General features: G+C 43.2%; 1 long non-coding RNA gene across 1 annotated transcript; it reads left to right on the forward strand.

The window, feature by feature from the left end:
* The first annotated feature begins 30,518 nt into the window (after positions 1–30,518).
* Positions 30,519–115,960, forward strand: LOC137879090 (uncharacterized). The gene is made up of 3 exons (XR_011103704.1): positions 30,519–30,601; positions 85,469–85,568; positions 115,892–115,960. It is a non-coding gene; the product is annotated as an uncharacterized lncRNA (long non-coding RNA).
* Positions 115,961–117,138: the final 1,178 nt, after the last annotated feature.

The following is a 117,138-nucleotide window of genomic DNA, read 5'->3' on the forward strand; positions in this document are numbered from 1 at the left end:
ACTGCAGAAGCGCCCCTGATTGTGAATCACTGCCCTACGGTACTTTGGGTCAATGGCCTGCAATTTAGATGTACCCAGTGGTAAATAACTTTTTACTCCCTGCTGCTCTTCGGGAACAACTTGCCAGCCGCCTTAAGGGTTTTCTTAGTTCTTCCCGGGATCCATTGGCGAGAACTCCAGCACAGGACAAAATGAAAGGGCATAGCAAGTCATTGAGGCCTCGGGGCTTCTGTTTTGTAACGGCCAGAATCACATTTTTCTTTTTTCGGTGAGATAACAACCAACATCACACAACTGTGACGAAAAAAGGACTCCTAGAACTTCTTTACATTTGCAGGGGAATGACTAATAAGATAATAAAAAAGTGATGGGTTTCAATCATTAATATATCTAAATGTATGAATTAAATATAGACCCTCAGATGCTGAGAAGTAGAATTTCTCCTTTGAGAACAGAATAACGTCACCGTAGAGTAAAAGTACTGGTAACATCTTCCACTTTATCTTAGTTGAGTCAAAAGACTCGCAAGCTAATCTAATAATTCAGTTTGTTGGTGGGGAAATGAATATGTGTTGTATTAAAACCACCTTTTCAATTTGTTTATTACACCTCAAGCACCACTTTCAATGGTGTGAATTGCAAGAACTTGGTTTCTCTAGACTCTGATGTTTTGTTGAATGGAGTAATTACCTCCCAAACAGAATTTGTCAGAATATGTTTTAATCTACACATCGTTTTGAGGAGGTTATTTTAAATCGATACATAAGCTTCTGGACAGTATGTGCCCGTCCTTCATATTTGTTACCTGCCTTTAAGTCCTTTGCGCTGAGAATTTTCAGCCACTTTGGACCAATTTTGTGAAATGACTCCTGCTCAAGGATGCTCAACAGGGCAGATGCTTGTTCTAACGAGGCTTTGAACGCAACCGCTCCGGTTCAAGGACATTCTCGGTACTCACTGCTCCTGTTGACCTGGTAAAGGAAAGGCATGACGAAGAACAAGACTAATTTAGAGCTTTACTGTTCCATTGACTGAGTCGAACTGTATTCTTCTGGTGAAACAGACCAGAACATCCCGTACAGTACAAATTGGATCAGATGGGCTAATATTCTTCAACAAGTTGCCAGTACATTATTTTCCCACAGTTTCCGACAGACATTTATACATAATTACATCTGCTATTTTCTCAGCCAAGCCTTACTTGTCTTTGAGAGGAGTTCAAAGTTTGACCATCGGCTGTGTTTAAAAATAGCCTGTTCACATGTTCAGTGAAACTAGTGCATAGTGCTGGCTGAAGGCATACAAGCTGCCTGGCCTGTAGCTGTTATCACGTGTTTAAATGAGAAACACGGGCGAAGAAAACGGTGGCTGAGCCAAAATCTTGAAGAATTTCAGAATATTCCTAAGAGATATGGATGCTACAATGTTTTGATGCCAAACAATGCGGCTAGAAAACCAAAATTTTTTCTTCCAAACACAGATATTTTCATTAAAAGAGCAGAAATGTACTCTTCCTGAAGTTATTAATCATCTGATTTAGATTACCTGCATTGGAGGTGAACTGACATTAGGCACGAACATTGCATAACTACAGAATATTAAATCGTATCGGCCAAAGAAATGATTACTTTATGCAACAGAGACGCCGCCAACCAGTCATAATTAGTGGCATCTATTGCTAGGAGAGGACGTTCAGATGCTCATGTGGCCAGAAGGTGGGTGGGCTGGGCCTACGCAGCCATCATGGGCTTCATTTCAGAACATGGCAGATTGACTTGGGTCAAGGGCAGAACGGGCGGAGCCATAGCACCTTTGCTGCACTAGCTCCATGAGAACTCCGGGCCTGAACAAACACTCGGTTCTAGACGTGCGCACACTCGCATGCAAGAACTCGCAAGTCTGCGCGCCCCGCTGTGAGCCTTCACGTCTCAATTCTCTCTCTCTCTCCGAGTTCTGTCACTTGGATGTGTCGGGAGTGTTTGCTGCAGGAAGCATGAAAACAGAACCGCCAGTTGTCTCGCAGTAACTCTGACAAAAGCCCCACACACACACACACACACACACACACATGCACACGTGGCAAAACTCACACTCTGCTGCAAGAGAGAGAGATGACACGTTATTAAACCCCTCGCGGTGGTGTACTGAGCCCCCACCCACCCCCCACCCACCGGCATCTGCAGCTTCTTTTGTTCCAGTTGCTACTCTGTGGTTCACTGTACTGGTTAGCTGGGAGTCTTACAGAAGGGAAACTATCTGTTGTATATGTAAATTCCCCTGAGCATTATGCAGTGTAAATATATTCAAATATCCAAGTTGAGAAGGAGGGTCCAAAGTCCCAATTAGCTGTATTTTTTTTTATATATATATATCCTGGAGTAGAATAGAATGCTAGCAAACTGTATGACATGTACTCATTGTCTTTATTCATTGGAACTGATTGTATGAACTACACATTTTTGAAAAGGGCCATACCCACGACTTAGTGAGTCCCCTTCCTTTATTTATGCATGCAGTACTATCAGTGAGTGAGTTGAATTGTGGGTAATGCAGGTGTGACCAGGTAGAGAATTTGAGTCTCTAATATTTACATTTTTAGGATTATTTTTCTATTTGTGGTGTAACCCAGCAGATAATTTAAGTCTTTTTGGTCATTTTAATTCAGCCTCATTTCTGTTGTTAAACAAAGTGTCAATCACAGCAGTTTCACCCAGATAAGCTTCTCATTGGTTATTTCGGGGAACGCAGACTCCCGATTGGGGAAATGAAAATAAGTCCCGCCCTCCTGGAAAGACGTCTGATGTTACCAAGTGAGAGAATACGCGAGAGAACGAGCCATCACAAGTGACAACTGTTGAAACTGAACAAACTGAGAGAACACTGCAGCATTTCAAAGACACGTCTACATTTCAATGGAAATATAATATGTCGAGAAGAGCATTATCAATGTTGTACAAGATGTCAATTTAAAATATTCGATTTCTCTATTTTCTCAAGGTTCAATATATTCTTTGAAGTGAAACCATTCTGTGGCTCCAGTTCATTTGTGTGTCTATTCTCCTCTATAAACCTCTCCCTGTGAACCTAGGCCCTGGCCCAACACATGATTTGAGTATTCTGCGGATTGTAAGAGGGTCATTGAGAAAAGAAGACTATGTGGAGTAGTCTCTGAATATTATGCATCGATTTTGATCTTTCTTTTTGTTATAGGAGTGTAATGCTAAATCAGTTTTAACATCCTACTATGCGTGTGTTTACCGAGGTTATTTGACACGCATGAAGGCTATTTACATCACTCAATCGTTATGATAATGACAGTTGAACATGTGACATTGGTGAGTCCCGATTGCGTGTCCTCCTCTGTCCTTCCGCACACAAACTAGTTCCAGAGTGTCCCCGAAGCCCCCGCGAGTCCTGACAGAGATTAATCTGTGTGTGTGTGTGTGTGTGTGTGTGTGTGTGTGTGTGTGTGTGTGTGTCTGCTGAAGTTAACACTGTCTGTCTGTGGAGGAACCTCCGGTCCAATGAGTAACCAAACTGACACACACACACACACACACACACACACACACACACACACACACACACACACACACACAAACATAGACTCATCACCCCCCCTGCCACCACGGTCACACACAAACATTCTTAAAGCATGAGTAAGCAGGGTTGGAAGCATCAGGGGACGACCTTGCGTCTAAAACCGAATGCCCCTCTTCACAAATGATTTGTGTCCAAAAGCCACACTCGTCCTCCCATACTCCTACAATTCTTCGGGGTCCTTCGAGGAGACTCAACTTTGACTCGGACTTCCTTTACACTCCTCCTCTTGCAGTTTTCCGCTGAGACAGGTTGCGTAACACTTGGCTTTAGTCAAGTGTCTCGAGTCAGAAATGTTTCGCAGCGTAGGTTGTTTTGTTTTCTTGGGATGCGGATGATCATGAATTGATGCAGCTGAGCACTTTTATTCCATCCCTACTACAGTCGTCATCATTTGATGACAAAGATTGAGCCCAGTCACAGTTTACTCCTTGGCCAGAATTAGTTTTTATATTAATTATGAATTGAAAACACACGGATGACAAGAAAGCAATGCATCAGCACCAGAGCACTGGCTACAGAGGTCTCAAACCGATGGATTTCTTTCATGTTAAAATGTATAATCTTCAGCCTCAACCATCACTGACTCGAGTGACGTCAGTCAAGCCAAGATATCTGAGTTCCCCTTTAGGAAACTGTATAGATTATTGGCCACATTCATAGTCTTAAGTGACCATAATTGTCAGACACATGGGGTGGGGGGGGGTATGGCATTTCTCTCAATCAATCCCTATCTCCTCTTTTCTTAGAATTCCTGTTCTTTCTCTGCAGCTCTCCAGCTGGTGCTCTGTCTCCCTGCTCCCAGCAGGCCAAATAAATCCCTGCTTTCCTGACACGCTCTAGCATTTGAGCAGAATGTGGGTAGACATACCTCAGCAGATATCTTTGATCAAGGGTCGGAGAGACACTGATCTAAATATCCTCACTGCTGCTGCTGGTGGGTTGCAAAATATCTGCTGTGTTTTTTTTGTTTTTTTTTCTTTCCTCCAGCTCAGTGTAAGGCTTCAGAGGAGCTGCTGTTTGGCTAATCTGTTGCAACTCTGTTGCACAACGTGGTATTTTTTTACAACATGAGCTTTTCTAATGCAGCTTTAATGTCATTCTGGAATGCTGAAACACTCAAAGTAATTCACATTGTCAATCATATCATTGTGCATAAACAATGAGGACTGCTAACACTTGCTGAAGTGAATATTTGGCATAGTGAACTGCCAGTGTAGTGTATACAGTTACCACCACGTCCTCCTCCTCTCATCTCTTTCGTGTTCTTTAGTACAAAATGATCACTGATCAACATCTTCTTTGACAGATAATCTGCTTTAATGTAAATGGATTTGATTTCGGGACTAGTTTTGCATGTATTTGTTTTCTTAAGATCGAAATTTAGAAAATAAATCCTACATTTGTGTTGGTATCTTCCACCCAGAATAGATAACTGTGTGGCAAGCTGGCACGCAGGTAGCGCATCTGACAAATTAAACATGAAATAGCAGCTCCAGTCCACAGTGCTGACCGCGGGATGTTATCCAGCTGTGAGATGTCACACAGCGGCTGGCATTTCCTCTGTGGTGCCCGCCATCAAAGTGGAAGCTGACAAACCCTGATTAAGGCACTGAACTTTAATGGCGCTGCACTGTGGGTAAACCGGCTCAATCCAACGCAATAAAACACATGAAATCAAATTCTGTCCCGTAGGAATGCGTCATCGATGAAATGAGTTAAAAGTTTGCAATCTCGTTCCAGGCGTGTGCACAATTTAATTTCTGAAGGACAACTGTTGTGCCATATTCTGCTTTGCAGGGTGGCGTTTTTAGAATGAGTGCTCATAATTCGTGCCTGCTGTGGCACACACAAATGCACTTCAAGGGTGGCAGACTCTCCCTGAACCCACGTTTCTAACACTCGACCAATGAAAATAGCCACAAAGGGTATATGTACACAAGCCTTTAGCGTTTCTGTTTTGTGCCAATCCCTGACGTTACTGTAAGCGTATGGTGGCTCTACCAGAGACACTTATTATACGTAGAACGACTTTGGCTCTTATCTCACCCAGTCGGGCTGTGTTTGCGAGCTTCCCTTTTAACAAAAGGAGATGGAGCCCGAGTTGATGGATAAACTTGACCGCCACCAACATTTTTAGCGATCGCATTATTCCGGCTGGTCGCACGCCCTGTTCAGGGCTGTAAAAATATAATGTCAGTAAATGAACAATTGTGTTATCAAAAGTAGCAAACGTCTGTACGGTTCCGTTACGTTTGGAGTCAATTGCCGTTTCAAGATCCTATTTGTTCTTCCATCTTCGGGCACAAATGATGTAGAACTGTCCTAACTTGATAGCTGGTGTTATCCGACTTAGGTTTGTTCAGAAACAATTCCATCCTCTCAACTCTACTGCTGTGTGTGGAAACTAAAGCAGCGGCGGAAGGCCGCTTCTGTCGCATCTAATCTGGGTTCGGTTACACAGAAGTGTGTGACACGGAAACCTTTTGTCCCCATTTCCTCCAACTCCCACAAACCATTTGTGTTGTGGGTCGATGGGGATATAGAGGGATGGTGCAGCACACGTTTTTGAAAGTAGGCATATTATATATCACAGCTTTTTATAAATGTCAGCATGTTTGTTCCAGTTGTTTTGTCGTTGCAGGATTATGGATTGTTTTAGCCCATAAATCTGTCACTTTTATCCATTCAAACGGTACCGTTAGCGTACGTTACTGGCAGACGTGACGTGACTGAAAGGCGAGATGCTGCTCTTTCCTGCTGCAAGTCAAGCAGCTCATTCAGCTTCTGACTAAGAGATGATTTGGGTCGTGGACCCAATATGTCTTACCATTAAGGAGCATGCAGTTTGACTCTGCACATGCATGCCGGTCATTGATAAGACAGCGCTATAGTTCATTAGCCTATTCACCCGTCTCTCTCATTACGCTTTCCTTTTTATCGTCAGTGAACGTTGTAATACGTTTCGTCATATAGGTTTTTACATTTTGGAGGTTGCCGTAGTTTTACTGTCGTTTTCATCCTGAAAAACGAGGTTGTGAAACATATTTTTCACTCTGTTCATGTCAGACATATGCACACAAAAACACATCCATCCTTGTCTACCAAGATCTGACACAAACGATATCAAATTCAAACGTCTGGTGTCTTTAACATGCAAAGGGCTGAGCGGAGTCAAGCGAGGACAGCAACCATAATGCTTTTTTGTTGCCAGCGCCTGGAAAAACGAGCAGCCTGCATTCTATTAAGCTAGATTAAGTTTGCCGTAATAAAGTTTGCGTGACGTATGTTTTAATATTGATTAAAGAGGATTAAGATGGATGACCACTGCAGAAGTACTCGCGTTGGATTGACGCTACACTTTGGATTGTCGTGACTCAAAAGCATGAAGTCAATTCCTTACATTTCATGGCGGCACGGCACAATGTAGCCTGGGGTAATTTATTTAAAGTTGTACCTGTAATGGATCTCAAAACAGCATTCATTATTTAAAGAAAACACAGAGAGACATACCTTATAGTCTTTTTATCCCTGCTGGTTTTACACCCAGTCTGAGAGTAACGACGCTCTATTCAGAGGTCTCGTGTTCTTGTCGAGCTTAATTTGTTCTCCTGCAATGGATCTGTGCATACCGGAGTGATACGACCACCTCTGCCAGCCGTAGATAAACGAATAATGGAGATGTGAAATGACTGCATGGGTGAACAGGTGGGAGTAATTACCTGACTTACTGTGATGTACAACGACATCGTGTTCTTTTGTATTTCTTTCCAAAGAAGTAACCTGAAACCCACGAGGCTGTTTTGTGAAAAATGCAAACATGACTTGATTCTTTAAGTACGTGTTCAGGGCCTCCGCTGGCCATTTGGGTGCCCTAAGCCTTATTGCTTGAAGTGCAATAAAGTAAATGAAAAAGCTACACACACACACACACACACACACACACACACACACAAGTATTTGGAAGTGCATACGGAGGTTCTTATACATCTGCAGGAGTGACTTTATTCTGACGTCACCATAGCAGCTGGGTCACCATGACATTGGCACTCTCTCAGTCACCATAAGATACACGGAGCCCAATAGCCGGCGGTAGTGCATAAATACCGGCCGATGGAAGCAGCAGCATCTTCTTCTTCCTCTTGTCTGCCCCTGACTCATGTGGCCTTTTTTTTGGGGGGGGGGGCATTCTCTCCATGTCACGGCAGTGCACCGTGGCCAGGCTGTGTCTGATCCCCCTCCGGCGCTCTGTGCCCTACGCACAGCGTACCTAGCGGCGGCGCTGTTTGCGTCCGTGCTGTCCTTTTTCATAGACGATATGAACGTGCTTTCTTGTTTCACAGGCTAATTAAAAAAAAAAAAAAGGCTTTCGTCTGAATTCTCCAATGCTTTATTATGCATCACATGCTATCAAAGGGGTTTTACTGCTTGATTTTTTTCACCTGTTGAATTTATGAGCACAGAGGATGCTCCACTGCCTCTCTGAGCTGAAATCTTAGATCAAATTGCATTGATTATTAAGCTGACTACAGAAACTCGACGACAAGCCAGCGCTTTAAACATTCAACCAGGTGCAACATGTTAAACGGATCGCTCTGGTTTCCCCTGAGATCGTAGCTTCTTGGGAAAAAAAACAGGCCTTTCTTTGCGGCGCACACAAAGCCTCAAGGATATACGACAAGACTCGGCGAGATGCAGCGTAAACCGGGAGTAGCAAAGAGGAGTGAAGGGAGGAAAATAGGGCCTGGTACCGAACAAAGGGTTTGTGAAAAAGAGCTGTCTTTGTCAATTTGCTGAATGTTTTCTCAAGGATGATGTCTCCTGCCCTAAAGGTCAGATGAAAAAAAGATGCAACTTGCAACATCTCCCCCGTCTCAAAGCGAGACAGAGAATTATTGATTTGAGGCATGAGGAGCTGAAAACACAAGTGAACACCAGCCTGGATCGCAATCTAGTAAAGATTTTCTACATCTAGACATTGAGATGGGCGGCCCTCTCATTTTAGTGTCATCTAGCCATTTTCGTTATTAAATCTTACTTTTGCGGATTGCGTTCAGCTGATTTTTGAGATGCGACAAAGGAAGAGAATCGATGTCGAAGAGAACCCACCTTGCTCTCAGCACGAACCTTGAGTCTTCAATAGTCAGCTCATCAGAATGTTGCTTTCATGCCCTGTTTCCATGCACTTTACAGCAGCGGTTCCCAAACAATCTGTCATCCCGCCCTCGGAAGAGGAAAAGTAAAAAAAGGTGTGTTAATTTGTTGGGTGTCCTTCTGTCAGCCCCCTGACTTTAAAATGCACACTGGTCTGAATGAGCATCGTGATAACACGGTTTCATTACTGACGGTGATTATTGAGAACATTTTCTCAGACAATCACACTTTCTTTTTGTTTTTCTTCTACCAGAGGAGTCGCCGTCCTGATGGCGAGTAGAAAGAATGTAAATTGAGGAACCCGCCTGGCTTTCAGGCGATGTTGTCACATGATGTCACTCTTAAATAAGAACCTGATTGGTAAAACACATAATGTACATTTAATTTTTAGTTCCATTAGATTTCCATTAAAGGGGGCAGCCAGTGTGAAAGGACATTTAGAATTAAGCGACATGTCACAACTTCATTGAGCATTACTCACCGTCAGCTATGCTGCCTAGAGATCCACTAATAGGTTCACAATGAACGGTCACCCCACAATTACACTCCTCCAGCCTTTCTTTTTTTTTCTTTTTTTGTTTTAGCTAACGTCCGAGCCTCCAAATGCATCTCTGTGGCAATGCAAATGTCACTAAATGCCAGGCCAGGCTTACCATTCCAAAAGCCAAATGTTAGTTCATCTGTTATGTCAATTTCTCAGCCTGACCAGCTGTTCTCCGGGTTGGTTCTCTTCAGCCTCAGTGCCAGGAATATGAGATTGACCCTCTGGCCTGTGCTGCCTTTAGCATGTTAGACATGACCACACACACATGCAATACATTTCCAGTCATACTTAGACTATCTTATTATCAATTTCTTCAAGGGTCAGTAATAACGTTTGCTTCTAATACCGTACATATAAAATAAGTATGACTTCATATTTCACTTTTGTTATAGCCTTCAATAATCTGCTTCTTACTGTCTTGTCAGCGGGACTTTTTTTTTTTTAAGAGGCACTCAAAGAAATGAGACAGCTTGTTATTGCATTTAAAGTGCAGCCTTTTGTTCATTACAGGGTTGATTCATCAAAAAACTTGTCTGACATCCTTTGACAAATGCCATACAGCTATAAACAGTTTGTCAGAGCGTCGCTGGGCTTTCAAACCTCTGGATTAGAACTTCCTGACAGTTTTCACGTGTGAAGCTTGCCACTGAGCGATGGCATCTGGAGGACAATGAACCTTTGTTGTGTTAATTAAAGCTTTATGCAATGAAGCAGATGACGAAGAAGCCTCAGTCAGGCATGTTGTTGGACTAAGAATATTGTTTCCACACAATTAGGTTTAATATTGCATTTGGAGGAATCAGCGAGGCTTTATGTAAATCCACAGAAAGCATCACAGTCAATAATTAAAACAAAGATTATTGCCAAGGAATATTGAAAATAATGAATCGCACACAAAGAAACACCATTGCAGATTATGGGTGTCGTGCCCCTTATAAAAGGGAGACCACTCCTGAGAGCAGACACATCTAGCTACTGTATATTGCATGCCCTGTTAGCCAGCTATGAAGTGAAAATGAGCATCCTACTCTGTGGGATTCAGCCTGACAAGAATGTGCAAATGGAGTGAATCTCTTCAAGTGTACCCTGGGTAACAGTTCCCGCTCTTTCTCCGGTCTCTTCCTCCTTCCTTCTCCCACAGTGACACTCAACAGCTGTAGCCACTGTCACACAATCTGCAAGTAATCCATAACCATAAAGCCGATGACATCCCGTCTGGTTGGTGCGGGTGTTTGGGGCGTTCGGTTACATCCCAGGTAACACCGGGGCAATATCACCGTCCACTAGCCAAGCATCTCCAGCACCTCCAGAACCTTGAAATTAGAACAACCGAGCGGCGGGTATCATCTGCAGACTTTTTTTTATTTTTTGTTGTATCCCCTCTGACACACATTACACTGTATTGGACTTTACTGTATGTGCCATTTCATCTGCTAATACATCAGGCTAATTTGCCGTTTTATTAAAAATCCGATACGGGCCGGTCAGTGTCATTCGCCACCTGTATGATGAAGGTTCTTCCGTGACCACAGCTTGCAAATACATCACTGTCCACTGAAAGCAATTCCAGCATGGGGGGGGGGTATTTCTCAGCCGCTACAGAGGTGACTGTCTCTAATCCTGTCATGAATCATGCTTCAACCTGCCTTAACGTAAGACTGTGTAACTTTAAAAGAAGAAATTAGACATGCTTCCTCTTACGCATTAAAGGTTGAATTATTATAAGCAATAAAACACAATTCAATACACTCAATGGTACTATTAGGCTACATTTTTAGCATTATTCTGTAATTGCAACATGGACCTTTTGTTTGGCTGTGCTGTAAATAGCACATTTAGTTGCTATGTCAAAAGCATCAGACAAACTCTGAAGCATGACAATAACTTTTCTGTTAAAAAAAAACACAAAATCAAAAGAGCTAAACTGTACAAACCCAACCAATGCTAATGTACTTCAACAGCAAGGTGAAGGACGTTCCAACATTTCAGAAAATCATGAAAGCTTTCATTTCATGCCGTTTTATTTTGTTGTTGTTTCCACTCTTATCCACCTTTTAATGGTTTTGTGACAATTGTGGTTTTCTAATCAGCCATATCTCTCTCTATTGTAATAGTCAGTGCTGTACTGTAAAATCCAACAGTCAAGTAAAATATCTGCCAAGTACAGATAAATCTTTTCTCTAGAAAACCCCCTCTTACACTTCCCACTGTCCAGTAATGCGTTTTAAGTCTCCATGATAGCGTCACGCTCATGCTGTATCTCGCTCCAAGGCTATCTCTATGGTAAATAGCCTGCGGCACCCGTCCTTATTAGGTCTGACGCTGCCAAGGTGTCACCATCTATGAAATAACACCACTATTAGCAGCTAATGGTGAGCTCTACAAAAGACAGATCTCGAGTGAAGACGCTATTAATTCTCCGGGGGTCAAAAACAGTGTGTGTGTGTGTGTGTGTGGCTGTACAGCATGAGATTGCATAATGGTGCCATTTAATCACAATTGAGGTCACTGGAGAACTCCATAGCAACGCAGACTGTTGTGTAGACATCCCATAAATTCAAAGGATTAGGGTATGCATAGATGGATGGTTTGGAGTGGCAGCGTAATTAGGGCTTGTTATGGCAATTTATGACTGTATAAGAAAGTATGTCAGCTCGGACTTGCTTAATTATTAATTGTCAAAACACTGTGGAAAAAAAAAAAATTGGCAAGACGTGCTGTAAGATAAGCAATGAATACACATTTCATATTTACCCAAACTGTAAACACCTTTTAAATTCCCATGGTGTTGGGATGGTCCTTTAGAGCCCCGATGTATAACATTTCCTCTGGTGTTATCAATAAATCTTTTTCCCCCGATGCACAAAAGTGATTTATAGTATCTGGTAGCAACCAAACCTGTGAAATGATCTAAGTGCTAATGAGGGGGGGGTGATTGTACTACAGCACACATGCTGGTTTTTTTAAGAGACGGCTCACAGGTAGCTCTGCTGTTTTTTCGGGGCGGCTCATATTAGGCGATGGCAGCTTTTGGACTCATGCGGAGTTCTGAAAGGGTTTTTTATCAGAGCAGAATGCGTCACAAACACTCTGCTGTGGAGACGAGAGGCTTTAATTACTATTTCCAGACCTCAGTGTGTCGTGATGGAGGGGTTTATAAAGCGACTGTCACGTAAAAAGAATTTGAGGACAGATTGTTTGATCGCCAGTTAATGTGAAATCTCAGCAGGTCGGCGTTTTAGTTGGACAGATATTTGACTAAGGCAAAGCTGCTCTGGAGGCCTCGACTACACATCATACATTATGCAGTCTGGTTTCCTTAAGCTCAAGTTCAAACTGCAACTGTACAGCTTTATAGGTAAGCTGCTGCTTTGGCCTGCTGACTAACCATACAGTAATTCATTCCATGGTAGTAAAATAATGAATTACTAACAGGCGTACTTAAAGGTAATATTTGTTTTATGGATTAAGAGCTGGAAGAATTGGTCAATTAATCAATTGGTGGTGATTGACCAATCATTTCCTGGTCCCGCTTTCTCAGTTTTAAGGATTTAAATAAGGATTTCTTTGTCTCATGTCACAATGAACAGAACATCATTTGATTTTGAATTTGTTAGTTAAACTAAACAATATATTTAATATAATCACCAGGGGCTTAAGGAGATCGCAACGGGCATTTTTCCAACACACTCTCAAACCTAAGCAACAGAATAGGGTTTTTATTTCTGCCACTATTTCCCAAAACGACACATTACATTACATTATTACATTACAGTCATTTAGCAGACGCTTTTATCCAAAGCGACTGACAATAAGTGCATCAACATTGGTAATCAAAAGAACTACTAGTCACCAGAAGTCATAAGTACATCTCCTTTGCCAAACAAGCATCTTAAGAGCATGAAGCAGAGCATAACTCAGAGCCAAAGTACAGTGCAGAAACAAGAAGAGCAGTTAGTGCTATAAGTAATACACGTGACCGTTGAAGAGACATTGTTTTCCACAAGGAGGAACATAAATGAGAAAAGTGACCACTGAGTTGAATCACCACCTCTGCAAATCTCAACAAAAACCGGGCAATTAGTTGCTCTGTTTGTCTGACTAACGCTCCGAACCTCAAAGTCGGATGGATGTTGCTCCATCCACTTTGACAATAAAGGACTTCGGGCTTCTGCTCCGGCGTGGCGAGTGGCCTGCTGTGCCTCTCACTAATGCGGGCTCGTCTAATAGCAGCTGGATGTGGTGGATGTTCAGAATAATGTGCCGTGCACAAGACGTGCAAGCAGCCCCGGAGATGAATCGGCGCTTTGTAGACCGGTTCAATGATCACCCAAATGTTTTATTGAGCGAAATGTTTTGACCAATGATATGTGAACCATAAATATGTATTGAACACATTGTTTGATGAATAGGTTAATAATGTTTTGGACTCGGCTGAGGACTTTCAGGCTGCGTAGCGCGATATCGCTGGGGAGGCGCAATGAAGGGGAAAAATAAATTGGAAAAGCTGAATTAGAAGTGAATCCATTGCTATGCATCAATACAAAGTGATGTGGGGCTGTGGGTGTTTTTTAAATGTGTGGAGAAAAAAAAAAAAAAAAGGTGAGGTCAGAGAGCGTGTTTTGATGATGTTTGGCTTGTACGCAGCAATTGGATTGACCTTAAATTCCCCAGCAGACTCAAATGAAACATCCACAAATAAAACATAGTCTTTAAGTAAACAGAGGCCAACACACGGAGCACTCCAAATAAGCAAAATGCACTCTAGTTTCTACCTGTTGGCTATTTGGAGCAAGATTCATTTTGCCTTGACAAAATGTCACGGCTGCTGTCTTCACAATTCATGCAGTTCTGAAAGGCTCAGGTGCAAACTTAATGGTGAATGGTGACACATGAATCCCTATATATGCTTCTCTTTGCAAACAAAAGAAGGGTGTGTGTTTTCTTTTTTCTGAAAGAATTGCATTCCCTCAACTGCTGCATCTATTTACCAGAGGCACTGACTTCACCCGACAGAAAGACGATCCCTGTCCTTACCATCAAAGTGAGTAAAACATCAATAAACGCATCACAATTGTCAATTCAAGGTAGCCGATACTATCGGCCGTCTTGTAAAAAGCGGTTAAGTTGCACGGAAACGCGTCGCTCTCATGGAGCAAAGGGCCCAGAGGCCACCGTCGAGCGAAACACAGCCTCGGTATGAATCAGTATTTGGCGACGAGATGTCACACTCTCTTGTCAAAGGTGAATCTTTGACCAGGCTAACCTTTTTTATGGATGGCGTCATGGCAACATTATAAAATAACATATTTTGATTCATTGCAAGGCAGCTGAGCAGAGGCAGGTCGAGGTATAAAGTGTGCAAGGAGGTGGAAGGAATATTCAGGATTTATTTTTCTTCTTATTTTAATGAGTGCTTCTTTGCAACAAGCATGATGCAACCGTGCCGGCATGAGACTGAACCCCATAGCTTTTAAAAGCCTTCAAATGGATTTGTAGGAAAAAATAGAGCAAATCACAATGTCAAATAGCATATATTTAAATGATGTTACATTGTGTGCATTGAGTACAAAGCATCATAAGTATGAGCATGAACCACAGAAGCTTTCCATCGTGCTGATCTTAAGTTTACATCTCTTAGATTTGACCTTTTGTGGAGGCTCAGTCTCTGTAGGTGGTGCTGTTGTTATGGTCTAGTTCGCTGTGGCTTTTTATTTAAGACGAACGCGCGGACATTTTAGAAAAGGTGAGGAAGAGCGGCCATTGCTGTGCTACCTACAAGTTCACTACCGTGGGATACAACGTGTGCATACAGTATTCAAATCTGGATATCTTAGTAAAGTCACATGACTGTTTTCCTTTGCATCTCTTTAGTCAGGCAAGGAGAAGTGGATGCCATGTGCTACTAATATCTAATATCTACACAAATAAAACATAATAATGTTCCGTTTTATACAGTCGTAAATATGTATGTATGTATATGTATATATATATATTTGAAATGTAAACCGACTGAATGGAATGGTGATTAGAGTAGAGCGGAGCGTTTCTGTTTGAGCGTGTCCTGGGTTATTACGACCGTGTGCAGAGGGCACCGTGTCAACCACATTAAATGCGGATCCAAATGTCAGGATGAAACGAACGAATGTTGCGTGGGTGTACTTCGGATTTTAATTAATTCTGGCATCCATTTGGTTAAAGTGGGCGTCTTTTCCAAATGGTGGCTACACTGTGTGTCATCTTGAAGAAAAACTTTTCAAATGGCACGATCTTTCGGTCAACTACGCTTCTACGAAAGGATCATTCCGCTCCTTTTCAACGGGGCTTTTTTTAAATTTTGTTTTGCAATAGGACTTTTTTTTCAGCATGTAGATGTGTTCTTCATTTGCATGTGTTTCTGTTGAGTCGTCAGAGTCGCGGTTACAAACTAGATCCTTCAGCAAAATGCATCATTGACGCGGATTGAACGTAAACTGCTCAGCGGGAGACGGAGCCATTACTGTCATGATGAAAGGCAGCGCCGGCGCTGAATTGTCGGCGAGGGAGAGCGTGCACTTTTTACCTCCGGACTGCATTAAAAGGAGATTCAGTGGGCTTAGCCTGGAAGACCACTGCTAGCAGGGGACAGGGGGAAAGGGAGCGATGGGGGTTGGTGCAGGGACTCTGCAGTGCATGTGTGGGTGGGTGCATCAGCCCACGCGTGTATGGTTCTGTGTGTGTGTGTGTGTGTGTGTGTTATGGATCCGTTCACGTGCTTCTTGCCCGTGCTTTGGTTGCAGAACTCTTATCATGCGGTGGCCTCTCACTCCCCCCGCCATGCTGGTCAAAGATGAAAGACATCTGTTCCTCTGATGAGGGCTGGGGGGGGGGGGGGACAACACACACACACACACCAGATATCTCTTATCGGCTGCTCCACGAGGCCTTTGGATTAGCATTGATGAGTGATGAGTGAAACCAGTCTTTTTTAAGTTTTAATTAGTGTGTCTATTCAGCAAAAGCTTAGGTGTAGCAAGGTCATCTTTCATCCCCTACACACAAGAAACCAAGACCGGCAGAGCGAGATCACCGCCTAATCTTAGACCAAACATATTTGACAAGCAACTGACATCATTTCACTGATTGCATTTGTGTTTTGCTGAATTTCACTAAGACGTCCTTCTTTTTTTTTTTAGAAAAATAGAAGCCTCCCAGGATACATTTTTGTCAGTGAAAGACGTACGGTAGGAGTCACAAGAAGGAAGCAACAAAGGAAAAGGAGTTAGATTATTAAGATTACTGCCTCCCCTTAAATGAACTCGACTGCATTTAATCTAATCACAGGCAATTAATCATTCAGGGGTTATTGGCAAAGTCCCAAATTGGCAACGTAACTGATGGTTGACAGTTCATCAAGTTGTGGAGTTTTCACAGCTGCTGGTTCCACATTAGCATGAGATAAGTTAATCTTCCGGCGCTCCCGGTGGTCCTCATGTAGCACAGCGAGCACCGTGGGAGCAAGCTTAGGTACTCGGTGTTCCTCCCGCTTTGCCTGTTAAGAGTTACACACTGACCCAGTGACCTAGCACACACAGCACCTGACACACAAGCCATCATTTGACATCACAAAGTGTGACTGTAAAAAAAGGTTGTTTTGTTTTTTTTCGGATGAAACATTGATTTAACCAAATGAACTGAGTGAATGCTCACCGGTTAACAGGCCGCTCTTGTCCTTCCCCGGCTCTTATCTGGCGTCCTCAGATGTAATCTCGATGGAGAGCTGACAAGCTGGATGGCTAATTTCCTGAATGGGAAGCCTCGGTATCTCCATGTGGAAATCACAATGTCAGACTCGTTCCATCAGCGGCCACCCCGCAGGGCAGTGTACGAACATCTTGATTCTGGTTTGGGAATACAAGGTTTAGCTAAATCAACGACTCCCTCTCTTAAAAAGTAGAGCGTTTTTTACCTTATTCTTTATTTTTTCTTTCCACCTGGTTGAAAAGATTCTTGACATTTTGATTTTCTGACATCATTGAAGCTCTAAATGATAACATAATCCTAGACCGCCCAAGTAAACTTTCACTAAATATATTGGTAGTAACTTCTATTACCACAATCATTCCTATTCCAACACGGAAAAAGTGTGTACTTCCTTCAAAAGTTTCACTTATTTGACTCTCAAGCTGAAGTTTGACTAAATTCTCTCATCCTGACAATTCTTCTCTCATGAATGTAATTTGAAGTTAGCTCATGCATGCGATTTTGAAGGGCTTTAATTTTGAAATGCTACATCAGAATGTCCTGGTTCTCTCTGAGTGACACCTTGAGGTGGTCTGCTATCAACCTGAGGTGAAATGATTTTGTAACTATGCACCGTCTCTGTAGGTGGTGCTGTTGTTATGGTCTAGTCCGCTGTGGCTTTTTATTTAAGACGAATGCGCAGACATTTTAGAAAAGGTGAGGAAGAGCGGCCATTACTGTGCTAATATCTACACAAATAAAACATAATAAAGTTCCGTTTTATACAGTCGTAAATATGTATGTATATATATATATATATATATATATATATATATATATATATATATATATATATATATATATATATATAAAATGTAAACTGAATGGAATGGTGACAGAGTAGAGCGGAGCGTTTCTGTTTGTGAGCGTGTCCTGGGTTATTACGACAGTGTGCAGAGGCTTGTGAATGATATTTTGAAAGGCTTTAATTTTGAAATGCTACATCAGAATGTCCTGGTTCTCTCTGAGTGACACCTTGAGGTGGTCTGCTATCAACCTGAGGTGAAATGATTTTGTAACTATGCACCGTTTCCTCTAAAGTCTAATCTGAAATTAGACAAATTGTCTCATGAATGTGATTTGAAGTTAGCTCATGCATGCAATTTTGAAGGGCTTTAATATATATTTAGTAATATGTATTTAGTGAAAGTAAACTTTCACTAAATATATTGGCAGTAACTTCTATTACCACAATCATTCCTATTCCAACACGGAAAAAGTGTGTACTTCCTTCAAAAGTTTCACTTATTTGACTCTCAAGCTGAAGTTTGACTAAACTGTCAAACTGTCATTCTCTCATCCTGACAATTCTTCACCAGGCTGGAGACAGAAAGTAGATGACACAAGTGTTTTCATATTGAACTGTCACTTCTCAGGGAGCATATTTTACATTTGCAAATGTATTACTGCAAGCTAGAGATGAAACGGTTTTCAATTTATTTTACAGTGACCGAAATGATCATGAAGTAGAGTGTTAGCATGCTAACCTTTGCTAGCACTAAGAGAATAGTACATCCAAGGGATCTTTTTGACCTGCTTTACCTCATGATGGCGCTAGAGTAAACATTGCATTTTAGAATAGTACTTTACCTAAAGCTGTACAACATGATGTAAATATGTATATCCATGAGTACACATTGGTTGTCCATATATGATTGAAGAGGAGAAAAAAAAAAAGAGCTATGAGCTTTTACAACCACAGACATGGGAGCTGCACCTGACTTATTTGATAAAAAATAGCATTTAAAGAGAACCTTGAACAAAGAAATTCTTAGTCGACTAACGGCCAATACGATTTGTCGACTGATTGATTAGTCGATTTAATCAACAGATCTGTAAAACTGACAAGAAAGAGCACCACTTTACTAGAGATGTGTTAAACAAGTTACGTTCCTTGGAAAATAAGTCATTCAGAAGGAAAAAGGATTAAAAAAACACAACAAATCGACGAAGACCAAAACGACCAACAAGGCAACTAACCTCACGAGGGGCGGCCCTAAAAAAGCAACATAAAAACGTGTTTACAACTGCAGCTTAATATGTGAACGGAGCAAACGACACTATCGTGGCAGGTGGTGTCAGCTGAATTTGTTCCAAGATTGGCATCAGCCATTATTTACTGGATGGAGAAAACAGCAGGACAATAAATAATTTCACAAGCTTGTTAGCCAGTTGAACTCTGCGCCGATTCTTTCTGTACTCCAAAGCGTAGCGCTAACACACGTCAGTTTGAAAGTACACAATGTGAATGTCCTGATTTATGGAACCATTTCATTATTTTTCATCTCCTTCTCTCTTATGTAAACTATAAATTCAGACATGAAATTGTCTTCCGGGTTGTCCCCTGTAATGTTTGTCCCACTGGGGGGGGGGGATAATTGACTTAGGACACCTGGGCTGCAGCTTAATATTTGTTGTTAAACTTCACAATCCAACACACACTTTAGACTGATTAGCTCAGACAATCCTATCTATTAGACATTTAGTCTCATGCCAGCAGACATTTGCATCTCTTCGCAGCAATACAACAGATTTTACCTTCGAGTATAAACACATGCTGACTGTTGTTTCCTCCCGTCTGCTCCGTGGTCCCGTCCGTCCATGTTGTAACACCTGTGCGCATGAATATCTGCTCTCAAACTACGATGGCGCTGACGATCGCAAAGAGAGAGAACCAGTTCAGCTGCTCGGAAATGGCTTCTCGTTTGTGAGCTCTGAATTGTTTTATTGCTTAGCTGGAGTGCAAAGAACAAAATGTGATGTTTTTTTTTTTTAAGGAACATTTTGCACGTTGGCTAATCATCCGCCTTATGGAAAAGAAAAAAAACAGCGAAGCCTGCGAACCCTAATCAGCAGTTCCGGCCCGGCCCTCTGCGGTGCAACCAACAATCTGTTCATCCAATGCACTCTTCGATACAAAACTGCATGCCTCGGGGTGAGGCGGCTAATATTCCACAGACCAGATCACATGATCAAAGGGAGCGTCTGTGGAATGTGAGCAAAGTCAGTCGGCTCAAAGGCACCGGGTTTGCCAACAGGCACATAGTGGCTATATGTACCACACTGCGTCTACTAGGTGTCCTTGATTTTATAATGAGACAGCTCTCCCAAGTATTCGTAGCTGGTGGGTGGACCTCATTATTGACATTGCAAGCAATGCAAATGACTGCTGCTGGAGCATCATGAATATCGGGGACGAATGTGGAATGTTAACACATCGTGCACGGCTCTATCAGGAGCAGGGGAGAAGCTGCTCGACCCAGAAATGTGTCTTTACAGGTAGAACGCTGTCAGCGATAACTGCTTCTATTTATCTTCTAGTTCAGCAATTAGTTAAGTCTATTAAGCTCTATCAGGGGAATAACATTTTCGCAATTTGATGCTCCTGTAAGTTTTTGAGTGCAATTCCCCTAAACACCACTGTTTTGAATATGGACAGCTGTACACATATACCACTATACAAAAACTAGTGAGTCGACGACTTTGCCAACAAATGCAACAGAACGAGACACAGCGAGCGAGATAATGTGACCTCCCTCAGAGACATCCCCACCAATCAAAGCTGCAGTCATGAAGACATGAAGACATGTAGTCATTGATTGACTGACTGATTAGCTGCAACATCACGCACCATTTGAATTGTGTTGCTTATACAGCAAAAAAAACAAAACAGCCAAGTGTTTATTTGGAAAGAGGAGCTTCCATTATTCAAATAATTATTGTAATAATCCTCAGGTTATACCCGAAATCTGTTCTTTGTAGTTTTATGAGTGACAAGATAATGAGAACACACTGAGTAATTTGAGTTTCACAGCAATATCCGACCTACATTTTGATATTAGCTACCATAAGCCATCATGAGCTGCTGGTCCTAACACCTTCAACCTCATTTTCAACTCCCTGAGATGGAATATATGGATATCTATCACAAGTTCCGACTTACTCCTGCCTTCAACAGGAGTTTTAATGATGTGTCAGTCTGTTTCACCTTTTGTGCAAAACTAAAAATGAATAGTAATCTCTTTTCTTTTTTTTTTTTTAAAAAGTCTAGCCTTTGGAAGCAGCTGCATGGGAATGAGCTGGAAGGAGAGAGAGAGATTGAAAAGCTCTTCCTCGAGTTCACACCTTCTCTATTGATGTAGCAACAGCTCCATGTGTCGGTTTCCTGAAAGGCCATGAGATGTTTTGGCATATATATATATATATATATGTAAGTAAAGAAAGGCTGCTGGTTCTTCACAGAGGTGCACCCTGAAGCACATGGTGGGCCGCTAATGGCCTGAAAGAAACCCCTGATGTGAATCTCCCTCTCTTTGTCTTTCTGTATCTGTATTTCTTTCAAGAATGCAGCCCCCCAAATCACACCCGCCTCTCTCTCTCTCTCTCTCTCTCTCTCTCTCTCTCTCTCTCTCTCTTTTACAGGCTTTTTATTCCCTCTCGCACGTCGTCTTTTACACAAACCTCCACCGCAGCTACATTATGTGCCGTTCTCCCGGAGATGTCGTTCATCATCCTCTCCCGTTTCCTCAAGCTGAGTTTTAAAGTTATCCGCCAGCCGAGCTGATGCTGAGCAGCTCGTTTCTCAGCCCGAGTGATAACTATCTTTTGCATGCCTGGCACAGGCAGACCTGAGGGCTCTGCCGGTGTCTCTCCCACGGGGTCGACGGGGCATTATTGATTCAGAAGTTTTCTTGATTAATTCAGGTGGAGCGACGCGCTCGTTGCAGTTTGCTGTCATGAAAGTAGTGTCCACACACACACACACACACACACACACACACACACACACACACACACACACACACACACAAAGACAGAGAGCTCTGTCCAGAATTCTAAGCTCCATGACAACAAATTGTTATGAAGGATTTGGATTTGGATTCACCCGAGCTTACACAACTGCAGCGCTGGCTCAGACCAAAACACTGCGGTCCATGTGATTTGCTTAGCTCCAAAAAAGGGCCTTTGCAATGCATTTGGTTTGTTTTTCTTCTTGTTTTTAAATTGCAAACAGATTTTTATTTTATTTTGTTATGAAAGCATAATGTCAGTGTTTGTGATAGCGTTGGGTTCTCTATCGGTTCAAATATGTCAAGGAAGCATGAAGATGCCTTTAATAAGAAATTAGGAACTAATGCTGTAATTATAAGGGACGACTACCCAGCATTCCTGCTGTCAGTCCAGGCCTGAGGATATGTGATGTTCCAGCAGAACACAGACATGCCTCTAACTTCCCCCGCTGAATAATTTACGGCTGCACTTCTCTGGACATGGGTTTGGGTGAATATTTCATGCAACTTATTTGCCCCTCGTAATAGGTTTGACTTGAGTCTGACTCTAGCGTCCTGGAAGGCGGCCCCCGCCAATTGGACGGCTAACCTCTCTCTTTCACACCAAAGTGTGAAACTGGGCCACGCGAGGAATGAGAGGTCGAACTCCGTTTGCAGAGGCTGAGATGCGATGCGCAGCACTGCTGATGCAAAACACCGTGGAATACTGTGTGATGTGTTTTTGGAATATCCTCATTTCTGTTGCTTCAACAAGAATTCCCATGCGCTGCACCCAGCTGTGCAATCAAAGGTGCACAACATAGCTTCAGTCACAACAAACTGTGTAGATTGCTGACCTTTTTCTAGTGAAATGATTCAACCTCAGGCTTTTTGTTGGATTTCCAGGCAGCCATTACTTTTCCATTGTTTCACAGTGCTGTGAAAGTGAAGTTGCAGTAACAGTTCCTTGAGATACTTTAGATTATCCGTCAAAGTCAGGAACAAAGGAGAGTAAAGAATGCAGACAGTCGAGGAAGGCATTCCTTTGACTTGAGCACTCTTCACTTAAGTGGAAAAAAACACACACTGCACCAAGTTTATAATCTCGTATATGCAAATGTAAAGTCTGTTTTAACTTCCTTTAAAGCTGAACTTCAAGTGAGCTCACATCCTTCAAGTCTGAAGCAGTGTGACATTCGTATTATGCCATACCTCGGCTGATACGTGTTTTAAATGTTTAAAGCGCTCCGCATATTGTACAAATATAAATGTTTAAAATGCACAAAATGTGCAAGGTTTAATTCCCATAAAATAAACTTTGTCTAGTTCATTGTGTGTGAATGTTGTAGGTTTAAATTGCTATAATAAAGGTCTTCGTTTACATGCTTGACTGTGTGTGTTGTGGCCCTCTCTCATATATATATATATATATATATATATATATATATACGTGTATATATATATACATATATATATATATATATATATATATATATACACAGTAATGCCGCTGAGCATGAGCATGACAGTGCAGACCGACTGATATTTTCATTTCAACTATGTCTTCTTTCCCCCTATTATCGCTACACATGTACAGTACACACACAGCACTTCACAGAGCAGCTTGGATGGAACTCCAAATGCTGAGGGGGAGGAAGCCTCGTTCATCCGTCTTTCAAACTGTGGGGGCTAACGTAATCCACCCGTGGGTACAACTCCAGCAGCATTGTGTTCCAACGCTCACAACAAGGGCCTCCAGCGGAGAGGAATCAAGGGAATGGAAACCGTGCGTCACATGTAGAATGTCACGTCCCGAAATACGTGCAGAATGTTGAAAGCTTTCAGGCAACAAGGTCAGGATAAGAAACGTTCAAGTGTTGCAATCCTTGATTGGACCGTCTGCAAGTTGCACTTTGAGCAATCACTTGTTCTAATGGTGCTGAAATGTACAAAACTTGTTCTGTACGATGACGCTGGCAATTATTTTATTTTTATTTCTGCACTTCAAGATGGACCTTTCCCCTCATATTGGTGCACATGTTTGCGCAACGCTTTCCAAATATGAAATGTTCTAGAATGGCAGCCTTCTTGTGTCCAGTGCTCTCTTATATAATTACAATAACTAATTATGGGAGGAAAATATAGTATTTATAGATGACAGATATGTTGGGGATTTAAATTGTCATAGTTAAATGAGTTGGCATGTTTTTATTATATACATTTGTAGAAAGCCGTGACTTATGAGTACTAATGCATTATGATTGAAATGTTTTGTCATCATGCATCTTGCAGTCTGTAAGAGAATCAGCTGAAATGTGCGAATATGTGCAGTAAAGTGAGAGCTTCTCACTATATCTGAGGTTTCAGTACAATTTTGCATTTGCGAACAAAAGTAGCAAGACGCCATTAATCTTTGTTCACAAATCCAAATAGTACTTTTACCGTGAACAGTGAGGCAGATGAGAGGGAAGGTAATCCCTGGTAACCGATTTGAAATCCAGGGCCCAAAAGCAACATTCCTTTGCAGATAGAAGTCTGTTTTGTCTCCTCACAAATGCGACCGGCAACCTTGAATTTCTGAACTCATTCTCCACTCGTTTGACGGATTAAAATGTAACTGCCGAAACCATTTCATATCGAAGATGCTGTTTCTTCTCAACCCGGGTAAGGAAGTCATGATTGTGGTCCAATGTTATCTAAAGTGCGGGTGCACATACATGCAGACATCCGCACACACACACACATGCCTGACACTGCTCTATCAGTGCAGCACGGGTCCAGCCCACTTCTCTTTCATTAACACCCTAATTAACTTTTCATGAAGTCGGTTTGCTGCTTGTTTAATTAACTGACCGTCCCTCTGTTGGCCAACACAAGCCGGGCCTGAGGGGCCTGAGGGCGGAGGAGCCAACCATAACCTCATAGTTCACGCCGAGGTGAACTTTCTGATTCCTAACCCGACCTCACCTGATTTTATAATGAGGCGTATTTTGTGTAACATTCATAATTCAGCCCCTCAAGTTGCTCAGCTTCCCTCCCAAGTAATGAAGTTTTTATTATTCATGCCACCGCGACGACGCGGCAGAGTTGTAGATGCACACTTTGGCGGCAGGTTTTGCGGCAAAAAGAATAATTCACACCTTCGCCTTGAAGCTCGTCTGGGGGAACGTGTGCGTCACATTCCCCTTCACCCAGTCACTTATGCAGACAATTGCTGTCACATACACACCGGTAATGAACTTAAATCATACAAGTGGAGACCTATTAGATTAACCTATATGATCTATCATCACCCTTCTCTGTCTTATCAAAAATGCAGGTGCAATTTATTTAGCCATTAGAGCCACGAGCGGCGACCCTGTATCTTTCCCCGGGATGAGCGAGACCTTCAGGAGCCAGCAGCGTGTGGAAAATAAAAAAAGAAAAAAAAAAGCTCTCCCCTTTCTCTTCTCCTTCTCCCTCCTTTGTTAGCTGTGCTGGGCTTTTTTTTAATCAGATATGGCCGATGGGAAATACAGATCCCCTTCACGCCAATCCTCCCGCCTTTGTCGTGATGGCAGCCGTTTCCATGGTAACACGGGGAGAGACGTCAGTAAGCGGCAGGAGTCGCTGTAATTATGACTGATCTCGGGGAGGAGGAGAGGCGCTGCCGAAAAAAAAACCTCTGGCTGCAATCTTGGCTAACCTCCCTGATGAGAGGGAGCTGTGGAGGGACAGTAATGACAGGATTGTTTCACTATTATTAGCTCCGTTTGTGCTTGTATACTGATGTGGTCTGTGACATCTTGGGTGTCTTTGTATACAACTGCACTTGTTTAACTTAAAACATATCCGTTTAATAAGCCCTTTTCCAGCAAAGCCAAAACACAACTCTGGAACATCAGTCGGCTTCGTCTCGACCCTTCCTTTGTTACTTTTTCAATCAGTCAGATTTAGTTTGTGATGAATATTTTACCCAAACACTGTCTTCTGAAAAGGGAATAGTAAATATTTTACAAAGTAGGGAAAGCAATCTGTTGTATCATTTACGACACATGGTGAGAGCAAAATACTCCACCAAGAAAAGTATGTTATTGAAACATCTTGATATCCTTTCACTTGAAGCTGTGTATTTATTTTTTTAAATTTAATTTAAATTTTATTCCAGCTAAGATGATGGACTACGTGGTACCCAGTAAAAATATAACGTGAGTGTTTTGGGGGCGGACACGTTTTTTTGTTTTTTTTTGGAGGTTCAGTTGACAGTAAATGGCATCCTGTCATTTCACCATAGTTGAGTTGACACCTTTGCCCTGCTGGTGGCGATAGAGGAAAAGTCAAGGGATCGGAAAAAGTCAGCAAGAGTTGCCCTCAGGGGTCAATGGATGTCTGCACAAAATGTCACGGCAATCCATCTGATGGTTGTTAAGATATTTCAGTCAGAACCAAAGTGGTGGACCGGCTGACATTGCCGTCCCCTGAGCCACGCTGTTTGCGTGTCTGAAGAAATAATGATTTTGAAAGTGTGAGAGCAATACGTGTCCGTTTGTGCGCGCACACATCTCTTTTCAACTGTGTGTGTGTGTGTGTGTGTGTGTGTGTGTGTGTGTGTGTGTGTGTGTTTTGTCCTTGCATTTCTACAGAGAGTGAACTCTGGTTGCCTTTTAAAACAAACAACCAAGTGTTCATAATATTCTTAATTGGACCCAGAGCAACAAAGAGCCTTCCGGGCACAAAATATCAACTTGTGGCAACTAATGACTTCATGTATTTTCAAATTGGCATGCGCCCACCCGCACTTATGTGAGATATCATCGAATAACCTCCCAATCAAAGACTTGTGATTCCTCATGCTGTTTCAAGGCATACGTTGGACGTGAATATTACATGGACGGAGACTAATGCCGCGTGGTCCGACTCATTAGCCGGACCCCCCGCAGACTGACATCACAGTGAAACATGGACCTCATTACCTTCTAAATCAGGAGGATCGGAGCCAAGCCTCACCTAGCCCCCTGTGTGAAGGAGAAAGTGCATTCTGCGTGAAAGTGAACTCTCAGAACCCGCAGTGGTGTTAAATAAACGCTGACATGGGTTCTAGTGTGGCAGATGGCAATAAAAAAAAGTATATCATCAAAATTGATTTACAAAATTGGAGATCAAAATGGAGAGAGAGTTTTCGATCCCATGAGTCCTAGTTGTTATGAACTTAACTTAGGGGAACAGATGGTTGAGCAGACCCGAGTCGGGGTAGCTACTTTGAAGATTTAATATGTGTGTAGCTGTACTCCTTTCTAATCTTTGTACCGTCTACTTCACCATATGATATGAGAAGCCAAAACAATCAATGTGCACTTCATATTCATACTTAAATCCCTCCAGGCTCATTTATTGAAGAATAGAATTTCTAGTATTCTGTATTTCTAGCGAAAGACAAGGACTTTCTGCATGGAGCTTAATAAATTATCCCATTAATTTAGCAAATACTATTACAGGAAATGAATGAGATCAATAAGGAGAAGTTGGCAGCCCCCATCAGTCTCTGCACTACATCTGACTCTGCGTACCACAAGGTCGAGTTATTACCAGGAATCTGACCGATAGCCGGAGGCTGATTCTCAACAAAGCGGGAGCTGGAATAGGCAGCGTCAATGTGGTTCTTGACTGACGCTGGAACAAGGGGAACCAGCACACGATGAGAAAGTGTAGGAAAGCATTAAAGCGGATAGTTTGGGTGTTGTGAAGACTGCGCTGACAGCCGTCTACTGTAGGGATTATAGAGAAGTGCCTCGCACAACCCCACTTCAAAACACCCAAACTGTCCTTTAAAAGAGGGCGGGTGAAGCACCTGTGACGTCTGGTGCTGTTAGCCAACCAGCCACAAGACGGACCCCGCCATCCAGCACTGAACTGCACAACTCTCAGAAAGTAGCTTTAATTATAGGCGGTATTAGCACCCCTGCCATTAAAGTTGTACCTTTTTTGTAAGCATTTCCTCTCATGTTTAAATATTGTGTGTTTTCTGTTCCTGCATCTGCATGCATCATGTAATTACAATTATTATAATAACCTAAAGAAAAAAGGACGGCTGTTGTTAGATCTGCCTGCTGTGTTTTGTACAAAGGAATCAGTCACCGACATGTAGTTTGAGTACATGTTTGTGTGTGTGTGTGTGTGTGTGTGTGTGTGTGTGTGTGTGTGTGTGTGTGTGTGTGTGTGGACCTGACCGGGCCGTCCGTGTATGTTATTAATATCATGCTCTGACTGTCGGGCCAAGGGAGCTGAGCTGACATGTGATGAATTGTGAGCGTCTGCACTCAATTTTCTCCAGCCTATGGGCATCACTTTCAGTCAATATTACTTCCAAGTGTGTCTGTGTGCGTTTGTCTGTGGACCTGAGAACCCCGTGATCCTCAGTCTCATTGATTACAAGGAAAGGAAATGCACGTGTGTGTGTGTGTGTGTGTGTGTGTGTGTGTGTGTGTGTGTGTGTGTGTGTGTGTGTGTGTGTGTGTGTGTGTGTGTGACTGCTGTGCGCATGGATTAAGTAGAATAACTGCAGGCAGTGGAATTGAACAGGTCATCTCCATTGATGTCATGTTTCGAGAACAGGTTGTCTTCAATACATAACGTGTGTTTTATCCTCTGGATTGATCTGTTTTCATATAGCAACATATAATCTGTGTAACCTTATTCAGACTCTCTGTGTCTTTCAGCTTTCATTCAGCTGCGTATTAAGTACAATATAATAGTACGTAATTAGGGGGGGGGGGGATTCAATATTTTACAATGACACATGCCAACTGTATAGGCTTTAAACTGTAGTTAAAGGCAAACGTTGATACCGTGATCTACGGTCGCTCTTCGGGGGGGTTGTGACCCACATAAATGTAAAAATGGATTTCACTTCAAAAGAAGCCCGTGAGGGACCAGGAGACGCTCTCCGCTCCGACTGCGGGTCTTACCAGGGCACGGGGCAATGCTTCTGGGGCGCATATTTCTATGATAACGCGTCCTACACAGGGGGATCATTTTTTTTTTTTTGGGGGGGGGGGGCGTTTTGCTCCTGTGAACTTAACATACCCGACTGATGAGAACAATGAGGGAGAGGTGCCCTTGGTCTGTCTCCAGCGTTATCAGAGCGCTGAGCCAGCCGGAGCCGAGAGGGGAATGTCTCCACACACACACACACACACACACACACACACACCCGGGTTCCATGCGACGCGGTGCACTGGGGTGTGAGGCGAATCCTGTGAGTGCACAGAACCGATCCCGAGAGCTACCTGTCTCTCATTGCAGCCTTTGCCGTGTCTGTTTTTCTGTGTGTTTCTGGGTGTTTATGCAGCGGGACGGAGGCTAGAATCTAGGCTATAACTATCAGACACAAGCCAAAGCACGCCTGCATAATCACCGACCCAGGCGTGAAGCAAGGCTGTGCTGCCTCCCTGCACTGGAAGCAGGTGCTCTGCCCACTACTCCATATCAAAAAGACTTGGCCCGGTAGTTCAGACGTGTGTAATGAATGGCCAAGCCGGCCCGGGAGAGGTCCAGCTTTTTTTTAAACCAACTTAAAAAGCTGCCAGTACAGCAAAGAAATTGCTTTGAGCTTAGTTTATTTGACCATTTTAACTGGAGTTTAAAGTGAATCTTAATTTATACTCTGGCCTTTTAAGTAACTATATATCCAAAATATGCCAAAAGGAGTTCAGCTAGACAAATGATTACAGCCTGAGCGCCTCTGCAGGCATACATGATCTGAATGCTTGAGTTAAACTCTAGTGGGTCGTCTTAAAGAGACGGTAGTTACTTTCTGGCCTCGCAACATCTGACAATTTAACAATTTTAAGTTATGTAAATGAGGTCATTAGCTAGCCATCTTTGCCGTCACGTTTTAAGTAACAAGCGGAGTCATGCAGGAAAAGCAACAGCATAAAGCATCCTGAAAAATCAAATATGAATATAATAATACTGACTGCGGCGTACACTGCTGCCCCACACTGCACTGCATAAAAGGAACGGTAATGTTAACGACAGTTTGAATAACGGCTGTGGCCGATGCGTCGCTTGTTTTAACGCCGCTGAGTCTCTATTAGCTGATGATTAAAGGGCGGCCGGTAATGAAGACGCCGGGGTTAACTTCTGCTGTATCCTTTAACAGCTTTTACGTGAGACAGTAATGCAACTTTTACATTTGGATCCGGCCTTGGTGAAAAAACGACATTCATTCTCTGTGTAGTTTTCGGTGCTTATTTGCTGCATACGCCATCAATTAAGTGCTTGTTTTTTTTTGTTGTTTTTTTTGCTGGCACAAAATAATGATTATTATCTAAGATATGATCTGCCAAACAAGTGCCCTGTGTCAACTTTATGGGATAGCTGCTTTGTATATATTGTAGTATTTTAGCATCATCTAAGCTAGTTATGTAGCCTGCTGAACCTCCATCGTATGATGCTGATGAAGCATGGTGTATTTTTATGTGTAGATGAGTATTTCTGATGTATTTGTCCAATGTGTTCCTCATAGACGTTTCATTATGACTTTATCAGACGGACCCTCAGGAACAAGCTCACCACGCATTGACACTCTGACAGGTTTATACGCTTTTGTTTGTTCTACCGGTGTTGCTATACCATTAAATGTGTTTTTTTTTTCTCTGTCTTTTGCTACATAACTTACAGGCCTGTTAAAATGCCAACGGCTTGGCGGATTCCGACAGGACACGCTTTGAAATCCCAGGTGTCACAATTCCCTTCCACGGGCGTCTGACAGGTAGACATTCACTCACTCACACATACACAGGGTAGCCTGGAGACTACAACTAGAGCTGAGGAAACCAGCCAGCTTTTACAGTTTTATTTTGTTTTCCCGTGTTGTTGTTCCTTGATTTGTCTACATGCTTTTTCACACACTGCACCGACTGACAGTGTGTCACCCGCGATGAGAAAGAAGACATCCATAGGGGTGTGCATAGATGTTTACCTGGTGGTTTGACCCGGCGATGACTCGATGACGTGGCCATATAGATCAACCCATCAACGGGATGGACAGGAAACAGTTCAGCAGACCCTCCCAAGCTGTGGGGAATGCTTTCTTTAAACACTGCTTTACTGTTATCACTGACCTGTCCAGCCTCAAATGCTCCACTTGCTGCTTACACCGTGTGACTGATATGTCTGTCTCTCCTCGCTGGCAACGGACTGAAAAGCCGTTCACTTTGTTAGCGGTAATGTCGACACCACAGGTGTTTTGGTAGCAACTAGGAGGTTGCGGTTGCCATTGTATCTGCCTGATTAATCTGCTATGTTGAGCACCGGCTGTTTAATAGGCTTTTCTCACTATATTGCATTCAGAAGAAAAAAAAAAGACATAACCATGAGTATAAAATACTATGAAACTAGTTGAAGGCTTGTTGAGTGGCTTTCAGTGTATCACTGCCTGTAGTGACTGCGTGTATTAAGAAGCACTCATGCTCAATCAGAGAAGGTTTCATGAAATTGCCGATCATCAAGGATAACAAGCGTGTCCAGACCAATGTAATGGGATCTTGTGCTTGTTGGATGTGAAAGCCTTTGGATTATTTAGGCCGTGCGTTCTATTCATCGGCTCGCACGATACAAAACTGATGAAAGAGCGAAAACAACAATCTTCAAGGGAATAGTTGGATACTTTGGAAAATACGTTCCGCCTTTCTTAGATTGTGATTAAAGGGAATATTCAAAATTCCAAAAGTGTGACAGGATAAAAACCACTAAAAGTTCACGAGCTCATTTCCATAGCGGCCCTGATAACAGATCCTGCTGTGCCTCTGCGATAGCTCTAACACGCAGCTGTATTGTAGGTATTACTCATACAAATTTGTACTAAAATATGATGTATTTTTAACTTCCTTTTAATAAAAAAAATTTTCACCAGCGTTGAGAAGCTGTAATAAAGCCTAAATGTCTCACGAGGTCTGCTGAGCTCTCCCAAGTGACCCCAACATTATTCACACATAGGATCCTATGACATCTAGGCCCCGGCATAGCTTGAATGAAATCTTGCAACTGAAGTGCGAGGATGACGACTGAATTTGATAATTCGAGTGCATGTTACAGTTAATGGTTTGAGAAACAGTGGCGTATCTGTTACGAGTCTGAAAAGCTGATACGAATCAGGAAACAATCTCGTCAAACGATTCTTCAACTCCCCTCTTCCGAAGAGTAAACCCCATTAAGTTGGACCAAATATCAGTCGCTTTCTATATTTGGACGCCCCGGTGCTTTCTCCCTTTTGCCCGTTATCATCTCGCAGCCACGCTTCTAAATAATATTATGCTCAGCCTGTCGAAAATGGACTTAATGGAACCACTCATATTGAAATTTATTCCAGCGTTCACCTACTCTAACTGGGTCTTGAGGTTTTCCTGCGTCGTGTGGATTTAGTCGGTTAGTGGAGCAGAGAGTGTGGAAATGAGGCTATTTTGCATCAAGAACATCGCAAACTTTTTCTCTCTCAATGACAGGACCGAAAAAAAAAAAAAAAAAAGAAGCCTCCTCCGGTTAAATATAGCCATGCGGTCTTGTGTGTTCTCTCTTCGACCTACACAGCTCCTTCATCCCCTAACAAGCTTCAGAGAAACAAGCTGCATAATAAAATCATAACGCCATTAAACTTGGGGAAGTTGGAGCCATTACGCACGGCCAAATTACTCTTATTAACCCCCAACAGCAAGGATTAATCATTGTACAAGTGGAACTTGTGTGCCCACACACATACACAAGTGCACTGGCACCCAGATGAGGGCGCGCGCAGTGCAATAGTTGCGAAGTGCAGTGATTAGTCTTGTCATTTAGATGGAAAAGATCGTAATGATTTCATAATTTTGACCTTGGCCGTAGGCTTGATTATACACATGGTTCTAATGTGCCGAGGCAAATGATGATTGATATCAATAATGACTCCTGCCAATCATCGCTCATAATACCTTCAGGGTCCAGGTGGTGGAAATCTTATTAAGCTAACCAAGCCGGATGAGGAAAACGCGCCGGTCCAAACACCGACTTTTACAGGCATCACGGCACAAACGCACAGATAGTCATTTTATATTCCTCAGGAAGCAGGAATATTCTTCCACTGGCTGTATCCCAGAGCTAAACTGCTTCTCTTCTCCTCCGTTTGTACTTAATTCCAGAGGCAATGTCAATAATTGCGGCCTCTTCGTTTGCAATGTAACAACATGAATAGAAAGAAAACAGCACCGTCTCTGTTCTCCACGGAGGGGATGGAGGCTGACTTTTTTCCCTCAGTAATAATAATGTGTCGCGTCAAGTGCGCCGATACCTTTGTTTCATTACACGTTTCCCCGTTTTCTTGTTGTTTGATGTTTCTGGAATAAAAGCAACCTGTAAAAAAAGAAAAAGAAAACATAGATGAAAGAGACTCACGGTCAAAGACAATCGTATATGGGGTTTGAAATTATTGCTCTGCATCCGTAATCAGACACAGATAAATCTGTTAAATATTGTTTTGTCAATCCCAAAAACAACACATTTAAGGCTTGTTTTTGCCACACGTGTGTCCCTGAATTTCCTACGCAAGCACACGCAGGCTGCAACAAAAATAGACCCGGGGTGTTTATCTCACCCCTGTTCCCCTGTATCCCATGACATGCACCCTCACCACGCCTCTTCTTATTTCTCCGGAGCACTCAGGTGGAAAAGCATTTCATTTGCTAAACAAAGTGGAAGGCTGCCACAACACAGGGGCGTAATGGAGAGTGATGGGTGGCCCCCATACCGGGAACCATGGTACAAAGCATAATTACTCCTCCTGTCAACATCGCAGCATCCATCACTTACCGCTGTCGCTCGCTAAGGGCTCTGTGCCACTTCCAACAAGACACAAAGTGCGTGTGTGTGTGTGTGTGTGTGTGTGTGTGTGTGTGTGTGTGTGTGTGTGTGGGGGGGGGGGGTAATTTATATTTTCGCTCCATTGATTATTTGTGGGCATCTGTGTGTGTCTGTTTCATATTAAAAGTGTGTTTGTTTGCGTGCAACTACCCAAGCGGAGCCTCGGAGGCACTCATCTGGATGCCGGCATTCATAAAAGCTGTGCAACACATCAGCATGTGACTTTATGAACTTACTAAGTAGAAAAGAAGAAAAAAAAAAAGTGTGTATTTTTGGAGGAAGCAGCATAGATTTTAAGATGGCGATTACTTTACTCAAAGCGTGACTGTGAGCCGTGCCGCAGCAGCAGCAGCAACAACAACAACAACAAGGAGAATCCATTTTGCCGTGTGTAACCGAGTATAATGCCCCAGTCATCAGAATAAATTTCACATGAAGATGTGGGTTTGTCTTCTCCACCCAGAGCTTAAAAAGCTGTCTTTTGTAAAAGCACACAATCACCATCGGAGGAACTCTAGTGGGCCTCATTTTCAGGATGGAATGCATTATTGATGGATGAGAGAGTTAACTTGCAGAAAAGTTTTGTGCTTCGGTTACTAGAATATTTACAGCGAGTGAAGCGGGAGCGGCTCTAACATACAGTATGTATGATGTGTGTAGTGTATGACGACTAGTCTTTTTCTCCTTAAACAGCTGGCCACTGTAGTTATTAACTTATGCTAAACAAGCAGGATTTAATAGTGCATTTGCTTGGGACTATTTTTAACCGTGGATTAATACGCAGTCGTGAGTAAACCATCTGTCCATCACCGTCTATAGCCAGCTAACTTCGACCAATCAGATCAGCGATCCATATGACGGGAGAAGAGCAAGAACACCTTTTCCACAGGGAAAGAAGCTGCTCTTTGCTCTTCTTTCAATGAAATTGAAATTCAAAGCATTACCTGAGTCTTGTCAAAAACGTTAATTCCAGAAATATGTATTTGATATCATTGTTTTGCAGTTGTAGCAATTACCCATTGACTCTGGCATGAAGATGAAACGTATTGTACCGTCTCCCTGGACCTAAACTACATCAATAATGTCAGTTAGTAATGATTACATATGTAACTTATCAGGGCTCTCAGAACAGGAGAAGGTTATTTACAGTCCCAAACCCAGAATAGATGAAAGGCTTCTCATGTATATTTTATTTCTGTCACAGTCCAGAGTCTCAGGCAAAAAATACTCCGATTCAATCCTGTCATTTCTCTCTCTTCTGTCACTCAGTAAACCACATCATTCACACTCTCTGGTTGGCTATTCTTTGCATTTTCTATTTTAAAAAATCATGGCACTGTTGCAAACGTACTAATGAGACTCCCCCCCCCTTTTTTTTTTTTTTTTTTTTGACCTTTTACTTTTTGCTGAGCATGTTCGCTCTTCTTCTGCATCATCTTTCTCCACCCTAAACCGGCTACAGACAGAACACTGAGCAACAGCAGCTAGTTAGCTTAGCTCCGGGATATGTTAGGGGCAGCAGCTGAAGGATTGGAAGCTGTGTGTGTGTGTGTGTGTGTCTGTCTGTCTGTCTGTCTGTGTGTGTGTGTGTGTGTGTGTGTGTGTGTGTGTGTGTGTGTGTGTGTGTGTGTGCGCACATGCGTGTGTCTGTGTGCGTCTCCTTTCAAACCTCTTGGATCGGCAGCGATAATGCATGCGTGGTAAACCAGGCCAGTCAGCATACTGCAGGCAGATGTGGCTGCATATTGCTCTTCATTATGATATGCAGATGACATTATATTGTTGTTTCCTTGTTTCCGTCACATTCACAGATTGAGGGAAATCTGTTTCGACCTGCACAGCTGGTGCACTGCAGTACATGTCATCTGTTTTTTTCCAGGGTGACTTTACATTTAGTGTTTTGTAGCATTTTTTCCCTTTTGCCGTGTGATTTTATGTCCTGCATTGCGACTCCCACACACTCCGAAATCGTACCAGTGTAAGAATACAGGCGTATAAGATCCAACGAACAAGCAACATGGCAGCTGTTTTTCATTGCATTCTTCGTGAGGTGAATTAACAAGTCTCACTTTGGCCAAAAGCACATTTCACACTAGGGGCTGAAGGCAGAGAGACCCTTAATGTGATTATGAAAATGTGAGGTGTGAAGTGACCAATTGAGAAAACACTTATCATGCATTTGCCAAGAGAGACAAAGAAGTGCTTTATGATGCGTTCTGCATGTAACAATATATTTTCATATAATCTTTTATAAGAGGAAAAACACCTTTACTCAGTGTGTGTGTTGCACGTATAGCACATACAGGTTCAGTTAGAGGTTAGTACAGAATAAACAACAGAAAACCAACATGTTTCGAGCCTGACTCCCAGGCTTTTGTCAGAGCCAAGGTGGTTAGTTACTCCTGGCTTTATGACTGTCCTCGATCTCTCAAAGCAATTTGAAGCAGCCATGAGAACAGAGCAATTATCCTCTCCTTTCTCCTGGCTGTAGAAATGAAGGATTGACTCATCTAGGCTGTCTCAAGGGGTCCATAGCTGTCCGGGCTGGAGACACCTTCTCACCAATTGTCACCTTTCCCCTGGTATCATTAAATCTTGCTGAGCCGCCCACAACTTGCTACTGTGCACTGTTCTTTGATGGGACACCCACTAAGGTGCAAATGGTCAGTTAAGGTCAATACTCAGTAATACGTGCAGCTTTTACATTCAATATTCAGACAGACTTTTTACCAGTTTTGGATGTACAAGACGACCATTGACTGATGTGTAGTTAAGGGGCAGCTCAGCAAAACAGCTGAGAGAGCTGTTCAAAATATAACCCTTGTCATTACTTTTTTTCATCTTCTAACCGAATGTATTTTCACCCGTAACCCCTTTCTTAATATACAACACCTGCCTTTTTATTTGAACTCTATTTTCAACATTCATCTGCTATTATTTATACAGCTTCCAATTTAGATTTGCTCACTGTTTGCACTGTTTCCACCTGGAACCATTAACGGTTAAACAGCGTATAGTTTCACTCAGTTATTCCTTTTGAAGACAGTTCAAACACAAATCATATTTGTTGTTTGATCAATTGAGGTACATGATTAAAATATGATGCTTTGTGAGCAGCTAAAGACATGTGAGGGGTAAAAAATGGTGGGAGGTAAATAATAAATGAAGGCTTATTTTTTATATCTATAATTTAACGGTACATCATAAAATTATTACAGATAAAAATACAGATTAATTCAAGGAATTTCTATACAATTATTGATTCCATTTACCTCCCCTTCATATTCTGGCCAAGAATGTTCAGCACAGACGCTTCCTGTTCCCTTTACTGACGGCATGCTGACATTCTTGCGGTGACATTTTTCGGATTGTGGCTTGATTGTGTTAGCCAACGTGTCAAAGTCGGCTTTAAATCCCCCTTAAAGAATATGCCATCACCTTTCTGAAACACGCTCCACCTAAACCATCTGTCAGAAGCTATAAAAAAACGACACATGTGACTAATAAACCCGGGGCATCGGTTGGAATACGGTCAAATTCCAAAGTAATGTACGTTTGAATGCCCGTAATTCATTCATTCGGCCATTTTGCATTTTATGGGATTTGCATGCAAATGAGCGTTCATGAGCCGCGGCGCACGACTGTCCTTAGCAGCGGCGACGCTGAAGCGGGACATCTTTAAACAGCAAGAGAAGCGGCAACACGTTGATCTTAAGTATTAAAAATCATGACATTGCACAGTGTAAATCCCATGCCCAATTGTTCCTCCCTTAAAATGGTGTTAGGCGTAAAAATAAAGCCACATGGATCCCTGCAGGGGCTTAACAACTGGCTCAGTAGTAGCAGTACAGACCGAAGATAATGCCCTCGTAAGGCTGAGGAAGTCTTCGCCCCGTACTTTGCACTGGGGACGACTCAAAACATGACGAGCCCAAGATTATCTGATCACTGGCTCTTAAAACAGTTTCCAGCTGTGCCTGTTAGAGAATAGGGGACAGGCACCAAATCCTTAACCTCATTAGACATAGAGGATTCACCAGCGCTGTGGAAAATTGCTCGATCAGACCAAAAAGAGGCTCGCGTGGCCTTCTATTTTCCCACCGAGGGTTATAGATTCGGGAAGTGGCACTTTGTGTTTTTGTGTTTGTGATTTGAGACAATTTCCGACCTAGACGTGAAATCAAACGTGCCGTTGTGCGGGGTATCGAGTGGCTCGTAATGTTGGATGTCTGCGAAATGCCCAATATGCTAAATGCTACTCCTCAATCAGTGCCAATCTGCGAAACTCAGCACACTGAGCAATTGTACAAAATGGTCGAGGCAGCAGCAACAACGGCGGAGGCCTCGTTCTCTTCCCGCTTCCTCCTCGACAAGTGTTTCATAGTCCCTCAGATCTTGTCCCAGCCAAACGGAGCAGTGCATCAATTGCTCTGCTGAATTTCCATCCGTCTTCGTGGATGATTTCCCCCGTGGTCTCTCGCGTCGAAACAGAGGAAGCAGGGTTGGTGGGTGGGTAGGTGGGCTTTTTTTTTTTTTTTTTTTTTCGTCGACATCGCCTGTCTGCTCTGTCGCCTCAACAGAAAGGATTCTTCCCAAAGTGTGATTGAGCGCTGAGTTAAGTGGTCGTCGGCAGAGAGCTTTCTTGGCTCCTTCGCCTGATGAGGTGAGCTAGGGCACAGATGCACATTTCTGCATCGGCAAGCAGATGCACTCCACGCTGGGGATGCTTTCCTTTCAATTAGTCCCAGCAATCAATGCAATCTGTGTTTGGTAATCTGCTGCACTGTCGTTCCGGCGGGGGAAAAACAGAAAAAGAAGGCCATGGAGTGGGAGAAAAGTAGCTGGGAGAATTACAAAGCAAACGAAACTATGGAAATAACGGTTTTGAATTGAACTGAAATGTTGTTGTTTTTCTGCATCGATTGATCTCTCCTGGCTCAGAGTAGAAAACGGCATTGTTCCCAAACTTCTCCCACCACCGTATGCACATGTGGTGCTGCTAGCATGCCAAAAGCTAACACTGAAGGAGAATGAATTCCCTTCAGTGCCATTATAAGTAAGACATCAAGAATGCAGCTCATGCACACATTTGTAGACCAGGTTAAGTCAAATCCCTTCAGAGTGATACTTTTTGATTCATGCTGTGAAACATTTTTTATCTGGATCTTTTTTTAAGAGAATGAAACCAAGCTAAACCATTAGCAGATGGGTTCCACCGCCATGAAAAACACCACCGCCTCATAGAGTTTAAGATTGATCGACCTTGCACACAAACGCTTCACATAACTTCTAGTTTAATTGCACATTTCATAAAATACGGAGCACATTTTTTAATATTGCCCACACAAGATTTGGGACTCTGAGATCGACCTCTGCTAAATGGATATCACCTAAAGAGCAGGACCATGCTTTGTCTTTAAGTTATTATTTATGTCCACACATGACAAGCCACATGTATGAACATCTAAACATCAAATATGCCGTATATAACATTAGAAAACAGACTTCAAATGGAATCAAACTTTATTCGGCTCGATTGAATTTCCACTGGAATTAAACATGACTCCTTCAAACCCAAGCTGATGTGTGCAGAGGTTTCTAATCCCACACTCGCTGCTGCAGATCATCTGAATGGGTACAAAAGGGAAAATGATTCTGAAGGATGTGATAAGAACCTGGTAAAAACCAAAGGGACAAGCAGTTCACAGCTCATGCTTCAAGTAAATAGAGATATATCTTTTGAATAACACCTTCGCAGGACAGATAAGGTACAAGCTGATCTTATTTCAGTGGAACCGGAACGTGGCAAGTCATGTAGGGTATTCTAGAAACCTGCAAATTCCATGGGAAATGTCGCAGGCGTGAACGCTCCTGATTAAGAAAAGTGTGCTTTGAGGTAAGCGGTTCTTCAAATCGAGATCTACATAATGAGTTCTCCAGGTTGCTGACTGCATGCTGACCTGGAGGAGGATACATGGAGAATATGGCGTTAAAGCTCTCACACAGTTCTCCCGTAAAATGAAACGGCACAAAGATCAGCATTCCGGGGAACACTTCGCAGTATTGCAGCTCATCGATCATTCCGCAACACACTTTCAAAAGACCGAAAATACTGATTATCACGAACCCTAAAGCGAGACGCCGCGGAGCATGTTTCTAAGTTCCCCGTTAGAGCTGGAAAATGTCAGCTTATGTAAGAGACGGCGAGTTGTTTCTTCATAATTAAAAAAAAAAAAGATGACCAATGCAGGGGTGGGGGTGGGTGGGGGTGGGGGAGGGGGCTGTGTTGCAACCTTGAGCAGGCATTTGAATCTAAACTAAAAAAAAAGCTCAGAGTATCAAAGGGGAACAAAAATAAGGGCTCATTCCACCCACAGATTAGCATATCAATCTCATCATACTCATGCTGGATCATCAGAATAATGTACATCCATCACCATCACTGACACCACCATTCCTCATGCGAGCGGAGACAGGAGATGTCTTGGTGCTAATTTCACACTTAGGGTCAATCTCATTTCTTTGGTTTCTATGAAGTCACACTGTGGAGTAGGAGTGAAGCGATATGTTAAATTAAATGAAAAGTGTTTGTCGACGCTATTAATCTAAAGCGGCACCGATCACGTCTCACTCGGGGTGTTCGCTCGCTCATTTGTTGTGTTTGTGTCGTCAGTTTTAATAGCTTTCTTTCACGTAACAATAAACCCCCTGAACTCTTTTTGTCTCAGCTTCACGCGGGTCATCCATTCAGGTGAAAGTACAGAGTTGTATTTCTTTCGTTCTTATTTTTAATTATGCTTGTTGCAGCCAACAACAAAAATAATAAACATTTGATAATTGCTTCCTTTGGATTATCGCTAATTTAAAAGTCTCACGCACATTTTTTTGTGAAGAAAATGTTGCAAATTGTTCCTTTTGGGAATCTTCTAAATGAACCAACCTCATTATGTGGAACTTAATGTTGAATAAATTGAGAAGCCCCTGCAGATAATGCATGCATTCAATATTAAATAGATCAAACCATTCCAATGCCTGCTGTTGATGCCCAGAATGCAACAGTTCTACTCCCGCCTGCCAAGTGTTGCCACAATAAACTTTTTTAACGACGTAGATTTCATTAAGATTAACGCAATTTCACATCACCACATGATAATGCATGACTCATTCTCATGGCTGCGTGCAGGAGGAACATGCCCCTAATTTGCATGACGGGGAGCCAGCTTGCTAGAATGTGATGGAAAATCCATTTCGCTTACTCTCCAGGTATAGACCGGCGAACAAATCAATTAAAGTGCGGGAGCTTGCTTAAGGGCTCGTAGCATCTTCGCCACACTCGCAGAAGTTGTTTAAATGTTGGTCGCATGCTGGCGTGATGGCATGTTCACGCCGTCTGCTAAATCACAAGTTAGTTATCTTTTGAATATTTATCTTTTTTTCAGTGTTTGTCACACCAAATTGCATTCCAGCTCAGTTAATGAGCGATTTTTAAAAAAAAAAAATTTTTTAAAGAAAAAGGAGAGGACACCCACCATCATGAATAGACTTCTAATACACATTTACTGCTTCCACATCTGTACAAAACCCGGTTTTCCTGGGCGACATGCAAATCAGGCTTGGCCTCACTTCGGCCCAGAGGCCGTAGTATCATGTCCCGAAATGGAAGCAATTAATCAGGCTGTATTCATCCGTTTCAGTCCGAACTGAATCAGGCTGAATCAACACTGTACGTGCCGCGTCCGGCATAATGACGACACTGGTCAAACCTCGTTGTAAAGGTCATCCTTGACAAGTTCGTGTGCCGCTGTGTGACTGAAATGTCAATCTAAATGTGCAGCCTCAGTGCATGTCGAGTCATCTGCTTCTCGGTGAGGGTTGTCAGGAAGAACGAGGGGAAAGTTGTTTTTTCTTAAACATTCAACTAGAAAACCTTCCATATTGAAATATACACAATCAAAAACACACACACACACACACACACACACACACACACACCTCTATTATTTATATTGCTGTCATTGTCTTTTTGTTTTCATTATGCAAACAGCCGTCTCAAGTCCCCTGTGCTGAGAGCTGAACCTTTAAGCCTAAGACCCCCCCCCAGTCAAAAAGGAAATGCTGCCAGGATTGCTGCATTTTGAGACGTGTTTTTTTTTTCCCAGCCAACGTCTCAAGGGCAACCTCTTTCACCGCCTCCTGTCTGCATCATCTTCCTCTTAACCTCGCACTGATGAGGACAACAAGAGGAACCGGTACTGAAAATTGTGAGCAATAGTCGGCAAGTTGTCTTTCTCAAGTTTTCCCGCGCGTGCTTCATTCAGATCCATTTTGTTGGCGTTCCACAACAAAATCAAGTATCTAGTACACATTTCATACGTGCAAATAGTTTCATTGTACTTCTACTGGCCACTGGTCGCACAAAAACACATTTAGGCATCCATTATATGGACTCAGTTCTGCCTCGGATAGAGTTATTCTGCCTCCTTTGTGGTTGGCAGTGCCATGGGCAGCAAGTGGAGTGTAGCGAGGAGGGACTCACCCAGTTTGAAGCATCTCTGAGTAGCATGTTATTATGATGACCTGCATTTTTCACCACTGCTTTGCAAGCGCTGGATATAGCCAACATTTTGTGAAGTTGTCATAAAGCGCCCAGAAATGGATCCATGCTTCTTGTTATAGAAGAGTTTGGAGAGTTGAAGTGTGTGATGTAAACTTTCACTCCCTGGCAGACGGGACAAATAGAGTATTCGATGAGTGTGTTTTTTTTTTTTTCGGCACTAAAATAAAGCCGGTGCATCATTTGGGGCGTCTATTGGAGAGTGACCTGTATGAAATTGGATGTCATTCCCTCCCTAAATTTCCCAATTTGCTTTTTGAATCAATGCAGCCGCCTCAAATGCGGTGCTTCAATACAAACTCATGAATCAATGAAGTCCACATGATGCTCTGGAGTCAGTTACCAATACACCCATATTTATTCATGGATATATATATATATATATATATATACACACACACATATAGGATGGGGACTTTTTTCATTTGCTTTTCATTTACTTTCTTCACTCACCAAAGTTTTGTAGCGTTAGGGACGGCCCACATTTCCCATGATGCCTGCCTAGTCCCTAGTGCTATGAGTTGGTGTTCGTAATGTTATGTGTCAGTTGAGAACATGGCAGCTTATATTGGTAATTGTCGTTTTTTTTTGTGTGTGTGTGTGCTGGTTGTGAGTTTAAAGTGCCTTCCTAATAGCAGTGAAGCTGGGGTTGGTAAACATGAGCATGCTGTGTGAAGTTTACCGTCACCGTGTTGCCAGATTTCTGGGAATTGAAGCCAAGTTTGCTGCCGTGTGCTTTGCTGCCACCTCAAGCTGCCAATACACAGAGAAGACCTGTTTGTGTTGTCTTTGCGCTCAGACTTAAAGTGAGACTGTGTCATTTTTTTTGAAAGAAGAAAGAACACAGTCTTCATCTTTTAAATGAAAAGTTCAATTCTTTGAAAATAAAACGCAGTGCAGTCAGCTCAGGTACGACCGGTATCTTAGGATGGCTGATGTTAGCAAACAAAAGACTTTGAATATCTACCAAATATATTAAATTCCTACTCATTTTCCTATAAAACAAAAGACATGCATTCTTGTGAAGCAGAAGCACTGTAGAGGAGGCTGTACAACAACTGTAGATTGTCAAATGCCGCTGGCAGAGGAATAGAGAATCGATTAAAAACATGGATAAATTAAGTAAATGGATGAAGTAATGGACAGATTATTTACTTCCTCCATCCAGTGACTTGATATTAGGTTCAGGAGCCTCTGCTTTTTTTTTTTTTTAAACAAATGGCTACTTTGGCTTGCTTCCGGTCATTCGCCTGAAATTTATGCACAAGAGTCTTTATATAAATTGCGTCTCCTGGAATCAAGAGAAAGCCCTCTCTCCAAAGCCCGCAGTTCAAATGAAGGTCTCGCACTAAGTGAGCCAAGCTGCCGCTGGACTTCATAAACAGTCTGGGAGTCCACCGCTGTCCTCTGCTATCCTGTCTAGGGAGGCAGCCAGACAGCAAATGAAAACGCATTACAGCACATCTTCATGTCTCATGCTCTGCTATGACTCTAGTCAGTGTGAAGGGAATGTTTAGCTCCAAATGTGTCAGCAGGTACAGACATCCCCCCCCCTCCTCCCCCTCCTTTCCTTCTCTCCAAGGGAGGGACGGAGTGACAGGAATCCGTAAGCGCCTCGGCTTTCTCTCGGCTTTCTCTCAGCTTTCATTCATGCTGGATGAACCAGGTTCTCGGTGGTTATCTGAGGTTAATCTGCCTCATTTTAAAAAGGTCTTTGATGACCGACTTGAAAACAAAGCACGCCTGATGGAGGGACACGGCTGCGTCCTTGTGTATCTCAGATCAGCACATTTTCTCATTAGTACTCGAGCACCGTCATACATTAGAATAACTAAATACTGCCAGCTTCTCTTTTTTTCATAACCCATTCGGGGATACTGCCAAAACCTAAGTCATTGCCACTGCAAACCTATTCAGCCTTATAGGCTTCCATCCTCATCGTGAGCCATTGAAAATGCTCTATTCAAACTTTGAAATTTTGGGCATGTCAGCAGCAGGAGTCCCTCCATACTCAAACAAGGGGCAGCTGACTTCAAGGGAGCGATAAGGCCCGCAGATAAGAGGACTGGGAGGCAGTGTAAGGTCAACGTGAGTGAGCGCTTTCCCCGTAGAAGCTCAGCACACAACAAAGTAGTGACCGAGGTAATAAGAGAAAGGCTATTCATCGGGTAAACTTGCACACCCACTGCGAGAATCCCCGAGTGTGGAGGAACTGACTGGCCCCCGGTTGTTTTCGAGTGTCTGAGATTAGCAGCAGGGCTGGCGAGGACCCAAAGAAACTAGAGGAAGAAGAAAGAAAACAAACACGATATCCTGTGGTTGAATCTTGAGAGACTGTGTCACACACTCACTTATCAGGCAGATTACGGCCTCTCCGCAGTCAGAGAGAGTGAAACGCTATCCGCTCGCTCTACACATGCACAGCGCTCTGAGGAGAAACTCTCGCCTCACGCCTCTGCAGCTTGCTGCAGGTTACCTGGTACAGAGGCGTAATTAGACCACATTAGTGTCCATCTCCTTCTGTGTGTGTGTGTGTGTGTGTGTGTGTGTGTGTGCTGCCGTGCATTATGAGTTTACTCAGGGGCTGTTCAGCGGCTCCACCATGGTCAGTAATGGACTTTGACTGCTACAACATCCCCGGTTTTAAATTAAGCAGTGAATTCATGGGCTAATATATTAAGATAAAAAGTTAAGGGTCCTTTGTTTCCCGTCAGTGTCTATTATGGATGACGCGGACACCTCTGAACTGCAGACCTAAAGCATAAAAATGTAGCTGAATATATATTCATGTCTTTAAAACTGCTTTTATAAGAGTTTGATTTATTTTATCAAGACACGTAAGCGGCTTAACAGTGCTCATGTAGCTTGAAAGCGAACATAAATCAAGCAGTTCGCACGACGAGGGTTTAATAGCCGCTTCCACCAGGTTGAGTCTTGCGCTAAAGATCTTTCATGAATTGTTGTATCGTCTTTGTTTTTTGTGCGATCTGACCGTACAAAGGGGACTTTAGTGCGAGGGGAGCTGCGGTCCAGGCCGGTGCCAGCTCTGTGAGGCGAGGAGGATTATATTCCCTCACAGAATACTATTTGGAGACATGTGCTTATCACACATTAGCCAGTCGTTTTCACACTGTATTTAGTGCTGGAGTCCTGAAATCGACCTCCTAGGGTTCCCTTTCGATTCCCGTGTCGACTTCGTCTCCGGATTATTTCGGTTTGAGCTAACAATCCCCAAAAATAAGAAAGTTGTTTTGGGTTTAATAACTTTTTACATGGATGTTTTTCTGATACGCCGAGTGAACGTACGAGTCCTTCTTTTCTAACTGCAGATTTTGTCTATATCAAACGCAGGGGGAAGCATTCTTTCAGCAGTGAATTGTGGACACGCTTCCCCCCTAATTCATATGCTCAGCGGTGATGAAATATTCTATTTGGATTTGAAATTCATATCTCATCCCCTGGCTGGGTCTCATCCTTCCCTCTTTGGCGAAAACCCGTGTGAATTCCACTCGCACATTACGATCCATATATTCACCTCGCACTAGTTGTAGTCATTGCCGGCCATGAGACATGAATATGTGCTGTAATGTGTTTTCATTTGGTGTCTGGTTGCCTCTGCTGACAGGATATCAGAGCAGAGCGGCTGACTCCCAGACTGTTTATGAGGATGCAGACTCTGCCTCTCAGGACTGTGTTATTTTAGGTGGAGGGCCATTCCAATGAAAATAACAACCTCTTTCTGGCTTATTGGCTTTGTGATAGAGCCAGTGCTGTTTTATGGGATTCATTGGCCATTTTCTGCAGGAAAAAAAAGTAATAAAAAAGAGATTAAAAAAACAGCTTGCAGCTGTTCGTCCCCAGCTGCATAAAAATAAATCGTCATTTTTCTGTCTATTATTATTTGTGTTGTTTGCCTAAAACTGTCATAAGGACACATTCCATGTGTCTCTTCCCTTCACGCCTTTTCCGATCACCTGCACACCTGTCCTTTAAGACACGCCTGTCCCTCATCAAAGTCTTCTCGTCCATTCTGCTGTCTTTTGCCAGATCATCTATCGTGCCACAATAGCTTCCCGTCCTCATGTTCTGTTCTATCTGTCTGTTCTGTTGCCATTTTGGCAGCTTTCAGATGTTTCCTTTTGAAATCAGTCTTACTGCACAACAATGCAGGACAATGCAACCCTGGTTCCTCAAACAATGCTAGTGTGCCAAACGCACACCTGTGAGGTGGAAGTTCACGTACTGCTTCCCACATGTTATCCAGTGTCAGCAACTGAAACACTTGGCCTGATTAAACACACTTAAATGAATCACTTTCACAAAGCACATGTTAAAATCAGATTGCTTCGGCCTTCAGCACACGGCAGGTTAGCCACGCACAATCGCTTGCTTTTGTCACAATTCGTCCCGTGAGACGGCGTGTTGTTGTTCTTATAGCTGCATTGTAATGCGATTTTTACACTTGCAAATCAAATCCGATCCATTATGCGCGTTGATTTCAGGTGGGAAGTGTTCAAATGCAATCAACAATTCCTTCAGCTGCACGACCCAACCAATCAAGCCAGTTAATGGCATTTCCGACGAACTCCCGCACTGTGATCACGTGATCACACACAGATGTTAATGTTACGGATGGTATTTGGACTGACATTTGTCCCAATTTTGCGTGATATGACTAGTGATATGTTAGCATGCAGAACAGAGCATTGTAGAAGGCAACAGGAGAGCAGTGAGGGAGAGAGGGTGCCCTTAAGGGACGTCCTTTGCACTCAGAGAAAACGGTGTCATCCGCAGACTCAGCCAACCTCCGAGGGTTTGAATCAGAGGATGACGTTTGAAGGGGCTTTAACCTTTGGGAGGCTCTGCTCTCCGCAAATGGGACTTGGGATGACTCTGTGCAATGACATCAAAGAGATAATGACAGTATGATGAATAAATTATATGCCCTAACAAGCAGTCTGTCTGTGCGTGCATTTATTATCCGAGTGTGTTTGTGAGGCGACATCGTTTCAGAGGTAGGGGTGCGGTGAGGCCATTTCCCAGTGGAGGTTGAGTCGCAGTGATGTTTTGACAGATGTCCACACATCTATTACAGGGGTTAATTCTCCGTGGATGAAACGTGGACAAAGGTCTTAGCCAGTGAAATGATTGCAGTGGTTGTTTGCGCACTTAAAGTCTTCAGAAACAGAATGGGTTGTGAGTTGGCTGTGAACCTGTAGCACGTACTTCTGGCGTCATGCGGTCAGGAAACAGTTGACTGCACCCTTCAGAGTGGGAGGAGTTGCTACCCCAAGTGAAGGAGTTTGACAGGTGGATCAGAAAGGCCTCTGTTTTTCAGAGTGAAGAGGATTTAGAGCATTTTTCGATTTATCGGTCGATCTGAGTTCCATTCCTCACCTGGCCATGAGCTTTTGGGTAGGGATGAAAAGACTACGGCTACAAGCAATGGGATTCCTTGACAGGGTGTCTGGTAGGGATGTGTTCATCTAAAGGTTTTCTCATCCATTACGGATTCCTTCCGATGCGGTGCATTCCTAATGTCCCTAAGGGACAGGGTGAGGACCCTGGACGTTCTCCAAGGTCCTCAGCTCCCCTTCTGCGTTAGAAGGAGCCAGCTTTGTACATAGAATTTGATTAGGATGGCTTCCTGTTGCCTCCCTGTGGAGGTATTCCGGACACGTCCGACTGGGAGGAGATCCAGGGCAGACTCCAGGACACACTAGAGGGATTATATATACCATCATGCCTTGTGACGCCTTGGAATCCCCTGGGATTGAAGTTTGAGGAGGTAGCCAGCGAGGAGGACTTCAGGACGCCTTTGTTTAACCTGCTGCCACTGCAACTCTCAATGCTGATAAGTGGCAAAAACAATGGATGGAGTTTCACCGTTGGTTTTGAAGGACCTGGCAAATGACCTTGTTAGCCACTGGGATTAGGAGGACATGTGCTTTGAGTCCATCAATGTCCCACTCTCCTGGATTTAGTAAAGACAACAGGATTTGTTGACCCTAAAGTTAATCTAATGCTGATGTGAGTGTACTACTGTATCACAATGCATTAACAACACTGTAAAGAACCATTAGAAACACTCCTCACTGCTGGAAACAGCTTCAAAGTCACCACTTCTTATTCATCCCATGCTATGAAATATCTTCACTTTGTTCTCTACGATGAGACAAACAAACAAAAGAATAAATGCACCTTTTTTTGCAACCTGTTGTCTTTCAAACACGACACCATGTTCGAAAGGATGACGTTTTGAGTGACAACTAATAAAATGTAGTTTTAAATAAAAATTAACATTTCACTTTTAGCATTAAACAGAGACCCTGAAGTTCTGGCCATTGTGTGAGGAGTGACAGCACCATCTGGTCCATCCATGACAGCAACAGAAATTTAGAATTATGATGTACTGCAATGAAAAATGTATGTTGAGCATAAGAATATCCCTAATGAAATGTAGTTTTTTGCATATTCACCCATAAAATGTGAGGTATAATGTGAGCTCTTCATGATGAATGTGGATAGAGACTCTAAAGGGCTGCTTTCTGTGATCCAAGGGCATCGGGTTTCCTGCAAAGACGGGCATATTGAGAATGTGTTCAAGCAAGAGGTTGCAGCCACTGGCAAAAGACGCAAGAGTCACTCACTCGTGTCGCACGCATCTTCTTTTCTTTCTTTTTACAGCTCTTTTTTTTTTTTGCTCAAACCAAATCCACAACTGTTAATAGTTTAGACAGAACTGCTTACAAAGCCCTGACAGCGACGCAGAGCTTTAGTGCTGACAGAGAGAGAAACAGTCAAAGCTGCTCTCACCAACATCACACGTCAAACTTGCATTTTTTTATTTTTTTTTATTGGCCTCTTATACAACCGTGCTGGATAGATGAGAGGTATAGCTCCTTAAAAAAACGACATCTTGTCAAGATACATTTCTTAAAAGAGCGGCGGAAATGAGGCTTTGCATTCAAAGCTCTATTGTTCTTCATGCCACTCAGCATTTTACACAGTATCCTTTGCTTTTTGTCTTTTATATTAGGCAGTAAATTCACAGTTGAAATCGATGATGTCATCCCCCCGATCCAAGTGCAAATGAGGTTTTGCCGAAGGTTCATCCCAGTAAAGTCCCCATGCCTGTTGTCGTCGTGCCCCTGTATTTGGGTCTATGGGGCAGATCCAGGGTTTGCCTCTAGATGACATCATCACCACATTCTGTCATGGTTAGCGGTTAGTATGAAATGCTATTTAGGATAGATTTACACTCTATACTCCATGTCCAGACAAACCTTAATGAAGTGTACTAGTTCATCATTTGAAACAATGCATTCAACAATTCCCAAGCAGATGTTGAAGTGCAACCAGCCTTTGAAAAAGCTTGCCATTATTATACTCTGAGTGTAAAAAATATTGTTTTAATGATTGCCCCTGCGCTCTGTGCTTTGAATGTGATTTTGACTTTGACTGGCATTGCGTTTGAAGTGTCCTTTAGATTTCATAGAGGGCTGTGCTGTTAATCAAAAGCCAAAAAATGTGATTATTTTTGGGGGTACTCAGAATGCCTGGGTGATGACGCTGAACATTTCACAAAGACAAAAAAAAATAAAAAGAATAATAGAATGTCCTAAATCAGTGTGGAGCAGACATTGTTAGCAGATTTGGCAAATGGTCCTGTCACATTATATTCTCTTCCTTTGCTCCTTATTCAATAAAATACTAAATCTGCAGACGCATAAAAGATGCTCTCATCTTGAAGGCAACAAAGCACTGCTGGCTCAAAACGAAACGGGCCTCTTGTGTGACCCTCTTTTGTGACGGTGAGTCACATTGCACCCATATTATTATAAGCTATTTCATGATGTAGCTTTGGAGATTTAAAAAAGAAAAAAAAAAAATCCTAAATGTCAGGCATCTAGTGGACCAAATTGTTTAAGTGCTAGCTCACACCAGGAAGTGACAGAGCCAAAGTAGTTGGTGTTTTAGGCTGATGTAATAACTATTTGAGTGGGCACCGCTGGTTCTAGCTAGTTCTCCTCGTAGCAAAATGGAGAGGAAAGCTTTTCCTGTTGTTGCTTCTCATTCATTAATTGATGTTGTAACACAAACGCTATGATCTAAGTTCCAACCAATACATTTCATTTAAATAAGTCAGACCTCGTCAACTGAGCTCATAGACTTGATATTGTTCATAAAATAAAGACATCAAATTATAAATAGTGTGTTGATTTGAGACTAAATTGCATTAATTATTGGTGAAAATAACCAATGTAAAATAACCAATTTCTGCTGTCAACACATTTCAATTCTGTGCACAAGTCACACCATGACGAAATCCAACATGTCCCGCCATTAGGTGTACGGCAGCATTGTTTTTGGCAGTCCATATCCACAGTTAATCCAACATGTGGCCGCCGTACGGCGTCTCGCATCGCCTGATGGCTCTCTACGGCAGTGAGACGTCGTGGATGGACGAAAACTAAGGAGGATTCAGGGAGATCCAGATATGGGGAAGTCATGCAGAGCTCAGTGATACCGCTGCCTGTTGTTCCTTGGCCACATGCGCACACACACACACACACAGACACACACAGTTGAGTGACTGTTCCAAAGTCACTTGCTGCTTCTCCCCTTCTCTCTCTCTCTCTCTCTCTCACACTTTCCTCTTCACCTTTGCACCTCTCTCCACCAGCACCTCCTACCAACTCTCACACAGACACACGTGATGCGCAACACACACCGCCTCCTTCTCATGTCTGGGCAAGGACACAGTGGAGCTGACTCACCCAGAATTGAGCTGTCATCTGTGTCACCTCGGGCTTGTGTGCGTATACGTGCGTGTGTTTTTGTGTCGTGTGTGTGTGAGCGTCACCTTGGGCAGGGAGTGTACTGTGGGAGGTTACTGACAACATGCACAAGCTGGGGTGTACGGGCAAAGGCACAGGACTTGATTTGATCATCATCGCGGAGACAGAGAGAACATGACTAATATGCGTGTGTGTGTGTGTGTGTGTGTGTGTGTGTGTGTGTGTGTGCGCGTGTGCGTGTGTGTGTGTGTGTGTGTGTCCTTGTGTATGTGTGAGAGAAAGTCCTGGTTTTCAGAGAGCATGCCCTCCTCCTACACACTCGCAGCGCACAGACACAGTCATGTACTTGTGGGTTGCATGCATAGAGGCAGACACGGTCGCAAACAACAACTAATTACAAGAAAAAAAAAATATCAAAGAAGAAGAGATTTAAACCTGTGCCCACAGGGGGGAATTAATTCAGAAGGGTTTGAAGTTAGCTGGCACCCTAAATCCACGACACAATCACACAGGTACGGGCAGAGTATCCTGTTTAGCGCTCTGCTGTTGTCTGGTCCCTCTCTCACACACACACACACACACACAAAGGCAAAACCTTTCCTATGAGCATCTGGGCAACAGACAGGCCTATTAGCCCACAGGGCCTTGCAGTGCCAAAATAACAACTGCAGCATATGTCTGCGTAATAATTGCATTAATGTTGAACATGTCTCTCCGGGGGGTGGCTGTGGTTGACGACTTGGGGGAAATTAAAGCTTGTTCTTGAAAGCATGAAATTATAATTCAGTAAATGTTGGAATGCAAGAGGGTTCGGCTGGTGATCACTAACTACGTAGTAATGGATGAAGAGTTCATTTCCAAAATGCTGGATGTTTGCGCTGGAAAACAGATCATTACCTGGAGCTCTGTGCTTAATATCTTTATAATGCAGAGGCTGCAGCATCCAAATGCGACGCGGCGTCAATGTCGGCGCACTCGGTAAATCCAATGTGTTTACAACTTACATTACTGACGACCATTTTCTAATTCATGCAACTGGCGTCGTAAATGCGTTTCCTTCCTTCCAGGGGCCCGTTGGTTTCAGTTCGTTTTTTTAGTGCGACATCAAAATCAACTGGCAGAGCCTTGAACCCGGCTCAGCACAGCGATCCTAATGACACACGCCTGCACTAGTTTTTTTTGTTAAAAGCTACTTTCGGGTTTTAATAGTGTTATAGAATAACTTTCAGTAACACGCAGCCGTCGCTCAGCCCTGGTTTCTACTGACTGACATTCAGACAAGAGTTCCTCACCACGCAGCACTGTTAAAGAAACAGCTGCTGTGTAACTCATCACGCATGAAGCTCACATAGGTGTGCCTTTTTTTTGTTTTAATACTCTAATCAGAGAATGACGAGCTCAAGCAAATGCTGCAAGCTGATTGCAATATCCCAGCCTGCTTTATCCGGATGAGCTTGTTTTTGGCTGTAGAGAATCATTTCGGCGTCGGAATACGCGCTCAGAGGGCACTTTAACATCCCGTCTTCGTGATAAACCATTTAGCATGTCGAGGTAGATGGTAGCAGGTATTGCAGACAAGCCGTCGCCCCCCCAAAAGATTCCATTTAGTGGCTACATCACCTCGTGAAGTTACAAATTGTTTTTGTGCCCCGCAGCTAAACATAATGAAGATTCAAGGCGGTGCCAGGGAATGCTGTGATGTGTGTCCAAATACTCACACAAGAAAGGGAACACGTGCACTCCAGATACCAGCCGCGCACGTACACACTCTCCAACAAATGCTCACATACCTCCGCCGCGCACACACACACACACACACACACACACACACACACACACGCACCTTTTTGCCTGGTGGACACTCATTAGGATGCAGAGTAGAGGGATAATGTGGTTTAAGCAATCAAGGAGCTGGCAGACCCGGTCCCCTACTGAATTAAAGATAAATCCAAACACCTTGAGAGACCAGATTACAGGCCCATATGTGGATTTGGCGAAAGTAGCCAATCTAATGCGTGCGTACAGTATGTGCATGTGTAACTGTGAGTGCATGTGTGGTTTGTTGTCACACAAGTGTGGTATTAGACAGGTTGCATGTGGATTAGCGGGGGAGGAATGTCAGTGCATTAACAGAGGGCACATGTTGGAATAATCTGCTATAAATGTGACACTAGGTTGATGATGCAAACAGATATTTTTGACACCTGACATGTGAACATTGGTAATGTGTTTTTTATCCAAACACATTTAGAGCTTCCTGTTTCTTGTATCTGCGTAGGAGGAACACTGGTTTTTATTTCGTGCATTAATACGTAGGAATGAAAATTCATACAGAAACTAAAGAACGCAATTTTTAAAAGAACAACATTATTAAAAGATCAAAGAGTGACAAAGTTAAATACCGGCCAGAGTGCCATTATTCATGCTACTACTACATTATTAAAAGTAATATGAGCAGAGTTCATAACAATATAAGTGAGGCTTTCTTTGCGGTTTGAATTATGTCGTCATTTTTTCTGCTAATCACCCGTTGCTTTAGGGTTTCTGCCGTATCACTTCTATCACGTAGCACATTATTGTGAGTATTTTCTTATATTTTCTCACAAGCTACAGGAGCAAACACACACACACACACACACAGCTAAACAACTAGTCTCTATGCACACTGTTCAAATAAGTCCACAGCAGGACAGAAAAAGTGTTGTTTTGAACCAATAGATTTGATCACGCTATTTGCTGTAATCCACTGTGATTTGTGTGCTTGTAAACTCCGTGCTTGTTAATTTATGGTAAAGAGGACATAATGGAAACCGGTGTACAGGTTACCTTGGAAACAAGCCCCATGTGCAGTGTCTAAGCTTCAAAAGAAGTGTCAATCACAATTATACACCCCCCAAGTTCACTTTAATTACACTAACCTTGCTGCATTAAAAGGGACAATGGGCCGTTATGAGCGCTCCAGAAGGCTCCACTCTTTTCTTACAAAATACAAGTAATATTATTCAATTAATTTACATTTTTAGATACTTACATCACATGCCCACACAAAGGCCTACATGCATTCAGGTTGTTCTTGAGTTGCACTGCTGTGTGTGTGTTTTGTTTTTGTGCGTGTGTATTTACAGCACAGCGTATGTGGAAGTGGCTCAAAATATTTTTCTGTGTGTCGGTGGTAAAGAATTAAAGGGTTATCGCCAGCCTTTATTTCTCTAAAGTGGGGCAGGCCGCATTATGTAAAGTGCTGAATTATATATCAGATCTGCCTGCATGTTGGTTTGGCCGAAGGGAGAGTGGCGAAAGGGAGACGCAAAAACACACTGCCTCTCGTTATCTCCCCTGAATACACACAAGCTCTACCTGCCTATGTATAGTGTGTTATCTCATGTATAACCTCGACGCACACACACACACGCACACACACACACAGGCTCTACGTTATCCCACACAGGCACGCTCAGGCTGACAGATGGGAGCACCAGATGATGAGCGCTTCCAGATTTGTGTCTCGCGGTGGGAGCCATCGCTGACACCATTTAAGCTGAGAGAACACTCAGGCTTACATTAACACCCTAAATGTCTCTGTCTGTATGTGCGTGCATGGATGTATGTGAGAGGTGTGCACCAAGTGTCTCAATGAACATGATTGTGTGTGTGTGTGTGTGTGTGTGTGTGTGTGTGTGTGTGTGTGTGTGTGTGTGTGTGTGTGTGTGTGTATGTGTTTGCTTCATGCATGGACGTCCAGAGGCATATAGATAGTTTAATTGAGTGTGTGTCTGTTAGCATCTTGGCCTAAAGTTAACATCTTAATTCTTGGGCTCACACACACACACACACACACACACACACACACACAATGCATAGTCGACTATGCAAATGAACATGTGGGCTTGACATCCTCTGCTTGCTCAAGCTGCTTTCATCTTTGCAATGAAGAACAATGACCTATTAGCAAACCTCTCAAGCACACATTGGGCTCCCTAGGCCGGCTTTGCTTGGGCTATTTGCTCGTTCTCTGTGTTTCTGCCCCCCCCCCCCAACACCATCTTTTCTTCTCCTCTCTGTCTTTCTGCTTTCTCTCTTCGCCCCCTTACTCCCTGTAGACCCCCGAGCTGAGCAGCCAGCCTTTGAGACAGGCTGAACTTCACCAAACTAATCTTTAGAAGAGGAAGAGGAACAACTGCCTTCCTCCCCTTCTTCTCTTCTCCTCTCGAGACTCTGCTGACATTTTGCGATGAGAAAGTGTGTCATATTGAGGAGGGGGTGGCGGGGTGGTAGAGCACTAGAGAGTTTGCTCAACTCTGAGTGCAAAATATTCTGCAGGGAATTGGCTCCCACATTGTAACCTGGCAGCTCTCAATGAGCTCTCTCCTGCAAATAATGACCTCTCACCCTCTGATAATATCCCATTGTGCACCAACGGGGGTTTCAAGTCACCACCGCCATAGCTGCTGCTGCAAAGTGGCTTGACACCTTACAAGTGCTTACACACAGTTTTCTGGACCAATAATGGATTTTTCTCCCTTTTCTTTGAAAATATCTATTTTTTTGACCTGGGCCTGCAGCTCTGCAGTACCAGACGCTCTCATCATATCTATGTATTAAAGCTATTAAATCATTTTCTGTAATTGCATAGCTCATCAGACACTGACTGGAAAAAACAAACTTTTTTACGTGAAGCAATATCTTGACAAATATGTCTATAGATTGTATCTTGATAGATCGATATCTTTGTCATGGCGACACGGTGGTGTTAAAGCGGTCGCTCGTACTGATTAACCTGCAGAGAATTCTCACCTGAGTCCAGCTCCCCTCAGCTCTAAGGAGGAGTTAACTAAGTGAAGACATTAGTAACAAGGGGATGCTGACGCCGTCCCCGACACGTCCATCACTGACACTGGAGGGATGCCTAGACAGTCAGAGCTTGAAGCTTAGGGCAACTGACCCAGTGTTAGTATTTGTGGAGTTGGAAGTGAGAATGCGTTTTTACGAAAGCCTCGACTCGTAGACGTTCATGGTGTCGCACTCGGCTGTTCACTGAAGTGACAAAAGTAGCTTTCACACTTGCAATCACCTGGCCAGTCACAGCGTAGAGGCGTGATTATCGGATAGTTTTCCACCAAACAGATGAGGAACACGGAGGGAAAGCTTCACCGCTCGTATTCTTGGCAGTGCACGCGGAAATAGAATGCAGGTGTATATCTTCACCAGCAGTATAATGAATGAGGGTTTTTATCTGTCCTTGCAGTGTCATGATTACATTTGTATCCATTTTTCCCGGCTAAAAGTGTCTGAATTACTGTCTAAACACACTCTAATGTCCTTTGTGGTTAGTTTCTTGTACTTTGGGGTGTAACAGAGTGCTAAGGTTAACAGTCTCTTATGCTTGTATTGTTCACATTCTAAGGATAATATCACCCGCTATAGCCCCATAAACTAAATCATAATATTGAATGGTAGGCTGCCCGTCTCTGCAACTCTGAATAGTAAATGGGAATTTGTTGGGCATGTCGAGCAGTTTAGGCGAGCCTTTTGCTATTGACCGTGGACAATTTCTTTCGCGCAAAACTGTCAGTCCACGGCTCTCTCTCTCACTCTCTTTCCTCACCTCGCACGCTCGCTCGCTCGCTCGCTCCTGAAATGGCCCTCTGAAGGGCCTTAGCTGTGTGTCTCTGCAACCGTTGTGATTTATGCCCCGGTGGAAGCCATCTCTCTATGGACTGTATCGGACTATGAATGTCAGTTCCAAGCTGTGCCAGCTCCCATCCATCACCGGGAAAAAAAAAAACAATAGGCCCGAGTTCAACCACAGGTTCTCTCACTCGCCGGCTCAAAAACCTCGAGCATAACTTTAGATGGAGGGCCGACTATGAAGATGAACAGCTTGAGAAGGACAGTAGCAGAGAAGTGAAGTTTGAATCCAAAAGTAAAGAGCACTGGAAACAGGAAGTGATCTCATCCAATCGACAAAATGTTCACTTGGCTTGATGCCTTCAAATCACAATGCTGTATCAATGCTTACGCTGTCCATACTATACTAGAAGGCAATAGCATTGCAATATATTGCTAAAATAACAAATTCCCAGTGTGCATAGTGCAAAAACAGAGAAGCTGTAACGATTATAAATGGCCTTGTTCTGTATGTCCAGTTAATGCCATGCCTCCTCATCCGAAAAGCAATATTCATCTAAATAAGTCCCCTGCACCTGTCGACTTCAGCATCACGACTAATGGCCCCGTCATTGAAACTATTATTAATGTGCTATCGGAAGATGAGATTCCTGCAATCTCCCAAAATCCCCCAGGATCTTTCGTAAACCATTTGATTTGTTGACGTTGAAACTGGAACTTTAGTGTCTGCTTGTTTGCGGCTATTAAACCGCTCAGTGTAATTTAGCATAAAGGACAAGCCTGTTCTGTTACTGATGTAATTAATGCTTTATGAACCAAACATTAACTATAACAGACAGCGTTTGTTGTGTTTTCACACCAGCCCTCTGGAGCTAATATCACTGTGCAGTGATTCATTATGAAACAGTGGAGTAACATACAGAAACGCTATACTTAACTAACTTCTATAAAATGAATTTTATTCTGTATCCACATACATTTTTTTAAATTATTGTCATTTTTGCACATTCCAGTGCAGGTTGAGTTTATCAAAGAGAGCTCTGTCCCCAGGCTCGAATGGATGTTAAAATCCTAAATTCTGGGGAAAAGAAAGATGTCCTCGCATCTTCTGAGATAATTCTATTGTAGTTTATTTCACATGAAAAAACTCCCACAGGCCCAAAGTTTTATTCAATGCAATAAATGCTGCATTGAGCCCGAGGGTCACTGCCTGTTCATAGGGAACTCCTGGAACTTCTTCAAGGAGATTTCTTTATTTTTTCTTCCACACATAACACATTCATAACATCTCATATCATCCTATACATTCACCCTCTTCCCCTGAGCGAACCCAATGTTGTATACATCTCTGCAACAGAAAGCGACGCTGAACATTTCTTTCAAAGAAGCCACAACATTTACACAGAATACTTGACTCAATAATTGCCAGTGAATAGAAAGTGTGATTATTGCATGGTGGCAGAAAATAATTGTAACAACACCTGATGTGGACAATAATGAGGGTCAGCTGTTGCGGCGGCTTGCCTCTTAACAACAACATGGATCAATTTCAGTTAAGATTGATGTATTTTCTTCTTCTCTGGTATACCACAGGGTTCGGTTTCAGGCCCTGTTTTATTTCAACTATAAAAGCTTCTAATGGACAACACAACATCCCATAGCACTGCTATGCGTGCTGTTTTAGCTCTCATATGGTTTACCTTGAGATATGTTGTCCCCATTTAGTTCCACTCCCTTTGTGTATTTATTAAAACTGTCAACTTCTCTCTCTGTCTCCCTCTCCTCCATCTTTCAGTGCATTAACTTTCTCTCTGAGGCTGACCCAGTGCAGTGTAGACCACATCCAGGGTCTGTCCATCCATCTCTCTCTCTCTCTCTCTCTCACGCTCAAACTCATCAGCTCGTCACATCATTAGTCAAACGGATGTCGATAAAATTGTTTCCCAAAAGTTCACCTGCTAAAAGATGATTATGTGAATTACTGAAAAAGTGCCAGAAGTGGAACCGTGTAAAACTGACCAATAAAAACATTGACTGTCAAAGGAAATAAGACGATTCAGCAATCAGTATAGTGACAGTCCATTGTTTAATGCACTCTGTCTCGTTTCATTGAAACAGAACGTGGAACAATGTGTTCTTACGTTGTTCAGGACACACACTACCTGACTGACAGCATTGCCAGCTCTTGCTCTCAAACCACAATTCCTCAGCCTGTGTCTCTGAAATATCAAAAATCCAAACCTATGAGAAGTAATCAGGCCTCGCATCAAGCATGAAAGGCACACATTGTTCCAAATAGCACCCTCACTATACAGCTGTGTGCGAGCCCGTTCTGTGATACTTTTTTCAGACCTTTTGTTGCATCTGTGTAAACGGCTTAAATCCTGCATTTTCTAAATCCTGCATTCATTTTGGAAAAGCACAAATAGGTTCTCCACGGGGAGGATTTGCTGGCTGGATATAATCTCCATCTAAATCATATCTCTGCACCCAATGCAACGTTATAATAGAGAAAATAGAAAGCCAAAGTGATGACGCTGTTGGCGTGGCGCTACATGGAGAAGAATGGACAAACTCTTCTTTCTTGACACGAGTATAATGGCATTTTACATATTGCTGGTGGGATTGTAACAATACGCTGTGCGACTGTCACCATTATGCTTACGATGATTGCGGCATTTTGTCTTGACATAATTATCCTCGCAGTATACAGAATGACTGCGCTGAAGGAAAATAAAAGTCAAAGCAATCCTAAACAGCAGCACTTTTTGCTTCCTATTTCCGTGCCCATCTACAGACTTGACCTCACACTCAAGCCGAGTCTACCGAGTGTGTGACTCCGGTGACCTCCTTCTTCTCATCTGGATTGCCTCTTCACCGTGTAATTGTGTGCGAGAGACACGGCGTCACTGTGAGCGACAGAAACCTCCAGCCTCATCCGTCCCCACCTCAGCTGTCCACACTGAGACAGCCGGGGTGGGGAGAGGCTGCACGGAAACGGACTCATCAGGGCCAGAATGACAGCGACTTGAACACTGTAGTTTAGCAACCTTTTTACTCACCGTTTCTAAAGGCAACCAACATCTCGCTACAAGCATGTTGGCCTGGTAACCGTTGCTAATTTTACTGAAAGCTAGTCATGATTAAACGTTGTGTAAAAGTGACTCGTTACCTTTAGGCGTGGGCAGGAAATATAATATTCATTAAATAGCTTTTCCGTTTCTGACAACTTGACAGAGTAGGGGCGGGGCTTAACAACAATTTGCACTAAACACAAAGTACAACTGAGTGTAATGGGAATGTAGTTTTTCAGGTATGTGGTGTATTGGACCAGTTTGTGCTGGAAACAAGTTTAGGGATCACTTTAGGGGAACTTGAATGTAAATACCAAATTCCGTCGCAGTTCATCCAATGATTGTTCTTGACATTTCACTAAAAGTCAAAAATGTCAGCCTCACTGTGGCACTGAATGTAAAGTCAGGGGATCATTGAGGTCATTAGGATTCATCCTCTGGGGACCATGAATGTCTGTGAAAAATACATTTTCTTTTACAATATTCGATATGAAGTCGTTTTTTGTTTTGTTCACAAGAATACTATACATACCAAGAAGCCTTACAGAAAGAGTGGGGTGTGAAGCCACTCTCACTGGTTTCAATGATGTGGAGAAGTATCCACCCCCTTCGTTTAGCTTGATTCTGGGATAAAGACAGTAATTTCATGAACAACACAGTGATACAAACCACACATTTTAAGACTCATCACCTGCTTTTTAAAGGTAGAATTATAGCCACATCACACTGTGCGGCAGAGGCAGAAAAGGTGCATCCATATGTGTGCAGAGCTCTGTTTTTCTACTGTTTTCAGTGTCAAATAAGGATAATGTTACTTGTCAAAAATATGCACAAGCTGCCATTTCTTTCAGGAAATAAGAAATCCGTTCTTTATCTGCAGAGGACAAGAGCTGAATGACAAAGCATAGATCAAATAAAGAGATTAGCACTGACCGAGAGCGTACGCCAAAGTCCACCGTTCACCTTTAGAAAATGTGTTTGCATCTTGATTCTTTCAAAAAAAGAGTGTGAGTCTGTACCTCACCGGCAGCAGAGGGATTTCTACAGCAAGAAGGTCAGCAGTAAAGGACACTTGACAAGCATGAATATAACCAAAACATGCAGAGTCTTCTGAACATCATAAAAGCCTTTATTAATTGCGCCGCATTACAAATTGAAATGTTTTGCCTTTCAGTTTTTTACGTAACTCTTTTAATACGCTCTGTAATGTTCACAAGAACAGGCTCACCTTGGATTCTTTTGAACATCTTAAAGAAAAGATGAAATACACTTGCCGAGGCTTTTTAACTCTTTCCATTCAAAGGTGTGCACATATTCATAGTATCTTATTCTACATTTCAGGCAACAGATACATCAGCGTGCAAAGGGCCAGAGCTTCTCTTTGCACTTCTAGCATGCTGCACCAGACTGCTGTCGTTGTAACCGGTGCAGAGTGTGGCGCCGTTGCCCACATGCTGGTTGATAGGTTTACATTTGTTGCATGTAGAAGTAGATTTGAGTCCCCTGCAGCTGTGTTTCCATGTGCTGGCTCCATTTTGTTTTAGCATATTGATTGAATCAAAGACAAAAACAAATCCATCAATTCTTGAGGCACTTAGACTTGATGCTGCGAGTTTAGTCGATTTTGCCAATTATATTTGAAAACTGGACTTTGCTTTAAATTGCATTTGGCGTGAGCACACGTCTAATATGTCTGGGAATGAGCCAAATGAAGCCATTGTTGTCCCCGATCTGTCTGAAACACCCCGGATGCGAGACGCCAAAGGGATGACAGCAGCTGTTGAAGGGCCAGCATTGCATGGCCTCTGTTTGTGCAGTTCAGTGAAGAGATTCAAGGAAATAGCTCATTAGCTCGTCATTATCAGAAAATGTAGCAAAATGACCCCTGTGTCGTTATGTAGGGTTTTCATTGTCTTCATTGCAGCGCACATTACAGTTCCACACACTGATATCATCTAATCACTTTTTTTTTTCTCATTGAGACATCCAGACGAGGTGATGCTTCACATAATTGTCTGCCAAAATGACTATAAAACGAAGCATTTTTCTGTCTCTTCAGTGAGTAAAAACCTATTACTCCATGGCACCAAATCCCGAATCCCAACCGTCCTCCCTCGCTGCACTTTGCTTCCAAAGTTGTGCGGTGCATGCTTTGTTATGCAGAGACACATTTGACATGTCTGCCCCCGGGGGCAGACAGCAGAAGAGCACGTACAGAGGAATCAAAAGAGCAGACACGCAGGCTCTGAATCAGAAACAGCAGTCACCTTCAAACTCATACCTTGAGCCTTTCAAACTCACCATCTCTCTACGCGCGCAAGACAAGGAGGGTTACATCCCGGAGCTGCGTGGGTACCAGCGTTCACAATGTTTAGCCAGGTGTGGCTGTTGTAAATGCACTTCCTGCTGAGTTACCAGCTCCAGCAGTGCCGCACTGAAGCTGAAACTGTACTTTCCACAGAGAGAAACAGATGATTAATACACAGGGATCGATAACATGCAGATGTGTTAGCAATTCAAGTTAACGTACAAGTTTGTCTAAATTGTTCGTAAGGGGGATATCCTCTCTGGTTGACCTTGACTCATATTTAGAAAGGTACATGATGCTGCATTTATTTGCTCATCCTCCATGTCTAGACTTCGCAGCATGCCGTGCATTCAGGTGAGTGTGGTTGTAAACAATGACCCCAGTCTGTGACTACAGCTGTTTATTGTGGCTGTTTAATGAACCCCCACAGATCTACTCTGTGCTCAAACCACACAAAGAGAACATGCACCTCAGGCATGCAATCAATGTTAAATTCAACACCCATAAAGGGATTGCATTAAAAACATCAACGTGTGACTGACAGCTAAAACACGATACTAAATCATGGCCTTTAGAAAGCAGAAGTGCCACTTTTCTTCACCTGGTGATTTATTGTATGAGATAATGATAATGTTTAGCATTTTTGTCCAGTCTGCCATCACAATAATCTCTAGTATTTACTATGAATTGAATGTGTTGCTGTAGACTTGCTTTTTTTCATTGCATGTCCAAGTGTGATGTAATGTCCTCACCCAAAAAAATGACCCCATAGGTGTCCAGGTGTCTGTGTACGGAGGTGGTCCAAACCATGATTGCTGCATGAGTCGAATGACCAGTTCGCCAAAGTTAGTATAGTAGTTAGCAGAGTGCCAGATAGGTTAGGACACTTAAAGAGTATTTATCTCCATATTATCTCCACCGTCGAAGTAATTCCCACCTGTTTCCCACTCCAAGCACTTTAAACCAAAAAGGAGTTGTTTAAAATTGAAGCCACTCTGTAGGAGTCTTAGCTCTTGCTTAATGGCCTGAGAATGGGCATAATAAATCAACCGTGATGTAAACAGCCTTACCATAGCGATCCACGCTGGGCCTCCCGGTGACATCAATTGCTGGATGATTAGGTTGCGGTAAACTCAACCTAATCTCCCAGCAGCTCGGGCTAACAGGGCGATAACACCACCTAATAGCAGTGAGGAAACTTGGGGTGGAGGAGCTTCAAAGAGGGCCGCCCCCTGGAGAACTCTTCTGCCCATGTGTAAAGACTTACTCCTCATCAGTCAAACAAGACACAACCCCGCAACAGCGCTAATCTGCCTGATAGCGGCTAACCTGCGAGGAAGTTCAGGCCGCACAGGGATCTTGAGAGGGAGCTAACCCGAGAGCTCCAGCGCATAAGTAATGGCGTGAGATTAGACCTGCGCGATAAAGGTCCTTATCACATGACCCGGCTGGGAGCTATGGGGAGAGAGTTCGCCTCCCTCAGATGAACTCCTCTAACGATTCCCTCCTCGCAGCCATAATTAAACGCGTTGCCCATTGTCTTGATTCATTAGCTCCACAAGCCGGTTTGCCAACCTTGATCAATTACGTGACCACCTATCTCAGCCAAGCTCTTTAGTTAACACTCTCACGTAGCTTTGTCGTGGTGCAAGTGACAGCTCGGGAGCAAGTGTGTGTGTGTGTGTGTGTGTGTGTGTGTGTGTGTGTGTGTGTGTGTGTGTGTGTGTGTGTGTGTGTGTGTGTGTGCGCTAGTGTGGGAGGCATTATCATGCCGCACTGTGATTAGGGGAAACTTAATGGACGTCTCAACTGCGACAACACTAAGATGAGACAAGCATTTAGTACATGTCTAGACTGAGGCTGTGTGTGTGTGTGTGTGTGTGTGTGTGTGTGTGTGTGTGTGTGTGCGCGTGTTTGCCAGTGATGGGAGAAGCGCTTGAATCCACTCCGTTCGGAGTAAATTTATGCAACTCTGACAGTAATTAATGCAATGTTTTTCCCTTTATTTCCGTTTTCAAAGGGGAGTGAGAGCGAGGAGGGGGTGGGTGAGATGTTGATGGTATTGTGAGAAAACAGAATGCAGCGTAGGAGGCGATCGCTATGTTGCATGACGGATCAGACATGCTGCACACACAAACGCTGCGAGCTTGTTATCATCCTCGGCTTGAAAGAAATGTTTTTTGTTTTTTTTAAAAGGCTGCGGTGCTGTAATTAAACAATCAAAACAAAAAATGTATCTTCTTTATTATTTTCGTGTCGTACTTTGGTGTTGAGTCATGTTTCTCTGCACCTTTTTCTCCAGTCTGCCAGCAGCTAAAGCTCTCACAGCAGACCCTGTTCCCTCCCTGTCCAGCCTTTAGTCCCCAGTGTGTTCTCACCACCTGAGCACCCACACATACCTGTTCCTCATTCCCCCATTAGCTCCCCCAGTTCACCTACCTGACCTAGCGTCGGTGTCTTGCCAGGTTGTCCATTGTTTCTTTCTGCCTTAGTCTAGCTATGCCTGTCTGCATAGGCCCCTTTGGACTTGCTAGCCTGTTTTGACTGCTTGCCTTGAAGCAAAAACGTTGATCACTCTCTACTAGTTAAAAGGTGTGAGATGCATGTAGTCACCCGGCTATCTGGTGATGTATGTCTCTCTTTCTTGAGACCTATTTATTCTTCAAATGACTCACAAAAACCAGCGAAAGTCAAAGACGATATTTTGGTTCTTAACTGTCGTGATAAAAAGCGCGTATTGCCCCCATATTTTGCCACATGGGGGCAGCGCATTAAGCTGTCCACATAACATTGGTGTGTTTTTATGTGCATTTTTAATTTGCGTATAAATAATTAAACACTCTTTTAAGCTTTGCCTGCGGTGGGAAAGTTGATGTATTAATAAAAACAAAATACTACAAAGTGTGCTGGAAACATGCTGGGCGAGTAGTTTGCTGTGGGTTCATCAGCTCTTTTTTCACTGACACTAGATTACTGCTGATGCTCAAGATGACGTCGATAAGAGCGTTCCAAAACAAAAGTAGTCATTTCATCCATTGCGTATATTAAAGAACTGATGAGCATGATTGTACGTTGTTCTCCTGTCAGAGCTTGGACATGAACACATTCCCCTTCAGAGAGCAGTGCCGCTGCAGCCTGTCTACCGACGGGGTTAAACCGCGGAGCACACATTATGAGCAAACACTCCAGTGAAAGACAGCAGTTGGGGATTACCATAAAGAGGCAGGCCGACATGACAAAGGGGCAACGGAAACGCAGAAACAAACAGCAGATAAGGCCGGAAAGAGATAATGCTCCCACAAAATGATAGCAACAACAAGCAGCTTAGCGGAGCAGACTAATATTACCAAACAAACATACATGCTGATATTCAGGTGAACAATGCTATTTATAAAACCAATTTAATACTGCAAAATTCTTTAAGAACTGCATTGTTTTCCCCCTGGTGCACCCGTTCTCACCTCAGCTCTATTAACACATCCAGCAGAATGATTCCCTAACCTACGCATTTGGCCTGAGACTCTGGCTCCTGGCCAGGCAGCCGCCTGCATCTACACAGGGACAAACCAAGAGCGTCTTGCGCTTCCAATTTTTTTTGGGTAACATTGATCGGCAGAGCTCCCAACAACAGGCGGCGAACGTGGTCACGTGATCCTTTCCTGGCGAAACGTCCCTCCTGCGGGATTGAAGCAGAAGCACTCGAGGCAAAGCCCCCTCGGGCGATATTGCGGCTGCCGTACAGAAAACATCCTTCCCCAACTGAAAGTTAGCATCATCTGTAATGTGCAAGTTAGTGCACTGTTTGCCTCATTATCCCATCCACCTTTTGTAGCTTGTACCAGTGCAGTGCCTGTTGAAAACGGGCCAAATGCTCGGAATGCTTCACTTGAAGTAAACAAGCAAGCAAGACTTTTTTTCTGCACAGCGTTGGTAGTGTAGTTCTGGAGATATTGGAAGAACACACAGACGGAGAGATTCATCGCTTCATAGTTACATTAAAGCAGCGGTATCTCGAGCTTGATTCGTCTTACTCAGACTGCTGAGTATTGTGGGATGATGTGTCTTGAAGATTTAGCAGTAGAGCCTTATAAGTGGATAGAATGGATTAAGGTGTAAAGGGCAGTGTGCGAGTGGACATGGGTAAGAGCTCATGTGCGCAGCGATGCCGGCACGTCCGTATCGAGTGCTGATGTTGTTACCGATGGAGCGGGGTGATGCAGAGCAGCCTCCAGGCACCGAGGCATCCAACTGGCAGTGCAGAGCTGGGTCGTACAGGTGGGGGCTGAAAGGTTTCTCTCCGGTCGGAACAGCTTCCAGATTTCCAATCGGAGAGTCCATTCTGTTTGGAGATACAATCGTTTTTTGCCTCTACTTTCAACTAGCTAGAGGAAGAAATAAACAACATAATCTCTTGTCATTTATGAGATGAGAAGTCTTGGCAACATCGAAAAAAGAAAACAGCCTTTTAAATGAATTCATTTTACGTAATAAATGCAATGTTTTGTTTGTCAAAGACTCCCACTTAAAATTAATTTACTCATTTCCCCAGATGATACTGGTTCCAGGGCTTGGTTATTAAATTCATTCATTTGTCAAAATCTAAAATATAGACACAGCAGTGCTCAATGATTGAGATTATGGAAGCATCATTTGTCAAATATCAAATACTGGACAGCAGTAACACAAAAGGATGCATGCGTTTCAATAAAGGAAGCTGACCTTTAAAACACGCAAATCTTACGCACAGTCAACTGAAGTTAGCGAATACTCTCAGTCTGCAAAAAAAACTCTATTGTTTGCTTGTTTTACCAGCTTTGCCTTGCAATATGTTCCCTCACAACCACAGCATAATAGAAATCCCTGCTGCCAGACAGCTGCCATGTTCCCACTCAAGCCAAACATAAGGACAGACTCTGGCTTTCAGACCGCGCCGCGGCTTTTTGGACGGCTCGATAAACACCCACACACCCTTTTGTCGTGGCCCCCGAAACCCCAAGCAGATTTTCCAGCTTTTCCGCAATCACAATCTCCACACGGCCTCCGGGAAACGTATTTGCCAAAAAGATTGGAGTGTGAGCACTGCTGTCGTTTTTTGATTATCAAGTCTGATGAGACGGACGCTGATGTGGGAGCAAACAGCGGGGATTACTGTATTCGGCAGGATCCTGGTCTGTTCAGGCAGTTGTTGCTGTCGTCTAATCTTTGCCACTTTGGAGATAGGAAGGACCAATGATGGTATTGATATCTTATACATAGGTTATTTATCAGGCAGTTTGATCTTTGACGAAGCGGATCGTGGGAAAAGGAGATAGGGATGACATCCGATTAAGCGTCCCAGGCAGAATTTGAACCCCTGTGGTGCAGGTACTTTATATGTAGCACTACCATTAAATGCCATCCCACCAAATAAAGGTTTCTGTCATTCAAAAGATTGAAACGTCGTAAAAGTAGAGCAGACGGAACTCTGGCGGTCATTCGATCCTCACTGAACTTGACACTAAAACATACTGGAGAGCTACACCCGGCTCTGATTGGCAGGCGGTGACAGCTCCTCTGACTCATATGATGCAAACCTGCGAATGGGGACAGCAACAAAAAAAAACATGTGAAATCAAATGCTGCAAACCTGGCAAAGTCAAAGAAGGATTTACATAGTTGCTGAAGGGGAAGTGTCAATCATGATCACATCGTCTTGTGATGCTCTGACTAAAAATCATAGGTGCCTGTAAAAGTGAATGTATACATACTGATTTGAAACAACCCTGTGCTGCATAAAGTTACATAATATTGTTATTATAATAGTATTTTCCCACGGCAACATGGGGTGACATACTTTCCCTGAAGGCCTTTTATGCATCACGACATTTATTGATGTCTATTTTCTTATTTATGTGGCCGCAGTGGAAATGAAACCTATATGATTAATTAATAAGACCTGTTCGCCTGTTTAAAAAAATAAATAAAAAAAAATGTATGTCATTAAAGCAAGCAAACGGCACGCCGGATGGTGGAGGCTGATTTCCATATCGCAGCTTAAACGCGGTCGCACTGGTGGAGTGCTTTCCTATTTTTATATCCTCATGGGGCTTTATGGCCCCATGAGGCTGTTTAATCAGAGTTAACTCTGTCTGTTACTGAATTACAGGGCAGCCCGCACACACACACACACACACACACACACACACACACGCACGCACGCACGCACACATGCACGCACATGGAGGGTCATAAAGCGCTCTCACTCTCTTTGGCGCTCTCGCTCTGGACAAAGTGATAGAGGGTGGTGCAGGGAGTGATCAATATGTTTGTGCTATAAATAGCCGGTAGCGCAGTGTGGTGCTAAGGAGGAGGGATGCAGGGGTAATATATTTGATGAGGGGGAACCCAGCGGTGCGCAGCATGGAAATGTTGCTGTGCATTCACTAAGCTTAGCCGGGGACGGGAGCATCACGGCTGTTTGTTACCTGGCCATGGCTTTGGAATGCATCTGTAATGCAGCGACGCAGCACGGCATGAAATCAGATGGCGTCCATATTTATTTATTTTTTTGAGGGGGGGGCTGATTTGGCAACTTCCCCTGAAATCTGCACCACAATGAATACCAATGAGAAGTATCACTGTGTTGAAATGCAGCGCGATATCGAACGCTGTAGCGATACGCCTGCTTTGGAAGGCTTCATGTAACAGTGTTCATACACTGTAGTGCTTTGAGCTAAATGCTAACATCAGTACGCTAACGTAGCAGGAATAACCTCATCGGGCTGGAACTAAAGATTATTTGCATTATTTTGTCATGGATATTTGTTTATGACAAAACAGTTCTATAATTGTTTTAATTCACAAGCATATAAGATAATGTGTTCACACTTGGGGATCACTGGAGGGGAAGTCAACAGGTGTCATTCTTTGGGGACCGTGGGCGTTCCAAGGCGACGCATCCGACAGCGACTGAAACATTCCAGTCAGCATGTGGCGGACTGACCGATATTGACACGCTGCTGGAACATGCTAGAAAGAAATAATCGGTTTACTTCCAGATGACATCAACACATCGCAGGTACTACTCTTCTCGCTTACGCCTCATTTGATGTTGGTATCAAATTACGGTGACCTCTTGGTATTTCGAAAATACCAGGAGATGAGGCCCCCTGGTCGTTCCCACTATAATTTTCTCTTCATTTTTCCAGGCACATCAACATGTCAATAACCACGAGTCAGCCTTAGGTTTTCAGAATCACTGCAATCAGACATATGGGAAGAAAAAGGGACACGTTGTGCGCTCTGATCATTTATCCGAAGGGGAGAAATGTTTATTTTGAAGGTGCACACAGAGCTTTGGATGCTAGTTCTCAAAGTCTTTAAAAAACACACAGCATTGAATCAACTTATTATGCTAATAGCTTCATCTGAACTGTAATCACAACAGACAAGGCCCCTCAGGGAGGGATGACAGATGTCAGCCTTTTGATTATAAATGTCAGCTCGGAGAGGAGCGCTGTCCCGGCTGCCCAGACACACTCGGGCCTTGATTTTTGTGTTGTTCATCCAGACACAGGCCTACATTTAGTTTCTCATTAGCGGCGCGCAATCACACCGTAAAGCCGCGCAGTGATATTCCAACAATGATTTCTGATTGATGATCCCTGTTACGAAGGTGTTCAAGGAAATCGTCACACAGAGATTTCTTTAAAAAGGAATTAGAGGGGAGCAGGAGGGCTTTTAATTAAAGGCAACTCAACTAATCAAACTGACATGTTGCTGCTGAAAGAAAGCTTGAAGACATCATGAACACGTGAAAAGCAAACTTATAAAAATCATGTAATATGCTGAGGAATAACGCAACTTTGGATTTAGCTGCGTGGGGGCGCGTTTAGGGAGACGGGTGGGATGTTGACCAAAATAAATAAATAAATAAGGTCCAGTCTGTGAATGAGGCAGACAAATCCGGTCTGAGCCGAGGCATATATCTCATTCAGCAACTTTAAGCTCCTCCTCCCACCTGCTTACTGGCTCGTTGATAAAAACAAAAAAAGAAGGAAAAAGCAGCTCCAGGCAACCCTTTACCACCCAGCCCGTGTGCAGATAAGTGCTGGGTTATCATGCTAATCCTTGCCCTTTGGAAGTGGATTCTGTATTCATACTAATGCAGCACATTCACAAAGCAGAAATGTTTTAAAAAATGCGAGGCTGTTGATATTAAGCAATGCGCTGGCATATTAATCCACCATTCTCACAGCGTTATATATCAACAGGTGCATTTTTGCAGTATTGCAGCTTATGTGTGTTGCACACGAAGAGAAAGAATATTCAACATTCTCTGGTGCAATAGTTTATCGATCATTACACTGCAAGCGATATTAACGCCAGGAGGTGCAACAATGGCTCCTCGTGATGTGATTGAAATTGGCCAAATAAATGATTATGTGAGGTCTGATATTTACTCTTTTCACCCACCGACTTTTGAGATGAACTGCCGATTGGTTAGATATCTGAGAGCTTCTAGAGACATTACTAGTGCAACCTTCACCTTCGCTGCTTGTCGATGTGATGTAGTGCGGTGCCTCAGATTTCGTGTCACGTCATGTTTTCATACGGGGTGTATTAAATACGCAGAATACGAGCACAGCTGTCTTGTGCTTTAAGCAGGTGTCTCAGCCGGTGCATTGTTGTCTGCTCCCGCATTGGACGCTGACGCGAGGATATTTTTTATTTTATTTTCTAAGCTTGTTTCAGAGGGAGATTACATTCCTGCTTCTTAATCCACCGTCTTCGGCCCATGGTTTCAGCCGTATTTAGGATTTCACGAGGGGAATCTAGGAATGTTTTATCGAGCAGTCGCCGGCAGCTCTCTCCAGTCATGTAACACAATCGCTTCAGACTGATGTTTCGTGTGTGTTTCTTGTTTTAAACAGCTTAAGTAGGCATCCTGCTGGTTCATTCCTCCCCTCAGGGGGGTTTCACGGGAGAATGTGTTGCATTTATTTGGTTGTGAGGGGAAACAAAGTGGGATTCACGGGCAATTTTATCACATTTACATTCTCTTCTAATACAGGGCTTAGCTTCAGTTTTCAGGGTTGGGAATACGGCAAGCCAATATACACTTGTGTATTCATCAGTATGGAGGGCCAGTGTCACATATAAGATGCAGTCATTTTACTCCCACAAGAACATTCACTATAGTAACACCACTATATATATATATATATATATACACATACATACATACATACATACATACAGGCCTGTATGCATGGCAGACATTGTACTGTGTATATGCATTACATAGAAAAATAATTATTTCAAAATTTGGTTCAATTGAAATATGATAGAAGAGACTGACTGCAGATCACTCTCACACACACACACACTCATAGATGACCATCAGAATTCACAGAGTATAAGAGCCACAGGCCACGTCTTGTGCTCCAGCGGGGGGGCTTTCATCACGCTGATCTATTGCATGCCCTCAGTAAACCACTGCCGACTATTGATTGTAAAAAAAGAAAAAAAAAAGGAGAAGAGGATTGTTGTTCTCATTGCTGACACAACAACTGGCTAGACAATAGACGTTCAAGTTTCGTGACGATTTTATTTCTGAGAGTAATGTTTTGACGTCTTCTGCCGAACTTCTGTACCACTGCAATACAGAAATTAAGCTATTAAAGGGGTGCTTAAAGTGGCGTCCATCATTTGGTTATTTTGTTCCGCTCATCATCGTTTTTAGACTTCACTGTTTACATTTATGACATCCAAATAAGGCATTGCCCTGTCAAAATAAAAGCAGCCCGCTGAGCCCTTCTGCTTTTTCCATGGAACAATGTCACCGTATGAATGATTCAATTCTCTCAAAAAGACATAAAGCCAAAAGCCATGAGTCAGATTTTTTTTATATACGGGCAGAACAAAATTAACATACAAGTAATTGCTCTTCCAGGAAAAGAAACGGCGTGTACCATGGCCTAGTAGCCATTATGATAACATTTAATGACATTTAAAAAATTCTAATTCCTCATAATGAACATATTTTCCAGTGCTACAGACAGAATGTTGATAGACCACGGTCTGTCATTGTTGTGACAGAGTGCCAATAATGTTTTAGTGTGTAGCTCATTTGTCATGGTTGGTGTACAATGGTTCCATTCTCTGCTTTGCTGATAAGGGGGCTTGTCACTGGTAGGTGGATGCTTTGAATATGCACGTCAGTTAAAGAAAAAAAAAATGAATACAAAGCAATCTGTCCTCTGTACAAGCCGAATGTCCTTGAGCGTCACCAACCTCCCGTTGTTCCATCAGAGCAGCTTATTGGACAGCAGAGCGAGTCTGTGGCAGAACGAAGCAGCTCTAATGAATCTCACTCCAGCAACGTCTCCCATTTGTTGTTGCCTTAAATAAGAACCAGATGAAGAATAACAAATAGATGCCAGAATAAATGTAGCATTCGATTAGTAGCATCGATAGGAAAGGAACCTATTTTTTTTTCACGGATTCAGTGTTTTTGCAGCCGTTCTCCTGTTGCTCACTGGCCACATTCTAGGTACTATATGTGAATCAAGACACAGTATCGAGCTCTGCCAATCAGAGGTTATATAACAGCAGCAACCAGCCAAGAGCTCTGTCAATCAAACGTGTTAACAGGAGGTTTAATGCCGGCTCAGGGCTATTGTTGATCTTAAACTCTGTTATTTATTTCAGACACAAAATGCTAAAGAGGATCAAGTGTATGCCTTGAAGTCAGATACAAAATACAACCATGGTAGCTGGGTAAGTCATTTGCCCCCTCAAAGTCAAACTGACTCACATTTTGTGTGAGTAAATTAAAACTCCAACGATACTGCAGCTGTTGTGCTTTATCTTCTTGTGAAACTATTTCGGCACATATTTGTGGAAACGGCATCGACCCTTCAAGTCTGGCAGCAGATGACTGAGGGGCCGGCGTTGCTGGGAGACATGGAGACAGTGGAGTTCATACAATGCAACAAGCCCTCCGGTGTTGGATGTCAATCATTGGCTGTGTGTCCATTTGCAACATTCAACATCAAGCTGTTTACTTCCTGTAACCGCTACACAATGTGTTATCAAGCCCCTGAAGTGGCTGGCTTGTTAAACCAAGATGATTTGGTGAAAATGTAACGACACTAAAGAAGTGAGGAGAACGCTTCTTCGAGGGAATGAGTCTCAAAATCACAGTCATCTTTACTCGCATTATCTCGCAATGTCTCTTATTGTAGATAGAAAGTGTACACTCTCTGTACTGCATCAATCATCCAAGAAGCACTTGAGGATGGATGGACGACGGCTTAAAAGCTTTAGATGGCCCGACGTCTTGTCGTGGACCACGTCTTATAAGACCACAGAGAAGCAGCACTCTAAAAACTAAAGACTGGGAAAATGCACTTCAGGTGGGAAGGCATCACATTCAACAGATGAAGGAGAAAGTGCTCGCAGACTGGGGCCGAAATTCAACACAAATAGTGGCCACCACATCTGGCCGGTGGGGTCACTGTGGCAGCGGGTCTAAAGACCGAGCCACACGGCCCCCTTATTCCCGGGCTCCTCCCGGGGGAGTTCACCTGTCCTCGGGCCAGCTGAGAGACGTTGTAATCCCTGAAAAGTCCTGGGTTGGCTCCGGGTTCTGCGCCCGCTGGGATGTGTCGACATCAAACTCCCTGTGGGGTACAAAGGCTGGCTGCCCCTGATCCAAAGCAGCACCGACTCGTCCAAGAACGCCCTTGGATTTCTAGACAGGCTTCAGGTCTCATGTTAGTCTTCAATGAGATGCTGTAAATTCAGCTATTTGCCAAAATGAGCATTATTATGTGGTGTGATAACCAGTGTGAAATATGTGAACACCAAAGCCATGTAATAACGCTGATGATGGTTGAACCACTTCGCCAACTGCGCCGACTTCCTGTCAGCCAATTTAGAATTTTTTAAAATTGGGCTTTCTTGCCGCCATTCCTCCTTAACTGAGGTTAGAAAATGAATTGAATGCAATGAATTAATGGAATTCTTGCTTGCATGTGGGGATTTTAAAGTGAAGTTTTATTAGTAACCTTTTTTTCTACACTTCAAGGCTGCCTCTGCCACTCTGACTCCTCCTTAAAATGTCTGATATTCTGTTTCTTCCCACCTATTCAAAGCTGATAATGAAACACATATTCCCTAATCCCTGCTCTCTGCAGGTGCGACTCCTTCTCTGAACTGTGGTGATGAACGACAAAGTGATGAACACTGAAGAGCAGCTGACAAACTATTGAGTCGGTTCCATTCTAAATGCCAATACCGATATTTGCAAGAGGAGCAACACAAATGGATAGCGGTGCGATACGGCAAACTGGGGACCTGCGCTCTGTTCATGCTTCATTTTAAGTGACACTTTGTTCAATACAGGTATTCCCTTTCGGGAAATCAATAAGCCCATTGGAAAAAAATATATTAAACTGTTAACTTTGGGGCAAAAGGAAGAATTTATCCAAAATAATGGCCCTGTATACAGAAACACCAGAGGTTCTCAAAGGGAAACAGACTTCTTTTTCCATTCCACTCCCCTCTTTCATTTTAAGTCACTCTTTCTTTACGTCTATTTTTTTCCGCAATATGCTGGATAGCTGCAGGGTACCATGAGGCTACGTATGTGAAGGTGCATTAATGAAAAAAATGCACCTGCACCAAAAAGCATTCATCAGATCACAGTGTGGCTAGCTGACATGCGGAATGGAGTTTGCGCTCATTGTGCATAGGTGGATGTGTTTATCCTTCTGTGTGTGTGTGTGTGTGTGTGTGTGTGTGTGTGTGTGTGTGTGTGTGTACATGTGTGTTTCTGCTTAAGTGTTGCTGGTGTGACACATTCATCACAGGGGACATAAATGAGCTGAACCCAAGCTGTGGGAGGGCACAGGGGGAAAAGAATGTCTTCTAGCTGTGAAAAAAACAACAGGGAGACGCAAAGAGGGAAAGGTACTCCAAATGCTCAAACCGAAGCAAAGTGATTATACCGTGTGGCTGCACTTCCGTATATGTGTGAGTGGGCTTAATGGGGCTTAGTCAGAGAGTCAGTGGAGAAAAGCCTCCCGCACCGGCGTCAAGGAGCTGCCGTCACCTTCTGCATCGCTTCGCTCGAAGGTCACAGTATCCCAGGATGCAGTTGTGCTTGTGGCTCAGGTGCCTCAAAGTGTGAAGAGTGACACCACCTCCCCACTGGGTGATTATTTAAGGGACTAACATTTCACACAAGCTCAAAAAAAATAAATCAACAACAGATGGGCAAAGCAATTAATACATTATAAGAAAGAATAATATTTGAGTAAATATTGGAGGGCCGTATTTACCAATGGGGACGGTGTGGGGAATGTATTATTAATGCCTCCCCACTGTTCCAATTTGTTTCTGTTACTCATTAAAATCTCTCTAAATATTGCCCCTGTACCAAGCAGGAAATTACATTTATATGATACTTAAGTCGTCTCGTCTAGTTGCTACGAGTACATATTTAGTTGCAAGAGGACATATTTAATTAAGGAAAACAAATATTTCATTACAATTTAATTAACATTTCCTCATTACGTATAACAATTAGAAAAGAATGGCATGATTTGCTCTTGCAAATTAGCCCTATATGAACATATTTTCTATATCATACAGGAATTGAATGGCATTGACTTATCTTTTGTCATTGATGTGGATATGTAAGCTTTATTAATCCAACCTAAAATTGCAATTTATTTAATTTCAGTTTTAGAAGTGGAGTCTTTTGACTTGTGATGAATTCATTTAATCAAGTTTCTAAAGAAATATGATCAGCATGTCAGCAGATGTCCCAGCATGCATTTGTCTGAGAGTTAAATCTCTCCAGAGACCCCTCTTTTTGAAGTAAAGAGGATGTGATTGAAACTTGCTGTGTGTCATGCAATGAAAACAATGGCAATCATGATGAAGCGAACGCAGCCAACTGGAGCAGCACTTCTGTTGAAACCTTTGTGTCAAACGCTCATCTCTGTTGTGCTCTGACTTTGCTTTTTTGGCCCTGAGTTTCGCCTCACAGGGAGAGGCTGCTCTAACGATCTCGATTGTCGGAGCCCGTCGGGGTAATGTTTGAATATTTGGAATTATGCGGTTGAAGAAAAATAATCTATCCAGCTCTAAAAGTCTAGCGGACATCAGAGTTATTCTGACATGCAGTTGCTATGAAAAGCCAATGATGATGACAATCTGTGATGCACAATATCAAGTGCCGGCCATTTTTACCCCTCCCCTATCAACCATCTGAGCCATTACAGTCAGGGTAGCCATTACTGACTATGAGTTCTATGATGGCGCCGATAATTCTGCCACACAACCTTCTCTCCAAGCTGTTCATCCCACAGCATTTCAATTACCCGCTTTCAATACAAGATTAAACGGTGCTATCACTCACTTCCACTCTCCCCAAAAACAGATTCTTCTATCATTTATTTTGCATTTGAGTTATACATGGAGTAGCACTCCCAAAGTCATCTGAGCCTTTTAATCTGCTGTAAACACACTGAACCTTCAGAGGCAGTTCCCCCCCCCCATCTGTTACAAAAATAAAAGTCAACCAATATATTCTTACCACTTTCTAATATATTGCCCTTGTATTCTTTTGATAATATCATCTTTTTGACAATCAAGGCGAGTTGACTATCTGTTGATCCTCTTTCAGTGAAGGGAAATGAAGTGCCTTCATTCCTATCGTGCATCTTAGCCGAGCTGGAGATGGAGTTTATCTCCAACATCGTCCCTGTAGCCTTATCTGCCTCTAGATGAAGTGATGATCTTTTTTGGAGCTGGAAATATAGTCCCTGCTCTTATTCTGTACACCCTTTCTGGCAGCACTTCTAAACTCCTGGCTCATCCCAACTAATAAGCTCTTCACCTCCAGGGTGCAGGGTTGCAGGCAAGCTTAAAAGAGGACCCAAAAAAAAAAAACAATCACAAAAGAAAGAAAAAAAAAATCCTCACTTCCCTTTCGTTCATCACAGGAAGTGCAGCCTCAGCAGCCGCCTATGCAAACGCGCTCTGATGATTATCCAGAGACCAAAGAATGCTCGGAGCGCCAACAGCTGGCCTGGTCTCACCGAGGATCATGGAGAGTCTTCTGATCTTTCTAATATATTCGGTAATTACTGATATGTGTCGCGACAGTGTGTGTGTGTGTGTGTGTGTGTGTGTGTGTGTGTGTGTGTGTGTGTGTGTGTGTGTGTTGGTGGTGAATGTGGCAGCAATTCCAAATTTGTCTTTGCATGAACACACATCCCCATCCTTCTGGCCTCCTAATGTGTTTTTAAATAATGTATAGGGTGCACAGTCGATCTGACAGATACTTTAACAACTGTATGCATGGGCCGCATATTTTACTTATTTAATTTTTTGCATGAAAGGAATGTATAAGTTGACTGGCCTAAGAAAGCAGATAAAAACAGTGTCTTCAAAAAGCAGCAAGTGAGCTCTTCCTGATAAAGCGGGATGCAGATCGTTTGTGAAAAACGTGGATACATTTTACCTGAAGGGGCAGCTCCTCCACTTGAGTTAAGCATTACAGCGCTCTGCATGAACACGCTGCCCTCGGGTTCGCTGTGAATAATTCGCTCCTCCCATCTAATGCTGCTGCGTAAAGTTCAGCCACTGTTACGGTTTTCTAATAGCCTACCGCAGATGTTGAGGTTAAGAGGTTTTGGAATGGCTAATGACACCCTCTGGTTAATATCATTACCATCCCTCACTTCAGCCGCCACCAGTCGCACTCAGGAAGTGCATTTAGTGACAGTGTGGGCTCCGTGATCGCTATGACAGCTTGGCGGCATAGCGGTGGGGGGTGGGGCTTAGTGAAAGGTCAATTGAATGTATATCAGTGGTATTTCACCAAGTAAAGGCAGGTTTTATTCTCTATGGACTCTACATGAAAAATTATTCCTTTTGTTTGCCAACAGACGAAATGTACAGCATTGTAGCCACAACCTTGATTTCCCATCATGCTTAGCACTACACTAGTTAGCAGGTTAGCTTGTTGTTTCATTTAAAAGCTTCATTTTATTGTCTTGACTCCTTTAGGTGTGAGTGTTCCCCCTGCGTTGTGCGTCAGTGAAGGCTGAACACATAGCTGACAGCCTGCTGAACTGCTCCTGTCCACACTGTATGTTGTCCTAAGTAGTGACATTGCTTATGTTTGGGGTCAGTCAGACCCTAAAGAGGTCTAACTTCCCGTTTGACCTCTGTCAAGTCTAGTCAACACCATCGCAGATAGGAAGCAGATTCAAACGTGCAGCACAGCACTAAACCGTGTTGTACAGCTGCGATCTTTAACCTCTAACTATCAAGTTGATAATACATGATGATCGTCATGAAGCTCCTTTAATGCTTTGAAATGTGATGGACACACTGCCGTATTAACAAGGTCTATATAGACTTGCAGCAATGTGCATTGTTTCTGGGTTATCTTTCAACCAGGACTTTCATTCTAACCGTCACAACGCCAGCTGATCCTTCCCTCCTCAGCTCCTGAACATTTCATTCATGTAAACCTGAAGACCTATTTCCTCAATCAGTGTTCTCCCTGTGAGCGATGAGGCTCTCACATGAATACCAAACCGTTTCGCTTCTCTGCTCCCCTCACTTAATTGAAGCGAGTGGGATTCAGTTGGAAAGACGTGACGTCACGTACTTTGTGGGCACCAATCAGGATTCAGCAATTAATCAACCAGCATATGATGCCACTTGTGGGGTTGAATGTATAGTTCACATCTATTCTAGGGATTTTTTTCATTTGAGCAATAAACTGCTGTCTCCATGGCAGCGTTGGGCTGATGTTCCAGGATGCACACCACCTGCCTTTAATTCATCCCACCGCCATGCTCATCACACATGTCCTCTGAGGTCTGTAAGCAATAATACAGTACGTTTGAAAACACATTTGATCGTTTGATGATCCCGAATAATATTTATTGAACTGAATATTCATGATTTCCCTCTTGGCTAATTATTGCAAAGCTATTGAATGATTGAATGCTCCTAGTGAGGGAAATTGCCAACATTATTACATTTACTGTTTGGGTGTAATATCACTTCAAAATTGCAATCAAAGGCAGATTAGAAGAAGAAAATAGTCGCCTCAGGATGAGGACACCGTATTTAGTTGGGTTTGAAATCCCAGTGGCCTTTTGCACTAATCTGGCCTTCATTCAACGTCATCAATCAAAAGGCAGAATCTATTTCCATCAAGTTCACAAACAGGCCAGCAAAGGGAAGAGAGCGTGCGGATAGAAATGACAGCTTCTTATCGATCGCCAACCATCGACCACACAGAAACCACAGATAGCTACGGAGCATGGAGAGCGCTCACTCCTAGGTGGCCAGGTTGAATTAAATTTAATCATTCTTATTATTATGTAGATCTTGAGTCAACTTGTTGGCGATTTGCCGCCTGCTTTTTACTGCTAATGTGTATTGTAATGGACTGTTTAAGTGTCCCACCGCCTTTTTTGCTGTGCTATCCTCTTTTATAGAGAGAGAATAGCTGTTGAATCATTTTATGACCTGTTAGTTGATGATAAAGATGAGAAAATTAAGTCGGTAGAAGAAACAAGCGAGCTTGTCTGTTTTCTCCCAGTATATCATCGTAAATTACAGAGTGAAAACAACCATTGGGGCTTTTTTGCATCCCCGTGCACTGCTATCCACATACATATTTTATCATTTTAACTTCTACTGCTTGTGATGCATCACTTCCACATCCACTACAAAGACTGTGTAAGATTTTGCAACATGTCTGAAAACTTTTTAAAATGTGCATAAAGCAGAATGATTGCTTTTTGTCCACAATACTACATTAATTCCACTCAAACTAGAAGATGCATCAGTATTTCAGAGACATTTCTTTTAACCCTATGCGCAGGGGAAGGGGTTTGGTTTAAAGGCTCACATGTCAGGTCCATCAAGTGTCCATCAAGCATCTCAGAGAAGGAAACGGATTATAACTCTCCAACCATAGTTCTTGCAACGATACGGCAACCTAGAAAATGCAGCTTTGCAACTGTTATGGTTTGTGTCTGTCGGTTTAAAAATAGGCCAAGCTATCGAATTTGTCATGAACAACAGATGGAACCACGTCTCAGACAGAAAAAACCCCCCAAAAAAAGACAAGGTTCAAATACGTGCGACTCCTGGGAGATTCTCGCAATGCATTTCTCTTCTCTGATGTTTGAACAGCGCCGCAGAAGAAACATCACTCGTAAAACGAGCCCCGGCCATCTCTCTGTTATCGTTCTTTGGCTTTTATGGGTCCAAGTGCAGCTTCGCCTCGGTCAGGTGATAACAAAGCGGGCAGTTGAGAGGATACATCTGTCTGGCGCTTGGCAACGTGGGTCTGACTGTGAAACATCGAGTCAGCTAAAAGGTTTAAGCTCCGTCAGCACCCTGCAGTGACTTTACAGTTTAATACAGAGAGCCGAGACAGGCCGAGAGAGCTGCAGCGGCAACCTCATAAAACACACTCAGTCTCACGTACACAAACACATGTTAAAGGACCACTGTGTCTCGCTTTACGCTGCAGTCCCTCAAATACTCCCAGCCACTGGTCATAGTTCATGCTGTTACAATAACCCTGCACAGCCTACAAACTAGCTTAAAATGGGTATTCTATTACAATGATTTACTGTATATTTTGACAAATTAGAATTTTTGTTGTACATTTTTGCTTTGACTTGCTTTTGGAAACTCCCTGTTGGTGCGTTCAAAGACTTTCCCCACATCTCAGACGTTGGAATCCTGCTGCAGAGCAGCACCAATTTACCTGTATTATCTCACCCTTAATGTAGCTGCCACATGCTGGTATTGTAATTACAATCTAATGAACGCATTCCAACAATTTGGATAGCTGCTGCCTCATTGTAGTTGTTTTGTCATTGCTGTTGTTGTCAGGCTTTGTATTCAGACAGACAGAGACAGTCTGATTCAGCAGTCCAAATGAAGCGCAGAAACAATTTAAATGTTTTAAAATAAAGATTAAGGAAGAAAGGGCCAATTTGGTGCAGCAAGAGCCTGGTTTTATTCCCAAGTAAATGTCACGCAACAGAATACAGGGTCCTACATTTCCCACAATGCAACTCATTGCCCTCTCTTTGTTAGACCCTGTTTAAATGCGGTGTAAAATCCTTGGAGTTTGCCTTAATGCACATTTACATAAACCCTGAACACAAGCACTCAACCATTAAAGCAGACTTGACTAAGAAATACAAATAAATTAACAAACATATGAGCTGGTCTAAAAAAAATAAAACCGGATCGGCAGCATCCTATTACCAGCTTGATACGCAGTATTTTTAGCATCAAACCCAGTGCTGGAACAGTCTTGCCTTGTCATAATTTTTAGGAATCCCAGCGGTTAAACTGAGTCATGTTAATATTACACGGCGTCTATCGGACCCCCTCAGCATGTTCACTCCCAGTCACACACAAAGCGATACCCCAGTTTCCCCCAACCATACGTTGGCAGGAATTTGCAAGGAGCTTTCCGCCAGTGGCCCAGTTTCAAAAAAGCGAGCCGCAGAACGTCCGCATGACGTATCCCCCCCCCTCTCATCCTTTTTGTATTCTGCTGAGTTATGTGCTCACTCATCCCCCCGTATCTTCAGCGGAGCTTCTGTTTTATGTTCGGCTGGAAATATGAGGAGGAATTCAAACGACTCGTGCAGCTGGTGCAGTCATTGTCATGGAGTCACAATGGCAACGAGGTGAATCTCAGTTCACTTGGTTAATGTGGTGCTGTTGCGACGCCTTTTGTCCCTCGCTGCTCTAATGTGTGCTCACATTTGTGCAAACGGGGCATGGAGAAATCGCCTGCTTCAGGCACTGGTTTATCAGCTTCTCTGGTCTGTGATTGTGATTGCTAATGGATTCTTCAGAGGTCTGGCAACAATCAAACCGGCTGGGATGGAATTTGCACAAATAGTATTAATGAAGTGTTACAAACGACTTCTTAATTCCAGTCGTGGAGCACCTCGGAGCTCGACGAGTGGGGACGGATGCCATAACACGTTGGTAAAGACATTGTGGTTCGTGAAGATGCGATCGGCAGATTAAAGTAACGGCTCTGAAAGCCTGCCCACCGTATCTGGTCCCATTAGCTCGTTAAACCATACTGAGGCACACTGCATAGATGGCTACTCACATGTTTCGCGGGCAGACAAGAGATCCAACTTGACAGGTGCAAGGAAACTCCCGTTAGGACGAGAGGTGCAAGCGTACGTTTGGTAGATGTTTGCATCTCACTGAATTTGTTTCATACCCTTAATTAAAGTCGTTACGCAACCAGGCGTTTTGTAAGTTTGATTTTCCTGCACCTTTCGCACCGCAAATAATGGCATCAACCAGTCACATTGTGTGGAATGAACATATTCAAAATGTATATTATAATGTACAAGACGGATGCACCATAGTCTGAACCACATTGACTCCCTTCAACCTTGACAAATGACAGGAAACTCACTAAAATATCTTCCAGCAGTTTAGGCTCGACAATAAAGTTGACCTCAGACCGGACACCGGTAGTTGGTCCTCTGCCTGCACAAATCTATTCAAACCTTCTACTGAACAAGTGTTTCTTCATGATGATGATGATGATGATGATGACGCAGGCAAGTAGTCGGCATTTTCTTTTCGTTTACTCATCAGGCCCCCAGGTGTGTAACGGCCTTTACAAACGTGTCAATAGAATTTTAGCTTGCAAAGGAAAGAAGACAGCGGCTCGCTGAGTAGTGGTGTGAATCTCCGCTCGCCGCACGATTTGAATGGATTACCTGTCAACGATTTGAATGCACAATGGTTCTCGATGCGTCTCGATGTGTGGCATCCTCAATTTTTCTATATTTGCCGGCTCATAGCTCTTCTACTCTTACTTACGACGGCCACAGTTGAATTTCAGCCTGCGTGCACGTTTTCTGTTGACTGCGCTTGTCTCTCAGCTCCGCTCCTTGGGACCTTTGTGTTACCATGCTAGTAGTTCATAGTTTCAGCCATAAACCAACCAACAGAAATCAACTTGTCCTTGGATGTCTAATATTTCAAAAGAACATTAGCAAAGACCTGATGGTACATCCAGTGATTGGACACTTGAGAGCATGAGGACTCTTCCTGAATACTCAGGAACAAATCAGCAAATCGTTTCTGTAAAACCTTACATCCTGCAGGAATATGAATGGAAAGGTTTTATTTTGTATTATTATGCAAAATACTTCCTTTCAACATAAGCCCCATCTGATCTCATGACTCACTTATGGTTATTATTTTTCCTTTCGCACTCTGGTTGCAAATGGGAAGGATTTCGTAGCCCAAGCTTGTGGTGGTTCATCTGAAGCGTATTGCAGTGTTTAAGTGGCCTTTTAAAAAGGTTACAACTCGCACGTCAGTCCCCACAGTCCTGTGTAAAGACAGCTACAACAGGCCAAGGGCACAGGTTTATTTTGGCTGTAAAGATGTTTAAGTAGGTCTCAGTGAAAGGTTAAAGCCAGCAGGTCAAGACACGCTGATGGATGTCGGCTGCCCACAAAGGAAGACGGCGTACAAGCGATACAAGACACTGAGACGGAGACGACGACTCTGGAGAGGTTATAGTCGTAAATCTTACCTTTTTTTAGGGACAAGGACCAGCAAAGAGGGAGCTGGTCAAATTCGGGACAAGATGGAAGGTCAACGCTGCTCGCTTATGCGGAATTTAAACAAAGCCTACAAATCAGCGAGAGGAGAAATACTCCATCACAGTTCAGTTCAGCACTTTAGGTCGTTGGAAGTTGTTAGTTCGGGGCTTTATTTATCGTCTCCGGTGGTCTAGAAAAGCAGGAAAAAAAACAGGATAAGAGCAATATGAGCACCACAACCATCATTAGTGATGTTTTGCAGATTGACTAGCTACGTGTTGTCTTTTAATTCTTACATGTGACACTGTACAGCCTCTTTGCTCTCCTGTGCTGTTTTCTTCAAAGTGCTTGGCACTTCTAAAGGTGAGAAAAGCTTCAAGTGTTTCTGACAGAAATCACACACCGGCCTTTTCTTAGACCCCAACATTCGGTTGCCTTCGAGCGCGCAAGCCAATCGCAAAATCAAGTGGCAGATCGTTACCAACTGGAAATCTGCTCAGGCTGGCACTAATGCATTCCAAGTTGGAGAACTGCATGTGACAGGAAAATCTGGGATGATGGTCAGTAAATGAAAATCCACTTTATCTGCAGGAAACCCATGTTTCCTAATGCTCAATAGTTTGATAATGCAAAAAATTAAAGGTATTTCCTAAAGGGTCGGATGCATCAAATATCTAAATTAAAATTAACAATGAAAGAAAAGTACCGAAAACCATTGTACCGACTGTACGTTAGCTGTAAGCCAGCCTGCATTGACGGCACCGACCTTGCCTGTATGTGTAGCTCAACCTCTGACTGAATTCAAAACTGACCAGGACCACCAGTTTCCCCATCATCTCTGTCCTTTTTCTTGCCTGTACGTCTATGAAGCAGATTCATAAAGCTCTGGGATAAATGCGCATTTTTCGCTCAATTTGGAACATTTTCCATCCGCACAGACGCATATCCGTGTCAATTCACGCCCCTCCCCTGGGCAAATTCAATGTAATCCATCTTTTCAATGACTTTGTATGCAATAGTGCCACCTTAAAAAAAATTGCTTCGCGTTCAATCTGAACACGCATGAAGAAGAAGCACTGGCAGCGGAGAAGTTTAGCGCGCGCCCCGCTAATGGCCGTCTCGCATCGAAAAGGTTCCGGTTGTTGCTCGTCGTTGCCTCTAGCCAATGCCATATTTCCACAGAATATAAAAATGTACATCATGCATTGAATGAGCTCAGTGGGGGCTTGAAAAAAGACATTTCTCAGGGAAGGAGCCCTGTCAAGTATCAGTCTGCTTCTGGATTGAATTTGGTGAAAAAGCAAAATGAGAAAGTTTGGTGTTATAGGTTTTTTGTCCAGTAGCAGCAGTCTTTGGGGCCAGAATAAATGTCTCCATAATGGTCCCATTCTGAAAGTACGAACACAGTATTACCGTGTAAAGTTGTCCCAAATGGAGTTGTACGTTGTTTTGTTCAACATGATATCCTGTAGGAGCGTGATAATCTGCAGAATAAACCTTTTTCTACATCCTGTATTACAGACATTGTACTGTTGGACTTGTGACAAGCCAACAGCGTAGAGCTTTACTTTTCCTGCTGCCTTTCCTTGTTGGTAATATCAGACTGAATTGAATGTTCTGCCTTGCCAGTTCACACGCACACACTACTAAATATGATTTGCATTCTCATTTCACAGATGAAACTGCAGCTCATGAAGAGAATAGACACAGCCGGCGGAGGTTTTTGGAGGTTCCTCTAGACTGGAGAGTCGTCACGGTGGCTTTGCTCCTCGTACAGTAAGTCCTCCTTATTACCTACCCAGGCTGGGTTATTTGTATCCACCGCTCGCATACACAACAAATCCCACAAGTTATGATGACTACTTTTGAAATCCAGGTGCACAGGTAAATCACTTTACACCACACCGACAATGAAAGAAGAATGCTCTCCGGCTTTGATCGGCTTAGCGCGGGGACAAAGCGTTAAAATAACTTTCTCAGTCAAGAAAAAGGGAAACATTTTTTGGCACTTGTGTTTCCAGACACGGTGAGGATGCCGTTTGAATCCACAGCAGCACGGGCGTGTGGGTTGTGTTTATGTCTGACTCACAGCTTCACAGAGAAAATAACGAAAAGAACCTCATTAAACTCCTCATGTACAATACAATGGAACATATTTGCTTTTGTATCACATACAAAAGTTATTGAATATGTTTACACTTAAATCTTATGTTTATTCTAGTCCATGCAATGGACAAACCCACAGAATGAATATTGACCTTGCTATTCAGCATTTGTCTGGGCATTGCTTTGTGGTTTTCACTTCCTTTGCCTCCAGAGATCCACAGGAGCGACTGGCTTTTCTTCCCGGGTACTTGTTGGCATAATGTTTATTCTGTCTGCTGTTCATCTGTGTGAGAATCCCAACAGACCTTGGTAGTCTTATATGGTAGTTTTAAGAATTTATATATATATATATATATATATATATATATATATATATATATATATATATATATATATATATATATATATATATATATGTGTGTGTGTGTTCCTTTGAGCTACTTGTACTCTACTTGACTATGCCTGCATGCTGCAATATATTTCATTGCATACATATGCATTGTTAAAAGTTAAAACCAGTTGGCTTGTGCAAAGAAGCTGTGTTGTTGTTGTTGACACCACTGATAATATTATATTGCAGTTTAATATCATACGCTATACTGTATGCATTAGTCTAGTCACTACCATCTGCAGTAGGGAAAGGTGGAAGACCTTCAGCTGTGTTAATCTGATTACACCGTTGCATCTAAATATTCCTTAATGTGTTTCTTTATTCACAAATATTGAAATATTAGTGTAACGTTATTCGAAAAAAAAGTTCCTTTTATGAATTTAAATGTTTAATTATAATGGCAAAAATGAAAACACTTACATTTAATTGTATTGTTTCTGAGTTGTCAGCATGCCAATGATACAATCTGGAAAAGGGACTTTGAGGAAGAGAGAGTGGGGAACAAGCAGGGAATTGAGAGGAACAGGGATGGGGGGGGGGGGTAGAACAGCATGTGTTGGACCTCCCCAGCCGATATGTGGTTAGAGCTACATGGAAGCCGACGCTAAGCTCCCTGAGAACGCCGCCATCACCCACTGGGGAAGCGGAGTAATTACAGAGAGCCTTTGTCCCCATTTGCCGACAGTAATAAGCCTAAAAGCCCGGCAGCTCAGGCGCTAGATAATGAAGATTCACTGAGTGTGCTTAGAGCTAGTTTATTTTTTGTCGTTTTACGCTGCACGCTAGTGATTTTCAACGCACTTACCCCAACGTTTTGTCACCCGGCGTTGACATATGGAGTGCAGTTCGAGCCTTTTTGCCTTCAGAGTGCAGATTTAGCTGTAGCTGGATTCTTGTACTGCGTGAGTCTTGGTGAGAAGATTCGGGCGCGTCCATCTGGCGGTGTCAGGACTACACCTGGAAGACATAAAGTACTCAAGGTGTGGAACACCTCCTGCTTTGTATGCAAAGAAGAAACATGTTTAGTCTCTCGGTGAGGACATTTTGCTCGTCCTCACTTTCTGAAAGTGACATGACGTTTTTGTAGATCCCATATATTTATAGATGGGATCCTGACATTCTGATACACAGCCGAATATATCAAAACAACAAGCTGAGACAAGGTAACCCGCCTGGAACTTGTTGCTCCGCCACCTCCTCTGTAGTTTAAGGGCGACGGCAACACAAGCTCCGAGTTGAGAATGACGCGCATGCAGGTTCACGCCTCAAAGTGTCAGTCGCTCATCCACGTGAAATATTTGGGGCAAGAAGCTCGGTGACATGGCTGGCGAGCTAACTGTCAGCATGAACAGATTTTCAGTGAAATAATACACAAATAGTGATAGAATGCAAAGGGTGTTGTATGATTTAAGATTCTATGTGTCTATAGGGCCAATATGTCGTTTTTTCTTCCTCAACCATGCAACCCTCCTAGAAATTATGTTTATATAGTACTAAATCATGTTGTGATGAAAAAAACCTTTTGTGTTATGTTAACAGTGCAATCAACTCGGTAGTCAGCCATGATTGATTTTTAATTATAATTTGAAATATCATAGGTGGCATCCATCTTTGTCTTGTAAAGCTCTGCCACTTTGAGTCATTTTAATGCCTTCTGTCTTCTGTTTCGTCACTCGACGTTAAAAAAAGCTTCCTAATTTATGAGCTTGTGTTTCCTGCTTGTTCTTGTCAAGAGACAGAGAGAGAGAGAGAGAGAGAGAGAGAGAGAGAGAGAGAGAGAGAGAGAGAGAGAGAGAGAGAGAGAGCGCTGCAGGAAAGGGTGTGACATTTTGGGAAACCGACTGGCAAATCTATCCTGTTGCCGTCAAACTCATTTTCACTTTTGTCATTAATCTGTGTTGGAACAATCTTCCAAGGACGTAACAGATCCAAAGCCTCGGCCAAAAAGTTTCGAGCAAAATCAATATCAGAATATTTGCAAAAGGCCGTATCCTTATCGATCCACCTAACACTTCCCAAAAGCCGAGGTGAGGGGGGAGACGGTCAAACTACTGTATCAGCCTTCAACGTTTCTTGTGAAAATAATTATCTGGAAGCGAAGATCTTTGATGTGCTGATTCACCGCGTGCTCTCTGCTCTGGTGATTAGGACAGCCTGCTCTCATAGCTTCTTCTCAAACCAGCACGCTGATCAAATGCTTTGCGCTTGTTTTCTGAAGGCGAAAATTATCCTGCAGGGCATTCAAGAGGAAGATGCTGCGTGTGTGTGTGTGTGTGTGTGTGTGTGTGTGTGTGTGTGTGTGTGTGTGTGTGTGTGTGGTGTGCCGATGGTGTTCACAGGTAAAAGCTGAGACATTAACACGTGTCGGTCATCTCCAAGCTGTGTAATACACAACATATTTATCCTTCAAAAAGCTGTGACCCGCAGTACCAAGTGACTCACATGTGCAAAGAGATGCTAATTGCCAGTAGACTGCATGTGTTCATAAAGCCGGCGTCTCCTCGCACAGCGCAGGAAGCCGCATCGATGGACATCACGTCGTGTGAGTTTAGACGGTGAGACAAGCTGTTGGGGTCAGCAGGAGAGGTGTGATGTCTCGGCAAGCTGCGTTTTCAAATCACAGGAACACATTTCACGCTCATTATTACGCGCTTTCTCCAGTGACCTCCGTGCCCCTCATGCGAGTCATGTGACACTGCTGTGCACGGCTGCAGCAGATGTATGGAAATAATGACGGTGAGTGTATCAGTTGGATTGTAGGCGCAGCTTAATTAGCTGTGTTGTGTTTGTCCAGTATTTTTGCATTGGAGCGATTTTGTTAAATTGCAGGTATTTTTGATCGCGTTACCGATTAAAGCAAACCACAAGGAACTTGTCATTTTTCTGTTGATTTTGGCGGCCCCTGTGGACAAGAGCGGTAGTGTTTTCTCTTCGCGCCACCCTGTCGTGTTGTAAAGAGCTTGATCTAGCTAGTGTGTCGCTCGCATTTGTTTTGGGATGGGAGTGAAAGTCGTTCGGCAGCTCTAGAGACGAGCCTTCAGCTAGCGGCTGATCCCGGACCGCCCCGCCTCCTGGTCCTCCTGGTTGGAGCAGACTTCCTGTTGCTGCTGAGATTAGACCCCGCACTGCGCTGGCCACCGGCCCGCTATGACCTTGGCGCTTCAACAACCCCCCCCCCCTTGCTGCTGAAATAAAATCCTTGAGGAAACACTGGCACTGTATTTCATAAATAAAATAGACATTTTAAATACCAGTCTAGGAAGAACAGAGACAATCCTGGATCGGTTTTGATCGGCACAAGTACGTAGCGCTGCCTTTGATCTGTTGTCCACCTTATGGCAACGAAAGTCCCTGTATGTTCTGAGGACAGGGTTGGAGGTTATCAGAAGTATACCTTTGAGAGTTACAGTATATACTACAGCAATGACAGAGGTAGTAAAACAATTTAAGGTAAAAAGAAAGTGATTATAACACACTTCTACAAGTAAAGGTGAGCAGTGAATCCATCTGCACAAATGGATGTGCTTGACAAAAAGGCTTTTCAATGTGACTGCATAATAAGGAGAAAAATAGGAAATCAATGGAGATAGCGGCCCTCCTTGGTAAATGCTCTGGTTCCATAAGGCACTTAAGCTGCTGCAGGTATAAATGAATAGCACCTTCTTGATCTTGTCCTATTAGTCTTGTACTATTAACACAAGAGAAGACCCATGTTGAAAAGAAGATGTGACAACCCTGCTTGAGCTTTGTCCATCCTCTCTATTGGTTATAACACCAATCAAAGGAACACGACGTCTCAGTGAAATCAGACGGGACACGAAACACAAGCAGACAAGTTGTAAACAGATCCGTCAGATAATACAAACCACTTTGTGTGGCGCTACCACTGAATGTAAAAGCCCCTAAATTGTTGGTGAGAATCTCTATAAACGGCCACACTATTCTCTCAATGCAACACTTTTGTTGAGTTTGTTTGCTACAAATATGAATTTGGTTCGTTTCGAGTTTTGTAAGGATTAGAATGTCATCAGAGACTTTCAGGGACCGGACTCGAGCCCGGTCTTGGCTTTGGGTCACATGGCAGATTATAATAAATCTTGTTTTTATATAGCGATGGTAGCGTTGCACTCTTTCTGTTTGGGCCTGTAACTAATAACTGCATGTTGGATCTGGTCTAATTATCCTCGGGTCTTTTATTGTTGTTTTTTAAAAGCGGTTCATGCACATCGGGTTTGGTTACGTTTCCCATGGACCTAGAAATTCACTGTGTGATGCTGTTCAATGCCATCGTAGCATTTTATGGGAGGAAAAGCGCTGGTAGCATCTCTAAATGGGTCTCCCTCATCGCTTCCCACACCTCTGTGCTCATTTATGTAATCATGCACTCCGGAAGTTTATCAATAGCAACACTTAGGTCCCTCACATGTATTATTAAAAATTATTTTGTACTGCTTTCCTGATGGATTGCACCCCTGCTCAAAAGCAATCTCTCTCACACTGGCGAGAGCACCATTATTTTCTCCTCCAAATTGCATTTGTTTCAAACTGAGAACCTATGCTGGCTGCGTTCAGGCGACATTGGCAGAAGACCTCTGCGGTCGCTGCCAATCCTTCCCTTTTCCCCAAGCCTGCAGTGGCATTTAGTCATCACCAAGAGTGCCTTGTTGTTAGCACTTAGCCTAAGCACATTTTACCTGCTTATCTTATTACCCAGGTGTCAGCTGAGAAGCATGTTGGTAATTGAGGGGAGTAACCTGCCGGTTGAGGTGTTCCTTTATTCATTGAGTTAATTGCATTGTTCTCATTGGATGGGGAGACGAGAACATGACAGGACTGTAATCAGAACTCGATACAGAACATGCAGCTCTGATAAACGAGTGTGATTATGAATTCGACAAGTTGTCATATTAAGGGATTAATTAGAAAGAACAATTAGACTGAAACTGTCATGTTGTCGGTTCCTCTTTGTTTTTTCTTCCTTGTAAGGTTTTACCTTCATCACCAAGTGTCTCATCTGCCATTTAAACCATCAAAGACAGTCGCGTTTAGTCAAAATGACTCTGATTCAGGTCAAATCAGTAAGCAGTGACGCAGCAGAATAGCAAGTAATGGCTCTGTGACTGTCGCAGGAGTTTGTTGTGGGTGGAGAAGCCAACATCCATGATCAGCATCAGAATGTGCTTTGCACCAGCATAACCTGGCACCTCTATTGTACCTCTATTGTACCTATCGGTCTTGTCCTTTCAATGTGCAGCAGATGAGATGATGAAAGAAGGAAAAACATGTTGTTTTTCCTCAGTCTGGCTCCTTCTTTTAGGGAGGCTTTACCTGTTTTTCTATGTGTTTAACCAAAATACTACTATTAGCAGAAATTGTTTGTCCATAAGCACATATCGCTCTCTGATCTGATGCTAGCCAAATTGTTTTTTTATGCCTAATCCTAACTCTTAACCACAGAGGTGTCAAATCAGGAAGCGGTTATGTCATAAAATGTCGCTTTATGCATCATGTGTTTTTGAAAACATATTCAAATCTTAAATGCTTTATAAGTTAGACCAAATAAATGGGTTCAGGCAGAGGTAGCAGACTGTGTTCTTTTCATTTCCCCTTATCGGTTAAACAAAGGAATGTACACTAGCTTTTCATATTGAATTCAATGTTCTAAGTGGGCTACAATCATCAGAACAATGAGCATTCAGTCTCTCTAATGTGGTTCAAAAGTTTCCTGCAGATATAAATGTTGTATAAAAAGACTGGCCACCAAAATAAAATGCCTTGCGATCCTGACCCAGTCTTCGGGAACGTCTGGCCTTAACCGATGCTGCTCTTTGCATCTGTACTGTGAACACATGCGTGTAAAGCCTTATCCTTCTGCTTCTGTTGGCTGCACCCATGGACCATCAGATCCAGCAAAACTGAGTATTATACTAGACTCTTAAAGCCACAGATAAGACTGGAATGTGTGCAGTGGGAACTTTGTGTGCGTAAGTTAAAAAAGTATTGCATGAAAGTTCCCCTGTAAGTCTTGCGTGTGTGGAAGGTATCCCAAGAATCCTATTCAAAAGCATCTGTGAAGTCTTTTTTGATTTGATCAGCAGAGGATTGTTCAAACCGAGCGGTGATCAAAGATTACAGACGGTTTTTGAGCAGCAATTTTCTTTTTGTTCTGCTTCCCAAATAGCGGCCCTATGCGTCAGTATCTTAATATTGTACCTGTTGTTTTAAAGAATACGACTGGCCTCTTTTTCGTCCTCAACCAGTTGCACCCAAACTATCGTATATATTCTCCTTGATCCAAATATCAGCTTCTAGTCAGTTCATGTATGGGAGAAGAAACGACAGGTTTCAGAGGGGAGAAGTCAACCAGGAGTCAGCGGGTCAACGGCGAACAAGATGACAGCGATGCACTCCCAACAAGAGGACAAGGAGAGGAAGAGAGGGAGGGAAGGAAAGTGTGTGTGTGTGGGGGGGGGGGACAGTGAGGCGAAGTGTGCACACACAGAGAGAAAACAGGACGTTTCCCTGCGTCACTGTCTGATGGACGGCGCCCACCGACTAATAAATCAGAGGCGGTGAAAAGGCAGGATGCTGAGAAGGGTATTCGGAGCGACGCTGCCCCGCGCTCTGGGTTGCGGAGAGAGAAGAGACGTGTCGGGAATGTGGGAGCAGATGCTCGCACACGGAGACAGAGAGAGAGGGAGAGACGAGCCTGGCCTAATTTAGCCCGCCTGATGAAAAATGGACAGGAAAGTGCTTACTTGGCTCGCCCTTCCCCTCCACTCCACCGCTACTCCTCCTCATTTCCTCCTCCCTTGGCCCTCCCCTCCTTTATACCCTCCATGCCCTTTCCCACCCCCTCTGCCTCTCCTTGATTCCCACACTTTGATCTCTGTTGTCTCCCCCACCGTCCTCTCACAAATACAGACATGCCTGCCCTGTCTAGAGCCAGGCACCATTTCCCACGCTTAAACTACTATTTATAATAACAGATATATGTATACTTCAGTTGCACGTTTACACATCTCGAGGTGAGAGTGATCTGTTGAGGAGAATTGAATGATAAAACCTTATTCTTTCAGATTGTCAGTACCTTTGTATAGCACTGAAGTGCACTTTTGAGATTCTTGAGGCATTCTATTTTTTCATGAGGATCTTATAAAATACAATCTATCTTTGAAGATTTAATGGCCAAAAGCTTTTTGGGCTTTTTGGAGTTCTTCTTCAGTAACATTGAAGGCGTCAGTGTATTCCAATGTATTTATGACTTTTCATCTTATCATTTATTGTTTTCACTTTTCAAAGTTTGTTTGGATGTGAGAACTACACCAGGAACTAATTACCTAGATGATGGTTGGTATCTACGTGTGATGAATAGGGTTAGGGTTCTTATTCACACGAATAAGACTTCCTCCCCACTGCGTCAGAATCGGTTCTGATTATCTTAACTGACAGCGAGCCGAGGTGTTAATGATGTGGGAAAGCAGTCGTCCACATGCACAAACTTTCACATAATTGGGATTATATTAAGCAGGGCCACGTATATATATGCATGGCTTTGAGAGTTTGATGGATATGTTTGCCTTTGTTCATTAAAAGAGTTCCATGCGTCGGGGCGCTGGTTTCCTCTCATTATATTTAGATTTTTTTTCCCATCCTTCATCAGACGACTTCCTCTTTTCAGCCATTCACCTCCCCTCAGTGGACATGCTTCCTGTCGAGGTGTTAATCCAATTAGTGCCGCATCACTCTGATCCGTCTCGTTCTCTCTGTGATCTCTCATCACTCGGCCATCATCGCTGTCTGGTCCGACTGTTGGCTCGGTGTGTCCCGGTGGCCGTGACGCCACCTTCCGTGCCAATCACAGCCACACGATCAGTGGTATTTGAGGAGCGAGTCCTTCCCCTCGGAGCCCGAGCCATCCCTTCATAACAACCGACCTTTCAATATAAGGGAACTCAACAAAAATACCAATAAAGGAGCCGCTTTTTTAAAAGTCTGCTTAGCAAGATGCAGAAATGTGTTTTCATGTCACAAAGGAAAAGCAGATCATGTTTGACCAAACTCCAGATTCCAGTTTCCATCCACAAGTTGCAGCATTTTGGTCAGAGAGAGTAATTTCCCAAGAGAAACCCTACAGTTGATGGTGTATAAGAACAGTGGCTTTGGTCTCTTTTCTTGAAATAGACATTAAATAACTTAAATAGTTTTTTTTTACATAAAGTTTGCTCCTTTTGATAGTCACGTAACCCGATTTCTTTCTTTAATCAGATCTTTAATACAGACGGTCTGTCCACACCGGTATTTGCATGCGATCAGGTCGGATTTGTGCGTCCAGACGTCCCAAACTTATCTGCGTGGGTTGCTTTGGCAACGACTTATGCGTCAGCAACAACGTAGCTACGCTGGTGAAGCGTGAGGAATGGAGGTCCGTCATTTCGCCCTCCAAGCAATCCCACTGTCAAGTGGCGCTGCAGAGCTCCTCCGTCGAACCAGACAAACAGCGAGACGAGTGGTGTCTCTCCGCGGACCGTTGTTCTCCTCTATGTTGTCCTCCAAAGCACTCTGATAGTAATACATCCATGATTGCAGTGTTGTTTCTGGAGAGGAAATCATATTTGAGCAGCCAGTGCGTTGGTTTGGATTGGAATCGTATTTCAAACCACTTCCAAACAAAGGTTTGGATCTCATGTGCAAAATTTCATTTCATTTTTGCTGTCCAGACTTTCCAAAATCAATCTGGACACAATCTGGACATGCCAAAAAAAAAGCTGACTGTCTGTCTGAAAAAGGCCACGGTTATTTCATAGTGCTGTTTGTGTTTTGCCTGCCATATATTAGGTCCTTCATCTCTGTGGAGAGATGTCTTCCAATGGTCCATTGTTTTAATGTTTGTGGCTGTGCTCAATCAATTTCGGTTCATGATCTTGTTTATAAATATTAAAACCCTATCAAGTTTGGTTTGAACCTTGACATTCAGTCCTGAACTCCTGCAGCCTCACATACCATGACGCAGCATGGGGAACCGGACTAAACTAGTGTGCATCTCAAAACTTTTGGCTTGTTAAATATTACAGCAGTTTATCTAATTTTAGTACGTCCTTATTCTGAAGAAAACAAAGTTCTGTTCTTGTCAACGGCTCCAGACTTGTCTTAACATATTGTTTCAAAAGTTTCCACAAATCCATACCGGGCCTTCCTGACATATACCGAGAAATATTCACTTCCATATCCGAACAAGAAAAAGCAAACAGAATTTGATACCATTCCACACAGGATTGTCGCTAGAAATACCCACGATGCACTGCTTTATTTGCAGTGTTTCAAACACAAGGGCCTACCCCAGGAAAGCAAATAACAGCTCCGCACTTGCCGATATGCTACTCAGGCCACCCGGGGGCGATGCATTCATTTTTTAACTCTTTTTTTTTATTTTATTTTTTATTTCACCTGCCACAGCAGACCGCTGTGCTGGTGGTGTTGATTGCTTGACTTTCTCTGTGCGTCTGTGTGTGTGTGTGTGTGTGTGTGTGTGTGTGTGTGTGTGTGTGTGTGTGTGTGTGTGTGTGTGTGTGTGTGTACTCGGGACGCGCAGTGCACACAGTGGGCAGCTTGCAATGACTTCACAGTGAGGCATTACTCTTGTGCCTGTGATGTATCAAACAGGAGTTCATTCTCTTTTCTTTTTTTTTCGCACACACTCGCAAGTACTCAGATGCCCCCCCCACCCACACACACACACACACACACACACACACACACACACACACACACACGGAGGATCTCACGCAGCGCGAGTGTCCAGATCGTCCATCTCAACTTGACACCCCAGAACAGTGATGTTTTCCTTTGGTGCCGATGGCATGGGGTATATTTCGCTGACTGATGGCGCTCACTCTCCTCGCCATTCTCCTCCTCTCCTCTCACTTCATCAACCTCTCTTTCTGTTTTTATCCATCTCTGTCAAGCTTGATCTCTCTCTCTCTCTCTCTCTCTCTCTCTCTCTCTCTCTCTCTCTCTCTCTCTCTCTCTCTCTCTCTCTATCTCCTGCTGTATTCCTGTCTTCGTTTCATGGTTTTTTTTTTAAAGCACTTATTGGAGGGTAATCATAAGGACGCTAATGGCAAAGATATGTAGTTATGGAGTGAACAAAACAAAATGTCAGACACCATTTCTGAATGTCAAATATTGGTGTCTACGTCTCTCTGCTGAATGTCAGCGGAGACCTGTGAATACAAAGAAGCAAAAGTAGAGGAGGCAGCGTCTCCACCATCACTGTTTCTATTGCACTCTTCACCTATACGTATAAATCACAGCTGCAGCAATGTGGTGCACAGAATATATAGTTTTTTTTCTCTCCCACTAAAAGACAAAACCAACATGGAGCAAACCGTGAGCGACAGAACTGCAGCCGCGCATTTCTATCCGCCTAACATTCACAAATAGACTGTAAACGTGTAACGTAGCCTCACATCAGAAGTATTTGGGGGACGTTTAGTCCATCGCTTCTTCCAGTACAACACATAAACCAAGCGAATGGTGCAGGATATTAAACCAGCTACATGTGACCATTCGTTCCAGACTGCTGCTCACATGGTAAATGTAAGCACCATTCACAGAGGATCCAAGGTCTCAAGTTGCATACAGTAAAGACCACGTACCGTACCTGTGTGTTATGTGACTCGCCTCACCTTGAGGAACTCTGCTGCAATATTGTTGCGGTTGAGACGTGTTCTTAACGCAGCTTATGTACTGAGGGTTAGGGTTGTGGCGTTCTGTTACCAAAGTCACGATCTCAGGTTGGGACCGTAGCCAAAAGCATAAATCCTCCAAAATGGTTTCATCATTATTTCCCAACTTGACGGCCTAAATGCTGTTAAAATGTCTTCTAAACACTGCCAGGAATGAAATGATGGCGGTGAAATACAGAATCCTTTTTTTTCATATCTAATATGTTGCCGTGAAAGTAGCCATAAAAGTGAATTGTAACTTCAGAACAACTGCAGGGCATACTCCAAAAATGCACTTAATATCCTGGAGAATCTAATGGTGTGAGGAGTGGATTGTGTTTCCTTTAACAAGACTTCCTATTTATATAGTTCCTATAAGGACACATCCAGGACAATTGGGTTTTTATTAATTAATACATTTTATTGATTTGAATTTAATTGTTTTTCTTTATATAACATCATCCTTTGATACAAATACGATGGCAAGGTAAGTCAGTGGATGTATTAGATTTCCACAGAGGTGTGTGTACACAGTAATCGGCTGCTATCTGCGGGTCACCACCAAACAACAAGGGTCAGCCGGGTTGAAATGGCCAAATATGATTTATCCCCGTAGATCAGCTTGATATTTATTTTATTGTTAAACATACAACGCAAGCCCCGTCTCGGGTCACGGACCTGACCTTACTACAAATCCAGCACCGCCTCCACACCGCCATGAAAACGTCCGTCCATTAGGGTTTGACAAGTGTTTTGACTAGATGACGTTTAATCATAGCGACCCAGTCCTCCTCCTCCTCCTCCTCCTCCTCCTCCTCCTCTTCTGCCATCCCGGACCAGTGCTGCACAGGAGGAGCCCTCTGGTGAGCTCCTGAGAGAAAGCAGAGAAGAGAATGAGTGAGTGAATAATTGATAGTTGATGAATAAGTGGGAGAGGGTGTAATTTACAGCTATATGTGCCAACAATATATATATATATATATATATATATATATATATATATATATATATATATATATATATAAGTGGACGTTTTCCTTACAATTGGCTGCCCTGGCATCTCCTCTTGTTTACTCCATTTACAAACGTACAGGCGGCCGCGTTCTCCTCCACTCAGCCTCTTGACAAGGACCCATTAAGAACGTGTGGGAGCCGTGTGTCCACATCGCAGGCAGCGTCTCTCTTCAGCATTTAATAATGTGTATTCATTACTGCGCTCTCCATTTCCCATTACGGTGAGAAATGAAAAAAACGGTGTCCGTCTTTGAGGCGAGCGAATAAACATGCAAATACTGACCAGGGAGGCCAGTAGAGATACCGTGGCCGTTCTTTTACTGCTCTTTCTTCATTTTATTTCCTAAATAAACGTCAAATGATTGTTTGAGTAATCGCTACACAGAACACGTGCGTTTGTTGTTGTGTAAATGAATACAATGAAAAACAGAGAGATGATGCTACTGACCTTTTATAACAATAAAATGCGAAAATGCATTTGAGCCCGACCCTGTTGAATTAGATTAGAATATTTCTGGGAAAATGTCCCGACAGTGACAGAATATCTAATGAATGTGTGTGTGTGTGTGTGTGTGTGTGTGTGTGTGTGTGTGTGTGTGTGTGTGTGTGTGTGTGTGTGTGTATATATTCTTGGTCTCTTTTATAATGATGACCAAACGTCCTCAAACAAAACTAGAATGAGCGAGCTGTGTGCTGGTTGACCGGTCAGTCGGGGCCATAGAGCTCACACTAATCTTGTTGTTGTTTCCAAAATGCAAACTGGCTTCTCAAAGGCATTTCATCTAGCAGAGCGCAGTGTCTTTGCCTGAGTCAATATACTGTTGGATCTCTGTAAACGTCTTCTTCTGCCTCTAGTCTGCCAGCTAGTTCATCAGATGGATACTAAAGACTGCATCAGTCAGATTCATCCTCCCATACTGCTCTATTCTGGAGCTGCTGAACAACAGTATTGTTATTGTATGAATAAGTTTGGACAGATGTATATAATATACGTACTAAACCATGTGACATCCTGAGCACTAATAATGTCAACACAACCTATTGATAGTACAGCATGAAACAGTTCTTGTTATTGGATCTTGACGCTTCTATTATTCTTCATCTCACTTTTGTTTTAGTTGGTACTTTTAGAACTACAGTTCCCACAATGTAAGATGTAGTTTATAAAGTCTCACACATTTAAAATGCTATTTTATTGTATGTTCATGTGAAAGCTTCCCAGGCTGCTGCATTTCTCTGCTAAATGTTAAAAAAAAAAAATGAATCTCGCTATGTCGATTTCATCACCACTGCAGGCCGATATACAAACCCATCACACGCCACGGGGAGAAGTGGCCGCCATCAAGCTGCGACTACACACGCCGTGTGTGTGTGTGTGTGTGTGTGTGTGTGTGTGTGTGTGTGTGTGGAGTGAAAGGCAGCAGAGCTGCTCAAGGATGTGAAGGTGATGAATGCAAGGCTGTGAAGTGAATAAGGGGGCTTTGGGATAATGGCTCAGACTCAAGCAACATTTGACTGTTGCAGGAGTAATCCTTTCCTCCTACTACCCCCCCCGCCTGAAGGTGATAATGGCTTTGCACTGCTGCCGAGCTGCGCATGCGACAGAGATGAGACGCTGGCGCTGTGTCATGTCAAAGGGCCTCGCCAAAAGAAGATGCCATTGTGTGGCATTAAGCGGCGTCTGTCTCAGAGTAGAGAGGCTCTCATTTAGCTGCATTCTTTCTGTCTCAGTCCGCAAATAAATCCGTCAAAAAGAAATCAAGCTGTGGACATATTCTGAGTTTATACCATGAATTTAAGAGTTCTACCCATCGTATGTTGTAAAGGATCGATCGCTGATCCAAACTTGACCCCTCTATGTTGAAACACAAACACAGGGATAAAACATCCTTCATTTAATAACGGGAGTGATTGACTGTGGATGTCAAAGACCCCTAGTCTTTATTTTTGAAGTGCGTTTAATTGCTGTCATATGTTTGAAATATTGATATCCGAATATATGGCTTTGGAGAGGTTGAACTATAGCTCTGCTTGACAAAATGAACAATAAGCTCAGACTGGTAATGACCGTCCATGAGTGACAGGGGACACTTTTAATTCAACGGGAAATATTCAACTAACAATGACCAATATCAAACTTAGATCTCAATATCTAAAATGTATTTTACAAAATAGACACAATGACATTTTATTATGTCGACATCTGTCACTATCGCTCGATGGTCAGATTGACCGGGCTTTCACATCAGAAGCCCACGTTTGACATTGCCCAGAGCAAAGCCATTTCTTTTTCAAAGTAGCTGCTTTGTAGGATCCCGCTGCTCTTCATTTTGCACTCCGCCTCGAAAGAGCTATTTTCTCTCGCTCGCTCTGCTTCTGAAAAAACTCACGTTGTTCAAGGCACCTTGTGGAGTTTGTGTCCGCCGGTGGTGCTGTGGAGCGACGTCATGATGAGCGGGGGTCCCTGCTTTGTTTGCATATTGGGCTCCACTTGCACATGAGCATGCTGGTGAAGCTGCGTCTCCGTGCTTTACGCTTTCCACCTGCACACGGATTGTTTGGAGATGCTTGCGTGGCTGCTGTTGTAATACATGTGCAGATTTGTTTTACTTTGCGAGGGCGTAAAAGGATATGATGTCCTTCTGTTTCTGCAGTGAGGTAGCAGTGTGCCTTTGTTATGCCTCATGGGCAAAGAACATGTAATTGGCTGATGAATCACCGGTGATCATAACTGAGTGTGTTTTCAAAAAAAAGAACTACACAGGGTTCCTAACGCTCCCATCGGCCCACACTGCAGAGATGGTCAGGTGACATGCCAGGCAGTCAGCAAGCTAAACGCTGAGTGATCCTCAAATCGTCCGATGGATCGCTGGTGTCACTGCAGCAGCCTGACTACTGATTGGCCAGTGTGTGTGTGTGCGTGTGTGTGAATTAGTGTTGTTAGAGTGGACTTGCCACTTTATGCCTGCCTGTCAACCTTTCTCTGTTTCTCTTTGCCTTGACCCTGCTGCTGCCATGCACAGCTGTGATAGGAGCCAGGGGTCCGTCCTCCTGCGCGCACACACACACACACACACACACACACACACACACACACACACACACACACGTGCACACAACCCAGAATCACAAGGAGTCCTGTCATCAATAATAAGCTTAATTCTTTTGGCTGTTGGAGACGGTAAGGGGGCCTCGAGTGGGAATTTATCACATTCAACGGTGCGCATGCTTGGTGTGAGGTATGCACATGCACTCACAGTCAGATACACACACACACACACACACACACACACACACACACAGGCTTCTCCTGCTGCTCTTGATGATCGTTAGTGAGGACCGGCTCGTCTAATGACGGCTATCCCTGCGCTCTCTCTCCCGCTGTACCCTCTTTCATTACCCAACATGAATACCTTGCTTGTTATCCCCCCCCCCCCCCCCCCCCCCACCTCGACCCCCTCCCCCCCCCCCTCTCTCTCACCCTATCATACTGATGCACACACACACACACACACACACACACACACACACACACACACATGGAAGCTGCTCCTCTTCTGCACATCTCCTACCATCTCCAACATGACTACTTGTCTCTGCCTGTGGCCCCAATCCATGTGTTATTGATGGAATGCTTCCAGACGCAAACACACACACACACACACACACACACACACACTGCCCAATGCCCACTCAACCACCCAATCACACACAGCGAGGCCCCGGTGACTAATACTAGCTGATCCTCGGTGACCAATAAAAAGAGCCTGGAGACTGACAGGTTGCTCGGCAGCTCTGATTTATTGAGTGAGGTCCACAGTCTCTCCCCTTCTCCACTCGCTTTAATTACATTCTCTTTCTCTCTCTCCTCAATTCCTCTCTCTTGTTTCGGATTCTCTCCTCATTCTCCTCTGATCTCCAAGTCTGTTCTTCTTCCCCTCTCTCTCTCTCTCTCTCTCTCTCTCTCTCTCTCTCTCTCTCTCTCTCTCTCTCTCTCTCTTTATCTTTGTGAAGAGGGGTGAAAAGAGTCTGCGGTCATTTACAACCCACTGGTGTCTGAGCGCCTGGTTTCTATTAATAAAATTAGCTGAGGCATAGAAGAGGAGAGGGAGGGAGGGGCTGTGTGAAAGGAAAACATAGTGAGGAATGGAGGGATACAGTAGGCTGGGAAATAAAGTGAGAGACGGATACAGATGGATGATAACAAAGTAATCTTGGGGGGATTGCGAGGGGCCAAGGTAATGGATCCTGCTGATCCCAGAGATAGCGAGACAGGAGGAGGATTAAGTACTGAAAAACTAAATATGACTTCTGTAGCGCTCGAGCGTGAGTGTGTGCGCTCGTGCACGTGCATCAAGGTGAGGCTGCGCACTGATGACAAAGATCTGTCTCAGTGTGCACCCACGTAGTGGTGTACATCACTGTGGCAGCTTGCTGTTTTATGTCTGCTTGTGTACCTTGTTTGCATGGTTGAGCGCTACACTCTATCTCCTCCAAATGCCAGGGAATAACTCAATTGGCGAGGGCAGAGGTGCTCTTTTAAACAGGTGTTAGCCGATGTGAAGGTGAGAGGTTAAATAGCTCTTGCCACTGTAAAACCTTCTCACTGCATTTCAGGTGGCTCCGGCTGAGCCACCATCACAGATCAAGTCTAAATCAACCACCAATTCTACGCAACTTCCATTCAGCCGACACAAACTCTTGCAAAGGGGGAGGGGTCTGTTCTCGGACGAGCCAGACTTTTACCATAGAAGTTGCATATCACAAAACACTTGTATGTGTCTTTTTGAATGGTCATGTTGATCATTTTCAGCAGGCACTGACCTATTCATTAACATTTCTTCATGAGGATGTGTGGCGTACGTGTAGGAAAACAGTTTCAAATCAAATAAATTGCAGACGCCCATGTATCAAATTTGCTGTTTAGTTTTCCTCATGTGTTATCAAAGGTTTTGAAGATGTCACCTTTGAAAGCGCGCCTTTCAGAACACAAGTCAGATTGTCGCGGACGACAAGCAATCTTCAATCTTGGCCTTTTAAATATCTGCACACGGAACGCGACAGCTCTTTTAGCTCGTACTTATTTAGGTGAGAAAGGGCCGGCGAAGAATAAATTACTGGAATATATTATCATTTGAATCTCTTTCATGATTATACAAAAATACTGGTACCTCTATGGGAGGCAGCAGAGAACAAGATTACAAATACATCTTAAAAAAAGTACCGCCAGATAAAAAAAAAAAAAAGTTCAATTTATAAGGTAAATTTGGCAGAAAACAACTTCCCCACATCCGCTCATTTATTAGCTGGACCGAAGGAATTGCCCTGTGGTGCAACTTTTTGATATATGTAAGAACATAGAGATTTTAGGAGGACTGTCCAATGTTCTCAGTGCACTTTGAAGCTGCATGTCACCACACGCAGTAGATGTTCAGACAGACGCCCTGTGCACACGCGAGCACACTTTGAAGCTGAATTTCTCTTGAAAGACAAAGCCTCACTCCCAACGCAGCGTGTCACTTTTCCATGTTTTCACCCATTTGTGTTTGAAAAAGAGTTTCATGATGGAGTTGCTCTCAAGTCTGTAACAACATCTCATCTGTTTCATGTCTCTCTGAGCTCTATTGCAATCGTGGGGAGTCCATCACACAGTAAGATGGACGGAGTGAAACCAATTACTGCTTTTGTTTTCTTTCCCTTTCGGGGTCACAGTAAACACTCTGCAGACATTTCCTCTAGCTCAAAGATTCCACTTAAGACTTCCGAGAGACCGGCGATAAAATAGTGGAAAGAGCGTTTGTGTCTCTCTGCATTTGTAAGCTTTTAACAAACTGGCTTTTGGGAGGATACATTACTAAATAAAGCCTCTTGAGCACACAATTATATATTTGAATGCGTTTTTCATCTATCTTGAGTAAAATCCTTGTCCTTCCCCACCTGTTCCCAATCCCACTAACGAGCTCTGCTATCCCTCACCTGTCCACTAATCGGCCCAGAGTGTCCCCGCCTCTGTTGCCCACCTGACCAACCTGCACAGCTGCTCCTCATTTGCAATTAGTTCTCCACCAGTAGCGGACTGCTAGCATGTCCCCTTGCTTTGCCAATCTGTGTCTGTAAGATTAATGAAGCAATGCATTTACTTTCGTTTTGGGTGGTCAACTTTTAGGCTTTTGTTTCAAAATTAGAAGTGTTTGGTTTTAAACGGAAGAAAACACATGTTTGATTGGTGATTTACGCCAGTTTTGAGGATTTAAACTGCATTCCGTTTGGAGTGGGAAGTCGGAAGAACCCCACCGACCCCAACTCCAAGATGACTGCATCAACGGTAAAATAAGCTCTTCTCATATGTTATTTATTCGCACATCTGTCTTATGTGTGCCTCTTTAAATCCGTCATACATACAGTACAGTACTGTCCAAATCCTATCTTTGACATTGTTGCTAAAGCTACCAGCTAACCTGGCTGGAGAAAACCCCGTTAAGTTTTCTGATTTATAGCACTGGATTGCTCTCTGAACTAAACTAAGCTCTAAAATGACTACATGTAGCACTTTATAGATGTTTCATTGTGTGCTAGTAATGCTGCAGTTACTGATTTAATAGCTAAATGAGCTAAATGTGCTGACGGCACGTAAAAACCAGAAGCATTGAAAGTTGGAAATCCTAACAGGAAAAAAGGTCAAATAGGTTTGGAACTATTTCAGGGAAGCAGTTCACGACATGTAATTTGCAGCACATTTTAACCCCACAGTCACCTACCATGCTCAATTATTATATGCTTCCTGAAAGCTGCATTCAAGCTTTTAACGTTGGTTCAGAAAACATGAAGTCATTCGGGGAAATCAGCCTGATCGTCATGTGATCGAGAAGAGAGTATTTTATCTAATTGCCCTCTCAATATATCCACGCTATTTGTCGGCCACTTCTTTGCTAACTCCAGCGGTAGGTCACAGCTTTCGGTCAGTGAGTGTTCATGCTACTAATGTGCAGCTCTCTTTCCCGTAAATGCTCATTTCAAATGTGTGTTCCATCCACACCAGTGGGCTTTCATCACATGTATGATGTATCTATATCACACAGAACACTGGATCTGCTTCACTGCGTAGAATAGCTTTGCTCTCACCGTGTGGTAAGCTTGTCAATTTAGCAATCAATGAGCAGTAATGGGGCGTTTCCATGTGTGGTCAGCTCGGCTCAGACTTTGGTTTGGTGCGTCTGTAAACTGGCGTGCGCGCTGCTTGCGTCGGTTTTGGCAGCAGTTGAATTACAGTTCGTCACATTGACGGGAATTTGGTTTTGTTCGGTTTGTTCGGTCTGCTCATCTGCTTGTCAGCGACGTGACACTTTGGTGGTATTGCTGCAGAAAGGTTAGCGCTAACCGCATTACAAAGCTGCTCCGTTCGTAGAAATCACATTAGTGCTAAATGTAAATCAATAAATTAAGAATGTAAACAGCTGAGCTCATGTTTAATCACTGTCTAATGGCTGGGCTTCATCAAGCTAAGTGGTAGGCTAAGTTGTTGTTGTTTTTTTCCCACGATGATAAAGGATTCTGATTGGGCTGCTTTCCTCAAATTAATTACGCCAATGCATACTTGCCCTAACAGCACACTATATATAAATGTGAATATCATTAATCTCTCGTAGAGAATAAATTATTTTAAACTATTCTGTATCATAAAGGAGTTATTACTTAAAATGTTCTCCAAATTCCTTGTACCTGCATTGGTTCTGGTTGCCTGTGACCTATAGACACATGAATAATACTATTTATCCCGGGCTGTTGCCTCGAGATGTCCTGTGAAAAGAGATAATGTAGTATTTCTCTCATTTCCTCCCTCCACAGGGTGTTGTCCACCCCCCATGCTCCAGCTGTGTCTGGATGTATCTTCTTAGCTTTTTTTTTCCTGCCAGTCTGACCTCATCAAAGACACCAGTCAGCGGTCATTCTGCAGATTTATGACCCCACACGCAGCGCTGCTCTCATGACAATAGATTGACATTGAACCAGACATGAGAGTAAAGCAGCGGGGGGGGGGTAGCAGAGTGTCTGGTGTGTTTGTCATGCTCCGGCATGACATGCCCGTTTGTGTCTGTGTTGCCGACCTTTTTATTCTGGCTCTATGATCTGTATTTCTCATCCATGAGTCAACTAATTACATGTTTGAAATATCGAGACATCTATTGAATCTCTAGGTTATTCACCCATTAACGTGGGGCGAAAAGTTTTTAGACTATTACTAAAACAGTCATTTAAATAACCCTGTTTCATACTTGCACGTTAATTTATTCCCAAGCAAACCATGAAAAATATTGACAGGTTTTATGTAAATGTGGTACAGTGACTAATTAGATTTATCTTAGCATTTTGTGAGTCATGTCAAGTACTGTCTGCCCACAACATAAACCAAGAAATATTGCTGTGATGTCAGTTTGTCGCCTCATTATTTGAGCTTGGCCGCATTTACTGTGGTCCAGCCTCTCTCATCTCTTCCTCCCTCCCACTTCATTTAATCCAATCATGAACTACCCTTCTCTTATTCTCCCTAAGTGCTTCGGAATAATGAAAATTTAGCAGAAGAAAAAAAAGGTGCAATGGAAACGGACACGGTGAATTAGAATTAGCACCATCAGCTAATTATCTCTATGCGCCCAACTCTCAATATTTGCATAACAGCAGTGCATGGAATTGGCATGTTCTGGCAATTTTTCTGGAAATTAATTTGGTATTTGCACTGAACTTGGCTTGTGTTTGTCAGCTCACAGTTTCTCAGTGGGGTGGGCTCAGACGCCTTCCTGCAGACACAATCTGCCAGGACCTGCTTCCGCCTCAGTCATGCAGTCCGTCTAACTCTGTGCCAAAATGCAACACAATAAACAATGTGGATCTCCTGTTCCTGCATCACCTGTTCAGGTAATGGAATATTTGACAGCAGTAGCATCGTCAAGCGACGTGTAACGCATGAATGCATTGCGATAGTGTAGAAAGAAAGGACTTGTGTTTGGATTACACAATGAAACTGTATTCCACAACAGACAATTTTGGCATGCTGCAGTGAAGCCGTGCAAACCTATGAAAGCAAAGAACAAAATAAAGACATTGTCACGAGTGTGTTTACCTTCCCGAAGCTGCTGGGCATCAATTAGTCCCACCTCAAGCTGTGAGGCGCTGACCCTTGCGTCTGTCTGCTTGCCCTGAGCTGAGGCGAGCCCAGACCTGCAATATGTTGGCATGCAGACAGTCTGTGTGTGTGTGTGTGTGTGTGTGTGTGTGTGTGTGTGTGTGTGTGTGTGTGTGTGTCTTCTCACAGTAATGATTATGAGCACAGGAACATCAAAACCAGTGTTTTGTCTCTCCTTTGGCATAACAGTTTCTATTAAGCCGCAAGCACAAGATTTCTTCCTGTGTATTATTGTGTGTTATATGTATCGGCACACGCATGAGGCGCTATGTGTGTGTGTGTGTGTGTGTATACAGTATTTGTGTATTTAAATGCTACAGCTTGGATTTCAGCTGTCTTCGGCGGCTATTAGTGATAAAAGAGGCGATGCAGTGCTCGTTACGACAATGCCAACTCTGTCAGGAGGCTTTCATCCAAAATAGAACTGCCTTTTACTCCCTGTAATTAGAAGAGGTTGGATTTGCTGAATACACTCATCCATAAATATGGGTTAGTGTTGATTTGACAATAATGAAAACAGTGAAGGAAGATCAAAAAGCACAGAGAAGGTCCTCGACTCGAAGCAAACCCCCTTTTGATGTTCCCAGATACGTGAAATCAATTACACTGGCAGTGAATAAAGTGAAAGCGTGTAACTCCTTTTGATTATTTCAAATGTCAAAAGCCGCCATCATTGTTATGTCGCGAAATTAAAATGATAAAAATGAGATGAAAGGTAATATGCCCTTGCTGCTCGGTAAAGCTGACCCACTTTTGTGCTCGCGATTCTTGCGCTGCTGTAGCGCCACACAGCTCTTAATCTGTCAGATTAAAGACTCAATTGAATAATTATGTGGCTGACCATGCAGGTTAAACCGTGCATTAGTTTTCCCAAATTAGTGCCATACTGTCTTGCATTGTCATTCTTTGTGGTATCTCACATGGTTATTATTTTCTGTTCTTGACGGTTTAATATACAAAAATAAACCAACACTGCTTTTAAAATCCCTGTTATGGCTTACAGGATGACACACACAATGCAAAACATAGTGCCCTTAATGCATTTCATGTGCACATTATCTTCTGAACAGAGGATTAAATGAATATCTGTAAGCGTTCTTCGTTTTTAGTACAGACAAAACAGCGAATATCTTGATTTCAAAATAAAAAGTCCAAGCGGCATCACAGCTCAAAGCTTTTCCATCGTCATGTCCTCTGAAACAACGACGAGGCTCGGAGAGACGGAAAAGAAAAGACAAGGGACACACATGAATCGAGATAAAGGGCTGCGAACAATAGCGGCAGAGAATATGGAGATGGGGTGAAGAGATACAAAGCGAAGAATGCTGCGAGCGCCGTGGTCGTCTGCCAAGCTGAGGGGTTCAAATTGAGGCTGAAACCCTCATTCAGCAAGAACTCATTTCACAGCCATCACTGCCAGCACCTGTGGCTCACAGGGGAGGGGGGCGACTGTGTGTGAGTGAGGGGACAGGAAGAGAGGAAAACACTAAGCATAAATCTGTTAGGGATCTGACCTGAATTTACAGCACGCTTGCTGGTAAACATCCACTCTGCAGCTCTGTTCAGCCTTGATACTGTGTTTAAAGCCACAATTGGATGTGCTCTGTGGACTCACTGACAAATCGTGATTGCCTTTTGTTTGTGCATTGATTTATTGGCTCCAAGGTAGTCCTGTGAATTTTTCCAGATCTTTATTTGGCTCTGAACTATGTTATCTTTTAAAGTCCAGGTAAGCATCGGTTTTCAGTCTTCTACTTGCTGCTTGAAAGACATCACAGCTGTACTCTGAGAATCTGAGCGGCGGCATAAAGCTCCTGAAATATTTCATTTGCATCCACACGCCAGACCCTATGAACACATGCATGCATTTATGCAACATAATCTCATTGGAGGCAGATGTGAGTCTGTCACTTTTGCGAGGCAACTGGTTGACATTGTGGTTATTGGAGCCCAGTGGCCGAGGAATACAGCGATCCGTCATCGGAAGCAATGCAGAGAGTTTGCCCTGTACGTAACACGGGGGAGAGTAAGAGTGTGGAATTCCACGTAGCTCATTGCAGACCAGCAAATATCCTTCACCTTTATATTAATCGCTACCACAATCTCCCTTGCCATAGCACTAACTATGCTGTGGTTGCCATATGCAGATATAGTATGAAGAAGTTGGAATTGATCATAAGAATATGCTGTTATTGAACATAGTCTAGAGTTTTGCAGAAATATCAACATTTGGCTGGCAATGGGACCATCAATAGTTCATGTAGTCAATAGTGAATGATCGAGCAATTTGACGAGGTTTACACCTTTTCTAATGGCGACCTGCGTTATTGTTCCACAGTTATCAGACCTTAGTTATCCAAAAACAGATTGTGAACCCGTCTTTCTGCTGCGTACCAAAGAGGAAGCGATCTTCAAGCGGATTTGCATTGACTGTAGCAAAGAAAAACAAGATGAGGTATGAAACTGTGCTTCTGTCAATCAAATTAAGGCTGGATATACCAAACGTTTCATCTTTCTCTGTTTGAAGCTTTGACTGGACCTTTGTTGTTGTTCACACTGAGGACTGAGATTTGAAAGCATTCTCACCTACAGGGATGTTTCTGTGAACAAATACACAACAGCGTCAATATTTAATGCATTCTGTATGCAGTAATGCATTTCCACGTGTCTATTGATCTTTCTCGTATATATGGAAAGTTCAGCACCCAACAAGATGTGAAGCAAACAAATCCATGCATTATAGATAAGCAATCTTCTTGATGGCATCACATTATTTATGAATCCCGTCCCATGCCGCGTGTTTGATATTAAAAGCATTTCTATGATGAACCATAGATGCGAGTCCATTTTAAAAAGCTTGTAAGCAGCCAGTGTATTTGCGTAAGTAAATCATCTGGAATGAATGAAAATACCCTTGAGATTACATAACCTTCCGTTTCGAGCTATACACTGTGCAGATGATAGGCTTGTGTATGACATGCTGTATACACAGTGCATGGCTAAAGATATTGGGAAAGAATAATAACTGCGTTCCACGTATGTAGGGGAGACAACCCACTGTTTTTAAAAGCAGAGTGTTTATGCAGCTCCTTGGTATGAGCGCTATGTTCAAAGACCCCAGTGGTGCTGGCCAATAACCGCCCCAACCCTTCACACGTGCATTCTGGACATACCCTGCGGCAATATAACGCATCTCCCACACGACACACTTAGCCATCTTTGATCTCCAAACCTCGTCCCCCTGAAGCTGCTCGACCTACCATGACTCGTTAAACACGACCGCATCGATTCTCGAGCAAACAGCGGCTGATATAAGTAGAACTAAAATATCGTTCCACCGATTCTACCGTTGCCTCCTGATAAAATTGTTGGGTCCACTTATTTTTTTGAAGGATTAAAATCAATGCAGCAAAGCCATAGTTGTCTTTTTTTATTTTTTTTTTATTCCAAGCAATCCTCTCCATAAGCGAACCTGACGCCTACATTATCCACAATACGCCTTACAATTGTGTCAGAATTGGACAGATTTGGGTGTTTATGCTGGTACTTAGATGCTAATGTTGTCTCCATTCATAACAAAACACCTGTGAATCTATTTTCATTCCAATAAGCCTCAGCTGTACTTTGTGTGTTAAATGCTAATTAGCAAATGGTGCACGTAAAAAACATAATACCTTGGCTGTTTGAAGAGAAATGGATACAGCGCTGGAGGGCAACTCATAGTTTTTCCTATGAAAGTTGCTTGGAGGCACATGAAGCTAAAACTGCTCGACTGACGAGTATGAAATTACCCAGATTTCCCAGCGTCTTTGTGCCTATGGAGCAAGCGCACTAGCATTTCCTTTACCCCCGCCGCTCCCTCCTAGCCGTCCGGTCTTCGGGCTCATTTCGGCACATTCACATGAACATGCACAACAATAACTCTATTGGTGCTTTTTACAACTTTTTGGACCTACTGATTTGGAATACGATTGATTTACCTCAAACACAATGATCCACTGATTTGCAGTCGTCTCTTTCCCAAATGTAAGTCCATGGCATCATGGGATTGACCCCGAAAGTTTGAATGCTACTTATGGCCACAAAAAAAAAAAAAATGGCTTCAAAGCCAGGCTCTCTTCCTGGGAGTTCGGCTAAAGCATCGTTACTGTGTGCGTGTTAGCTTGTATCCAATAATTATATTTCGAAAAACTTAATATGGAGACAATTTTCTACACATGAGGAATTTGAAAAGAGCCTTTATGTTCCCCTGACTCTGAAGATCATCTTTATTGTTCCCTCAGGAAACCTGGAGGAGATGAACGCCGTATTCTACTTGTAGTTTTTTTTGTGATATGCATGTCGGTACACAACAGTAGGCTACAGGATCATGCGCACTGTTTTTGGCGAGGTTTTTAAAGCCCCTACCACTGGTAAGTCTCTAGCATCACAAACATGTAAAATGTATGTCGTTTGAACCGAGAATTTATGTCCTCCAGATTGCTGTCGGCAAAGTATGACAAACTGAGAAGATGACGAAGCGGCGCGACCTGTTGTCTGTGTTGAGTCTTAGGAGAGAGAAAATCATTTTTGCTCCGTGCCCACGTAAACAACAGCTGCAGCCTTTTAATAAAGTAGTGGGTGGCCTTGGTTTTCTCTGAACTGTGGGTTGTCAGAGGTTTTTGTGTGTGTGTGTGTGTGTGTGTGTGTGTGTGTGTGTGTGTGTGTGTGTGTGTGTGTGTGTGTGTGTGTGTGTGTGTGTGCGCGCGCGCGCATGAGCGTGAGCACTCAGCCATGGCAAGCGACTGATTGATGGCTGAGCAAGTCCAGGATGCTCCATGGCTGCTACAGATTGGCACAGCGGAAAACTGGCACTAGAACTGCTGCGAAGCGCGCACACACACACACACACACACACACACACACACTCAGAGAGAAAACATACTTACACACATATTTTTTATTTTTTTTCCGCAACGCCAAACCATGGGCTGCACATCTCAGAATGGGGGGTTGTCGCCCACATGCCCTCCACATCTTGTCGCTGCTTGAACCAGCCAAGTGTCATTTTTAAGTGCCAGGATGTAGCTGTGAACATATGGGGACGGGGTTAGGATTTACAGGTTGTTTTTAGGACGGAAATGCAGTTGCTGCACACTCATTTAGACATTTTATACTCAAATGTCTAAATGAAAGGACTCGAATATATAGTTGTTTTTGTTTTTTTTGACCAAGGGTAATATAGTCTATATTATGTTTTTGCAAAAACTCTATATATTTGAAATGTGTCACTAAACAAGCAAACTCTCTCCATGTTAAACTTTTTTAAAGCATCATTTTTGCATTGTATCATGTTGTTCTGGTATGTCTTCTTTAAGACCCTGTGGCAAATATTAATGAGGACATTTACTGCATGGAAATGCATACATGAATATATAAATAATTATTGTTTGCAAAATAAATGTGCAAATAGGATCAAGACCATGTGAAGTGTTGTGAAGCCGTACACAATCCCAGGTGTTTATAGCTGAACCATTCCAATTTTACTGACTTAATCTGCAAGTACTTGCATTTGAAAGCCTTGTGACAGACACAAAGGGGAAAAAGATGTATGTTGAATTTTAAGAGCTAATAAAGTATGTGTGGCAGTGGTTGTGCCGGAGAACATGATGTCCCTAAGGTGATGTAGCTGGAACAAATGTGCTCCCGTCTCCAGCAGATTCTCCACTGACCTGCACGGACGACACGCCGGGTAAAGACACACAAATGTACAAGAGCTTAAGAGCTTAATATATTTATATAACTATTCATAATTTTCTATTTCTGAGCGAATCTCATGTGTCCACATTTATTTGAAAATCACAAAATCATCAACATGAGAAGGGAACACATTTATGTAATAGACCGCAGGCTGTTGAACAGGTTTAATACTTTGCCCGTTGCCTGTGGGGTAAACATGCCATTACATTTTTCATCTAATTTATCGTTAACATAGCTTAAATAACAATCCAAAACAAGCAGAGGTGTGTAGCCAGGACATGTTTTCAAGCTGAGAACCAATCAAAATCGCTGCCTCAGGCTCTCTCTTTTATGCAACGTTCTCTGTCAAATTTCTCCGCCGCTGCATGGGCGTGAGACAGAGATGTGACTACACAAGATTACTCTCAAAATGCTGTTTCATGAGTGAGTGATTCAGTTGCATCACAATCTCCCCAGCAGCACATTATGGAGACGCACTGGCTGAGCGGGCTCTGGAACAACCAGGACAGAAAATACCTGGAACATGTAGAAAAGAGGCCGAGTGAGTTGGATATGAATACAATCCCAGGTTAGATTGGATATATTTCCTAATGTAGGACTAAACTGTCTCTAATCATGTTTATCACTCTGAAAACACACCGCATCGGAGCCTCATCTCAGTTAACCTGCAGAAACTGACGCTGTTTTGGTCGTGTTAGCGAGTTAAAAAGCCTAATAATTCAGCAAGCCAACCGATGTCTTTTAAGCTCGCCCATATGACTCAAAACACAGCAAACTGTTCACCGCCTCCAGCCAAAACAGAGACCCACACATCATTCAGTCCAACTCCAGTTCACACAAAAGAATCCTGCTAACCCACTCGGCTAAGCACAATGACCTACAGTAACAGCTCGGCGTGGCGCATGCGTGCCCTGTGCAGGATTTAAAGGCAAACGGGCGATCTCACAGTTTGATTCTCCTCCTCCTTTTGGCCTGAGGAGGTGTGGAATTCTGCTGCCCACTGATGCTTCCCTTCACAGACTGTCTCTGTAAGCGGTCCGGTCATCCGAGTGAGTGACCCCTTTGCCAGTGCGCCCATGCTGAGCCATTTTGGGAATCCGGGCCGTCGGTGATGTGTCTGACCTTTTTCGACGATTCCCATGCAGGGTCAGCTGTGCATCTAGACATTTCAGTCCACGCCTATATATAGAAAACATTTTTTTTTTTATTTTTTTTTTAGACACCAGGCCAATGGAAATAACCTATTTTTTTAATACTTTATTATTTATTTTGTAAATCATGTGCAGATGGCTGCAGTAGCCTTAAGGTTTGAAATGCTTGCTTGTGACTGGAAGAAGCAACTGAGGACAATCTAGGGGGAGAACGTGGAATCATACCCGCCCTTAACCAAAGTCAAGGTGCTCTTGAGTTGGCACCTATAGCCTCTAATTGGTCCACTGGAGATGCTCGGTGTCCAGCACAAGGCCGCTGTAGGTTTATTCAGCTGTATGAATGTAACGCCGCGGTATGGGAAGAAGAAGAAAAAAAGAGTTGATGCTCACTAGAGCACTTTCCTGACTAAATAAAAGCACAAAAAAAACCCACAGCGTATATATTCCGCGCGGGGCTAGAGATCAGCTTGATTGAGCATCAGCAGATGTTCTCTTGGCTTTATCAGACTTTGCTCGTTCTGTCCCCTCGCCTCCTTCCCATCCTTTTGTTCCGTTTCACCCATTTTAATTCCTGTTATCTCATTTGAACCAATCTGCCTCATATTACAGATAGCGCACCTTTTGATAGGTATCCCATTGATTCCACTGAGAACAATGGAGGGTCTTCTTCTTTCAACAGCTTCTCATTAGCAGTCCGCTGCAAGCAGGTCCCGCACACTGCTGAATAATAACACACACACACACACACACACACACACACACACACACACACACACACACACACACATGCATGCTCATGCTTCTGATAGGGCTGAGTGTAATATGATTATGGGCTGTCCCTCTGTGACTTTCGGATTTGCAATTTATTGACTGCATTCAGTCTGAGCTGGCTGTTTTTGAACAATTTTCTCCATCGGGAACATTTGTAAACTTGTTAAGTAAGCAGCAATTTGCAAAATGCTTCAAAATGTCCGCCTCTCCTGCTCACAGCTAAGCACTTATACCGCAGAAGCCTACAAGCTAAGCATTTATAAAGTTTTCACGATGCATTTGTTGTACTTTTGAGGTCATTTTACTCTTCTCAAGGACTTGTTCTTGCCAGTGTTTTTTATTTTTTATTTTGTTGGCATTCGGGGGAGACAGTTTGAGCTGAAATCTGCTGAATTCCAGCCTTGGGGAGACCTCACCAGGCCTGCTCTGCTCGTCTCTGTGGTCCTCACGTCAAAACAGGAGCCTCGACTCAAAAAGAATTATCAAACGGATGCATGTCTTACAGAATAACGATGCAGGCTGTCCGGATGCATAAAGCATCACAAGTTAAAGACTGAATCTCGAGAGGCCAGATTCTGTGAAAGTCTTGAAGCCGCGGATGTATCGCTCCTAATTTCAGCACAGTGCATTAGAACTTTGAGTCTTAAGAGTGTCAGCATAATTCATAAAGATTTCCAGACTGAAGACTTCAAAAGACATGAAAACTTACTACCACAGCCTGAAGATGGGAGTGGTAGGAGAGAGTCGAATGAGTGCTATGGTTGTGAATTGCCATTTGATATGGAGCCTTACAGTTTTATCAAAGTGCCACCTAATATAAATATCGATATGAAATAGCATGCGTGAAAAATGATTCTCGAAGTTTGTCGTTTGGAGTCAAACAAGAAAAACATGCATGCATTAGGTCAGATGCCTTTTGTCTTCGTCTCCTGCTCTCTGATCAGGGACTCTAAGCTGTTGTTATGCTGCTATTTTGAAAGAATGCCATTACATATGTTTATATTTTCTGTTGAATTTAGATGGGGCTTCACACAGCCGAGGAGAAATCTTTTTCGGAGGGCCCAGGAGACACCGCAGCACATCAACCAAGGCAAGAGAAATGTGTTTTGCAGTTATATTTTAAGCTGCATGCTATTTTACTTTGAGCTTTATTGTGTGGCCTATTTCCATAGCACAACAGTTCACCTGAGAGACACTACCGGTTCATGTGCGATGTAGTGCGTCACGTCAAGTTTTGCAATTTGGGTACAAAAGCCTCGAGTGAAGTTGCTTCACATTAGGCAGCGGGACATCTGTTAAAGATGCTGCCAGCGTGGATCTGTGTTTAAGTCTGAGATGCACTCAGCGCTGTGATGGCAGAGCAGCTCTGTGGGCAGCAAGACAAGCATCCAGCCGAAGCACAGACATGATGCACACGAAGCGAAGGAAAGCGCTTTCTCTTCATTAATGCTGCCTAAATGGGACGTTTTCTTCTGGCACCGCTGTACCCACATCTTTTTCTCCAACTGCCACATTGACTGACTCTTGCTCCATTGTTATCTGATTTGCGGGGAAAAAAAAGAAAAAAAAAAGCTATTAGTTGCATTTGTACCCTCGCTATCAATCATCTACTGTACAAACAACATGGAGATTGTCAACACATTGTAGGACAGACGAATGCTATTTGACAAGAATGTTTAGATAAGACGTGAGCACTGTATCCACACAAAGCCTGGGATTAGTGTGGGGAACTAATGCAGTACCTGAACTATAGCCTTCTATGCTACAAAGGGAGGATGGTGATTGCCAATGATTGGTTTATCGCCATTAATAGTTTAATCTATTAACAGCGTAGCAGACAGGGGACATGCGTCTGGTTCGGGTGTAGTACGATCACTAGGTGGGGCTTCTGATTAGTAAAGAAGATGCCCCACACAAACACATGGATGAAAATATTATCCCACTTTGTTGTGCCAATCGTGTAGCCGGTGTGTAGTATATATATTTTGGTGTTTTTTTTTATTTCAGTGTTCATTTGGCCCGCATGTTTCAGTCTCAGTCTCTAATTTGTATCCTACAATGAAGCCTGGAAGTTGTGCAGCATTATTTCTTTTCTCATGTATTTGCCGATTGCCGCTATATTCACTCTGGTGTGTAATGTCATCAACACCCTTCATTCAAACTCACAGAAACAAAATAAAACTCACCAAAAAGCATTTTCGGTTAATCTTTTCCACCGTCCCAACAATCGGCAGCTATGGTCTGCTATAGTTATATGTGAACACCA

The sequence above is a fragment of the Cebidichthys violaceus genome, unplaced genomic scaffold, assembly GCF_023349555.1.
Source record: "Cebidichthys violaceus isolate CVI_PGR_0920_01 unplaced genomic scaffold, fCebVio1.0.p SCAF_24, whole genome shotgun sequence".
NCBI classification, from domain to species: Eukaryota; Metazoa; Chordata; class Actinopteri; order Perciformes; family Stichaeidae; genus Cebidichthys; species Cebidichthys violaceus.